The sequence below is a fragment of the Rattus norvegicus genome, chromosome X (genome assembly GCF_021556685.1).
Source record: "Rattus norvegicus strain SHRSP/BbbUtx chromosome X, alternate assembly SHRSP_T2T, whole genome shotgun sequence".
In the NCBI taxonomy this organism is placed as follows: Eukaryota; Metazoa; Chordata; class Mammalia; order Rodentia; family Muridae; genus Rattus; species Rattus norvegicus.
Window position 1 is genome coordinate 25,749,982 of NC_141554.1, and position 138,660 is coordinate 25,888,641.

The window sequence follows — 138,660 nt, forward strand, 5'->3', positions numbered from 1 at the left end:
ATCTGCATTCTTCTACATGTTGACCTCCAGTTGAACCAGCACCATTTGCTGAAAATGCTATCTTTTTTCCATTGGATGGTTTTGGCTCCTTTGTCAAAAATCAAGTGACCATATGTGTGTGGGTTCATTTCTGGGTCTTCAATTCTATTCCATTGGTCTATCTGTCTGTCTCTGTACCAATACCATGCAGTTTTTATCACTATTGCTCTGTAATACTGCTTGAGTTCAGGGATAGTGATTCCCCCTGAAGTCCTTTCATTGTTGAGGATAGCTTTAGCTATCCTGGGTTTTTTGTTATTCCTGATGAATTTGCAAATTGTTCTGTCTAACTCTTTAAAGAATTGGATTGGTAATTTGATGGGGATTGCATTGAATCTGTAGATCGCTTTTGGTAAAATGGCCATTTTTACTATATTAATCCTGCCAATCCATGAGCATTGGAGATCTTTCCATCTTCTGAGGTCTTCTTCAATTTCCTTCTTCAGTGTCTTGAAGTTCTTGTGTACAGATCTTTTACTTGCTTTGTTAAAGTCACTCCGAGGTACTTTATATTATTTGGGTCTATTATGAAGGGTGTCGTTTCCCTAATTTCTTTCTCGGCTTGTTTCTCTTTTGTATAGAGGAAGGCAACTGATTTATTTGAGTTAATTTTATACCCAGCCACTTTGCTGAAGTTGTTTATCAGCTTTAGTAGTTCTCTGGTGGAACTTTTGGGATCACTTAAATATACTATCATATCATCTGCAAATAGTGATATTTTGACTTCTTCTTTTCCGATCTTTATCCCCTTGACATCCTTTTGTTGTCTGATTGCTCTGGCTAGAACTTCAAGAACTATATTGAATAAGTAGGGAGAGAGTGGGCAGCCTTGTCTAGTCCCTGATTTTAGTGGGATTGCTTCAAGTTTCTCTCCATTTACTTTAATGTTAGCAACTGGTTTGCTGTATATGGCTTTTACCATGTTCAGGTATGGGCCTTGAATTCCTAGTCTTTCCAGGACTTTTATCATGAAGGGGTGTTGAATTTTGTCAAATGCTTTCTCAGCATCTAATGAAATGATCATGTGGTTCTGTTCTTTCAGTTTGTTTATATAATGGATCACGTTGATGGTTTTCCGTATATTAAACCATCCCTGCATGCCTGGGATGAAGCCTACTTGATCATGGTGGATGATTGTTTTGATGTGCTCTTGGATTCGGTTTGCCAGAATTTTGTTGAGTATTTTTGTGTCGATATTCATAAGGGAAATTGGTCTGAAGTTCTCTTTCTTTGTTGTGTCTTTGTGTGGTTTAGGTATAAGAGTAATTGTGGCTTCGTAGAAGGTATTCGGGAGTGATCCATCTGTTTCAATTTTGTGGAATAGTTTGGATAATATTGGTATGAGGTCTTCTATGAAGGTTTGATAGAATTCTGCACTAAACCCTTCTGGACCTGGGCTCTTTTTGGTTGGGAGACCTTTAATGACTGCTTCTATTTCCTTAGGAGTTATGGGGTTGTTTAACTGGTTTATCTGTTCCTGATTTAACTTCGTTACCTGGTATCTGTCTAGGAAATTGTCCATTTCCTGAAGATTTTCAAGTTTTGTTGAATATAGGTTTTTGTAGTAAGATCTGATGATTTTTTGAATTTCCTCTGAATCTGTTGTTATGTCTCCCTTTTCATTTCTGATTTTGTTAATTTGGACGCACTCTCTGTGTCCTCTCGTTAGTCTGGCTAAGGGTTTATCTATCTTGTTGATTTTCTCAAAGAACCAGCTTTTGGTTCTTTTGATGCTTTCTATGGTCCTTTTTGTTTCTACTTGGTTGATTTCAGCTCTGAGTTTGATTATTTCCTGCCTTCTACGCCTCCTGGGTGTATTTGCTTCTTTTTGTTCTAGAGCTTTTAGGTGTGCTGTCAAGCTGCTGACATATGCTCTTTCCTGTTTCTTTCTGCAGGCACTCAGCGCTATGAGTTTTCCTCTTAGCACAGCTTTCATTGTGTCCCATAAGTTTGGGTATGTTGTACCTTCATTTTCATTAAATTCTAAAAAGTTTTTAATTTCTTTCTTTATTTCTTCCTTGACCAGGTTATCATTGAGTAGAGCATTGTTCAATTTCCAAGTATATGTGGACATTCTTCCTTGATTGTTATTGAAGACCAGTTTTAGGCCGTGGTGGTCCGATAGCACGCATGGGATTATTTCTATCTTTCTGTACCTGTTGAGGCCCGTTTTTTGACCAATTATATGGTCAGTTTTGGAGAAAGTACCATGAGGAGCTGAGAAGAAGGTATATCATTTTGCTTTAGGATAGAATGTTCTATAAATATCTGTTAGGTCCATTTGGCTCATGACTTCTCTTAGTCTGTCTACATCTCTGTTTAATTTCTGTTTCCATGATCTGTCCATTGATGAGGGTGGGGTGTTGAAATCTCCCACTATTATTGTGTGAGGTCCAATGTGTGTTTTGAGCTTTAGTAAGGTTTCTTTTACATATGTAGGTGCCCTTGTATTTGGGGCATAGATATTTAGGATTGAGAGTTCATCTTGGTGCATTTTTCCTTTGATGAATATGTAGTGTCCTTCCTTACCGTTTTTGATGACTTTTAGTTGAAAATTGATTTTATTTGATATTAGAATGGCTACTCCAGCTTGCTTCTTCTGACCATTTGCTTGGAAAGTTGTTTTCCAGCCTTTCACTCTGAGGTAGTGTCTGTCTTTGTCTCTGAGGTGTGTTTCCTGTAGGCAGCAGAATGCAGGGTCCTCGTTGCGTATCCAGTTTGTTAATCTATTTCTTTTTATTGGGGAGTTGAGGCCATTGATGTTGAGAGATATTAAGGAATAGTGGTTATTGCTTCCCGTTATATTCATATTTGGATGTGAGGTTATGTTTGTGTGCTTTCATTCTCTTTGTTTTGTTGCCAAGACGATTAGTTTCTTGCTTCTTCTAGGGTATAGCTTGCCTCCTTATGTTGGGCTTTACCATTTATTATCCTTTGTAGTGCTGGATTTGTAGAAAGATATTGTGTAAATTTGGTTTTGTCATGGAATATCTTGGTTTCTCCATCTATGTTAATTGAGAGTTTTGCAGGATACAGTAACCTGGGCTCGCATTTGTGTTCTCTTAGGGTCTGTATGACATCAGTCCTGGATCTTCTGGCCTTCATAGTTTCTGGCGAGAAGTGTCGTGTGATTCTGATAGGTCTGCCTTTATATGTTACTTGACCTTTTTCCCTTACTGCTTTTAATATTTTTCTTTATTTTGTGCATTTGGTGTTTTGACTATTATGTGACAGGGGCTGTTTCTTTTCTGGTCCAATCTATTTGGAGTTCTGTAGGCATCTTGTATGCCTATGGGTATGTCTTTTTTTAGGTTAAGGAAGTTTTCTTCTATGATTTTGTTGAAGATATTTACTGGTCCTTTGAGCTGGGAGTCTTCACTCTCTTCTATACCTATTATCCTTAGGTTTGATCTTCTCATTGAGTCCTGGATTTCCTGTATGTTTTGGACCAGTAGCTTTTTCCGCTTTTCATTATCTTTGACAGTTGAATCAATGATTTCTATGGAATCTTCTGCTCCTGAGATTCTCTCTTCCATCTCTTGAATTCTGTTGGTGAGGCTTGTATCTACAGCTCCTTGTCTCTTCTTTTGGTTTTCTATATCCAGGGTTGTTTCCATGTGTTTTCTCGATTGCTTCTATTTCCATTTTTAATTCCTCCAATTGTTTGATTGTGTTTTCCTGGAATTCTTTCAGGGATTTTTGCGATTCCTCTCTGTAGGCTTCTACTTGTTTATTAATGTATTCCTGTGTTTCCCTAAGTGTGTTCATGTCTTTCTTGAAGTCCTCCAGTATCATGATCAAATATGATTTTGAAGCTAGATCTTGCTTTTCTGGTGTGTTTGGATATTCCATGTTTGTTTTGGTGGGAGAATTGGGCTCCGATGATGCCATGTAGTCTTGGTTTCTGTTGCTTGGGTTCCTGCGCTTGCCTCTCGCCATCAGATTATCTCTAGTGTTACTTTGTTCTGCTATTTCTGACAGTGGCTAGACTGTCCTATAAGCCTGTGTGTCAGGAGTGCTGTAGACCTGTTTTCCTCTCTTTCAGTCAGTTATGGGGACAGAGTGTTCTGCTTTCGGGCGTGTAGTTTTTCCTCTCTACAGGTCTTCAGCTGTTCCTGTGGGCCTGTGTCTTGAGTTCACCAGGCAGCTTTCTTGCAGCAGACAAGTTGGTCTTACCTGTGGTCCCGAGGCTCAAGTTTGCTCGTGGGGTGCTGCCCAAGGGCTCTCTGCTGTGGCAGCAACCAGGAAGACCTGTGCCGCCCCTTCCGGGAGCTTCAGTGCACCAGGGTTCCAGATGGCCTTTGGTGTTTTCCTCTGGCGTCCGAGATGTATGTACAGAGAGCAGTCTCTTCTGGTTTCCCAGGCTTGTCTGCCTCTCTGAACGTTCAGCTCTCCCTCCCACGGGATTTGGGTGCAGAGAACTGTTTATCCGGTCTGTTTCCCTCAGGTTCCGGCGGTGTCTCAGGCAGGGGTCCTGCCGCTCCTGGGCCCTCCCCCACGGGAGCCCAGAGGCCTTATACAGTTTCCTCTTGGGCCAGGGATGTGGGCAGGGGTGGGCAGCGTTGGTGGTCTCTTCCGCTCTGCAGCCTCAGGAGTGCCCACCTGATCAGGCGGTGAGGTGTCTTTCCCACAGGGTCTGGGAGCAGAGATCTGCTGCGGGCCCGGGATCCGAGGGTGTGGGACCTCCGGCAAACACAGGACGTGCCTGGTCCTAGATGAACTCTGCCTCTGTGTGTCCCGATCTCACCAGGCAGCTCTCTTGCAGCAGACAAGTTGGTCTTACCTGTGGTCCTGAGGCTCAAGTTTGCTCGCGGGGTCCCATTTATTGATTCTTGATTTTAGAGCATAAGCCATTGGTGTTGTGTTCAGGAAATTATCTTCAGTGCCCACGTGTTCGAGATGCTTCCCCACCTTTTCTTCTATTAGTTTGAGTGTATCTGGTTTGATGTGGAGGTCCTTGATCCACTTGGACTTAAGCTTTGTACAGGGTGATAAGCATGGATCAATCTGCATTCTTCTACATGTTGACCTCCAGGTGAACCAACACCATTTTCTGAAAATGCTATCTTTTTTCCATTGAATGTTTTCGGCTCCTTGTGGGTTAATTTCTGGGTCTTCAATTCTATTCAACTGGTCTATCTGTCTGTCTCTGTACCAATACAATGCAGTTTATATAACTATTGCTCTGTAATACTGCTTGAGTCCAGGGATAGTGATTCCCCCAGAAGTCCTTTTATTGTTGAGGATAGTTTTAGCTATCCTGGGTTTTTTGTTATTCCAGATGAATTTGCAAATTGTTCTGTCTAACTCTTTGAAGAATTGGATTGGTATTTTTGATGGGGATTGCATTAAATCTGTAGATAGCTTTTGGTAAAATGGCCATTTTTTACTATATTAATCCTGCCAATCCATGAGCATGGGACATCTTTCCATTTTCTGAGGTCTCCTTCAATTTCTTTCTTCAGAGGCTTGAAGTTCTTATTGTACAGATCTTTTACTTGCATCGTTAATGTCACACCGAGGTATTTTATATTATTTGGGACTATTTTGAAGGGTGTGTTTCCCTAATTTCTTTCTTGGCTTGTTTCTCTTTTGTGTAGAGGAAGGCTACTGATTTATTTGAGTTAATTTTATACCCAGCCACTTTGCTGAATTTGTTTATCAGCTTCAGTAATTCTCTGGTGGAACTTTTGGGAGCGCTTAAATTTACTATCATATCATCTGCAAATTGTGACATTTTGACTTCTTCTTTTCCAATCTGTATCCCCTTTATCTCCTTTTGTTTTCTGATTGCTCTGGCTAGAACTTCAAGAACTATATTGAATAAGTAGGGAGAGAGTGGACAGCCTTGTCTTGTCCCTGATTTTAGTGGGACTGCTTCAAGTTTCTCTCCATTTAGTTTAATGTTAGTTACTGGTTTGCTGTATATCCCTTTTACTATGTTTAGGTATGAGCCTTGAATTCCTATGCTTTCCAGGACATTTATCATGAAGGGGTGTGGAATTTTGTCAAATCCTTTCTCAGCATCTAATGAAATGATCATGTGGTTTTGTTCTTTTAGTTTGTTTATATAATGGATCATGTTGAATGAATGAGGTGTTCCTGCAATAAAAGCTGTTGAGTAGAATCCAGTGGTGTTGTGTCTTTCTTGCTGGTCGAGGTGGGCGCTTTATCTTTCTGTATCTGGTGAGGCCTGTTTTATGACCAATTATAAGGTCAATTTTGGAGACAGTACCATGAGGTGGTGAGAAGAATTTATATCCTTTTACTTTAGGATAGAATGTTCTATAAATATCTGTTAAGTCCACTTGGTTCATGACTTTTCTTAATCTGTCTATGTCTCTGTTTAATTTCTGTTTCCATGACCTGTCCATTGATGAGAGAGGGGTGTTGATATCTCCTACTATTATTGTTAGAGGTGCAACGTGTGTTTTGAGCTTTAGTAAGGTTTCTTTTATGTATGTACGTGCCCTTGTATTTGGAGCATAGATGTTTAGGATTGAGAGTTCATCTTGGTGGATTTTTCCTTTGATGAATAAGAACTGTCCTTCCTTATTTTTTTTGATGACTTTTAGTTGAAAATCGATTTTATTCGATATTAGAATGGCTACTCCAGCTTGCTTCTTCCGACCATTTGCTTGGAAAGTTGTTTTCCAGCCTGTCCCTCTGAGGTAGTGTCTGTCTTTGTCTTTGAGGTGTGTTTCCTGTAGGCAGCAGAATGCAGGGTCCTCATTGTGTATCCAGTTTGTTAATCTATGTCTTTTTATTGGGGAGTTGAGACCATTGATGTTGAGAGATATTAAGGAATAGTGATTATTGCTTCCTGTTATATTCATATTTGGATGTGAATTTATGTTTGTGTACTTTTCTTCTCTTTATTTTGTTGCCAAGACAATTAGTTTCTTGTTTTTTCTAGGGTGTAGCTTGCCTCCTTATGTTGGGCTTTATCTTTTATTATCCTTTGTGGGGCTGGATTTGTGGAAAGATACTGTGTAAATTTGGTTTTCCCATGGAATATCTTGGTTTCTCCATTTATGTTACTTGAAAGTTTTGCAGGATACAGTAACCTGGGATGGCATTAGTGTTCTCTTAAGGTCTGTATGACATCTTCAGGATCTTCTGGCTTTCATAGTCTCTGGCGAGAAGTCTGGTGTTTGTCTGATAGGTCTCCCTTTATATGTTACTTGACCTTTTTCCCTTACTGCATTTAATATTCTTTCTTTATTTTGTGTGTTTGGTGTTTTGACTATTATGTGACAGGAGGAGTTTCTTTTCTGGTCCAATCTATTTGGAGTTCTGTAGGCTTCTTGTATGTTTATGGGCATCTCTTTCTTTAGGTTAGGGAAGTTTTCTTCTATGACATTTACTGGTCGTTTGAGCTGGGAGTCTTCACTCTCTTCTATACCTATTATCCTTAGGTTTGATCTTCTCATTGAGTCCTGGATTTCCTGTATGTTTTGGACCAGTAGCTTTTTTTTGGACCCGAGGCTGCAGAGCGGAGGAGACCACCATCACTGCCCACCCCTGCCCACATTCCTGGCCCAAGAGGAAACTGTATAAGGCCTCTGGATTCCCGTAGGGGAGGGCCCAGGAGCGGCAGGACCCCTGCTCCTGAGACACCGCCGGAACCTGAAGACAGGATAAACAGTTCTCTGCACCGATATCCCGTGGGAGGGAGAGCTAAACCTTCAGAGAGGCAGACAAGCCTGGGAAACCAGAAGAGACTGCACTCTGCACACACATCTCGGACGCCAGAGGAAAACACCAAATGCCATCTGGAACCCGAGTGCACGGAAGCTCCCGGAAAGGGCGGTGCAGATCTTCCTGGTTGCTGCCGCCCCAGAGAGCTCGTGGGCAGCACCCTGAGAGCAAATTTGAGCCTCGGGACCACAGGTAAGACCAACTTTTCTGCTGCAAGTGGCCTGCCTGGTGAACTCAAGACACAGGCCCACAGGAACAGCTGAAGACCTGTAGAGAGGAAAAACTACACGCCCAAAAGCAGAACACTCTGTCCCCATAACTGGCTGAAAGAAAACAGGAAAACAGGTCTACAGCACTCCTGACACACAGGCTTATAGGACAGTCTAGCCACTGTCAGAAATAGCAGAACAAAGTAACACTAGAGATAATCTGAATGCGAGAGGCAAGCACAGGAACCCAAGCAACAGAAACCAAGACTACATGGCATCTTTGGAGCCCAATTCTCCCACCAAAATAAACATGGAATATCCAAACACACCAGAAAAGCAAGACCTAGTTTCAAAATCATATTTGATCATGATGCTGGAGGACTTCAAGAAAGACGTGAAGAACTCCCTTAGAGAACAAGTGCAAGCCTACAGAGAGGAATCGCAAAAATGCCTGAAAGAATTCCAGGAAAACATAAATAAACAAGTAGAAACCCATAGAGAGGAGAAACAAAAATCCCTGAAAGAATTCCAGGAAAACACAAAAAGTTGAAGGAATTAAAAATGGAAATAGAAGCAATCAAGAAAGAACACATGGAAACAACCCTGGATATAGAAAATCAAAAGAAGAGACAAGGAGCTGTAGATACAAGCTTCACCAACAAAATACAAGAGATGGAAGAGAGAATCACAGGAGCAGAAGATTCCATAGAAATCATTGACTCAACTGTCAAAGATAATGTAAAGCAGAAAAAGCTACTGGTCCAAAACATACAGGAAATCCAGGACTCAATGAGAAGATCAAACCTAAGGATAATAGGTATAGAAGAGAGTGAAGACTCCCAGCTCAAAGGACCAGTAAATATCTTCAACAAAATCATAGAAGAAAACTTCCCTAACCTAAAAAAAGAGATACCCATAAGCATACAAGAAGCCTACAGAACTCCAAATAGATTGGACCAGAAAAGAAACACCTCCCGTCACATAATAGTCAAAACACCAAACGCACAAAATAAAGAAAGAATATTAAAAGCAGTAAGGGAAAAAGGTCAAGTAACATATAAAGGCAGACCTATAAGAATCACACCAGTCTTTTCGCCAGAAACTATGAAGGCCAGAAGATCCTGGACAGATGTCATACAGACCCTAAGAGAACACAAATGCCAGCCCAGGTTACTGTATCCTGCAAAACTCTCAATAAACATAGATGGAGAAACCAAGATATTCATGACAAAACCAAATTTACACAATATCTTTCTACAAATCCAGCACTACAAAGGATTCTAAATGGTAAAGCCCAACATAAGGAGGCAAGCTATACCCTAGAAGAAGCAAGAAACTAATCGTCTTGGCAACAAAACAAAGAGAAGAAAAACACACAAACATAACCTCACATCCAAATATGAATATAACAGGAAGCAATAATCACTATTCCTTAATATCTCTCAACATCAATGGCCTCAACTCCCCAATAAAAAGACATAGATTAACAAACTGGATACACAACGAGGACCCTGCATTCTGCTGCCTACAGGAAACACACCTCAGAGACAAAGACTGACACTATCTCAGAGTGAAAGGCTGGAAAACAACTTTTCAAGCAAATGGTCAGAAGAAGCAAGCTGGAGTAGCCATTCTAATATCAAATAAAATCAATTTTCAATTAAAAGTCATGAAAAAAGATAAGGAAGGACATTTCATATTCATCAAAGGAAAAATCCACCAAGATGAACTCTCAATCCTAAATATCTATGCCCCAAATACAAGGGCACCTACATACGTAAAAGAAACCTTACTGAAGCTCAAAACACACATTGCACCTCACACAATAATAGTGGGAGATTTCAGCACCCCACTCTCATCAATGGACAGATCATGGAAACAGAAATTAAACAGAGACGTAGACAGACTAAGAGAAGTCATGAGCCAAATGGACTTAACGTATATTTATAGAATATTCTATCCTGAAGCAAAAGGATGTACCTTCTTCTCAGCTCCTCATGGTACTTTCTCCAAAATTGACCATATAGTTGGTCAAAAAAAAGGGACTCAACAGGTACAGAAAGATAGAAATAATCCCATGCGTGCTATCAGACCACCACGGCCTAAAACTGGTCTTCAATAACATTAAGGGAAGAATGTCCACATATACGTGGAAATTGAACAATGCTCTACTCAATGATAACCTAGTCAAGGAAGAAATAAAGAAAGAAATTAAAAACTTTTTAGAATTTAATGAAAATGAAGGTACAACATACTCAAACTTATGGGACACAATGGAAGCTGTGCTAAGAAGAAAACTCATAGGGCTGTGTGCCTGCAGAAAGAAACAGGAAAGAGCATATGTCAGCAGCTTGACAGCACACCTAAAAGCTCTAGAGCAAAAAGAAGCAAATACACCCAGGAGGAGTAGAAGGCAGGAAATAATCAAACTCAGAGCTGAAATTAACCACGTAGAAACAAAAAGGACCATAGAAAGAATCAACAGGACCAAAAGTTGGTTCTTTGAGAAAATCAACAAGATAGTTAAACCCTTAGCCAGACTAGCGAGAGGACCCAGAGAGTGTGTCCAAATTAACAAAATCAGAAATGAAAAGGAAGACATAACTACAGATTCAGAAGAAATTAAAAAAATTATCAGATCTTACTATAAAAGCCTATATTCAACAAAACTTGAAAATCTACAGGAAATGGACAATTTCGTAGACAAATACCAGGTACGGAAGTTAAATCAGGAACAGATAAACCAGTTAAACAACCCCATAACTCCTAAGGAAATAGAAGCAATCATTTAAGGTCTCCCAACCAAAAAGAGCCCAGGTCCAGACGGGTTTAGTGCAGAATTCTATCAGACCTTCATAGAAGACCTCATACCAATATTATCCAAACTATTCCACAAAATTGAAACAGATGGAGCACTACCTTACTCCTTCTATGAAGCCACAATTACTCTTATACCGAAACCACACAAAGACCCAACAAAGAAAGACAACTTCAGACCAATTTCCCTTATGAATATCGACACAAAAAAACTCAATAAAATTCTGGGATACCGAATCCAAGAGCACATCAAAACAATCATCCACCATGATCAAGTAGGCTTCATCCCAGGCATGCAGGGATGGTTTAATATACGGAAAACCATCAACGTGATCCATTATATAAACAAACTGAAAGAACAAAACCACATGATCATTTCATTAGATGCTGAGAAAGCATTTGACAAAATTCAACACCCCTTCATGATAAAATCCTGGAAAGAATAGGAATTCAAGGCCCATATCTAAACATAGTAAAAGTCATATACAGCAAACCAGTTGCTAACATTAATGTAAATGGAGAGAAACTTGAAGCAATCCCACTAAAATCAGAGACTAGACAAGGCTGCCCACTCTCTCCCTCCTTATTCAATATAGTTCTTGAAGTTCTAGCCAGAGCAATCAGACAACAAAAGGAGGTCAAGGGGATACAGATCGGAAAAGAAGAAGTCAAAATATCACTATTTGCAGATGATATGATAGTATATTTAAGTGATCCCAAAAGTTCCACCAGAAAACTACTGAAGCTGATAAACAACTTCAGCAAAGTGGCTGGGTATAAAATTAACTCAAATAAATCAGTAGCCTTCCTCTACACAAAAGAGAAACAAGCCGAGAAAGAAATTAGGGAAACGACACCCTTCATAATAGACCCAAATAATATAAAGTACCTCGGTGTGACTTTAACCAAGCAAGTAAAAGATCTGTACAATAAGAACTTCAAGACACTGAAGAAAGAAATTGAAGAAGACCTCAGAAGATGGAAAGATCTCCCATGCTCATGGATTCCAGGATTAATGTAGTGAAAATGGCCATTTTACCAAAAGCGATCTACAGATTCAATGCAATCCCCATCAAAATACCAATCCAGTTCTTCAAAGAGTTAGACAGAACAGTTTGCAAATTCATCTGGAATAATAAAAAACCCAGGATAGCTAAAACTATCCTCAACAATAAAAGGACTTCAGGGGGAATAACTATCCCTGAACTCAAGCAGTATTACAGAGCAATAGTGATAAAAACTGCATGGTATTGGTACAGAGACAGACAGATAGACCAATGGAATAGAATTGAAGACCCAGAAATGAACCCACACACCTATGGTCACTTGATTTTTGACAAAGGAGCCAAAACCATCCAATGGAAAAAAGATAGCATTTTCAGCAAATTGTGCTGGTTCAACTGGAGGTCAACATGTAGAAGAATGCAGATCGATCCATGCTTATCACCCTGTACAAAGCTTAAGTCCAAGTGGATCAAGGACCTCCACATCAAACCTGATACACTCAAACTAATAGTAGTAAAACTAGGGAAGCATCTGGAACACATGGGCACTGGAAAAAATTTCCTGAACAAAACACAAATGGCTTATGCTCTAAGATCAAGAATCGACAAATGGGATCTCATAAAACTGCAAAGCTTCTGTAAGGCAAAGGACACTGTGGTTAGGACAAATCGGCAACCAACAGATTAGGAAAAGATCTTTACCAATCCTACAACAGATAGAGGCCTTATATCCAAAATATACAAAGAACTCAAGAAGTTAGACTGCAGGGAGACAAATAACCCTATTAAAAATGGGGTTCAGAGCTAAACAAAGAATTCACAGCTGAGGAATGCCGAATGGCTGAGAAACACCTAAAGAAATGTTCAACATCTTTAGTCATAAGGGAAATGCAAATCAAAACAACCCTGAGATTTCACTTCACACCAGTGAGAATGGCTAAGATCAAAAAGTCAGGTGACAGCAGATGCTGGCGAGGATGCGGAGAAAGAAGAACACTCCTCCATTGTTGGTGGGATTGCAGACTGGTACAGCCATTCTGGAAATCAGTCTGTAGGTTCCTCAGAAAATTGGACATTGAACTGCCTGAGGATCCAGCTATACCTCTCTTGGGCATATACCCAAAAGATGCCCCAACATATAAAAAATACATGTGCTCCACTATGTTCATCGCAGCCTTATGTATCGTAGCCAGAAGCTGGAAAGAACCCAGAGGCCCTTCAACAGAGGAATGGATACAGAAAATGTGGTACATCTACACAATGGAATATTACTCAGCTATCAATATCAACGGCTTTATGAAATTCGTAGGCAAATGTTTGGAAATGGAAAATATCATCCTGAGTGAGCTAACCCAATCACAGAAAGACATATATGGTATGCACTCACTGATAAGTGGCTATTAGCCCAAATGCTTGAATTACCCTAGATGCCTAGAACAAATGAAACTCAAGACGGATGATCAAAATGTGAATGGTTCACTCCTTCTCTAAAAGGGGAACAAGAATACCCTTGGCAGGGAAGGGAGAGGCAAAGATTAAAACAGAGACTGAAGGAACACCCATTCAGAGCCTGCCCCACATGTGGCCCATACATATACAGCCACCCAATTAGACAAGATGGATGAAGCAAAGAAGTGCAGACCGACAGGAGCCGGATGTAGATCGCTCCTGAGAGACACAGCCAGAATACAGCAAATACAGAGGCGAATGCCAGCAGCAAAGCAGTGAACTGAGAATAGGACCCCCGTTGAAGGAATCAGAGAAAGAACTGGAAGAGCTTGAAGGGGCTCGAGACCCCATATGAACAACAATGCCAAGCAACCAGAGCTTCCAGGGACTAAGCCACTACCTAAAGACTATACATTGACTGACCCTGGACTCTGACCTCATAGGTAGCAATGAATATCCTAGTAAGAGCACCAGTGGAAGGGGAAGCCCTGGGTCCTGCTAAGACTGAACCCCCAGTGAACTAGACTTTTGGGGGGAGGGCGGCAATGGGGGGAGGGTTGGGAGAGGAACACCCATAAGGAAGAGGAAGGGGGGAGGGGGATGTTTGCCCGGAAACCAAAGAATTATTATTAAGTATTAAATAAATTTTAAAAAAAGAAAAAAAGAATTTACAACTAAAGCTTTTCCTAAATTCATAAAAACTGCATTACTACTATAAAATTAATTACCTTTATATTTCAACAATGACAAATTTTGTAAGGCTATGGTTGTAGAGATGCGAATGAATATTCTGAGAGGATTAGCAGCAGACTTCTGGGTGAAATTTGCCATAGGACAGGCTCAAAATCCCAGATATAAAGTGTAGTACATCTCCACTTAGCTCCACAAGCCACAGAGAAGATGTCTCTAAACTTGGGGAGAGCCCAAAACTTCTCCCCAAACCTATTAAGTGAGAATATCTGCCCACAGACTATTGGTCTCCCATTTTTATAAGCTCCTTGGATAATTCTTCTTCTACTAAAATTTAAGACAAATGTGAATTATGAAATAAAATGGAAAACCTATATGCTTGATGAATAGTCTGTAGGGAGGGGTTATTAGTCATTCCAGCTATAACAGTTCCATAGAAGGTGAGGAAGAACATCATTTATAAAGCAGAAAGCATTAAATGTTTTGTAGCTGTTTTCTTATTTTGAAACTGGAATACTGACAGTGTTTTCAATTATAATTAGAAAGGCAGAAAATGCCTCACTCCTGTGAACAGTTACCTAACCTGCATACACAATTACATGGTCTTCCTGAACATGTAGAAGAGAGAAAAACAACTTCTGACAGCCATTTTCTAAATCTTCTGATTTTAGAGCCTTTCTTTTTTTATCTTAAATTTTTTCACTGTCAAATTCAGATGGTAAAGAACTGTGCCCTAAATGTATGTCTAATGAATTGAAACTACAAGTGAAATACTAACAATCAGTAAAAGGCATCAGAATTTAAAAACATTAGTCAATTCCTTTAAAAGGAAAAACAAGGTAGACACTGTAGCACAACCCTATAATCCCATCATTTAAGAAGATGAGACAGCAAGGTTACTATGAATTCAAGGCCCCTTGGGATATATAGTGAATTCTAGGCCAGCCTATGCTACATAGTGAAACTCTACATAAAAAGAAAGACATTGTAATAATAATTTTTCTACAGATTTACATTTAAAAATGAAAAGAAAAGAGAACCATACTAAGATGTATCACTAGTGTTAATACCCAATATTCTAAATCAATCTGTTGATTTTATTTAATATTTTGATAAATAATAAGAAAGGAAAAGGAGAACAATTTATTTAATTAATAAAATTGATTCTGCTCACTAAAAAAAATACTCATGTGACAACAGATGCTGGCAAGCATGTGGAGAAAGAAGAACACTCCTCCATTGTTGGTGGGATTGAAAACTGGTACAACCACGGTATAAATGAGTCTAAAGGTTCCTCAAAAATTGGACATTACACTACCTGAGGATCCAGCTATACCTCTCCCGGGTATATACCCAAAAAGTGTTCCATCATATAAAAACACAAGTTCCACTATGTTCATAGCATCAGTATTTATAATAGCCAGAAACTGGAAACAACCCATATGTCCCTCAATAGAGGAATAGATACAGAAAATGTGGTACATTTACACAATGGAGTACTATTCAGCTATCAAAAACAATGACTTCATGATATTTATAGGAAAATGGATATAACTAGATAATAACATCCTGAATGAGGTAACACAAGCATACACACACACAAACACAAACACACATACACATATACTCAAAATCACACATAGTATGTATTCACTGGTAAATGGATATTAGCCCAAAATCTCAGATTACCAAAGATGTAATCCAGAGACCACATGAAGCTCAAGAATATGGATGACCAAATCATGGGTGCTTCAGTCCTACTTAGAAGGGGGAACACAATTATTCATAAGAGGAAATATGGAGACAAAGTTTGGGGCAGAGACTGAAGGAATGGTCATTCAGAACCTGCCCCTCCTGGGAATCCAGCATATATATGCCACCAAACCCAGACAATATTGCTGATGCCAAGAAGTGCTTGATATCTCTGTCTCCTGGGAGGTTCTTCCAGAGCATGACAAATACAGAGGCAGATGCTCACAGCCATCCATTGATTGTGAGAACAAGGTCCTCAGTGGAGGAGTTAGAGAAATATTTGAAGGAGCTGAATGGGTTTGCAACCCCATAAGAGCAACACGAACCAACCAGAGCTCCCAGGGACTAAACCATCATCCAAAGAGTACACATGAACAGACCCATGGCTTCAGCTTCGTGTGTAGCAGAGGATGGCCTTGTTGGGCATCAATGAGAGGAGAAGCCCTTGGTCCTGTCAAGGCTGGAACCTCTACTGTACGGGAATGTCAGGGCAGGGAGTTGAGAAGGGGTGGATGGTTCAGTGGGGGAACAACCTCATAGACGATGGGATAACGGGAATGGAATAGTGGGTTTATGTCCTAGAAACAGGGAAAGGGGATAACATTTGAAATGTAAATAAATAAATAAAACCTAATCAATAAAAACAAAAAGAAAAAAAAAGAAGCTTTGAATTCTCTCCCCTAAATAGAATATCTAAATCATGAGTTTGCCACTTCCAAGTCTCAGGGATTATAGGGAAGAAGGGATGGAAATCTTATAAAAGTCTGAGGTGGTGGGATCTTTGTAGTGAAAATTCATTTCCTGAACAATGCAGAACTGTTGCCCACATGAACTCAGCAGTAGCTGTGACTGCATGCAAAACACCTACACAAGATTACACCATGAAATATCTCAGGACAGACTGGGAAGCAGTTCATGAATGTACACCCCTAGCTGAGGAACTATTAGCAATTAATGGTTATTGGGGAAGAATTCAATTTCTTTAGGGAGTTGGCTTCTGAGAGGAAACCCATGCTCCAGTAGATGTTCTTAAACCCATGCACATACAACCAGGCTTACATGTATTCAGAGGTATGTGGAAAAATGCATGATGTTGGGAGAGAAAGTTGGAAGGAGGAAGAAGAAAATTTGATGGTAGATTTTATCAAATCAAATTATATACATGTGTGAAATTATTGAAAGGTAAAACTCTTTAAAAGCTCTTGGCACCAAGCCAGATGATCTGATTTCAAACAGATCCCATGTGGTACAAGTTAAAAAAGTTGTTTTTCTACAACTAGTTGTATCCTGACTACCATATATAGTCCATAATATGTATCTACATGAAGACACACAGAGAAAGAATATGTTAATAATTTTTGAAGTTTATTGAAAAATACATTAGTTTTTTCATTCAATGCTCTTTTCAAAATTCATTTATTCACTTTACAACCCAATACCTGGAATTCCTCTTCTCCCAGTACCTCCCTCATGCAATTTCTGTCCCATCCCACTTTCCTCTGGGTGTCCCTCCACCACTAACACAACACCTTCCCCTCCCTGCACATCCTTTCCCACTGAGGTCAGATAAAGCTGTTACAGAACCCACAGGCAGACATGAAACAGGCTCAGGAGCAGCTCCTGCTCCAGTTATTGGGGGACCCACATGAAGACTAAGCTGCTTATCTGCTACAAATGTGCACGGGGCCTAGGTCTAGCCTGTGATCACTCTTTGGTGATTTAATCTCTGGGAGCTCCCAAAGGTACAGGTTAGTTGACTCTGGTGGTCCTCCTATGGAGTCTCTGTCCTCTTCGGGTCCCTCAAACACCTGCCAACTCCTCCATAAGACTCCTCGAGCCCCATCTACTGTTTGATTGTGAGTCTTTGCATCTCTTTCCATTGGTTTCTTGGAGCCTCTCAGAGGACAGTTATGCTAGGTTCCTGTCTGCAAGTATAACCAAGTATCAGTAATAGTGTCAGGGATTGGCTCTTGCCCATGGGATGGATTTCAATTTGAGGCAGTTATTGGTTGGCCATTCCCTCTGTCTCTGCTCTCTCTTTGTCCCTGTACATCTTGTAGGCAGGAAAAAAATTGGTTGAAGGTTTTCTGAGTGGGTTAGTGTCCTTATCCCTCCACTGGAATAATGCAGAACTACCTGGCTACCGGAAGTGGTCACTTCAGGATCCATATCTCCCACTGCTAGAAGTTTCAGCTAGAGTCAGTCCCACAGACCCTCTGGAGACTCTTACAAGCCCAGGTCTCTGGCAAATCCTAGTGATTGCTGCCACAACCCCCTGCTCACCTTCCTTCCCATTCCTTTGCTCTCCTTATATATTGTTGCTCCCTCCCCACCCTGCTCCCCACACTGTTTCCTCTTCCACTCTGTTTCCTCTTCCTTCCATTGACCTCTGATATCTAATTTGTTTCCCCTTTGGAGAAATATTCAACCATCTTCCCTTGGGCCTGCCAGCTTATTTGGCTTCTTTGGTTCTATTGATTATATCATGGCTATCCTGTATGTTATGGGTAATTGTAGACAAGATCACTTCACAGAATAACTTATGTTGAAAGAATTTATCAAATTACAAATATCTTTTATATATACATGTAGATAAAGCTATGTGAAATGGGTCTGCTTCACATTAATACATAGCAAAAGACACACAGAATAAACTTTAACAAAATAACACAAGAAACAAATGTCCTGAATAATTTTATGCATATAATGTTTGTACAATGAGGACATTATATGATTTAGAGGTGGAGTACTTTACTATTTTTCACATCTAGAAATATTTCTCTGTTAAATATTTGCATTAAATAAGTGCAAAAAAGCTTTGTTAATATTGTGATTCAGTTAATTTAGTTCACTGTAAAGAGATAAGTCAGGAAAAAATTGGGAATGTCACACTCAATAGATCTAGCCAATAGTGTGTGTAAACACCTATTTAGGTATAAATTCTCATATATATATATATATATATATATGTTATTTTGAGACAGTTTAATTTTAAAAATTTTGATATAAATGGTACACCTGACCATGAAACATTTTCTCAGACAATAAAGCAAGACTGAAGACTACTGAAAATAATTAAGCTCCAAGAAATATATGATTAAAAAGAACTAGTAACTATCATTAATTAAATAGCTGGTATGAACAGCCATGTAATAAAAGAAAAGAATATTTAAGAATAATATTCTAAAATAGCTCAAACTAATTATTTCTGAAAACCAGAATGGGAGTAAAGGTATACTGAAATGAAGCATTAAAACACTTTTTAGACATAGTTTCAAGGAAGTAGTCAGCCATAGTGTGATGTTGGCAGTCAGGTGACATAACAATTGTTGCTATAGCAACATGAGTAGTATGAATGTACAGAGAAGTATCTGCTCAGTGTTTCTAGCCACTGGCCAAGGGGGCAGAAGCAGAGGTAGACTCTAGAAGTTGCACATACCTTGAGAGCTGCCATATGGCAGCACGTACAGTCTATTAAACTGGAGTGGATGAAGACTAAGATAATGGGCCTGGTCAGGTAGACTTTTAACATTTGACCCAAAATTCTTTGTTTCTCATTTGAGGCAGTGGTTGAAATTGAGATGTTTATTTGGGGGAAATTGAAGTTGGGCTTTGAGGTACACATAGACTTCCTGTTTGACATGTTTCCTCCACTGCCTAGTGCCACCTGCTGCAGAATGTGAGTCCATCAGAGTAGTACTGACTGGTACTTTCATAGACAAGACTTTAGATTTCAGTATTGGCACAGGGCTGTAAAGTAAGTATCAAGATCAGTTAGTGAATCGCATATGTCCCTCTCCCTTTGAAAACTTTTCAGGAAACGAGGACCAGATGACAACGAGGATGAAAACCACCATCCCCCTCATTCTAAGAGAACAAGGAAGGACCAGGCCCTACAGGATCCTCGTGCTATGGAGGTAGGTACTATGGCCATATAACTGATGCTTCTGACTCACTGCTCACAAGTGCTGTATTCATTTCCATCCCCACAATGACAAGGGAACCTTCCCAGATGTCCTCATGAAAGCCTTCTCATGGGCTGTAGTGGCTCAGAGCCAGAGCAGGGCTTTAAGTGTTGTCTCAAGCATGGTGTGACTGTTCAGTAGAACACAGAGAGGGTTGACAAGGAGGCTTTCCTAAGCACAATCAGGGGGGACTGAGTCACAGAAATTTCTCCACTGCACAAATGGGGCAGAAAATCACACCCTACCTGATATGGTTAGGACAGATATAAACTTGAAAAACAGAGCACTATGATAGTAGCTAGCTACAATGTCCTTCCTGTTCCTCACTGGAAAAAACTGAAAGCAAACTGGGGGTGTGTGAAGGCATTTTGGAAAGCTTTAGTGATGCTGTGCTGAAGAGCTGGCACTTCAACTCTTGCAGTCTTAACATGAATAGCTAATATTGGGTAGTTATAACAGCCGGCTTTGAATGGAAGAATAACATGGTGAGGAGGGAGCATTATAAAGCCTTTCTGGACATGTCTCACCAGGTAATGAGTAAGTATGGCTCACTTTTACCTTTCTTGAGAAAGAGAAAAAAGGTTTATTAACATGTACCATTCCTCCCTCTAGGACATGAACACAGGTAGGTTTTGGATAATATGTACCTAGATTCTGGGTGCTAGGCCTAACTCAGCAATGAATTTGGGCTCTTGAGCAATATAATGTCCTGTTGCATACAGTCACCAAAGTACAAATACTGGCCTTATTTTTCAAGATCAGCATCTTTAGACAGTTGCATGTAAATGCGCTCCCTGGGTGAAAGGTATGAGAGATGGTGGTCCAAAACAGAAGCTTGGAAATGTCTGTGTGTGTCTATATTGCTGATAAAGAACAATGGCTTCCTAAATTTCCCCCCAATTACTGAGTAGAACAGACCATGGAGAGTGTAAGGCAAGGGTGTAGATTATACTAGTACAGATACCACACCCTTACTCTGCTATTGATCACATGTCCTCATGCTCAAGTTCCAAGGAAGAAACAGCAACAAGACAAATGAGAGAAATAATTGAGGGTCTCACATATACTTCAGTTAGGCTTCTGTGCATGCTCATTTCCACCAAATGTTGGGTTAATAGACATTTGTTAGTCAACAAGGTAAGTTCAGGTGTCTGAGAGAATGTTTGGTAAACTGCTTCATTTCTTTTTGGTGTTGGTGGTTTGTAGCCTTGCTGGTGGGCTTAACCATCAGCCTGATGGGACGTCGAACAGCCTGAGAGAAGAGTTTCATTTTAATAATATTTTTTATTTTTTGAAATTTCCTGCAAGGCGTAGATACCATATGCCTTGATAATATCTATCTGCAGCCTCTCCTTGCAACTCTACACCAGCTGCCTCCCAACACCTGTCCTTCCAACCTTCATGTCCTTTTTATTATATACGAATGTTCCTATTTAAAGCACTGTGTTCACTTAGTGCTACTCAAGTGCCCAGAACTGTGGGGTCACTCACAGAGCCACAGGTCACTGACCTGTGGCCATTACACAGAGAGAAGTGACTCTTCTCCAGGAAACATCAGCTGTCAATAGTGCCTCAGCTAGAGATTTGGCCACCAGTCTCCTTCTGGGACATTTACATGCCTTGTTCAGGTCTTGTGCAGGCAACCACAACTGTGAGACATGCATCAGCCATACCATCACCAGAGGACAGCATTTCACAGTGTTCCTACCTGTAATCTGGCTCTGACATCCGTTCTATCTCTTAGTCAGCAGTGTTCCTGAGCCTTGTGGCAGGAGCAGGTGGATGGATATGTCCCATCTGTGGTTGAGCACTCACAGTTGTTTAGTGTAAAAACTTTGGAGAGTTATGTGTTTCTTCATTGACCACTATTCCTTGCAACTAAAAGTTTCTCTGATCTGTGTGGGGGAGAGCAATATAGATCCATGGATGTGAACATAAATATTTACAAGGCAATTTAACAACACAATCACTTAGCAGAAGAACAGTAAGTATCCCCCAGCACCATGCAGGAACTATGGACTCAGTAACAGTAGGGATAGACCATCTTTACAATGCCAGCCATCCACTTACTCATGTGGCACAGCCCTCAGATCCAATCAGGAGAACACTTGCTTAGCCACAGAAACAGAATTGCCAGTAGTACACCAGTGTACTCATCATGCCTGCCAGGACAGTATTATAGCATATAGGGTCCATCCATGGGTAAGACATGACATTTTCTCTCATGAGAGCCATCATAACACCTTCTGGGTACTGTGAACACTAGTTAGCTGGGAGTGTTTTATGATGAGTTCAAGACTGATTTCCCTAGGCCCACTAAGAAAACTGTGTAGTGTCTCAGCTACAGGGTCCAAGCCAGTGGCAATAGTCTGTATCCTTATGTCGCTGCTCCAACCAGAGGGAGCTAAATTGTTTCTGGTGCTGAAATTTTTGTTTATTGAGTTGTGGCTTCCAGGTATAAGTTTGTTCACCCACATACAGTATACCTGTTCATATTTTTTAAAAATAGTATGAATGACTTCATTTCCCAATCAGAACAGTTTCGTAAAGCTTTTTCATTCATTCTTAGTTTTGCTTAACATGGCCAAATTCAACCTCCTTTTCCCATTCCTACTTAAGCTTTTTGTTCTGGTTTTTTTCCCAGACAGGGATTTTCTATGTAGCACTGGCTGTCCTGGAACTCTTTGTAGATGAGGCTTCCTCTGCCTCCTGAGTGCTGGGAATAAAGGAAATTACCACCATCACCCAACCCCATTTAAACCTTCAGCCTCCAGTATTCCTTCACATTCTTTCTTGGCACCTGTGTTCCCTTGCCTCCTTCTTTCTATATTCTTTCCTTGTGGTAGAAGACCATAGGTTTTCATGCAGCTTCCTTCTGCATACATCATTTTGGTTGACCCTTACCTTAAGGCCACCTTTCCCATCACTCTACAAACTGCTTAACCTTTATGATACCAGGATTTCTCCTCTCTACTTGGATTTTACCGTGCTCTGCTCTTTCTACCATGTCATGCAAACTTCCTCTGCCAAATGGCCTCTTTCTACTTTCTTGGGTTCTACTGGGATTTTATGATAATCACAGAAAACATTTGAATCAATGTCCCATATTTGAGAGAAATCAATGTGGTGTTTGTCCTTAGGGTGACCTTACTTAAAGTTTTTCTCAGTTCAACTTATTGACTTTCAAATAGTCTTAGTGAGAAAAAATTTTTTTAATCAGATTAGAGTGTGTCTGTGGGGGTCATTTTGATTGTGAGTGCATTTAGAAAGACACAACCCATTGCAGATGGTGCCACTCCCTGTTCAAGGCATTCAGAATGCATAGGATAAAAAGAAAAGCAACTATAAGGAAACAAGAAAGGGAGCCAATAAGGATCGCTGTGCTGATTCTGTTTCTACCCTTGAGTGTAGGTGAGATGCTTTCAATGTTCTGCCTTGAGTTTCCTACAATAAGGTGAAAACCTGAAGCTGTAAGCCAATTAAAACTTTCTCCCCTTAGCTGTTCTTGCTTAGGGTATTTTATCACAGTAACAGAAATGAAATGAGTATGGAGTCATTTCTGTCACAACAGATGTCCTCATACGATCTGGAAGACAGAACTTCTGGAGGGCTCTGAGTCTTGACTATGAGTCAAAACCATGTCTCTGGTTGTATTGTGAAACCCTAAGCAAAGGGGTATCTTCTGAAATGACCGTAGAAGATACAGTTATTGAACTTGTGTATATGGGGACATGGAGCTTGCCAAATATGGCCTAATAGCTTGTAACCATATTAAGAAGTCTTGTCCATGGAGCATGCCAAAATATGGTAAGCAACCTCTTATTCAATTTCACATTAGAATATGAGTTGCTGACTGAAAATGAACAGGTCCACGTGTGTTGTACAAGTGAAGCCTACCTAATCATCTTTTGTTTGCTAGTTTGTTTAATTCCATTAACCCAGTTCAGACAGAGGATGTTATAAGACTTGTATCAGAGGTTGAATGTTTCCAATGAAAAACTGCTTAGAACTCAAGCTCTTGCCCAATTTCACCTTCTGGTCTTCAGAAAGCCTAGATGAGAACCCTACATATGCACGAAATCTCACATAAGAATGTCATTCATCCTTGGTTCTTTGCACAGTGGTAGTAATTCAACAGTCTGCTTCCTTGTCTGTAAGCGGGCATAGCCAATACATCATTTTGTTTCCTTTTCTAATTTTTCTTTTAAGGTGTAAGCTTTGTACTTGAGCAGGCATTCTGAAGAGATTTCTAAGAGCAGTCAGGACATGCTAAGAAACAGTTCTGTTGATGAAGATTTGTTCAGCCTGGAAGCATTTCAGGTCTTTATATTCTGAAACTCATGTGTAATAATGTGTAAGTCTTCATGTTATGAAGAGCACTGTAGGCAGTGAAAACATACACTTTTCAATCAAGCGATAAACAAATTACCAGTTGGTCATGCATTTTAACATTTCTTTAATTCAAGAATTCTTCCTGAACTTCATTCTCTTAGAACATTACAGAGTCTAGGCTTTATGACTGGGAGGACTATTGATTAAATTCAGATTGATTTTGAATCCAGAAAAAATTGCCATGGTGGGGTGTTGTAGACTGCTTTGAAGCATACTAAACACTCTTCCCAAGGTCTTGTTTCCAGCCACATAGTTTTTTCCTCCAATCCTCCTGTTGAGGTGAGGGGGAACTGAGTCTCAACAGAGATTTTCATTGGCATTGCAGCAGCATTGTTTGTTTAGTGACTTACAAAAAGAATCTTTCTTTGTCTATAAATCATTTGCTGTCCATGAGATGCAAAGTGAAGGTTTCAGCAAAATGAAATAGTGGTTTCCCATCTCAAGGTTTGAATAAGGATCACCTCTATAGGTCATGTATTTAAGTGCTTGATCCTCAGTTACTAAATCTGTTTGGGAAGGATTAGGAGGTGTGTGGTCTTGTTGGAGGACATGTATCATTGATGGTGGGCTTTGTGGTCTCAAAGGCCCTTGCCATACCATTCCTATTTAGGGCGCTTTCTCTGTCTCTCTCTGTCTCTCTGTCTCTCTCTGTGTCTCTGTCAGTCTCAGTCTCTGTCTCTGTCTCTCTCTCTCTCTCTGTCTGTCTGTCTCATGGTTGTGCCTCAAGTTCTAAACACTCAGTACCTGTTCAAGTGCCATACTTGCCTTTCTGCTGCTAAATATTCATCATAGTATTGTTAGTGTAACTACCCACCATGGTGGTCTTGGTGTTTAACTACCCATCGTGGTAGTCATGGTGTGTATCTATACTCTGCAAATATAGGCCTCAAATAAGCTCTTCTATAAGCTCCCTCTATCAAGGTGCACTCAAAATAATAGAAAGTAGCTAAGGCAACATAAAGGTACTTTTTCAGTCAATTATTCCTGCTGACGTGTACAAACTACACTTCAAAATTTCCAAACTACTTGAGTGATACAGACATTTCTGAGAAATCAGGGAGCATATTTTATATCAGTAAAACCACAACTTTATGGGCCTAGTTAGAAGAAATGAACCTGGAGACCCAATTTTATTAGTTCTTTGCTTTAGATTGATCTTTTTTTAATCTTTTATGGGATATTTTCTTTATCTACATTTGAAAAATTACCCCCTCCCAGTTTCACATCTGGAAACCCCTTATCCCATGCCCTACCCCTTGCCTCCATGAGGGTGCTCCCCCACCCACTCATCCCCTTCATCTCTCCTCCCTGCCCTGGCATTACCCTACACAGTGGAACCGAGCATTCACAGGGCCAAGGGACTCTCATCCTATTGATGCCCAACAAGGCCATCCTCTGCCACATGTGTGCCAGGAGCCCTGTGTTGCTTCAGGTGTCCTCTTTGGTTGGTGGTTTAGTCCCTGGGAGGTCTGTGGGGTTAGGTTAGTTGATATTATTGTTCTGCCTATGGGGTTGCAAACTCCCACACCTACTTCAGTCATTTCTCTAACTCCTCCATTGGGGACCTCTTTCTCAGTTCTAAGGTTGGCTGTGAGCATACACCTCTGTATTTGACAGGCTTTGATAGAGCCTCTCAGGCTCCTATCAGCATGTACCTCTTGACATCCACAATAGTGATTGAGTTTGACTGCATGTGGGATGAATCCCCATTGTGTGGCAGTTTATGAATGGCCTTTCCTTCAGTCTCTGCTCCACACTTTGTCTCTATATTTTCTTCTGTGCAAATTTTGTTCCCCCTTCTAAGAAAGACTGAAGCATTCACATTTTGGTCTTCCTTCTTCTTGAGCTTCATGTGATCTGTGAATTGTATCTTGTGTATTCCAAGATTTTGGGCTAACATCCACTTATCAGTGAGTGCATATGGGTGTTCTTTTGTGATTGGGTTACCTCACTCAGGATGATATTTTCTAGTTCCATCCATTTGCCTAAGGATTTCATGAAGTCATTGTTTTTAATAGCTGAGTAGTACTCCATTGTGTATATGCTGTGTGGGGGTTCCTGCTTCCCTGGATCCTGGGGTTCCCAGTTTCTCTGGGTGTTAGGGAAGTTGTTGTGGCCTCTTCACCTCTGATCCTGGGTGTGTTAGAGCACCAGGGCATCAGTCTTCCTCTGGGAGTTGTGGGAATGGGTGCAGAGCCAGGACAAGAGGTCTACTCAGGGCACTGGTTTAGACCAAAAGCAGATTAATTAAATTTATTACTCCTTTCTGTCTTTGTCTCTCACTTTTTTCTTCTTGTATGTCTTTCAGTTTGTCTATCTGTCTCTCTGTCTGCTTGTGTCCCTGCCATAAGCACATCTGCCTCTCTGTCTCTTTCTATTGGCAGGTTCTTGATACATAGCTGGGGTGGGCCTGGAACTCAGTATGTAATACAGACTGGCTTCTGGATCCTCTTATCTCAGCCTCCCACATGCTGCAAGCATAGGTATGTGCTCACATGCCCTGCAAGTAACTTATCTTATAAAAACAATTTTGTGATTGTGATCATCTCTATTCAAGATGCTGAAGTTGTAGAAATATCGATGAAAAATGCTTTAATAGTGATGTCTGTATACAACAGACTTACAATTGTTATGTTTCAATCAGATATTGGAGGCTTGCCATCCATTCTTTTCTTCTCAATGATTCTGAAGAATTTCTTTCTGGACTGTGAGGTTTCCTGTAAGATGTCACAGGCATAGTCTCAATTGATTGAATTTAAACTGACTCTCTTGCTAAAGAAGGGCATGTCCTTGACATTCTGATCTTCCTAATCCACCTGGCTTTATAAGAGTGCTGTTCAGTACCTGGTTCAAATTGCCCAGCACACCATCTTCAAAAGACAGAGTGCAAACCAAATATGCTGTCATTTGTGATGATTTCTCCCATGGCCATATTGATCAGAATAATCCAGAAATAAAAAACAAAACAAAAACCAAAAATGAAAAACAACCAACAGGAAATATATAAGGGAACCCAGAATGTATGCAACGTAGTTTTTTTCCCAATGTGATATCTTACATGGTCTTTAAGTATTTGTAAGTAAAACATATGGTAATAGTGCTTTTATGTAAAAATAAGTAAGTAAATAAATAAATGTAGTGCTACATGTAGAATTTTGCTGTAGGACTTATAAGGTTATTCATCCTCTAGTTTTCTTCTGAAACTACTTTCACATATGTAGGTAGCCCTTAAATCCACTGATACCCATTTCCCAGACTCACACATAGGTTCTTTGGCTTCAGTGTCTCTCATAGCCAGTCTCGGAATACATGAGTCTCATTGCATGAATACTGTTATTTGATACTTGTAGGTGATGTACTGAGCTGAGGAGATTAACATGACCTGAGAATGGTGTCATGTCTTTGATTCAGTCATTATTAAAGCTACCTTTGGGAACAATGAATATCGAAGTCATAAAAACTAATATTGTTCAATATTTTAATTAGATTGCATTCCTTGTGATCACATCCTCTTGCTTTGATAGTCCTCTGATGAAAGACGTTGATGTGTATGTAAGGATGAGTGTTTGTTCCTGTACCTAAAGATATGGAACCCAAGGTCCCAAGCATGCTAGGAAAGCATTTTAGCACTGACTTACACTCCTACTCAATAGAATTCCAGAATATGACTCTGTTTGGAGATCTCACATAATATGGCCAACATCACAGAATGAAGTTATTTCAAGAAAAGACACTTTTAAGAGCAAACAAAGAAACACATTATAGTAAGCCAACAAATTGGAGACCAATGGTTGTTTGTCATCAAAAATGCTGATGTCACTTACAACTTTTATTAAAAAATATCAGACATTTCAAGATATGAGAGGAGTCTTGAATTGCTGTAGGAGAAACATATCTGTCTGCTCTCATAGATAAGTATGGAAAGACCCCATTATTTGTAGGTAAGGGTGTGTGCCCATATGTGTGAATGGAGTATTTCCCATTGTTCATTTGCCACATGCACACTTGGAATTGCATTCCATCTTACTTGCTTGGTCCCAATCCCTATCTCATTCTGCCCAAGTGATTGCTGCTTGATCACAGAGGATGGGAACTTCCCCGATGCAGGTTATTGAAATGCATGGTATAAATTGGGCCAGCACATATGTGCAGGAATTTGGAGCAAGAAAGCCCCTGTTCAAACTTGTTCTCTGACACTTCCTAGGGACTGGTCTTTGGGCCCACTGGAGACCTATTTCCTCTTCTGTCAAATGGATGCTATTAAACCCCTCTTCACCAACAGGGCTGTTATCAGAAGGGAATGTACTGCCCATGTGATTGTACATTATGGACTGTGAAGTTTTTTGTAGACTGTGATGCCAGTATTCTTCAAGCTGCACAGGAAATGATGATAGCATCATAATAGTCATCCTCCTTCTGTCTTTCTTCCAGGCGACAAGCAGTGGAAATAGAAAGAACCAAACCAACATCAATAATCCCAACCATGAGAGAGTGCCCGAAAATGACGTAAATCAGAGCACTGCTAAATTAGACTCCAGTATCCCTGGGTTGTCCCAAAAGGAGGAGTATGAAGTCTGCCAAGACCAAGAATCTTACTCACACATTAACAACATCTTGAAGGAGGCTCATTTTTATAGCCTCCAAAAGAGAAGACATTCTCTGAGCTGAAGGCTTTGGCATTCTCCTTGTTGGTTAATATATTAAAAACCAACGGCATTCATGCAAAGCACTCTTGGCTTTGTCTATATTTTTTAGTTAAAGTTCAATTGGCATTGTATTCTTTTTTTTATTAACTTGAGTATTTCTTATATACATTTCGAGTGTTATTCCCTTTCCCGGTTTCCGGGCAAACATCCCCCTGCCCCCCCTCCCCTTCTTTATGGGTATTCCCCTCCCAACCCTCCCCCCATTGCCACCCTCCCCCCAACAGTCTAGTTCACTGGGGGTTCAGTCTTAGCAGGACCCAGGGCTTCCCCTTCCAGGCATTGTATTCTTTTGATGTTTTGTTTTACCATAGCAATTTGAAAGGGTCATTCATCACAATTTGACATGTTTCCTGTCACATTTGATGCCTTATTCATGTGAAAATAGCAGCATGAGGACTTTTCCTGAGACTGAATGTATTACAAGTCCAATTCAGTTGTTTTTCAAGTTGCTCATTTAGGGTGTCCATGTTAAATGTAGTTTTAAAATGTGATTTCCTTATTTTGAAAAATTAAGTGGCCTGAAAAAGTTTGTGTGTATTTCCTTGAAATGTAAAAGAACAAGCAATGGAGAAGCCAACAACAAACCAATAATAAGTATTGGCAAGAGGGGAAATGTGGGTGGTGTGTTCTCATTCTGATATGAATGTGGCCTGATCCTTGGAAGGGAAATATCTACAGAAATCCTTCTCTCCCTATACTGCTGCAAATGTCAGTCCATTTAGGCTATTAACTTGAATGAAGCCTGTGTCTGGTAACTGCATTCTTTGTATTCCAAGGGAGAAGCCTTCTTCCTTTAATGCTCTTGTGTATGCCCTTCAGACTTGTGACAAGCACTTATAATTCAGTCAGAGAAGTGCATAGCAATGCTGTGTCTTAAGCACAAAATTTACAGTTCTATCTATTATGTCTAATGTTGATAAAATCTAAGCTATTGCAAATGTTCAACTTTCATGCATATTTGAGCTTTCTGTCCTTTTTTTTGTTATTGAAGACCAGCCTTAGTTTGTAGTTATCTGATAGGATGCTTGGGATTATTTCTATCTTTCTGTATCTGTGACCTATTATATGGACAATTTTGGAGAAGGTACCATGAGGTGTTAAGAAGAAGATGTATCATTTTGTTTTAGGATGAAATGTTCTATAAAGATCTGTTAAGTCCATTTGTTTCATAACTTGTTAGTTTCTCTGTGTCTCTGATTAATTTCTGTTTCCATGATCTTTCCATTGACGAGAGTAGCATGTTCAAATCTCCTACTAGTATCATGCAAGATGCAATGTGTGATTTGAGCTTTAGTAAATTTTCTGTTATAAATGTAGTTGCCCTTGCATTTGGAGCATAGATATTTAGGATTGAGAATTCATTTTGGTGAATTTTTCCTTTGATGAATATGAAGTGTACTTTTTTATCTTTTTTGATGACTTTTGGTTGAAAGTTGATTTTATTCGATAGTAGAATGGCTAATCCTGCTTATTTCTTTAGATCATTTGCTTGGAATGTTGTTTTCCAGCCTTTTACTCTGAGGTAGTGTCTGTCTTTGTCTATGAGGTGTGTTTCCTGTATGCAGCAAAATGCCGGATCCTCATTATATATCCAATATGTTAGTCTATGTCTTTTTATTGGGGAATTAAATCCATTGATGTTAAGAGATATTAAGGAATAGTGATTGTTGCTTCCTGTTATTTTCTTTGTTAGAAGTAGAATTATGTTTGTGTGTCTCGCTTCTTTTGGTTCATTGCAAAGAGATTACTTTCTTCCTTTTTCTAAGGTATAATTTTCCTCCTTGTTTTGGAGTTTCCTATCTATTATCCTTTGTAGGGCTGGAATTGTAGAAAGTTATTGTGTAAATTTGGTTTTGTCATGGAATACGGTTTTTCCATCTATGTTAATTGAGAATTTTGCTGGATATAGTAGCCTGGGCTGGCATTTGTGTTCTCTTAGGGTCTGTATGACATCTGCCCAGGATTTTCATAGTCTCTAGTGAGATGCCTGGTGTAATTCATTTGGTCTGCCTTTATCTGTTACTGGACAATTTCCCTTACTGCTTTCATACTCTTTCTTTCTGTTTTGCATTTGGTATTTTGACTATTATGTGATGGGAGGAATTTCTTTTCTGGTCCAATCTATTTGGAATCCTTTATGCTTACTGTATATTTATGGGCATTTCTTTCTTTAGGTTAAGGAAGGTTTTTTTTCTATAATTTTATTGAAGAGATTTACTTTTCCTTTAAGTTGGGAATCTTTATCCTCTTCTATACTATTATCCTTAGGTTTGATCTTCTCATTGTGTCTTGGATTTCCTGGACATCTTGAGCTAGGAGCTTTTTGTGTTTTATATTATCTTTGATGATTGTGTCAATGTTTTTTATGGTATCTTCTGCACCTGAGATTCTCTCTTCTATCTTTTATATTCTGTTGGTGATCTATGACTCCTGATCTCTTCCCTAGTTTTTGTATCCCCAGGGTTGTCCCATTTGTGCTTACCTTTCATTTCTATTTCCAATTTTAAATCCTGGAAGGTTTCATTCATTTTCTTCACCAGTTTGTTTGTATTTTCCTGTAATTTTTAAAGGGATTTTTGTGTTTCCTTTTTAATGGCTTCTATTTGTTTACTTGTGTTGTCCTGCGTTTCTTTCTTTCTTTTTTTTATTAACTTGAGTATTTCTTATTTACATTTCGAGTGTTACTCCCTTTCCTGGTTTCTGGGCAAACATCCCCCTAATCCCTCCCCCCATTGCCGCCCTTCCCCAACAATCTCATTCACTGGGGGTTCAGTCTTAGCAGGACCAAGAGCTTCCCCTTCCACTGGTGATCTTACTAGGATATTCATTGCTACCTATGCAGTTGGGAGTCCAGGGTCAGTCCATGTATAGTCTTTAGGTAGTGGCTTAGTCCCTGGAAGCTCTGGTTGCTTGGCATTGTTGTTCATATGGGGTCTCGAGCCCCTTCAAGCTCTTCCAGTCCTTTCTCTGATTCCTTCAATGGGAGTCCCGTTCTCAGTTCAGTGGTTTGCTGCTAGCATTTGCCTACTTATTTGCTGTATTCTGGCTGTGTCTCTCAGGAGAGATCTACATCTGGTTCCTGTCAGCCTGCACTTCTTTGCTTCATCCATCTTATCTAATTGCGTGGCTGTATAAGTATGGGCCACATATGGGGAAGACTTTGAATGGGTGTTCTTTCTGCCTCTGTTTTAAACTTTGCCTTTCTATTCCCTGCCAAGGGTATTCTTGGCCCTTTTAAAGAAGGAGTGAAGCATTCGCATTTTGGTCATCCCTCTTGAGTTTCATGTTCTGTGCATCTAGGGCAATTCAAGCATTTGGGCTAATAGCCACTTATCAATGAGTGCATACCATGTGTGTTTTTCTGTGATTGGGTTACCTCACTCAGGATGATATTTTCCAGTTCCATTCATTTGCCTATGAATTTCATAAAGTCAATTGTTTTTGATAGCTGAGTAATATTCCATTGTGTAGATGTACCACATTTTCTGTATCCATTCCTCTGTTGAAGGGCATCTGGGTACTTTCCAGGTTCTGGCTCTTATAAATAAGGCTGCTATGAACATAGTGGAGCAGGTGTCTTTTTTATATGTTGGGGAACCTTTTGGGTATATGCCCAAGAGAGTTATAGCTGGATCCTCAGGCAGTTCAATGTCCAATTTTCTGAGGAAACTCCAGACTGATTTCCAGAATTGTTGTACCAGTCTGTAATCCCACCAACAATGGAGGAGTGTTCCTCTTTCTACACATCCTCACCAGTATTTGGTGTCACCTGAGTTTTTGATCTTAGCCATTCTCACTGGTGTGAGGTGAAATTTCAGGGTTGTTTTGATTTGCATTTCCCTTATGACTAAAGATGTTGAACATTTCTTTAGGTGTTTCTCAGCCATATGGCATTCCTCAGCTGAGAATTCTTCTTTAGCTCTGAACTCCATTTTTTATTCTTTTTTTTTTCGGAGCTGGGGATTGAACCCAGGGCCTTGCGCTTGCTAGGCAAGCGCTCTACCACTGAGCCAAATCCCCAACCCCTGAACTCCATTTTTTAATAGAGTTATTTGTCTCCCTGCTGTCTAACTTCTTGAGTTCTTTGTATGTTTTGGATATAAGCCCTCTATCTGTTGTAGGACTGGTAAAGATCTTTCCCCAATCTGTTGGTTGCCATTTTGTCCTAACCACAGTGTCCTTTTCCTTACAGAAGCTTTGCAGTTTTATGAGATCCCATTTGTTGATTCTTTTTTTCTTTTTTCTTTCTTTCTTTTCTTTTCTTTTTTCGGAGCTGGGGACCGAACCCAGGGCCTTGCGCTCGCTAGGCAAGAGCTCTTCTGCTGAGCTAAATCCCCAACCCCCATTTGTCGATTCTTGATCTTAGAGCATAAGCCATTGGTGTTTTGTTCAGGAAATTTTCTCCAGTGCCCATGTGTTCGAGATGCTTCCCCACTTTTTCTTCTATTAGTTTGAGTGTACGTGGCTTGATGTGGACGTCCTTGATCCACTTGGACTTCAGCTTTGTACAGAGTGATAAGCATGGATCGATCTGCATTGTTCTACATGTTGACCTCCAGTTGAACCAGCACCATTTGCTGAAAATGCTATGTTTTTTTTTCATTGGATGGTTTTTGCTCCTTTGTCAAAAATCAAGTGCCCATAGGTGTGTGGGTTCATTTCTGGGTCCTCAATTCTATTCCACTGGTCTATCTGTTTGTCTCTGTACCAATACCATGCTGTGTTTATCACTATTGCTCTGTAATACTGCTTGAGTTCAGGGATAGTGATTCCCCGTGAAGTCCTTTTATTGTTGAGGATAGTTTTAGCTATCCTGGGTTTTTTGTTATTCCAGATGAATTTGCAAATTGTTCTGTCTAACTTTTTGAAGAATTGAATTGGTATTTGGATGGGGATTGCATTGAATCTGTAGATCGCTTTTGGAAAAATGGCCATTTTTAGTATATTGATCCTGCCAATCCAGTAGCATGGGCGGTCTTTCCATCTACTGAGGTCTTCTTCAATTTCTTTCTTCAGAGGCTTGAAGTTCTTACCATACAGATCTTTCACTTGCTTGGTTAGAGTCACACTGAGGTATTTTATATTATTTGGGACTATTATGAAGTGTGTCATTTCCCTAATTTCTCTCTCAGCTTCTTTCTCTTTTGTGTAGAGGAAGGCTACTGATTTATTTGAGTTAATTTTATACCCAGACACTTTGCTGACGTTGTTTATCAGGTTTAGTAGTATTTTTGCGTCATTATTCATAAGGGAAATTGGTCTGAAGTTCTCTTTCTTTGTTGGGTCTCTGTGTGGTTTAGGTATAAGAGTAATTGTGGCTTCATAGAAGGAATTCGGTAGTGCTCCATCTGCTTCAATTTTGTGGAATAATTTGGATGGTATTGGTATGAGGTCTTCTATGAATGTCTGATGGAATTCTACACTAAACCCGTCTGGACCTGGGCTCTTTTTGGTTGGGAGAACTTTAATGACTGCTTCTATTTCGTTAGGAGTTATGGGTTTGTTTAAAGGGTTTATCTGTTCCTGATTTAACTTTGGTACCTGGTATGAGTCTAGGAAATTGTCCATTTCCTGCAGATTTTCAGGTTTTGTTGAATATAGGCTTATGTAATAGGATCTGATGATTTTTTTAATTTCCTCTGATTCTGTAGTTATGTCTCCCTTTTCATTTCAGGTTTCATTAATTTGTACACACTCTCTGTGTCCTGTCTTTAGTCTCGCCAAGGGTTTATCTATCTTGTTGATTTTCTCAAAGAACCACCTTTTGGTTCTGTTGATTCTTTCTGTGGTCCTTTTTGTTTCTACTTGGTTGATTTCAGCTTTGAGTTTGATTATTTCCTGCCTTCTACGCCTCCTGGGTGTATTTGCTTCTTTTTGTTCTAGAGATTTTAGGTGTGCTGTCAAGCTGCTGTTAAATGCTCTGTTCTGTTTCTTTCTGAAGGCACTTAGAGCTATGAGTTTTCCTCTTAGCACAGCTTTCATTGTGTCCCATAAGATTGGGTATGTTGTACCTCCATTTTCATTAAATCCTATGAAGTCTTTAATTTCTTTCTTTATTTCTTTCTTGACCAGGTTATCATTGAGTAGAGCATTGTTCAACTTCCATGTATATGTGGGCCTTCTTCCCTCATTGTTATTGAAGTCTAGCTTTAGCCTGCGGTGGTCTGATAGGATGCATGGGATTATTTCTATCTTTCTGTATCGGTTGAGGCCTGTTTTATGACCAATTATGTGGTCAGTTCTGGAGAAAGTACCATAAGATGGTAAGAAGAAGGTATATTCTTTTGTTTTAGGATAGAATGTTCTATAAATATCTGTTAAGTCCATTTGGTTCATGACTTCTTCTAGTCTGTCTATGTCTCTCTTTAATTTCTGTTTCCATGATCTGTCCATTCATGAAAGTGGAGTGTTGAAATCTCCTACTATTATTGTGTGAGGTGCAATGTGTGCTTTGAGCTTCAGTCAAGTTTCTTTTATGTATGTAGGTGTCCTTGTATTTGGAGCATAGATATTTAGGATTGAGTGTTCATCTTGGTGGATTTTTCCTTTTATGAATATGACCTGTACTTCCTTATCTTTTTTGATGACTTTTAGTTGAAATTCAATTTTATTCGATATTAAAATGGCTACTCCAGCTGGCTTCTTCTGACCATTTGCTTGGAAAGTTGTTTTCCAGCATTTCACTCTGAGGTTGTGTCTGTCTTTGTTCCTGAAGTGTGTTTCCTATAGGCAGCAGAATGCAGGGTCCTCATTGGGTATCCAGTTTGTTAATCTATGTCTTTTAATTGGATAGTTGAGACCATTGATGTTGAGAAATATTAAGTAATAATTATTATTGCTTCCTGTCATATTCATATTTGGATGTGAGATGTTTGTGTGCTTTTCTTCTCTTTATTTTGTTGCCAAGACAATTAGTTTCTTGCTTTTTCTAGGGTGTAGCTTTGCGTACTTATATTGGGTTTTACCATTTATTATCCTTTGTAGCGCTGGATATGTAGAAAGAAAACGATTAGCTTTTTGCTTTTTCTAGTGTGTAGCTTTCCTTGTTATGTTGGGGTTTTCCATTTATTATCCTCTGTAGCACTGGATTTGTAGAAAGATATTGTGTAAACTCTTTTAACTGTCCATCAGTGGATTCAAAGATATGTGCTTTGTCTCTCAGCAATCAATGTAAGTATGACATCAGACTGGTTCTTTCCTGATAGTGGAAAGATACAAGTTGGTGAAATAGCACACAGAGACAACAAGCTGGTAAGTTACATACTGAAACTGAACACATGCATCCATAATCCTTGGTGACAACCTCTTTACCGACAGTTGATGTAGTTGTATCCCTGTGCCCTAACTGGGCCATGACTTTGCCATCACTCCTCTTATATTTTCGGTTGTGAGCCTAGCCATTAACGGCTGAGCCATCTTTCCAGCCCAGCCACCACTCTTCTTAAGTATGGTCAGTCTTAATCTCAGTTCCACCAGAGAACTACTAAAGGTGATAAACAACTTCAGCAAAGTGGCTGGGTATAAAATTAACTCAAATATATCTGTAGCCTTCCTCTACACAAAAGAGAAACAAGTGGAGAAAGAAATTAGGGAAGACACCCTTCATAATAGTCCCAAATAATATAAAATACCTCGGTGTGACTTTAACCAAGCAAGTAAAAGATCTGTACAATAAGAATAAGAATTTGAGGACATTATCCCGTTCCAAGCTCTGGGATGCTGAGTACAATTGAGTACACACATCTATAGAAAAATTGGCCAGAACCTATTTGAGATGAATAGTGCAAAATACAAGCACAAGTGAAGGGATGCCTGGTAGGAACTGAAATGCTCTCAGGTGCCTGCTCCCCCTCCAAGCCTGGCCACTGTTTTACAGGTAATGTACCCAAATCCTTACCCTTTCTCCATAAGGTTTGCTTCATCTATCAGGGTCAAGGAGTACCATTTTAGGCTCATCTGGTGGTACCCTGATCGGTACCTCAGACCATTCAACCCACTGTTGACAGCTGTGCCAGAGATACTGTTGATGTATCCTGCCCTGTGCTAAGCTCTCTGGACATGTATCATCTCATGTAACCCTCAGAAGAAGCCTGGGATGTGGCCCATTTCAAAGATGAGGTCCAGACAAAATGACATGAATAATCATGAGCTTTAATTTTTCTCTTCTCACCTCTTGTTACAGTCTGGCTTTTCCTGGCTGTACACATCCTTACCCTCGTCTAGTTATTCCACAAGCCTGCCCTTTCACTTTTCATGTGGGTCCAGGGCTCAGTGTGGCCTGTAGCTGAGACTAGACCTCCATGGATCCACTGCAGAAATGGGTTCCAGTGTCAATTTCTGTGCTCTCCTACATAGCCACTGTGAAGTGCTCACGAGACACTTATTGAAACAAATCCTCAACCTTCCTCTTCAGAAAATCTAAGCATGGGCCTCCGTGTCCTGAGCAGCAAGCCCCAGCCCCAGTCCCAGCTCAGATGTCCCTGCTCCTCTGTCAGAGGGGCTGTTTCAGCAGCAGGCTGAGGGGAAGAAGACTCTGTGGCAGCAGTACTGAGAGAAGCAGAGTTTTCCTCAGAGGAAGAAAGTCTTCCTGAGGTTCTCAAGATGCTGCCACTGGGATCACATAACACCTTACCTGCTTGAAAGTGATGTCAGAGCCTTTCTCTCAGGTGACTGAGCTCAGAATCAGCTTTGATGCCAGAGCCATGTGCAAAATATTGCTCGGATGAGTGTGGAGAGGAACACAGTTCCCAACCCTCCCTCGGAAATGCTGATGCAGGGCCTCAATGGCCTCATCCTTAGCCTGGGAGTGAACAGACCCGGCCCCCTACCAGAGGAGCCTCTGCCGCAACAGCAACCAGAGGACATGAGACAGCAGAAAAGCCTGAATATGTTCCAGAGGATGCTCATGTAGAGGATGTAAGAACATTGAGGTGCTGGCCCCCAAGAATAAATGTGAAAATGCATTTAGAAGGTGCTCCATTGCCATCTCGGGGGCACGGACTCCTCTAAGGTCAAAGCAGTCAGTCCACTACCACTGGATAAGTCCCAACATGTGCTATGATGGGAATTGTCCTTGAAAGATCTCAACTATTTTTCCTGTCTTTTCGCATGCTTTTATAGATGTGGTGCTTCACATTAGCCTATACAGAAGAAAACTGGGTACCAGTGATCCCCAAATGCACGTGATATAATTCATACACTGTGAATTTTCACTGTTTTTTTGCTTAAATCTTAACATCTTCCCCAAGTTCTTGTTGAAAAGAAATAATACTACATGTATATGTGTCTATCTATCTATCTATCTATCTATCTATCTATCTGTCTGTCTGTCTGTCTGTCTGTCTGTCTGTCTGTCTGTCTGTCTGTCTGTCTATCTATCTATCTATCATCTATATCAATCTATCATCTATTGAGAACATATACATCCATATCTTTTCTTCATTTTAAATTTTCTTTATTCTTCTGAATATCATACATTTTTATTGGATACTTTTATTTACATTTCAAAAGCTATCCCATTTCCTGGTTTCATGTCTATAAGTCCCCTATCCCATACCTTTCCCCCTACTGCGATTAGGGTGTTCCCCCTCCCTACAACCCCTTCCTGACATTCCCCTAGAGTGGGGGGTGTCCAGCCTTGGCAGGGCTAAGGGCTTCTCCTCAAATTGGTGCCCAACAAGGTCATCCTCAGTAACACATGCAGCTGGAGCCATGGATCTGTCCATGTGTACTCATTGGGTAGTGCTTTAGTCCCTGGGAGCTCTGGTTGGTTGACATTGTTGTTCTATGGGGTTGCAAGCTCCTTCCACTCCTTCAATCCTTTCTCTAACTTTTCCATTGGGGAACCCATTCTCAGTTGAATGTTTGGCTGCTAGCATTCAACTCTGTATTTGTCATGCTCTTGGCAGAGCACCTCAGGTGGCAGTTATATCAGGCTCCTGTCAGCATGCACTTCTTAGTATTAGCAATATTTGTCTTGGTTTGGTCGCTGTATGTATATGGGCATGATTCCCAGGTGATGCAGGCTCTGAATGGCCATTTCTTCAGTCTCTGCTACAAACTTTGTTTGCATATCTTCTATAAATATTTTTGTTCCCCCTATTAAGAAGGACTGAAGCATCTGCACTTTGGTACTCCTTCTTCTTGGGCTTCATGTGGTCTGTGAATTGTATCTTGGGTAATCTGAGCTTTTGGGCTAATATCCACTTATCAGTGCTTATATACACTGTGTGATTTTGTGATTGAGTTTTTTCACTCTGGATGAGTTTCTCTAGTTCCATTCATTTGCCTATGAATTTAATGAAGTCATTGTTTTTGATAGCTGAATAGTACTCCACTGGGTAGATGTACCACATTTTCTGTATTCATTCCTCTGTTGAAAGGAATCTGGGTTCTTTCCTGCTGCTGACTATTATAAATAAGGCTGCTATAAACATAGTGGAGTATGTGTCCTTGTTATATGTTGGAGCATCATTTTTCTTTATGCCAAGGAGTGGTATAGCTTGGTCCCCGGGTAGTACTATGTCCAATATTCTGAGGAACCTCCTACTGATTTTTAGAGTGGTTGTCGTAACTTGCAATCCCACCAACAATGGAGTTTTCATCTTTCTCCACATGCTTGCCAACATGTTACCACCTGAATCATTGATTTTAGCCATTCTGACTCGTATGAGTTGGAATCTCAGGGTTGTTTTTCTTAGTATTTCCCTGCTGACTGAGCATGTGAAACATTTCTTTAGGTACTTCTCATCCATTCAATTTTCCTCAGCTGAGAATTCTTTGATTAGCTCTGTATCACATTTTCTAATAGGGTTATTTGACTCTCTGCAGTCTAACTTCTTGAGTTCTTTGTATTTATTGGCTATTAGCTTTCTATCAGATGTAGGATTGGTAAAGATCTTTCCCCAATCTTTTGGTTGTTGTTTTGTTCTAATGACAGTGTCCTTTGCCATACAGAAGGTTAGCAATTTTATGAGGTCACATTTGTTGATTTTTGATCTTAGAGCATAAGCCTTTGGTGTTCTCTTTAGGAAATTTTCCCCAGTGCCCATGTGTTCAAGGCTCTTTTCCACTTTTTCTTGTATTAGTTTGAGTGTATCTGGTTTTATCTGAAGGTCCTTGATTCACTTGGACTTGAGGTTTGCACAGGACAATAAGAATGAATCAATTTGCATTCTTCTACATGCTGACCTCCAGTTGAACCTGCACCATTTGTTGAAAATGCTATCTTTTTTCCATTCGATGGTTTTAGCTCCTTTGTCAAAGATTGAGTGACCATTGGTGTGTGGGTTAATTTCTGGGTCTTCAATTCTATTCCATTGATCTACTGCCTGTCTCTGTACCAATACCATACAGTTATTATTACTATTGCTCTGTAACACTGCTTGAGGTCAGGGACAGTGATTACTCCCTACCCCCATTAGTTCATTTATTTTTAAGGATAGTTTTCACTATCCTGGGTTTTTTGTTATTCAAAATGAATTTGCAAATTGCTCTTTCTAACTCTATGAAGAATTAAGCTGGAATTTTGATAGGGATTGCATTGCGTCTGTAGAATTTTTGGCAAGAAGGCCATATTTACTATATTAATCCTGCTAATTAATGAGCAGGGGAGATCTTTCCAACTTCTGAGATCTTTAATTTCTTTCTTCAAAGATTTGTTCTTGTTACGCTTGCTCGGTTTGAGTCACATCAAGTACTTTTTTTGTTATTTTTGACTATAGTGAAGGGTGTCATTTCCCTAATTTCTTTCTCAGCCTGTTTATCCTTTGAGTAAAGGAATGTTACTGATTTGTTTGAGTTAATTTTATACCCTGCTACTTTGTTGAATTTGTTTATAAGTCTTAATAGTTCTTTAGTGGAACTTTTGGGGTCACTTAAGTGTACTACCCTATCATCTGCAAATAGTAATATTTTGACTTCTTCCTTTTCAATTTGTATGCCATTGATCCCCTTTTGCTGTCTGATTGCTCTGTCTAGGATTTTAATTACTATATTGAATAAGTAGGGAGAGAGTGGGCAGCCTTGTGTAATCCCTGGTTTTAGTGGGATTGATTGAAGTTCCTCTCCATTTTGTTTGATCTTGCCTACTGGTTTACTGTATATTGCTTTTACTATGTTTAGGTATGGGCCTTGAATTCCAGTCTTTCCAAGACTTTTAACATGAAGGGGTATTGAATTTTGTCAAATGGTTTCTCAGCATCTAATGACATAGAAGGAATTGGGTATTTTCTGTTTCAACCTTATGGAATCCTTTGGACAGCATTGGTATTAGGTCTTCTATGAAGGTATGATACATTTCTCCACTAAATCCATCTGGTCATGGGCTTTTTTTTGGTTGGGAAACTTTTAATAACTGCTTCTATTTCTTTAGCAGTATCTGTCTAGAAAAGTGTCTATTTCATGCAGATTTTCCAGTTTTGCGGAATAGAGGTTTTTGTAGTAGGATCTGGTAATTTTTGAATTTCCTCAGTTTCTGTTGTTATATCTCCCTTTTCATTCTTATTTTGTTACATTGAATACTGTCTCTGTGCCTTCTGGTTAATCTAGTGAAGGGCTTATTTATCTCACTGATTTTCTCAAAGAACCAGCTCCTGTTTTTTTTTTTTTTTTTTTTTTTTTACATTTCAAGTGTTATTCCCTTTCCCGGTTTCCCGGCAAACATCCCCCTCCCTCCTCCCCTTCCTTATGGGTGTTCCCCTCCCAACCCTCCCCCCATTGCCGCCCTCTCCCCATAGTCTAGTTCACTGGGGGTTCAGTCTTAGCAGGACCCAGGGCTTCCCCTTCCACTGGTGCTCTTACTAGGATATTCATTGCTACCTATGGGGTCAGAGTCCAGGGTCAGTCCATATATAGTATTTAGATAGTGGCTTAGTCCATGGAAGCTCTGGTTGCTTGACATTGTTGTACTTTTGGGGTCTCGAGCCCCTTCAAGCTCTTCCAGTTCTTTCTCTGATTCCTTCAACAGGGGACCTATTCTCAGTTCAGTGGTTTGCTGCTGGCATTCGCCTCTGTATTTGCTGTATTCTGGCTGTGTCTCTCAGGAGCGATCTACATCCGGCTCCTGTCGGTCTGCACTTCTTTGCTTCATCCATCTTGTCTAATTGGGTGGCTGTATATCTATGGGCCACATGTGGGGCAGGCTCCAGATGGGTGTTCCTTCAGTCTCTGTTTTCATCTTTGCCTCTCCCTTCCCTGCCAAGGGTATTCTTTTTCCTCATTTAAAGAAGGAGTGAAGCATTCACATTTTGATCATCCGTCTTGAGTTTCGTTTGTTCTAGGGATCTAGGGTAATTCAAGCATTTGGGCTAAAAGCCACTTATCAATGAGTGCATACCATGTATGTCTTTCTGTGATTGGGTTAGCTCACTCAGGATGATATTTTCCAGTTCCAACCATTTGCCTACGAATTTCATAAACTCGTTGTTTTTGATAGCTGAGTAATATTCCATTGTGTAGATGTACCACATTTTCTGTATCCATTCCTCTGTTGAAGGGCATCTGGGTTCTTTCCATTTTCTGGCTATTATAAATAAGGCTGCGATGAACATAGTGGAGCACGTGTCTCTTTTATATGTTGAGGCATCTTTTGGGTATATGCCCAAGAGAGGTATAGCTGGATCCTCAGGCAGTTCAATGTCCAATTTTCTGAGGAACCTCCAGACTGATTTCCAGAATGGTTTTACCAGTCTGCAATCCCACCAACAATGGAGGAGTGTTCCTCTTTCTCCACATCCTCGCCAGCATCTGCTGTCACCTGAGTTTTTGATCTTAGCCATTCTCACTGGTGTGAGGTGAAATCTCAGGGTTGTTTTGATTTGCATTTCCCTTATGACTAAAGATGTTGAACATTTCTTTAGGTGTTTCTCAGCCATTCGGCATTCCTCAGCTGTGAATTCTTTGTTTAGCTCTGAACCCCATTTTTTAATAGGGTTATTTGTTTCCCTGCGGTCTAACTTCTTGAGTTCTTTGTATATTTTGGATATAAGGCCTCTATCTGTTGTAGGATTGGTAAAGATCTTTTCCCAATCTGTTGGTTGCCGTTTTGTCCTAACCACCGTGTCCTTTGCCTTACAGAAGCTTTGCAGTTTTATGAGATCCCATTTGTCGATTCTTGATCTTAGAGCATAAGCCATTGGTGTTTTGTTCAGGAAATTTTTTCCAGTGCCCATGTGTTCCAGATGCTTCCCTAGTTTTTCTTCTATTAGTTTGAGTGTGTCTGGTTTGATGTGGAGGTCCTTGACCCACTTGGACTTAAGCTTTGTACAGGGTGATAAGCATGGATCGATCTGCATTCTTCTACATGTTGCCCTCCAGTTGAACCAGCACCATTTGCTGAAAATGCTATCTTTTTTCCATTGGATGGTTTTGGCTCCTTTGTCAAAAATCAAGTGACCATAGGTGTGTGGGTTCATTTCTGGGTCTTCAATTCTATTCCATTGGTCTATCTGTCTGTCTCTGTACCAATACCATGCAGTTTTTATCACTATTGCTCTGTAATACTGCTTGAGTTCAGGGATAGTGATTCCCCCTGAAGTCCTTTTATTGTTGAGGATAGCTTTAGCTATCCTGGGTTTTTTGTTATTCCAGATGAATTTGCAAATTGTTCTGTCTAACTCTTTGAAGAATTGGATTGGTATTTTGATGGGGATTGCATTGAATCTGTAGATCGCTTTTGGTAAAATGGCCATTTTTACTATATTAATCCTGCCAATCCATGAGCATGGGAGATCTTTCCATCTTCTGAGGTCTTCTTCAATTTCTTTCCTCAGTGTCTTGAAGTTCTTATTGTACAGATCTTTTACTTGCTTGGTTAAAGTCACACCGAGGTACTTTATATTATTTGGGTCTATTATGAAGGGTGTCGTTTCTCTAATTTCTTTCTCGGCTTGTTTCTCTTTTGTATAGAGGAAGGAAACTGATTTATTTGAGTTAATTTTATACCCAGCCACTTTGCTGAAGTTGTTTATCAGCTTTAGTAGTTCTCTGGTGGAACTTTTGGGATCACTTAAATATACTATCATGTCATCTGCAAATAGTGATATTTTGACTTCTTCTTTTCCGATCTGTATCCCCTTGATCTCCTTTTGTTGTCTGATTGCTCTGGCTAGAACTTCAAGAACTATATTGAGTAAGTAGGGAGAGAGTGGGCAGCCTTGTCTAGTCCATGATTTTAGTGGGATTGCTTCAAGTTTCTCTCCATTTAGTTTAATGTTAGCAACTGGTTTGCTGTATATGGCTTTTACTATGTTTAGGTATGGGCCTTGAATTCCTATTCTTTCCAGGACTTGTATCATGAAGGGGTGTTGAATTTTGTCAAATGCTTTCTCAGCATCTAATGAAATGATCATGTGGTTCTGTTCTTTCAGTTTGTTTATATAATGGATCACGTTGATGGTTTTCCTTATATTAAACCATCCCTGCATGCCTGGGATGAAGCCTACTTGATCATGGTGGATGATTGTTTTGATGTGCTCTTGGATTCGGTTTGCCATAATTTTATTGAGTATTTTTGCGTCGATATTCATAAGGGAAATTGGTCTGAAGTTCTCTTTCTTTGTTGTGTCTTTGTGTGGTTTAGGTATAAGAGTAATCGTGGCTTCGTAGAAGGAATTCGGTAGTGCTCCATCTGTTTCAATTTTGTGGAATAGTTTGGATAATATTGGTATGAGGTCTTCTATGAAGGTTTGATAGAATTCTGCACTAAACCTGTCTGGACCTGGGCTCTTTTTGGTTGGGAGACCTTTAATGACTGCTTCTATTTCCTTAGGAGTTATGGGGCTGTTTAACTGGTTTATCTGTTCCTGATTTAACTTCGATACCTGGTATCTGTCTAGGAAATTGTCCATTTCCTGAAGATTTTCAAGTTTTGTTGAATATAGGTTTTTATAGTAAGATCTGATGATTTTTTGAATTTCCTCTGAATCTGTTGTTATGTCTCCCTTTTCATTTCTGATTTTGTTAATTTGGACGCACTCTCTGTGTCCTCTCGTTAGTCTGGCTAAGGGTTTATCTATCTTGTTGATTTTCTCAAAGAACCAACTTTTGGTTCTGTTGATTCTTTCTATGGTCCTTTTTGTTTCTACTTGGTTGATTTCAGCTCTGAGTTTGATTATTTCCTGCCTTCTACTCCTCCTGGGTGAATTTGCTTCTTTTTGTTCTAGGGCTTTTAGGTGTGCTGTCAAGCTGCTGTCATATGCTCTTTCCTGTTTCTTTCTGAAGGCACTCAGCGCTATGAGTTTTCCTCTTAGCACAGCTTTCATTGTGTCCCATAAGTTTGGGTATGTTGTATCTTCATTTTCATTAAATTCTAAAAAGTTTTTAATTTCTTTCTTTATTTCTTCCTTGACCAGTTTATCATTGAGTAGAGCATTGTTCAATTTCCACGTATATGTGGGCATTCTTCCCTTATTGTTATTGAAGACCAGTTTTAGGCTGTGGTGGTCCCATAGCACGCATGGGATTATTTCTATCTTTCTGTACCTGTTGAGGCCCGTTTTTTGACCAATTATATGGTCAATTTTGGAGAAAGTACCATGAGGAGCTGAGAAGAAGGTATATCCTTTTGCTTTAGGATAGAATGTTCTATAAATATCCGTTAAGTCCATTTGGCTCATGACTTCTCTTAGTCTGTCAACATCACTGTTTAATTTCTGTTTCCATGATCTGTCCATTGATGAGAGTGGGGTGTTGAAATCTCCCACTATTATTGTGTGAGGTGCAATGTGTCTTTTGAGCTTAAGTAAGGTTTCTTTTACGTATGTATGTGCCCTTGTATTTGGGGCATAGATATTTAGGATTGAGAGTTCATCTTGGTGGATTTTTCCTTTGATGAATATGAAGTGTCCTTCCTTATCTTTTTTGATGACTTTTAGTTGGAAATTGATTTTATTTGATATTAGAATGGCTACTCCAGCTTGCTTCTTCTGACCATTTGCTTGGAAAGTTGTTTTCCAGCCTTTCACTCTGAGTTAGTGTCTGTCTTTGTCTCTGAGGTGTGTTTCCTGAAGGCAGCAGAATGCAGGGTCCTCGTTGCGTATCCAGTTTGTTAATCTATGTCTTTTTATTGGGGAGTTGAGGCCATTGATATTGAGAGATATTAAGGAATAGTGATTATTGCTTCCCGTTATATTCATATTTGGATGTGAGGTTATGTTTGTGTGCTTTCATTCTCTTTGTTTTGTTGCCAAGACGATTAGTTCCTTGCTTCTTCTAGGGTATAGCTTGCCTCCTTATGTTGGGCTTTACCATTTATTATCCTTTGTAGTGCTGGATTTGTAGAAAGATATTGTATAAATTTGGTTTTGTCATGGAATATCTTGGTTTCTCCATCTATGTTAATTGAGAGTTTTGCTGGATACAGTAACCTGGGCTGGCATTTGTGTTCTCTTAGGGTCTGTATGACATCAGTCCAGGATCTTCTGGCCTTCATAGTTTCTGGCGAGAAATCTGGTGTGATTCTGATAGGTCTCCCTTTATATGTTACTTGACCTTTTTCCCTTACTGCTTTTAATATTCTTTCTTTATTTTGTGCGTTCGGTGTTTTGACTATTATGTGACGGGAGGTGTTTCTTTTCTGGTCCAATCTATTTGGAGTTCTGTAGGCTTCTTGTATGTCTATGGGTATCTCTTTTTTTAGGTTAGGGAAGTTTTCTTCTATGATTTTGTTGAAGATATTTACTGGTCCTTTGAGCTGGGAGTCTTCACTCTCTTCTGTACCTATTATCCTTAGGTTTGATCTTCTCATTGAGTCCTGGATTTCCTGTATGTTTTGGACCAGTAGCTTTTTCCGCTTTACATTATCTTTGACAGTTGAGTCAATGATTTCTATGGAATCTTCTGCTCCTGAGATTCTCTCTTCCATCTCTTGTATTCTGTTGGTGAAGCTTGTATCTACAGCTCCTTGTCTCTTCTTTTGGTTTTCTATATCCAGGGTTGTTTCCATGTGTTCTTTCTTGATTGCTTCTATTTCCATTTTTAATTCCTTCAACTGTTTGATTGTGTTTTCCTGGAATTCTTTTAGGGATTTTTGTGTCTCCTCTCTATGGGCTTCTACTTGTTTATTTATGTTTTCCTGGAATTCTTTTAGGGATTTTTGTGTCTCCTCTCTATGGGCTTCTACTTGTTTATTTATGTTTTCCTGGAATTCTTTCAGGGATTTTTGCGATTCTTTCAGGCATTTTTGCGATTCCTCTCTGTAGGCTTCTACTTGTTCTCTAAGGGAGTTCTTCACGTCTTTCTTGAAGTCCTCCAGCATCATGATCAAAAATGATTTTGAAACTAGATCTTGCTTTTCTGGTGTGTTTGGATATTCCATGTTTGTTTTGATGGGAGAATTGGGCTCCGATGGTGCCATGTAGTCTTGGTTTCTGTTGCTTGGGTTCCTGCGCTTGCCTCTCGCCATCAGATTATCTCTAGTGTTACTTTGTTCTGCTATTTCTGACAGTGGCTAGACTGTCCTATAAGCCTGTGTGTCAGGAGTGCTGTAGACCTGTTTTCCTGTTTTCTTTCAGCCAGTTATGGGGACAGAGTGTTCTGCTTTTGGGCGTGTAGTTTTTCCTCTCTGCAGGTCTTCAGCTGTTCCTGTGGGCCTGTGTCTTGAGTTCACCAGGCAGCTTTCTTGTAGCAGAAAAGTTGGTCTTACCTGTGGTCCCGGGTCTCAAGTTCGCTCGTGGGATGCTGCCCACGGGCTCTCTGCAGCGGCAGCAACCAGGAAGACCTGTGCCGCCCCTTCCGGGAGCTTCAGTGCACCAGGGTTCCAGATGGTCTTTGGCTTTTTCCTCTGGCGTCCGAGATGTGTGTGCAGAGAGCAGTCTCTTCTGGTTTCCCAGGCTTGTCTGCCTCTCTGAAGGTTCAGCTCTCCCTCCCACGGGATTTGGGTGCAGAGAACTGTTTATCCGGTCTGTTTCCTTCAAGTTCTGGTGGTGTCTCAGGCAGGGGTCCTGCCGCTCCTGGGCCCTCCCCCACGGGAGCCCAGAGGCCTTATACAGTTTCCTCTTGGGCCAGGGATGTGTGCAGGGGTGAGCAGTGTTGGTGGTCTCTTCCGCTCTGCAGCCTCAGGAGTGCCCACCTGACCAGGCGGTTGGGTCTCTCTCTCACAGGGTCTGGGGGCAGAGAGCTGCTGCGGGCCGGGATCCGCGGGTGTGGGACTTCCGGTAAACACAGAATGTGCCCGGTCCTAGAGGAATTCTGCTTCCCTGTGTCCCAAGCTCACCAGGCAGCTTTCTTGCAGCAGAAAAGTTGGTCTTACCTGTGGTCCCGGGGCTCAAGTTCGCTCGTGGGATGCTGCCCACGGGCTCTCTGCAGCGGCAGCAACCAGGAAGACCTGTGCCGCCCCTTCCGGGAGCTTCAGTGCACCAGGGTTCCAGATGGTCTTTGGCTTTTTCCTCTGGCGTCCGAGATGTGTGTGCAGAGAGCAGTCTCTTCTGGTTTCCCAGGCTTGTCTGCCTCTCTGAAGGTTCAGCTCTCCCTCCCACGGGATTTGGGTGCAGAGAACTGTTTATCCGGTCTGTTTCCTTCAAGTTCTGGTGGTGTCTCAGGCAGGGGTCCTGCCGCTCCTGGGCCCTCCCCCACGGGAGCCCAGAGGCCTTATACAGTTTCCTCTTGGGCCAGGGATGTGGGCAGGGGTGAGCAGTGTTGGTTGTCTCTTCCTCTCTGCAGCCTCAGGAGTGCCCACCTGACCAGGCGGTTGGGTCTCTCTCTCACAGGTCTGGGGGCAGAGAGCTGCTGCTGTTTTTTTGATTCTTTGTATAGTTCTTTTGTTTCTATTTAATTAATCTCAGCTCTGAGTTTTAATATTTTCTGCAGTCTCTTCCTCTTGGGTGTATTTGCTTCTTTCTGTTTTAGAGCTTCTAGGTGTACTGTCAAGGTCCTTATGTATGCTCTCTCCAGTTTCTTTTTGGAGGCACTTAGAGCTAGGAGTTTTCCTTTTCACATTGCTTTCATTGTGTCACAAAAGTTTGGGTATGTTGTGCCTTCATTTCCATTAAATTCTAAAAAGTCTTTAATTTCATTCTTTATTTCTTCCTTGACCAAGTTATCATTGAGTAGAGCATTGAACAACTTCCATATATGTGTGGGCTTTTTTGTTTTGTTGTTCTTGAAGACCAGTCTTAGTTTGTGGTCATCTTATAGGATGCATGGGATAATTTCAGTCTTCTTGTATCTCTTGAGACATGTTTTGTTACTCATTATATGGACAATTTTGTAGAAGGTACCATTAGATGCTGAGAAGAACTTATATTTCTTTGTTTTAGGATAAAATGTTCTATAAATATGTGTTAAATTCTTTTGGTTCATAATTTCTGTTAGTTTCTCTATGTCTCTGTTTATTTTCTGTTTCCATGATCTGTCCAGTGATGAGAGTGGACTGTTGAAATATCCTACTATTAGTGTGTGAGGTACAATGTGTGCTTTGATCTTTAATAAAGTTTTTTTTTATGAATGTAGGTGCCCATGCATTTGGAGCATAGATATTCAGCATTGAAAGTTCATCTTGGTGTATTTTTCTTTTGATGATTTTGAGGTGTCCTTCCTTATCTTTTTTGATAAGTGTTGGTTGAAACTTGATTTTATTCAATATTAGAATGTCTACTCTAGCTTGATTCTTGGGACCATTTCCTTGGAAATCTGTTTTCCAGCCTTGTACTCTATGGTAGTCTGTCTTTGACACTGAGGTGTGGTTTTTTTTTTTTTTTTTTATGCAGCAAAATGCTAGACTCTCTTTACATATCCAGTCTGTTAGTTTATATCTTTTTATTGGGGGAATTGAGTCCATTGATGTTAAGAGATATAAAGAAATAGTGGTTGCATGTAACCAAAGGAAAATTCCACAAGCTACACCCCTCACTTAAGAAAAATTCCCCTAAGGAAAATTCCACCAGTTATACCTCACCCACCCATTTGTGGTTTATGACTTAGTTATACCCTGTCCTTGTGGTCCTATGACCAGCAGGTTGTAGTCTCATGACCGGCAGGACCAGCAGAGACTTTCCACTGCTTGAAACCACAGCATTGCTCCAGTCACCAAAGATAATGTGACCACGATGTGGATCAATGAAATTAAAGGGCAAATTGTTCCAACCAATCCTTGTGTGCCTCGATGTACCAATCCTTATTCCTGTGGTTTTTGTGCTTATAGCAAACTCATCCAGACATTTTCAAAAAACTAAACATTATGACCCAGGTCTCAGGTATCTTGTGGAGCAGATAGTGCACCAATGTGTACCATTCCAAAAGGTAAATGTTTGCAGGAATAAAGTTGGCTCTGACAGGTCCCCTGCTTGGGGACCAACCCAGGGCCTACTGGGAAGTGGATTTCACTGAAAATATGGTTACAAATATCTCCTAGTGTTTGTAGATACTTTCTCAGGATCAGTAGAAGCTTTCCCCACCAAGCAAGAGATGGCCTCGTGGTCATCAAGAAGATACTGGAAGAAATCTTCCCCAGGTTTGGGGTACCCAAGGTAATTGGGTCAGACAATGGCCCTGCTTTCATTGCCAAGGTAAGCCAGAGTGTGGCCAGGTATTTAGAGGTTGATTGGAAATTATATTGCATCTACGGATCTCAAAGCTCAGGGCAGGTAGAGAGAATGAATAGGACTCTAAAAGAGACCTTGACCCAATTGGCAATGGAGACTGGCACAGACTGGTTGGTACTCCTTCCTCTTGCTCCCTTCAGAGCACGAAATACCCTTTCCAAATTCAGCCTTACCCCCTTCCCCCTTTGAGATGTTATATGGAGCCCCAACTCCTCTGTATTAGATGATGTTATTGAACCAACATGTCATAATAAAAATGATTTGTATGCCAGACTAAAGGTACTTCAAGTGGTCCAGAAGAAAGTGTGGGCACAGCTTGCTGAGGCCTATCAACCAGGAAATCCCCAGACAGCACACCAGTTCCAGGTTGGGGGCTCAGTATACATATGACGTCATTGCTCCCAGGTCCTCCACCAGGAAACAACCAGATTTGGAATCCCAGTTGTGGCCTCCTGACTTGACTCCACTCTCACCAGGAGGATGAAAGGCCTCAGCTGGGGGCTCCCTGCTACCAGCACTGGGTTGTAAGAGCTGCCATCCAGGATGGCCACCCAGATGGCAATCCCAGTCTCAACCCCAGACACATGGGCTCTAGTGGCTGACTTTGTAGGCTATAAGCTGAGGTAGAAGGGTTATGTCTGTGGAGCTGGCCCTGGGAAAGGCCCAGCAGCTGATCTGCTACACCAAGCCATGCATGCTGCTGGAGACGAGTTTGAGACCCGCTTCCGGTACACCTTCTCTGACCTAGCCACTCAGCAACATGTGACCCCAGGCTCAGCCCAGCAACGCTTCACCCAGGTTTCCGATGAACTTTTTCAAGGGGGCCCCAACTGGGGACGTCTTGTGGCATTCTCTGTCTTTGGGGCTGCCCTGTGTGCTGAGAGTGTCAACAAAGAAATGGAGGCATTGGTGGGACAAGTGCAGGACTGGATGGTGGCCTACCTGGAGACATGCCTGACTGACTGGATCGACAGCAGTGGGGGCTGGGTGGAGTTCACAGCTCAATACGAGGACGGGGCCCTGGAGGAGGTACGGAACTGAGCATCAGTGAGGATAGTGCTGATGGGGGCTGTGGCACTAGGAGCCCTGGTAACTGTAGGGGCCTTTTTAGCTAGCAAGTGAGAAAGTCTGGGGGACCCTTGCTTATTCTGCTCCTTCTTCACTTTTGACCCCTTTATTCTTAATCGCTTAGGAGCCTTTATCCGAAAAAGGATAAGTTCTGTCCAGGTCTTAATGTTAAGATAACAGTATCAGACCATATCCGTAGAAGATAAATTGTGATTTCATGATTGAAATCATCCAGAAGAAAAAGGAGGGATTGTGGAACCCAAGGAAAATTCCACAAGCTACACCCCTCTCCTAAGAAAAATTCCTCTGCTGGGAAATTCCACCAGTTATACCTCACCCATTCATTTGTGGTTTTATGACTTAGTTACACCCTGTCCTCATGGTCCTATGACCAGCAGGTGGTAGTCTCATGACTGACAGGACCAGCAGGGACTTTCCATCGCCTAAAACCACAGCATTGCTCCAGTCACCAAAGACAATGTGACCATGATGTGGACCAATAGAGTTAAAGGGCAAATGGTTCCAACCAATCCTTGTGTGCCTCGATGTACCCATCCCCATTCTTGTGCTTTTGTGGTCTTTGTTCTTAAAAGTAGCCTGTATCTGTAGGACGGGGTTCTTCTCCTTCTTCTCCCACTTGAAGGTTGAGAAACTCTGGTGCAACGGAATCAATAAACCTCTTGTTGATTGCATTGAATCTTGGCTCTTGTGGTCTTTGCGACCAGCAGATTTTTGGTGGTAATCCTTCAGGTCCAACAATTGTTGCTTCCTGTTATTTTTGTTGTTAGAGGTGGAATTGTGTTTGCGTGGCTCTATTCTTTTGGGTTTAATGCAAGAAGATTATTACTTTCTTGTTTTTTCTAGGGTGTAGTTTTTCCACTTGTTTTGGAGTTTTACATCTATTATTCTTTGTAGGCCTGAATTTGTGGAAAGGTATTTTGAAAATTACTTTTGTCATGGAACATTTTGGTTTCTACCTCTATGTGAATTGAGAGTTTTGTTGGTTATAATAGCCTGTCCTTGCATTTTTTTTCTCTTAGTGTCTGTCTGACATCTGACCAAGATCATCTGGCTTTCATAGCCTCTGGTGACAAGTTTGGTGCAATTCTGATAGCTCTACCTTCATATGCTACTTGACCTTTTTCCCTTACTGCTTTTAATATTCTTTCTTTGTTTTGAGTATTTGGTGTTTGACTATTATGTGACAGGAGGAATTTCTTTTCTGGTCCAATCTACTTGTAGTTCTGTAGGCTTCTTTTATCTTTTTGGGCATCTCTTTCTTTTGGTTAGGAAAGTTTCTTCGATAGTTTTGTTGAAGAAATTTACTGGCCCTTTAAGTTGGGAGTTTTCACTCTCTTCTATACCTAGTATCCTTAGGCTTGATCTTCTCATTGTGTCCTGGCTTTCCTGGATGTTTTGGATTAGGGGCTTTTGTGATTTATATTTTCTTTGATGATTATATCAATGTTTCTATGGTATCTTCTGCCCTGAGGTTCTCTTCTATCTCTTGTATTCTCTTGGTGATGCCTGTGTCTATGACTCCTGATCTCTTCTCTAGGTTTTCTATTTCCAGGGTTGTATCCCTTTGTGTTTTCATTTTGTTTATATTTCCATTTTTTAATTCTAGATTGTTTTGTTCATTTCCTTCATCTGTTTGTTGGTGTTTTACTGGAATTCTTTAAGGGATTTTTGTGTTTCCTCTTTAAGGGCTTCTATTTGTTTACTTGTGTTGTCCCGTACTTCTTTATGGGAGTCATCTATTCCCTTCTTAAAATCCTCTATCATCATCATGAGATTTGATTTTTAATCCAAATCTTGATTTTCTAGTGTGTTGGATATCCATTATTTGCTTTGGTGGGAGAACAGACTCTGATGTTGCCAAGTAGTCTTGGTTTCTGTGGCATAGTTTCTGGTGTTAGCTTGTTTTGTTTTCTCTGTCAGTGGCTTGACCCTCCTGTAAGCCTGTTTGTTAGCCCTCCTGTAAACCTGTTTTCTCTCAGAATAATCTGAGGAGAGACAGCTTTGGAACTGTGTCAACTCTGGGCACAGTGAGAAATAGGAAGGTTCCTGTCCCAGATTGATCCTGGATTTGTGTGTCCTGAGCACTCCAGGAAGGTCCATCAGAGATGAAGTGTTGGTCTTATCTCTGCTCTCAGGTGTGTCAGTGCTCCTGGCAACTGGCTTGCTCTTGGTTCAGGCAGAGACTAGAAGGATCCTCTTCCTGACTGCTCCTAGGTTCCTGTTTCCAGAGGGCTTTAGGCATGTTCCTCTTGGGCCAGGTATGTGAGAAGAAGTTGTGATCTCCCCTGAGCTCTCAGGATTGTCCACACTTTTGAGAGCTCTATCTCTCATGGGATTTGTGTACAGAGAAGTGCAGGACCGGGTCAGCTCAGGATGCTGTCCCCCATATTTGTTCTTTAGGTCAGTTTATCGAGTGATTCCGCAAGAAGGATAACTACATAACTTGGGATGCATGTACTGGGTAGGGGAGAGAGAGAGAGAGAGAGAGAGAGAGAGAGAGAGAGAGAGAGAGAGAGACAGAGAGACAGAGAGAGAGACAGAGAGAGAGACAGAGAGAGAGAGATTCACTTGCAGCTTCCAGAAACTGAAGCCATGGAATTCATTCTTAAGGCAGCAACCCAATATGCCCAATGTAGTGGGTAAAGCACTGTGAATCCTCATAGAAGAAGAGATCTTGTCTTCCTTATTCACGCCAAATTGTGGCTCATTGCAGGTATTTCCCATGTGTTTACTAAATTATTTTTGTAGCAGAAGTTGACTTGGGATTGCAGAACTATGTCATCTCCCCTCCTAGTCCTACCTTCTGGCTCTTCATCTCATTAATAAGACAGTTTAAAGACACTTGGGCAGGTCAGGAAAGCTGTAGTTTCCTTTAGATGAGAAGTACTGTGTGCCTGCAAGGTGGCAGCATGGACATTCTGGGGATTGGATAAACACTGTACTTAAGTGTCAATGTCTAGTGCATTAGGGACACTGGGTATGGTCGCAAATAACCAGGACACAGGGGATGCAGAGCAAAGGCAGAAGCAACTGAATGCAGCTCCAAGTTTTATTAATCCTTATATAGACATGAATATACATTACCTCAATTTCCACTTTGGCAAGATCTCGTAAGTTTGTTATTCCCATGACACCAGGAACAACTGAGACTAGACTAAACAAAGAAATAAGACTAAGCAAAGGCTTCTTAAAATATTTATATAACAGCCCAATCTCGCGCTCCCTGCCTCCAGCTCACTGCTCGCAAACCCCGTGGGAGAGAGAGCTCACAGCCGAGACAGGGGGGCACTCCTGAGACTGCAGAGCGGAAGAGACCACCAACACTGCCCACCCCTGCCCACATCCCTGGCCCAAGAGGAAACTGTATATGGCCTCTGGGTTCCCTTGGATAAGGGCACAGGAACAACAAGTCTGCTGTGTCTGAGACACCGCTGGAACCTGAAGGGACTGACCAGATAAACAGTTCTCTGCTCCCAAATCCCGTGGGAGGGAGAGCTAAACCTTCAGAGAGGCAGACACGCCTGGGAAACCAGAAGACCATACACTCTGCCCACATCTCTGACTCCAGAGGTAAACACCAAATGCCATGTGGAATCCTGGTGCATGGAGGCTCCCGGAAAGGGTGGCGCAGATCTTCCTGGTTGCTGCCCCTGAGGAGAGCTCATAAGCAACACCCTACCAGCAAACTTGAGCCTCGGGACCACAGGTAAGACAAAACCTTCCTGCTCCAAGCGACCTGCCTGGGGAACTCAAGACACAGGCCCACAGGAACAGTTGAAGACCTGTAGATAGGAAAAACTACATGCCTGAAAGCAGAACACTCTGTCCCCATAACTGGTTGAAAGAAAACAGGAAAACAGGTCTACAGCACTCCTGACACACAGGCTTATAGGACAGTCTAGCCACTGTCAGAAATAGCAGAACAAAGTAACACTAGAGATAATCTGACAGCCAGACGCAAGCACAGGAACCCAAGCAACAGAAACCAAGACTACATGGCGTCATCAGAGCCCAATTCTCCCACCAAAGCAAACACAGAATATCCAAACACACCAGAAAAGCATGATCTAGTTTCAAAATCATATTTAATCATGATGCTGGAGGACGTCAAGAAAGACATGAAGAACTCCTTTAGAGAAACACAGGAAAACATAAATAAACAAGTAGAAGCCTACAGAGAGGAATCACAAAAATCCATGAAAGAATTCCAGGAAAACATAAATAAACAAGTAGAAGCCTATAGAGAGGAATCACAAAAATCTCTGAAAAAATTCCAGGAAAACACAAACAATTGAAGGAATTAAAAATGGAAATAGAAGCAATCAAGAAAGAACACATGGAAACAACGCTGGATATAGAAAACCAAAGGAAGAGACAAGGAGCCGTAGATACAGGCATCACCAACAGAATACAAGAGATAGAAGAGAGAATCTCAGGAGCAGAAGATTCCATAGAAAGCATTGACTCAACTGTCAAAGATAATGTAAAGCAGAAAAAGCTACTGATCCAAAACATACAGGAAATCCAGGACTCAATGAGAAGATCAAACCTAAGGATAATAGGTATAGAAGAGAGTGAAGACTCCCAGCTCAAAGGACCAGTAAATATATTCAACAAAATCATAGAAGAAAACATCCCTAACTTAAAAAAAGCGATACCCATAGGCATACAAGAAGCCTACAGAACTCCAAATAGATTGGACAGGAAAAGAAACACCTCCCGACACATAATAGTCAAAACACCAAATGCACAAAATAAGGAAAGAATATTAAAAGCAGTAAGGGAAAAAGGTCAAGTAACATATAAAGGCAGACCTATCAGAATCACACCAAATTTTTCACCAGAGACTATGAAAGCCAGAAGATCCTGGACAAATGTCATACAGACCCTAAGAGAATACAAATGCCAGCCCAGGTTACTGTATCCTGCAAAACTCTCAATTAACATAGATGGAGAAACCAAGATATTCCATGACAAAACCAAATTTACACAATGTGTTTCTACAAATACAGCAATATAAAGGATAATAAATGGTAAATCCCAACATAAGGAAGCAAGCTACACCCTAGAAAAAGCAAGAAACTAATTGTCTTGGCAACAAAACAAAGAGAAGAAAAGTACACAAACATAATCTCAGATCCAAATATGAATATAATAGGAAGCAATAATCACTATTCCTTAATATCTCTCAACATCAATCGTCTCAAGTCCCCAATAAAAAGACATAGATTAACAAACTGGATACACAATGAGGACCCGGCATTCTGCTGCCTACAGGAAACACACCTCAAAGACAAATATAGACACTACCTCAGAGGGACAGGCTGGAAAACAACTTTCCTAGCAAATGGTTGAAAGAAGCAAGCTGGAGTAGCCATTTTAATATCGAATAAAATCGATTTTCAACTAAAAGTCATCAAAAAAGATAAGGAAGTACAGGTCATATTCATCAAAGGAAAAATCCACCAAGATGAACACTCAATCCTAAATATCTATGCTCCAAATACAAGGACACCTACATACATAAAAGAAACTTGAGTAAAGCTCAAAGCACACATTACACCTCACACAATAATAGTAGGAGTTTTGAACACCCCATTTTCATGAATGGACAGATCATGGAAACAGAAATTAAAGACAGACATAGACAGACTAGAAGAAGTCATGAACCAAATCGACTTAACAGATATTTATAGAACATTCTATCCGAAAACAAAAGAATATACCTTCTTCTCACCACCTCATGGTACTTTCTCCAGAACTGACCACATAATTGGTCATAAAACAGGCCTCAGCAGATACAGAAAGATAGACATAATCCCATGCATCCTATCAGACCACCATGGACTAAAGCTAGACTTCAGTAACAATAAGGGAAGAAGGCCCACATATACATGGAAGTTGAACAATGCTCTACTCAATGATAACCTGGTCAAAGAAGAAATATAGAAAGAAATTAAAGACTTCTTAGGATTTAATGAAAATGAAGGAACAACATACCCAATTTTATGGGACACAATGAAAGCTGTGCTAAGAGGAAAACTCATAGCTCTAAGTGCCTGCAGAAAGAAACAGGAGAGAGCATATATCAGCAGCTTGACAGCACACCTAAAATCTCTAGAACAAAAAGAAGCAAATACACCCAGTAGGAGTAGAAGGCAGGAAATAATCAAACTCAGAGCTGAAATCAACCAAGTAGAAACAAAAAGAACTATACAAAGAATCAACAGAACCAAAATTTGGTTCTTTGAGAAAATCAACAAGATAGATAAACCCTTGGCCAGACTAAAGACAGGACCCAGAGAGTGTGTACAAATAAACAAAACCTGAAATGGAAAGGGAGACACAACTACAGAATCAGAGGAAATTAAAAATATCATCAGATCCTATTACATAAGCCTATATTCAACAAAACTTGAAAATCTGCAGGAAATGGACAATTTCCTAGACACATACCAGGTACCGAAGTTAAATCAGGAACAGATAAACCAGTTAAACAACCCCATAACTCCTAAGGAAATAGAAGCAGTCATTAAAGGTCTCCCAACCAAAAAGAGACCAGGTCCAGACGGGTTTAGTGCAGAATTCTATCAGACCTTCATAGAAGACCTCACACCAATACTATCCAAATTATTCCACAAATTTGAAGCAGATGGAGCACTACCAAATTCATTCTGTGAAGCCACAATTACTCTTATACCTAGACCACACAAAGACCCAACAAAGAAAGAGAACTTCAGACCAATTTCCCTTATGAATATTGACGCAAAAATACTCAATAAAATTCTGGCAAACCAAATCCAAGAGCACATGAAAACAATCATCCACCATGATCAAGTAGGTTTCATCCCAGGCATGCAGGGATGGTTTAATATACAGAAAACAATCAACATGATCCATTATATAAACAAACTGAAAGAACAAAACCACATGGTCATTTCATTAGATGTTGAGAAAGCATTTACAAAATTCAACACCCCTTCATGATAAAAGTCCTGGAAAGAATAGGAATTGAAGGCCCATACCTAAACATAGTAAAAGCTATATACAGCAAACCCGTAGCTAACATTAAACTAAATGGAGATAAACTTGAAGCAATTCCACTAAAATCAGGGACTAAACAAGGTTGCCCACTCTCTCCCTACTTATTCAATATAGTTCTTGAAGTTTTAGCCTGAACAATCAGACAAGAAAAGGAAATCAAGGGGATAAAGATTGGAAAAGAAGAAATCAAAATATCACTTTGCAGATGATATGATATATATTTAAGTGATCCCAAAAGTTCCACCAGAGAACTACTAAAGCTGATAAAAACTTCAGCAAAGTGGCTGGGTATAAAATTAACTCAAATAAATCAGTAGCCTTCCTCTACACAAAAGGGAAACAAGCCAAGAAAGAAATTAGGGAAATGACACCCTTCATAATAGACCCAAGTAATATAAAGTACCTCGGTGTGACTTTAACCAAGCAAGTAAAAGATCTGTACAATAAGAACTTCGAGCCTCTGAAGAAAGAAATTGAAGAAGACCTCAGAAGATGGAAAGATCTCCCATGCTCATGGATTGGCAGGATTAATATAGTAAAAATGGCCATTTTACCAAAAGTGATCTACAGATTCAATGCAATCCCCATCAAAATACCAATCCAATTCTTCAAAGAGTTAGACAGAACAATTTGCAAATTCATCTGGAATAACAAAAAACCCAGGATAGCTAAAACTATCCACAACAATAAAAGGACTTCTGGGGGAATCACTATCCCTGAACTCAAGCAGTATTACAGAGCAATAGTGATAAAAACTGCATGGTATTGGTACAGAGACAGACAGATAGACCAATGGAACAGAATTGAAGACCCAGAAATTAACCCACACACCTATGGGCACTTGATTTCTGACAAAGGAGCCAAAACCATCCAATGGAAAAAAGATAGCATTTTCATCAAATGGTGCTGGTTCAACTGGAGGTCAACATGTAGAAGAATGCAAATTGATCCATCCTTATCACCCTGTACAAAGCTTAAGTGCAAGTGGATCAAGGACCTCCACATCAAACCAGGTACACTCAAACTAATAGAAGAAAAACTAGGGCAGCATCTTGAACACATGGGCACTGGAAAAAATTTCCTGAATAAAACACCAATGGCTTATGCTCTAAGATCAAGAATCGACAAATGGCATCTCATAAAACTGCAAAGCTTCTGTAAGGCAAAGGACACTGTGTTTAGGACAAAACAGCAACCAACAGATTGGGAAAAGATCTTTACCAATCCTACAACAGATAGAGGTCTTATATCCAAAATATACAAAGAACTCAAGAAAGTTAGACTGCAGGGAGACAAATAACCCTATTAAAAATGGGGTTCAGAACTATACAAAGAATTCACAGCTGAGGAATTCCGAATGGCTGAGAAACACCTAAAGAAATGTTCAACATCTTTAGTCATAAGGGAAATGGAAATCAAAACATCCCTGAGATTTCACCTCACACCAGTGAGAATGGCTAAGATCATAAACTCAGATGAGAACAAATGCTGGCTAGGATGTGGAGAAAGAGGAACACTCCTCCATTGTTGGTGGGATTGCAGACTGGTACAACCATTCTGGAAATCAATCTGCAAGTTCTTCAGAAAATTGGACATTGAACTACCTGAGGATCCAGCTATACCTCTCTTGGGCACATATCCAAAGATGCCCCAACATATAAAAAAGACACCTGCTCCACTATGTTCATAGCAGCCTTATTTATAATAGCTAGAAGCTGGAAAGAACCCAGATTCTCTTCAACAGAGAAATGGATACAGAAAATGTGGTACATCTACACAATGGAATATTACTCAGCTATCAAATCAATGAATTTATGAACTTCATAGGCAAATGGATGGAACTGGAAAATATCATCGTGAGTGAGCTAACCCAATCACAGAAAAACACGCATGGTATGCCCTCATTGATAAGTGGCTATTAGCCCAAATGCTTGAATTACCCTAGATGCACATAACACATGAAACTCAAGACGGATGATCAAAATGTGAATGCTTCACTCCTTCTTTAAAAGTCAACAAGAATACCCTTGGCAGGGTATTAAAACAGACACAAAAGGAACACCCATTCAGAGCTGCCCCACATGTGGCCCATACATATACAGCCACCCAATTAGACAAGATGGACGAAGCAAAGAAGTGCAGGCCGACAGGAACCGGATGTAAATCTCTCCTGAGAGACACAGCCAGAATACAGCAAATACAGAGGCGAATGCCAGCAGCAAACCACTGAACTGAGAATAGGACCCCCGTTGAAGGAATCAGAGAAAGAACTGGAAGAGTTTGAAGGGGCTCAAGACCCCTTACGAACAACAATGCCAAGCAACCAGAGCTTCCAGGGACTAAGCCTCTACCTGAAAACTATACATGGACTGACCCTGTACTCTGACCTCTTAGGTAGTAGTGAATATCCTAGTAAGATCACCAGTGGAAGGGGAAGCTCTTGGTCCTGCTAAGACTGAACCCCCAGTGAACGTGATTGTTGGGGGGAGGTCGGCAATGGGGGGGAGGGTGGGGAGGGGAACACCCATAAAGAAGAGAAGGGGGAGGGATTAGGGGGATGTTTGCCCGGAAACGGGGAAAGGGAATAGCACTCAAAATGTAAATAATAAAGTTAATAAAAAATTTATATAACAAATCACCCCTCTTCCTATTATCAAAATTTACTTGTCATAATCAAGAGTGCATGGGAGCCACTTCCACAGAAACAAGGCATAACAGAACGTAGTTTAAGGTCAAATGAGAGAAACATTTTCTTCTAAAGGGTGCCATTCCAGCCCCTACTTGCACCTGTCACCAGTCTTACTTGATCTTTCCTGGGAGCTGCATCTCTATGTCTCCACACTGAAGGAAGCTTTGGAGGATATAATTATGGCCTCAGAAATTGGTGATATGTGGTGAATGTTTGTAGGGACTCATTTTACAATCCCATCTTTTCTAGTAATGGCACTATATATAACCAAGGCCTGGTTATGCACATGTTATTAACTAGAAGCTGGGAAGGGCTGTGCAGCTGTCCTTCAAGTGTTCCTTTAGTAGTCAATGGATCGCATTGGCAAGTATTCTGTCCAATTCTATTAGTGGGAACTTAGGTTTTCTGTGTGTGCTGTTGAATTTTGTTTTTGTTTCTTTGTAAGCTGGTAAAGATTCTGAACATTAGACAGAGCAGTAGGGAGTGCTGAAACTCACTCTTAGGTGGATTGCCAAAGGGACAGCAATTTACCTGCCTGTATGCCACACGGGGTTAGGGTAGCAGGGTGGGCTTGGTCAACTGTGGACTTGGCCATATTTTGAGACCAAAATTATGTTAGCATATGAAAAATGCCAAAAATCTGATGAGAGTTTTACATATTGTTGCAGACTAAAACTGGAGCTCACTTTTCTTTCCATCCAGAAGATGTACAAAAGCAAATCAGTGTTGACCTAGTTTGAGTTTTATTTTTAAAATGAAGAAAATAAAACTTGGAAAGTATACCATTCCATAGGGCAAATGGAAATTCCATCATAGCTTTTGTTATTACATTTAATTAATTAATTAATTAATTAATTAATTTTTACACTTCAGATTTTATTTCCCTCCTGGTCCACCTGCTGAGAGTTCTACATCCTATACCCCCTCCCCCTCACTCCCTTCCCCTGTCTCTAAAAGGATGTCCCCACCCCACCAGAACGCTAAACCTCCTGGGGCCTCCAGTCTTTTGAGGGTTAGGTGCATCTTCTCTGACTGAACCCAGATGCAGGAGCCCTCTGTTGTATATATGTTGGAGGCCTCATCTCAGCTGGTGTATATTGCCTGGTTGGTGATCCAGTGTCAGAGATTTCAGAGGTCCAGGTTAATTGAGACTGCTGGTCCTCCTACAGGGTTGCCCTTCTCCTTAGCTTCCTCCAGTTTTCCCCTAATTCAACCAGAGGGGTCGGCAGCTTCTATTCATTGGTGGGGTACATGTATCTGCATCTGACTCTCTCAGCTTCTTGTTGAGTCTTTTGGAGGGCAAATTATGGTAGGTCCCTTTCTGTGAGCACCCCACAGCTTCAGTTATGGAGTCAGGTCTTGGGGCCTCCCCTTGAGCTGGATTCTACTTTAGGCCTGTTGCTGGACCTACTTTTCCTCAGGCTCTTCTCCTTTTCCATTCCTGCATTTCTATCAGACAGGAAAAATTATGCATCAGTGCTTTGGCTGTGGGATAGCAACCCCATCACTCACTTGATGCCCTATCTTTCTGCTGAACGTTGATTCAATAAGTTCCCTCTCCCCACTGTAAGACCTTTTTTTCTAGAGTCGCCCCTTTGAGTCCCGAGAGTCTCTCACTTCCCAGGTTTCTGGTACTTTCTAGAGCATCCTCCCAATCTCCTTCCTCCTGAGGTTGCCTGTTTCATGTCTTTCTGCTGGCCCTGAAGGCATCAGTACTTTCCCTCCACCCAATACCAGATCATGTTCCCCTCTCCCCCCACCCCTATCCTCTTTCCCTCCCCTGTACTTCCCTCCCTCTCCTATTGTGGTTGCTTTCTTCTCCCTCCCAACTGGAACTGAGGTGTCCTCACTTGAGCCCTTCAGCTTGTCCATTTTGAGTTCTGTGGACTGTATCCTGGATATTCTGTACTATATTTGGGCTAATATCCCCTTATTCGTGAGAACATAACTTTTGGGTGTGAGTTACTTCATTCAGCATGATATTTTCTAGCTCCATCCTTTTGCCTGCAAAACTCAGAATGTCCTCATTTTTAATAGCTGAGTAGTATTCCATTATGTAAATGAACCACATTTTCTGTATCCATTCTTCAGTCGTGGGACATCTGGGTGGTTTCCAGCTTCAGGTTCCACAAATAAAGCCATGAGGAACATAGTGGAACATGTGCCACTGTGGCATAGGGAGGTATCTTTTGGGTATATGCCCAAGAGAGGTATAGCTGGATCCTCAGGCAGTTCAATGTCCAATTTTCTGAAGAACCTCCAAATTGATTTCCAGAGTGGTTATACCAGTTTGCAGTCCCACTAGCAATGGAGGAGCGTTCCTCTTTCCCCACAGCTTCACCAACACGTGTTGTCACCTGAAGTTGTGACCTTAGCCATTTTGACTGGCACAAGTTGGAATCTTGGAGTTGTTTTGATTTGCATTTCCCGGATGAGGAGGGATGTTGAACATTTCTTTAGGTGCTCCTCAGCCATTAGCTATTCCTCAGTTGGGAACTCTCTGTTTCACTCTGTACCCCATTTTTTTACAGCAAAACCAACCAGATATAATTTATTAAAATAAGTTCATTACAATTTGCCTGTTTTAAAATGTTGTAAATATATCCAAAACTGTTCCAGTGTTGTAATATTATGAACATTGTCTTAGGAAATTACAAAGTACAATAACTATGTTGGCAAAACTATGAAATAGCTTCAATTGGTTTCCAAATATAAAAATATATTGTTTTATGCAACACTGAGCAGTTAAGGCCAGAACACTTCAAGGAGAGTTGGAGGTACATGTACTTTGGAAACTGCTTGATAAGAATATTAACATAAATAAATATTAAATCTGTTCATATTGTCCAAACCAAGCCAAACATACTAATTAATATCTTTTTAAACAGTGTTATCAGGGAATTTCCTTCAGAAGTCACAACATTTTTCAAGTATGAAGAATAAATGTGCTCGGTGACCATGGAAACATAAACATACATTTATAGAATTGTACAGGATTTGGACTTTCCTTCCATATTTGGTGTTGCAGTATCCTGAAGATTCTGACCCATGTGGTTCTGGTTGGCATCTTTCTTATCACTTTGTAAGGCTATTTGGTCTCCTATTGGCTTTATCTCTGGGAGTGGATCATTAGCACTCTGCATCAGTTTCTGACCTGTCAATGACATCTGATTAAAGAAGGAAATCTAGCAAAAACACACAAACAAAAAGATTTCATTTCAGTAAGGAAAATATTCAGAAACTATGCAGGGATATCATTTTTTAACAGGCCTGAGCATAGATTAAATCACATTTTAGTGTACACATATGTACAGCAATGTGTCCTTAGCATCCCAACAGATTTTCTTCCCTTGTAAAATAATGCAGTCATAATAACTAAAGTACAACTCACTTTCAACCCTAACAATACTTTCATCATCATGGTTGATCACAGGTGATCACTAAGGTTTCACTCTTTTTTGTCTTGTAAAAGAAACAAATGAAAACTGGGAAATCACTCATTTAAATGTTAAGAGGACTGGGTTATTTGTGGGGACTTTTTCTGATACCACTAGTGTACCTCAACTGTAGATCATTTCTGTTGTGACACTCTAGAAAAGGAGGGCATACCTCACATTCCTGAGATCAGAAGTTCTGAAAAAACTACTGTTGGCAAATGAAGAGCACGTGAGGCTTGTGGGTCTGAGTCAGCAGTGGGGATGGAGGGGCTGCGCTGGGAGGCCAGCACTGGGACATGCAGGATATAGATAACAGATGGAGGTAGCCAGATCCCCGGCAGACACCGAAGAGAGCCAAAGAACAACTTATGAGGAGCAATACTTGAGAGTCAGGCAGATGTGGCAAGGCATCCCCGAGGACTGAGGTTTGTAAGGACAAATTTGGAAAAAGAAAGCAGCTTGGAAGTCAGAGAAGGAAAACTTACTAAGAGGTGTATGGTCAACAGGACCATGTGCAGAAGGAGATAGTGGGCAAGATCATCATCTTAGAAAAAAGGTCTCATCTGACTTAGGACCTTTGATGACTTATCCAGGGAGAAATTAGTATCCTTCAAGGAGCTATCATACAAGAAATGCTTCTGATGAGATATCGGAACCAGGAAAAACACAGGAAATGAAAAATTCATGAGGATGTGGCTGTTTCAGAAATCAAAGTGGAGATGATGATGACAACAATGACAACAATACCAACTCGTCTTTAACCGTAAGAAGGAGGTGACCAGAGTAAAAAATAACCTGTAACAACTTCTAGGAAAAAAGTCTATGGATTAAATAAAAGCATCACTTGACTTGCTGTACTGGAGGGTACACATCTTAAAACTGCTCCACTACAAAACAGCACCCCCTATTAAGTTGAAGAAGTGTAACTTTCTAATACACAGGTCATTTTTCAAGAGTGTAAAGATAGTCCCTGTGGGCCCTAAAATGGGAAGAAACACACTTAGGGAATGATCACTGAAACTGCATATGTATACCTGGTAATCTAAACCCTGGGGCTTTAAGAAATCTGAGTTCACAAACTATAGGGAACTGGACTAGGTCAACCCTTAAATAATGTGGAGCTCCTCAAAGAACTGTTTACTCTCTGTAAGTAGTAAACATCATAAATACATATAAACATCAGGAGACAAATAAATACCATGCAACATTTGTTTTTTTGGATAAAGAAGAAACATGTTATTGAGGTAAGTTTGAAGTTCATATGACCAGTATGGGTAGGCAATCCTTAAATAGACAATGACCTGAAGCCATTTCAGATCTAAAAGAGAGACTAGCAAACTATTTTCCATGGGTAGACTAATGCTTACCTAGGCTTAAGGGGATTTATGTGCAAAAGTCCTGGTTGAACATAAATTCAATCCAAATTAAAACATAGACAGAAACAAAGCACTATTATTAGTAACTGAGCCAGAGCAAAACATACATGTTTGCCTCTGGAAGATGTTTACATTATAATTGCTAAGTAAAAAGATAGAGAATGGGTATTCTTAAGTTCTTTAAAGCAGAAATCATTACACCAATTTTAAAATAATAAAATATAAGTTCACCTAAAATGCAAGGGAGAAAAAGGCTGGAGAGATGGCGTAGTGAGCACTTATTGCTCTTGTAGAGGACCAAGTTTGGTTCTTAGCACCAATATGACAGCAAAGAGTCTATAACTCCAGTTCCAGGGCTCATGGTGCCATGTTCTGGCACCTATCCACAAGTGGTAAACACACCACATGCATGCAGGCAAAACACATAAAACAAAAATAATCTTTAAGAGAAATGGGACTGGAGAGATGGGTCAGCAGTTCAGAACCTTTGCTGCTCCCTCAGAAGACCTAGGTTTAGCTCCCAGCACCCATTTTTTGGCTCTAGTTCCAGGGGCTCTGTGCCCTCTTCTAGCCTCCATGGGCATTGCAGGCATGTGATACAGGCAAAACATTATACATAGAAAATAAAAATAAGTCTTTTTAAATGCAAAAAACATTGAAATTAAAATTCAAAAAAGCAGAACAGTATCAGTAAAAGAGATAATATAAAATCAATAAAAACCTTGAAATTGCCCAATGTATGAAGAGACATAGTAAATAATAAACTGATATTAAATTTATGAACAACAGAAAGAAAATATTTGTGTCATAATCTGAAGCAGGGGTACAATGTTCAAATACATAATATATAACAAATTTTAAAAATATAAATTAAGTGATTTCTGAGATTCAAGGGTCATATGTTTCAAGTAAGTTAAAATGAAAGGTTATATAGAAAGCTCTCAAGAATTCTGTGAAAGCAATATTTGTTTTACAGTGCAGGGGAGGGAACCCAGGGTCTCAAGCACACTAGGCAACTGATCTACCGAGGTCAACCTCTAGTCAATTCCTAAAGCCATATTCTTAACAGCAACAGCTGGAACAGAAGCAATACTAGCCAAGTAGTTATACTATTTATCACTGAAAACTATGATTAAATAGAAAAGTGTATTCAGGCCAACTGAAATGCAAGGTATAAACCACCAACAGACACCTATAAAAAAAAAAAACTTCTAAAGGATTTCTTTGGCGAGCATAAGACTTCTGATTGGTAAGAAGTAATATGAGCAAAGCATGTGATATCAAAACCAAGTAACAACATGGTTCACGACATTAAGAAAATCAAAACATTGGGTACAGTCGTTTGTAGAATGGAAAAGAAAGGATATCAAGGCAGAGCATTATTGTAAGATTCTGTGGTTATTTGAGAAAATATAATAACAATGGTCAGTCCCAGACATTAGGAATGCCCATAAAACATTTGAAGTCAAAATGCAGCTGTTGAGTATGCTTTCAATGTACCTATTTAAAGTCCATGTTAAAAAGAGGGGGCTAAATCTCTCTAGCAGGCAAATTCTAACAGCAGAAAGCTAGCTTATTAAAAACATGAGCCACCACCATAAACCCTTTACATACTTTGGGGTTATAAAACTCCTATAAGGGACTAGCATAGGAAAAGTAGAATGTGAATTCAATATTTTGGTCTCAATACCAAAATGAACAATTCACTTCACTTACTTTTTTAGCCTTTTTTATGTCTTTACTTGTTGGTTCATTACCTCCCAGAATTTCTGAAGAGCTGCTCTTTACTCGGTCATACATGTGTCCTACAAATGGATACATGTAAAAATATTATTCTAACTAAAGAAAAAGAAATTCTTCACATTTTCAGGGAAATTATCAACTCTAAGTTGTAGAATAATATAGAAAGAGCTCACTACTGGACAAGTAAGTAATGTCATACCACACAATTCCTGAGAAATGGATTCAGTTATGGTAAGATGCCTGGATAACTTAACCAATGCAAAACTATTTAGATTATGACTATCCGAAATTTCCTATTATGGTCAGCAGGAAATGCCGGAGAAGACACATGGAAATATAATTTTAAGAGAACTCTTTCTCTCCCCTCCCGTCTCCCCCAACCTCTCTCTCTCTCTCTCTCTCTCTCTCTCTCTCTCTCTCTCTCTCTCTCTCTCTCTCTCTCTCTGTGTGTGTGTGTGTGTGTGTGTGTCTGTGTGTCTGTGTGTCTGTGTGTCTAGGCCAGAGAGCAATGACTGATGGTTTCCTTTATCATCTCCACCTTAGCTTTTGAGACAGGATTTCCCATTGAACCTGGGGTTCACTGAATGGGCAATGCTATTTGGCCAGAGAACTTGAAAGATACTCTTGCATCTGCCTCCCCAGCACTAGGAACACTGAAGTATGTCACCACACCCAGCTTGTTAATGTGGGTGCTGGGAATACAAATTCATATCTTCATGATTACATGACAGGGCTTTAATGATTAAGCTATTTTCCTGACCCCTACATCATGTACTTTATTAATCTTGTTTTATTTTTATTCCTTGCATTCAAATTAACACGCTACTTTTAAGTTTCAAGCTAATCCATGCATTCATTATATAGCTGGATAATAATCATTAAGAGAAAATGGATGAAGCATTATAGTTTTTGGTTTGATATGGTCAACCTTTGAAGTCTATATTTAGTTTCTTTTTGATACTATGACTACATTCTAAAAATCCTTATAGGTGATAATAATTTAGCATGTTACTAAAAATAATCTAAAACTTACTATTCTTTTTGTGGACGTTATAAGGACAACATAATGGAGGGAACTATTTCTTCCTCTGTTTAGTTCTTATCAGTCAGATATCCAGTCCCATGAATAGTTGATTTATTTCTGAGGTATTAGGGACCAAGCCCAGAGTCGTGACTATGTTAGGCAAGTGTTCTACCACTGGGCTACATCCTAAGCCCATGAACAATTTTTCCTAATGAAAACACAGTAGAAAGCATATCTAGGCTGATGATATAGACATAATGGATGAGCCTTACAGCACAAGCACAGCTGGTTTGCATCTTAAACCAAGTACACTCCCAGTCTCCTGTATTGTATGGCACCTGCTACTACACTAACAAGCTTTAGATCGTTTTTCAGTGCCTGCAGTAACATTAGAGACACAAATGCAGGTCCTAGAGGAACTAACTAGGCTCCAGGACAGCTCAGTCATATTAGTTTGTGCAAAGAAGACCCTAGTATTTGACAAGGATTAAGTTGGAATTTGAGCAAAGGCCCAAGATGCTATTGGTTGAGTAAGAGGGAAGAAGAGATAGATTTAGTTCTAAATCCTCCAACAGTGACACATAGGCAGCCATGGCTAATGAGTGTAGACTGCATCTGAAGAAGCAGAGAAGGTAACAGTGAACATGGACAAGCCTATTTAAAGGGCCATATGAAAATAAGAATTGTAAGAATCTCACCCCTTATCACCTTATGACTTACTGCTGCCATTCTCTGTCCATTGTAGCTTATTTAAGAAAACGGCAAGTTCTCTCCACATGTTCACTCAAATGCCCTGGCCACACAAGAATCGCATGGACCATTTCTTCTCTACTCCGCTTCACAGAACTAGCTCAGAGGTCTCCTTATTCAAGGTTTTACAGAATAGAGGAAACAAATATAATATTGGGATGGCATTTTTGCGCATCATATATGTAGCTGATGATAAACTTCTGATTCTTCAGCAGGTTGCGGGGCTGGAGGGATGGAGCAGCACTTAAGAGTGGATACTGCGGCAGCTCTCTGCTCCCAAACCCCGTGGGAGAGAGACCTCACCACCTGATCAAGTGGGCACTCCTGAGGCTGCAGAGCGGAGGAGACCACCAACACTGCCCACCCCTGCCCACATCCCTGGCCCAAGAGGCAACTGTATAAGGCCTCTGGGTTCCCGTAGGGGAGGGCCCGGGAGCGGCAGGACCCCTGCGCCTGAGACACTGCCGGAACCTGAAGGAAACAGACCGGATAAACAGTTCTCTGCACCCAAATCCCGTGGGAGAGAGAGCTGAACCTTCAGAGAGGCGGACACGCCTGGGAAACCAGAAGAGACTGCACTCAGTGCACATCCAGGCGCCAGAGGAAAACACCAAACGCCATCTGGAACCCTGGTGCACGGAGGCTCCCGGAAAGAGCGGTGCAGATCTTCCTGGTTGCTGCCACAGCGGAGAGGACTTAGGCAGTACCCCACGAGCAAACTTGAGCCTTGGAACCGCAGGTAGGACCAACTTTTCCCCTGCAAGAAACCTGCCTGGTGAACTCAAGACACAGGCCCACAGGAACAGCTGAAGACCTGTAGAGAGGAAAAACTACACGCCCGAAAGCAGAACACTCTGTCCCCATAACTGGCTGAAAGAAAACAGGAAAACAGGTCTACAGCACTCCTGTCACACAGGCTTATAGGACAGTCTAGCCACTGTCAGAAATAGCAGAACAAAGTAACACTAGAGATAATCTGATGGCGAGAGGCAAGCGCAGGAACCCAAGCAACAGAAACCAAGACTACATGGCATCATCGGAGCCCAATTCTCCCACCAAAGCAAACACGGAATATCCAAACACACCAGAAAAGCAAGACCTAGTTTCAAAATCATATTTGATCATGATGCTGGAGGACTTCAAGAAAGACATAAAGAACTCCCTTAGAGAACAAGTAGAAGCCTACAGAGAGGAATCGCAAAAATCCCTGAAAGAATTCCAGGAAAACACAATCAAACAGTTGAAGGAATTAAAAATGGAAATAGAAGCAATCAAGAAAGAACACATGGAAACAACCCTGGACATAGAAAATCAAAAGAAAAGACAAGGAGCTGTAGATACAAGCTTCACCAACAGAATTCAAGAGATGGAAGAGAGAATCTCGGGAGCAGAAGATTCCATAGAAATCATTGACTCAACTGTCAAAGATAATGTAAAGCGGAAAAAGCTACTGGTCCAAAACATACAGGAAATCCAGGACTCAATGAGAAGATCAAACCTAAGGATAATAGGTATAGAAGAGAGTGAAGACTCCCAGCTCAAAGGACCAGTAAATATCTTCAACAAAATCATAGAAGAAAACTTCCCTAACCTAAAAAAAGAGATACCCATAGGCATACAAGAAGCCTACAGAACTCCAAATAGATTGGACCAGAAAAGAAACACCTCCCGTCACATAATTGTCAAAACACCAAACGCACAAAATAAAGAAAGAATATTAAAAGCAGTAAGGGAAAAAGGTCAAGTAACATATAAAGGCAGACCTATCAGAATCACACCAGACTTTTCGCCAGAAACAATGAAGGCCAGAAGATCCTGGACAGATGTCATACAGACCCTAAGAGAACACAAATGCCAGCCCAGGTTACTGTATCCTGCAAAACTCTCAATTAACATAGATGGAGAAACCAAGATATTCCATGACAAAACCAAATTTACACAATATCTTTCTACAAGGCCAGCACTACAAAGGATAATAAAGGGTAAAGCCCAACATAAGGAGGCAAGCTATACCCTAGAAGCAAGAAACTAATCATCTTGGCAACAAAACAAAGAGAATGAAAGCACACAAACATAACCTCACTTCCAAATATGAATATAACGGGAAGCAATAATCACTATTCCTTAATATCTCTCAATATCAATGGCCTCAACTCCCCAATAAAAAGACATGGATTAACAAACTGGATACGCAACGAGGACCCTGCATTCTGCTGCCTACAGGAAACACACCTCAGAGACAAAGACAGACATTACCTCAGAGTGAAAGGCTGGAAAACAATTTTCCAAGCAAATGGTCAGAAGAAGCAAGCTGGAGTAGCCATTCTAATATCAAATAAAATCAATTTTCAACTAAAAGTCATCAAAAAAGATAAGGAAGGACACTTCATATTCATCAAAGGAAAAATCCACCAAGATGAACTCTCAATCCTAAATATCTATGCCCCAAATACAAGGGCACCTACATATGTAAAAGAAACCTTACTAAAGCTCAAAACGCACATTGCACCTCACACAATAATAGTGGGAGATTTAAACACCCCACTCTCATCAATGGACAGATCATGGAAACAGAAATTAAACAGAGATGTAGACAGACTAAGAGAAGTCATGAGCCAAATGGACTTAACGGATATTTATAGAACATTCTATCCTAAAGCAAAAGGATATACCTTCTTCTCAGCTCCTCATGGTACTTTCTCCAAAATTGACCATATAATTGGTCAAAAAACGGGCCTCAACAGGTACAGAAAGATAGAAATAATCCTATGCGTACTATCGGACCACCACGGCCTAAAACTGGTCTTCAATAACAATAAGGGAAGAATGCCCACATATACGTGGAAATTGAACAATGCTCTACTCAATGATAACCTGGTCAAGGAAGAAATAAAGAAAGTAATTAAAAACTTTTTAGAATTTAATGAAAATGAAGGTACAACATACCCAAACTTATGGGACACAATGAAAGCTGTGCTAAGAGGAAAACTCATAGCGCTGAGTGCCTGCAGAAAGAAACAGGAAAGAGCATATGTCAGCAGCTTGACAGCACACCTAAAAGCTCTAGAACAAAAAGAAGCAAATACACCCAGGAGGAGTAGAAGGCAGGAAATAATCAAACTCAGAGCTGAAATCAACCAAGTAGAAACAAAAAGGACCATAGAAAGAATCAACAGAACCAAAAGTTGGTTCTTTGAGAAAATCAACAAGATAGATAAACCCTTAGCCAGACTAACGAGAGGACACAGAGAGTGCGTCCAAATTAACAAAATCAGAAATGAAAAGGGAGACATAACTACAGATTCAGAGGAAATTCAAAAAATCATCAGATCTTACTATAAAAACCTATATTCAACAAAACTTGAAAATCTTCAGGAAATGGACAATTTCCTAGACAGATACCAGGTACCTATGTTAAATCAGGAACAGATAAACCATTTAAACAACCCCATAACTCCTAAGGAAATAGAAGCAGTCATTAAAGGTCTCCCAACCAAAAAGAGCCCAGGTCCAGACGGGTTTAGTGCAGAATTCTATCAAACCTTCATAGAAGACCTTATACCAATATTATCCAAACTATTCCACAAAATTGAAACAGATGGAGCCCTACCGAATTCCTTCTATGAAGCCACAATTACTCTTATACCTAAACCACACAAAGACCCAACAAAGAAAGAGAACTTCAGACCAATTTCCCTTATGAATATCGACGCAAAAATACTCAATAAAATTCTGGCAAACCGAATTCAAGAGCACATCAAAACAATCATCCACCATGATCAAGTAGGCTTCATCCCAGGCATGCAGGGATGGTTTAATATAAGGAAAACCATCAACGTGATCCATCATATAAACAAACTGAAAGAACAGAACCACATGATCATTTCATTAGATGCTGAGAAAGCATTTGACAAAATTCAACACCCCTTCATGATAAAAGTCCTGGAAAGAATAGGTATTCAAGGCCCATACCTAAACATAGTAAAAGCCATATACAGCAAACCAGTTGCTAACATTAAACTAAATGGAGAGAAACTTGAAGCAATCCCACTAAAATCAGGGACTAGACAAGGCTGCCCACTCTCTCCCTACTTATTCAATATAGTTCTTGAAGTTCTAGCCAGAGCAATCAGACAACAAAAGGAGATCAAGGGGATACAGATCGGAAAAGAAGAGGTCAAAATATCACTATTTGCAGACGACATGATAGTATATTTAAGTGATCCCAAAAGTTCCACCAGAGAACTACTAAAGCTGATAAACAACTTCAGCAAAGTGGCTGGGTATAAAATTAACTCAAATAAATCAGTTGCCTTCCTCTATACAAAAGAGAAACAAGCCGAGAAAGAAATTAGGGAAACGACACCCTTCATAATAGACCCAAATAATATAAAGTACCTCGGTGTGACTTTAATCAAGCAAGTAAAAGATCTGTACAATAAGAACTTCAAGACACTGAGGAAAGAAATTGAAGAAGACCTCAGAAGATGGAAAGATCTCCCATGCTCATGGATTGGCAGGATTAATATAGTAAAAATGGCCATTTTACCAAAAGCAATCTACAGATTCAATGCAATCCCCATCAAAATACCAATCCAATTCTTCAAAGAGTTAGACAGAACAATTTGCAAATTCATCTGGAATAACAAAAAACCCAGGATAGCTAAAGCTATCCTCAACAATAAGAGGACTTCAGGGGGAATCACTATCCCTGAACTCAAGCAGTATTACAGAGCAATAGTGATAAAAACTGCATGGTATTGGTACAGAGACAGACAGATAGACCAATGGAATAGAATTGAAGACCCAGAAATGAACCCACACACCTATGGTCACTTGATTTTTGACAAAGGAGCCAAAACCATCCAATGGAAAAAAGATAGCATTTTCAGCAAATGGTGCTGGTTCAACTGGAGGGCAACATGTAGAAGAATGCAGATCGATCCATGCTTATCACCCTGTACAAAGCTTAAGTCCAAGTGGATCAAGGACCTCCACATCAAACCAGACACACTCAAACTAATAGAAGAAAAACTAGGGAAGCATCTGGAACACATGGGCACTGGAAAAAATTTCCTGAACAAAACACCAATGGCTTATGCTCTAAGATCAAGAATCGACAAATGGGATCTCATAAAACTGCAAAGCTTCTGTAAGGCAAAGGACACTGTGGTTAGGACAAAACGACAACCAATAGATTGGGAAAAGATCTTTACCAATCCTATAACAGATAGAGGCCTTATATCCAAAATATACAAAGAACTCAAGAAGTTAGACCGCAGGGAAACAAATAACCCTATTAAAAAATGGGGTTCAGAGCTGAACAAAGAATTCACAGCTGAGGAATGCCGAATGGCTGAGAAACACCTAAAGAAATGTTCAACATCTTTAGTCATAAGGGAAATGCAAATCAAAACAACCCTGAGATTTCACCTCACACCAGTGAGAATGGCTAAGATCAAAAACTCAGGTGACAGCAGATGCTGGCGAGGATGTGGAGAAAGAGGAACACTCCTCCATTGTTGGTGGGATTGCAGACTGGTACAACCATTCTGGAAATCAGTCTGGAGGTTCCTCAGAAAATTGGACATTGAACTGCCTGAGGATCCAGCCATACCTCTCTTGGGCATATACCCAAAAGATGCCTCAACATATAAAAGAGACACGTGCTCCACTATGTTCATCGCAGCCTTATTTATAATAGCCAGAAACTGGAAAGAACCGAGATGCCCTTCAACAGAGGAATGGATACAGAAAATGTGGTACATCTACACAATGGAATATTACTCAGCTATCAAAAACAACGAGTTTATGAAATTCGTAGGCAAATGGTTGGAACTGGAAAACATCATCCTAAGTGAGATAACCCACTCACAGAAAGACATACATGGTATGCACTCATTGATAAGTGGCTATTAGCCCAAATGCTTGAATTACCCTAGATCACTAGAACAAAGGAAACTCAAGACGGATGATCAAAATGTGAATGCTTCACTCCTTCTTTAAATGAGGAAAAAGAATACCCTTGGCAGGGAAGGGAGAGGCAAAGATTAAAACAGAGACTGAAGGAACACCCATTCAGAGCCTGCCCCACAGGTGGCCCATACATATACAGCCACCCAATTAGACAAGATGGATGAAGCAAAGAAGTGCAGACCGACAGGAGCCGGATGTAGATCGCTCCTGAGAGACACAGCCAGAATACAGCAAATACAGAGGCGAATGCCAGCAGCAAACCACTGAACTGAGAATAGGTCCCCCGTTGAAGTAATCAGAGAAAGAACTGGAAGAGCTTGAAGGTGCTCGAGACCCCAAAAGTACAACAATGTCAAGCAACCAGAGCTTCCAGGGACTAAGCCACTACCTAAAGACTATACATGGACTGACCCTGGACTCTGTCCCCATAGGTAGCAATGAATATCCTAGTAAGAGCACCAGTGGAAGGGGAAGCCCTGGGTCCTGCTAAGACTGAACCCCCAGTGAACTAGACTATGCGGGGAGGGTGGCAATGGGGGGAGGTTTGGGAGGGGAACACCCACAAGGAAGGGGAGGGGGGAGGGTGATGTCTGTCCGGAAACCGGGAAAGGGAATAACACTTGAAATGTATATAAGAAATACTCAAGATAATAAAAAAACAAAAAAACAAAAAACAAAGAGTGGATACTGCTCGGGGCTCAAATTGAGTTCTCTCCATCCACCGCAGACAACTTACAAGCCATGTGAAACTCTGGGCAAGGGCATGTACAGAGTTCTCTTCTGAACTCATTTGACACACAGCCATATACATAGTTAAAGTAAATTGAAAATGTCATTTTGAAGTCAAATATGCTTATACCTTTTGGATTTTTATTGTACTCACGAAGGTTCCGTTGCAGAAGGCTGGCACTGTCTTCCTCTTTAACAATTTCAGCTGACTTCTCATCAGCAGGAACGACAGTTTCGGAGCCTTCTGTTTCAGGAAGGGCATCCTCAGGTAGACTTCCTTCTTCTACAGTCTCCTTTTCTTTCTTCCCTTCTTCTTCTACAGTGTCTTCTACATTTGGAACACTAATTTGCTCATCCATGCCTTCCGCTTCTGGTTTCACACTTTCTGAAAGTTGAGGAATCGGCTGTTTTTGAATTGGTGAAAAATATAATGACTTCTCATTGGAACTCGTGGTCATCATATGTGTCATATTTAAGATATCAATGGTTTCACCAAAGTTTTCTGAATCCACTGCTGAAGAATTTTCTGTCTCTGTCTCTTTGTTCATTTTATCTTCAAAATAATCTGAGTCCAGTGGCTCCATGGAGTCAGAGGTGCTTTTCTCTGGGTAGTTATTCACAGACAAATGGAAGGGGATTGAACTGGGGCAAAAATAAGAAGCTGAAGTGGAGGCAGAAGTCCCCTCTAATGGAGGCAGTGTTCCCAGCATTGAAGCAGAGCATGAGGGTCTCTCCCGCTCTCTTCGTCTCAGACGCGCTGATAAAGATCTATTCAGAGAACTTCCTGGGGAGAGATCATTGATGGATAAAGAACCTGTACTCATATAAGGCTCATACACTTCTTCAAATTCAGTTTCGTCTATTGTACCAAGTCGTGGAGTGGCAAAAACTAGCATGTGACATCCCCCACAGGCAATCAATTGAACTGTAAATTTCAAAAAATTAGAGCACAAAGTAGGGAAGAACTGATTGGTAAAATTCTCCATTCCAAGCCCTAATTTTCCATGCCGTCTGTCTCCAAAAGTATACATAAGGCCTATATCTGTCATCAAAGCTGTATGGTTTTCTCCACAGGAAATATGACTTATTTTCTGATCCTTAATACGATCAATGATTTTGGGTTCTGAAGTTTCAAAAAGAAAAGTGCCAAGGCCCAGTTGTCCAAACTGTCCCAGTCCAAAGGCATACACAACTTTCTCTGTGAGAACCACAGTGTGCCCTCCACCACACGCTACTTGAATCACCTTGTCAGGAATCCCCAGCACACGCTGGGGAGATCTGTGATTGATCAGCAGCTGGTTGGGAAGGCCCAACTTTCCATTCTCAGGTTCTCCAAATGTGTACAGCTCCCCATCCCTTGTTACAAAAGCTGAATGGTAATATCCACAAGAGATCCATGAAATTGGCTTACTGACAGTCACTTCATGAGGGATACATACATTACTTTTATTTTTCAAACCGATCTGCCCTTCAGAAATGTCACCCCACATAAAAAGTTTTCCATCCTCAGAGTGGCTGATGTATTAGCACTGGCAGAGAGCTGTTTAATGATATCACTAGGTGTAAAGAAGCCAATTTGATGAAAGGTATCTCTGTCATCAGTGTCACCAAGCCCCAATTGGCCTTCATTATTTCCACCAGCTGCATATACACCACCAGTATCTGTTGAAACTAAGGTATTGTTCCTTCCACATGCAGCAAGTTTCACCTTTTCAGGCTTAAGGGCTTTGATACATGTTGGCTTGCTGATAGCTTATTTTGATCCTAATCCTAACTGGCCCCAGTTGTTACTGCCAAACATGTACAATTTATTATTTCCTGTAACAAAGGCAGTATGTTCATCTCCACATGAAAAACATATGGGTACGTCATTTTTAAACCAGAATTTGCTAGGAATGTTTTCAGCAAATTTAGTTTTTCTAAATGTAAATACAGCACCCGTATCAGGCACCAATGACTCAGATTCTGCCATGCCGAAGGCTGCGAACAGAAACTGTGCCTGCTTCGGAAAGACAGCAGGGGCGACTCGATTGGGCCTAAGGTACTGCCCTAGCCCCCCGGTTCCCCATCACGACCCTCTTGGCATCGACCACTACTCTGTACCCCATTTTTAATAGGGTTATTTGATTCTCTGTAGTCTAACTTCTTGAGTTCTTGAGTTCTTGTATATATTGGATATTTGCCCTCGGATGTAGGATGTATAAAGATCTTTGCCCAATCTGTTGGTTGCCATTCTTTCCTACTGACAGTGTCCTTTGCCTTACAGAAGCTTTACTATTTTATAAAGTTCCACTTGTCAACTCTTGATCTTAGAGCATAAGGCACTGGTGTACTGTTCAGGAAAATGTCTCCTGTGCCCGTATGTTTGAGGTTCTTCCCCACATTTTCTTCTATTAGTTTGGGTTTATCTGGTTTTATGTTGAGGTTTTTGATCAACTTAGACTTGAGCTTTCTACATGGAGACATATATGGGTCTATTTTCATTTTTCTATTTACAGACATCCAGTCAGACCAGCACCATTTATTGAAAATGCTTTATTTTTTCCATTGTATATTTTTGGCTTCTCTGTCAGAGACCAAGTAGGCATAAGTGTATGGTTTTATTTCTGGGTCTTCATTTCTATTCCATTGATCCACCTGTCTCAATACCATGCGGTTTTTTAATCACTAGTGCTTTGTAAGAGAGCTTGAGGTCAGGGATGGTGATTCCTGGGGAGAATTGCTCTTTCCATGACTTTGAAGAATTGTGTTGGGATTCTGATGGGGATTGCATTGAATCTGTAGATTGCCTTTGGTAGGATGGCCATTTTTACTATGTTAATTCTGCCAATCCATGAGCATATGAGCTCTCTTCCTTTTCAGAGATTTTCTATTTCTTTCTTGAGAGAAAAAGTTCTTATTATAAAGATCTTTCACTTATTTGGTTAGAGTTACCCCTAAGATATTTTATATTATCTGTCAATTGTGAAGGGGATTCTTTCCCTAGTTTCTTTTTCAGCCTGTTTATCATTTGTTTAAAGGGAGGCTACTGATTTATTTGAGTTAATTTATATCCGGCCACATTGCTGAAACTGTTTATCAGTTGGAGAAGTTCTCTGATAGAATTTTTGGGGTCACTTATGTATACTATCATTTCATCTGCAAATAGTGATACCATTAATTCTTCTTTGCCAATTTGTATCCCCTTGATTGTTTTTGTTGTCTTATTGTCTTAGGTAGCACTTAGACTATTATCTTGAATAGATATGGGAAGAGTGGGCATCCTTGTCTTCTGCCAGATTTTTATGAGATTGCTTCAAGTATCTCTCCATTTTATTTGATACTGGCTTTTGGTTTGCATTAAATTGCTTTTATTATGCTTAGGCAGGGCCTTGAATTCCTGATCTCTAAAACTTTTAACATGAAGGGGTGTTGTATTTTGTCAAATGATTTTTCTGCATCTAAAAAGATTATTATACAATATTTTTCTTTGAGTTTGTTTATATGGTGTATTACACTTATGAATTTTCATATATTGAACCAAACTTGCATCCCTGGGATGAAGCCTACTTGTTGTGGTGAATGATAGTTCTGATGTGTTCTTGGATTAGTTCTGTGAGAATTTTATTGAGTATTTTTCTTTTAGGAAATAAAGCTTTATTTTTTACATCTTTATTAAATTGGATATTTCTTATTTATATTTCAAATGTTATTCCCTTTCCCGGTTTCCATTCGAACATCACACTTACTCCTCTCCCTACCATTCTATATGGGTGTTCCACTTCCAATACTTCCCCCCAATTGCCACTCTCCTCCCAAGAATCCTGTTCACTGGGGGTACAGCCTTGGAAGGACCAAGGGCTTCCCATTCCATTGTTACCCATACTAGGCTATTCATTGCTACCTATGCAATTGGAGCCCAGGGTCAGTCGATGTATAGTCTTTGGGTAGTGGCTTAGTTCCTGGAAGCTTTGGTTGGTTGGCATTGTTGTTCATATGGGGGTCTCAAGCCCCTTCACCTCTTTCAGTCCTTTCTCTTCAAAGGGGGTCCCGTTCTCAGTTCTGTGGTATACTGCTGGCATTCGCCTATGTATTTGCTGTATTCTGGCTGTGTCTCTCAGGAGAGATCTACATCCGGTTCCTGTCAGCCTGCACTTCTTTGCTTCATCCATCTTATCTAGTTTGGTGACTGTATATGTATGGGCCACATGTGGGCCAGGCTCGGAATGGGCGTTCCTTCAGCCTCTGTTCTAAACTTTGCCTCCCTATCCCCTCCCAAGTTTATTCTTGCTATCCTTTTAAAGAAGGAGTAAAGAATCCGCATTTTGGTCATCCTTCTTGACTTTCATGTGTTCTGTGCATTTAAGGTAATTCTAGAATTTGGGCTAATATCCACTTATATGCACTGAGTGCATACCATGTGTGTTTTTATGAGATTGGGTTACCTCACTCAGGATGATATTTTCCAGTTCCATCCATTTTCCTATGAATTTCATAAAGTCATTGTTTTTGATAGCTGAGTAATATTCCATTGTGTAGATGGAATTATAAATAAGGCTGCTATGAACATAGAGGAGCATGTGTCTTTTTTATATGTTGGGGCATCTTTTGGGTATATGCCCAAGAGAGTATAACTGGGTCCTCAGGCAGTTCAATGTCCAATTTTCTGAGGAACCTCCAAACTGATTTCCAGAACAGTTGTACCAGTCTGCAATCCCACCAACAATGGAGGAGTGTTCCTCTTTATCCACATCCTCACCAGCATCTGCTGTCAGTGGAGTATTTGATCTTAGTCATTGTGAGTGGTGTGAGGTGGAATTTCAGGGTGGTTTTGATTTGCATTTCTCTTATGACTAAAGATGTTGAACTTTTTGTTAGGTGCTTCTCAGCCATTCGGCATTCCTCAGCTGTGAATTTTTGTTTAACTCTGAAACCCCTTTTTAATAGGGTTGTTTGTCTCCCTGAAGTCTAACATCATGAATTCTTTGTATATTTTTGGATATAAGCCCTCTCTCAGATGTATGATTTATAAAGATCTTTTCCAAATCTTTTGTTTGCTGTGTTGTCCTAACAACAGTGTCCTTTGCCTTACAGCTTTGTAACTTTATGAGATCCCATTAGTCAATTCTTGATCTTAGAGCATAAGCCACTGGTGTTTTGTTCAGGAAATTTTCTCCAGTGCCCATGTGTTCCAGATCTTTCCCCCATGTTTTCTTCTACTAGTTTGAGTGTAGTTTGTTTGATGTGGAGGTCCTTGATCCACTTGGACTTATGCTTTGTACAGGGTGATAAGAATGGATCAATCAGCATTCTTCTACATGCTGACCCCCAGTTGAACCACCACTGTTTGCTGAAAATGTTATCTTTTTTTCCATTGGATGGTTTTGGCTCCTTTGTCAAAAATCAAGTGGCCATAGGTGTGTGGGTTCATTTCTGGGTCTTCAATTCTATTCCACTGGTCTATCTGCCCATCTCTGTACCAATACCATGCAGTTTTTATCACTACTGCTCTGTAATACTGCTTGAGTTCAAGGATAGTGATTCTCCCGGAAGTCCTTTTATTGTTGAGGAGTTTTATCTGTCCTGGGTTTTTTGTTATTCCAGATGAATTTACAAGTTGTTCTGTCTAACTGTATGAAGAAATGGATTGGTATTTTGATGGGGATTGCATTGAATCTGTAGATCTTTTTGTAAAAATGGTCATTTTTACTATATTTATCCTGCCAATCCATGAACATGGAAAGATCTCTAAGATCTTCTTCAATTTATAGCTTCAGAGGCTTGAAGTTCTTTTTTTTTAGAGCTGAGACACGAACCCAGGGCCTTGTGCTTGCTAGGCAAGTGCTCTACTTCTGAGCTAAATCCCCAACCCCGAGGCTTGAAGTTCTTATTACACAGATCTTTTACTTGCTTGGTTAAAGTCACAACGAGTTATTTTATATTATTTGGGACTATTATGAAGGGTGTCATTTCCCTAACTTCTTTCTCAGCTTCTTTTTCTTTTGTGTAGAGGAAGGCTAATGATTTATTTGAGTTAATTTTATAGCCAGTCACTTTGATAAAGGTGTTTATCACGTTTAGAAGTTCTTTGGTGGAACTTCTCGGGTCCTTTCAATATGCAATCATATCATCTGCAATAGTGATATTTTGACTTCTCTCTGTCCACTCTGTATTCTTTGATCTCCTTTCACTGTCTGATTGCTCTGGCTAGGACCTCGAGAACTATACTGAATAAGTAGGGAGAGAGTGGGCAGCCTTGTCTAGTCCCTGATTTTAGTGGGATTGTTTCAAATTTCTTTCCATTTCGTTTAGTGTTAGCTACTGGTTTGCTGTGTATGGATTTTACTATGGTTAGATATGGGCCTTGAATTGCTGTTCTTTCAAGTACTTTTATTATGAAGGGGTGTTGAATTTTGTCAAATGGCTTCTCAGCATCTAATGAAATGATCATGTGTTTTTTATCTTTCAGTTTGTTTATATAATGGATTAACTTGATGGTTTTCCGTATATTAAACCATCCCTGCATACCTGGGATGAAGCCTACTTGATCATGGTGGATGATTGTTTTGATGTGCTCTTGGATTCAGTTTGCAAGAATTGTATTGAGTATTTTTGGGTCGATATTCATAAGGGAAATTGGTCTGAAGTTCTTTGTTGGGTCTTTGTGTGGTTTAGGTATAAGAGTAATTGTGCCTTCATAGAAGGAATTTGGTAGTGCTCCATCTGTTTCAATTTTGTGGAATAGATTGAATAGTATTGCTATCAGGTCTTCTATGAAGGTCTGATAGAATTCTGCACTAAACCCGTCTGGACCTGGGCTCTTTTTGGTTGGGAGACTTTTAGTAACTGCTTCTATTTCTTTAGTAGTTATGGGGTTGTTTAAATGGTTTATCTGATCCTGATTTAACATCAGTACCTGGTATCTGTCTAGGAAATTGTCCATTTCCTGCAGATTTTTCAGTTTTGTTGAATATAGGCTTTTGTAGTAGGATCTGATGTTTTTTTAAATTTCCTCTGTTTCTGTTTCTATGTCTCTCTTTTCATTTCTGATTTTGTTAATTTGGACACACTCTCTGTGTCCTCTGGTTAGTCTGGCTAAGGGTTTATCTATCTTGTTGATTTTCTCAAAGAACCAACTTTTGGTTCTGTTGATTCTTTGTATAGTCCTTTTTGTTTCTACTTGGTTGATTTCAGCTCTGAGTTTGATTATTTCCTGCCTTCTACTCCTCCTGGGTGTATTTGCTTCTTTTTGTTCTAGAGCTTTTAGGTGTGTGGTCAAGGTGCTGACATATGCTCGCTCCTGTTTCTTTCTGCAGGCACTCTAAGGCTATGAGTTTTCCTCTTAGCACAGCTTTCATTGTGTCCCATAAGATTGGGTATGTTGTACCTTCATTTCATTAAATTCTAAGAAGTCTTTAATTTGTTTCTTTATTTTTTCCTTGACCGGGTTATCATTGAGTAGAGCATTGATCAACTTCCATGTATATGTGGGCGTTCTTTCCTTATTGTTATTGAAGACCAGCTTTAGCCCGTGGTAGTTTGATAGGATGCATGGGATTATTTCTATCTTTTTGTATCTGTTGATGCCTGTTTTATGACTGATTATGTGCCCAATTTTGGAGAAATCACCATGAGATGGTGAGAAGATGGTATATCCTTTTGTTTTAAGATAGAATGTTCTATAAATATCTGTTAAGTCCATTTAGTTCATGACTTCTCTTAGTCTGTCTATGTCTCTGGTTTTTTTTTAAACTGAAATGCCATGGTTTACTTTCAGGATTCTTACCAGGACTGCTTGATATTTCATGGAATCCTTTAAGCCTGGGTCACAAGCAATAGATCTTAAGTGGAAACACAGAGTTGATTCTAACAAAAGATTCTGCTGTTTAGGAAAGCAAGGCAACCCGAAATAAACTTTCTCCCAAATGACAATGGCTCCTGCACAAAGCAGTAGGTACAAAGACTCTGGGAGATATTTATGTGATATTTAAGGCCTGAAAAGCAGAACCAGGAGCAGATGGAATTCTAATTGCTTTTGGACCAGTTCCTTATCACTTCACTCTGCAAGAACATGTTGGCCTGAACAGAGAAATGGGAATCAAATGGTAGAAACAAATGTTTTTTTCCAAGTGATTAGTGCTTGATGCCCCCTGCCATGCTGAATAAGATGGGGGAGATTTTTTTTTATTAACTTGAGTATTTCTTTTTGTTTTTTTTTTAGAAACAACACACTGCTTTATTGTTTGAAATGATTTGTATTTTTTCCAACTAAAATTTGCATATCTGAATTACAATACATTCAAGCAGGTTGATTATATTGACATTTTTTGGCAGTCTGTTTTATTGATTTTTCTTCTTGCCTGATTCATCACCTTCTTCAGTTTCACTTTTTAAAATCCAGGTTTCTTTCTTTCTTTCTTTTTTTTATTAACTTGAGTATTTCTAATATACATTTCGAGTGTTATTCCCTTTCTCGGATTCCGGGCAAACATCCCCCTACCCCCTCCCCTTCCACATGGGTGTTCCCCTCCCCACCCTCCCCCCACTGCCGCCCTCCCCCCAACAATCTAGTTCACTGGGGGTTCAGTCTTAGCAGGACCCAGGGCTTCCCCTTCCACTCGTGTTCTTATTAGGATATTCATCGCTACCTATGAGGTCAGAGTCCAGGGTCAGTCCATGTATAGTCTTTAGGCAGTGGCTTAGTCCCTGGAAGCTCTGGTTGCTTGGCATTGTTGTACATATGGAGTCTCAAGTCCCTTCAAGCTCTTCCAGTTCTTTCTCTGATTCCTTCAACGGGGGTCCTATTCTCAGTTCAGTGGTTTGCTGCTGGCATTCGCCTCTGTATTTGCTGTATTCTGGCTGTGTCTCTCAGGAGCGATCTACATCCGGCTCCTGTCGGTCTGCACTTCTTTGCTTCATCCATCTTGTCTAATTGGGTGGCTGTATATCTATGGGCCACATGTGGGGAAGGCTCTGAATGGGTGTTCCTTCAGTCTCTGTTTTAATCTTTGCCTCTCTCTTCCCTGCCAAGGGTATTCTTGTTCCCCTTTTAAAGAAGGAGTGAAGCATTCACATTTTGATCATCCGTCTTAAGTTTCATTTGTTCTAGGCATCTAGGGTAATTCAAGCATTTGGGCTAATAACCACTTATCAATGAGTGCATACCATGTATGTCTTTCTGTGATTGGGTTAGCTCACTCAGGATGATATTTTCCAGTTCCAACCATTTGCCTACGAATTTCATAAAGTCATTGTTTTTGATAGCTGAGTAATATTCCATTGTGTAGATGTACCACATTTTCTGTATCCATTCCTCTGTTGAAGGGCATCTGGGTTCTTTCCAGCTTCTGGCTATTATAAATAAGGCTGCTATGAACATAGTGGAGCACGTGTCTTTTTTGTATGTTGGGGCATCTTTTGGGTATATGCCCAAGAGAGGTATAGCTGGATCCTCAGGCAGTTCAATGTCCAATTTCCTGAGGAACCTCCAGACTGATTTCCAGAATGGTTGTACCAGTCTGCATACACACAAACAATGCAGGAGTGTTCCTCTTTCTCCACATCCTCACCAGCATTTTCTGTCACCTAAGTTTTTGATCTTAGCCATTCTCACTGGTGTGAGGTGAAATCTCAGGGTTGTTTTGATTTGCATTTCTCTTATGACTAAAGATGTTGAACATTTCTTTAGGTGTTTCTCAGCCATTCAGCATTCCTCAGCTGTGAATTGTTTGTTTAGATCTGAACCCCATTTTTTAATAGGGTTATTTGTCTCCCTGCGGTCTAACTTCTTTTTTTTTAAAGATTTATTTATTTATTATATATATAAGTACACTGTAGCTGTCTTCAGACACACCAGAGGAGGGCATCAGATCTCATTACAGATGGTTGTGAGCCACCATGTGGTTGCTGGGAATTGAACTCAGGACCTCTGGAAGAGCAGTTAGTGCTCTTAACCACTGAGCCGTCTCTCCAGCCCGCGGTCTAACTTCTTGAGTTCTTTGTATATTTTGGATATAAGGCCTCTATCTGTTGTAGGATTGGTAAAGATCTTTTCCCAATCTGTTGGTTGCCGTTTTGTCCTAACCACAGTGTCCTTTGCCTTACAGAAGCTTTGCAGTTTTATGAGATCCCATTTGTCGATTCTTGATCTTAGAGCATAAGCCATTGGTGTTTTGTTCAGGAAATTTTTTCCAGTGCCCATGTGTTCCAGATGTTTCCCTAGTTTTTCTTACGTTAGTTTGAGTGTGTCTGGTTTGATGTGGAGGTCCTTGATCCACTTGGACTTAAGCTATGTACAGGGTGATAAGCATGGATCGATCTGCATTCTTCTACATGTTGACCTCCAGTTGAACCAGCACCATTTGCTGAAAATGCTATCTTTTTTCCATTGGATGGTTTTGGCTCCTTTGTCAAAAATCAAGTGCCCATAGGTGTGTGGGTTCATTTCTGGGTCTTCAATTCTGTTCCATTGGTCTATCTGTCTGTCTCTGTACCAATACCATGCAGTTTTTATCACTATTGCTCTGTAATACTGCTTGAGTTCAGGGATAGTGATTCCCCCTGAAGTCCTTTTATTGTTGAGGATAGTTTTAGCTATCCTGGGTTTTTTGTTATTCCAGATGAATTTGCAAATTGTTCTGTCTAACTCTTTGAAGAATTGGATTGGTATTTTGATGGGGATTGCAATGAATCTATAGATCGCATTTGGTAAAATGGACATTTTTACTATATTAATCCTGCCAATCCATGAGTATGGGAGATCTTTCCATCTTCTGAGGTCTTCTTCAATTTCTTTCTTCAGTGTCTTGAAGTTCTTATTGTACAAATCTTTTACTTGCTTGGTTAAATTCACACCGAGGTACTTTATATTAATTTGGTCTATTATGAAAGGTGTCGTTTCCCTAATTTCTTTCTCAACTTGTTTCTCTTTTGTGTAGAGGAAGGCTACTGATTTATTTGAGTTAATTTTATACCCAGCCACTTTGTTGAAGTTGTTTATCAGCTTTAGTAGTTCTCTGGTGGAACTTTTGGGATCACTTAAATATACTATCATATCATCTGCAAATAGTGATATTTTGACTTCTTCTTTTCCAATCTCTATCCCCTTGACCTCCTTTTGTTGTCTGATTGCTCTGGCTAGAACTTCAAGAACTATATTGAATAAGTAGGGAGAGAGTGGGCAGCCTTGTCTAGTCCCTGATTTTAGTGGGATTGCTTCAAGTTTCTCTCCATTTAGTTTAATGTTAGCAACTGGCTTGCTGTATATGGCTTTTACTATGTTTAGGTATGGGCCTTCAATTCCTATTCTTTCCAGGACTTTTATCATGAAGGGGTGTTGAATTTTGTCAAATGCTTTCTCAGCATCTAATGAAATGATCATGTGGTTCTGTTCTTTCAGTTTGTTTATATATTGGATCACGTTGATGGTTTTCTATATATTAAACCATCCCTGCATGCCTGGGATGAAGCCTACTTGATCATGGTGGATGACTGTTTTGATGTGCTCTTGGATTCAGTTTGCCAGAATTTTATTGAGTATTTTTGCATCGATATTCATAAGGGAAATTGGTCTGAAGTTCTCTTTCTTTGTTGGGTCTTTGTGTGGTTTAGGTATAAGAGTAATTGTGGCTTCATAGAAGGAATTCGGTAGGGCTCCATCTGTTTCAATTTTGTGGAATAGTTTGGATAATATTGGTATAAGGTCTTCTATGAAGGTCTGATAGAATTCTGCACTAAACCCGTCTGGACCTGGGCTCTTTTTGGTTGGGAGAACTTTAATGACTGCTTCTATTTCCTTAGGAGTTATGGGGTTGTTTAACTGGTTTATCTGTTCCTGATTTAACATCGGTACCTGGTATCTGTCTAGGAAATTGTCCATTTCCTGAAGATTTTCAAGTTTTGTTGAATATAGGCTTTTATCGTAAGATCTGAAGATTTTTTGAATTTCCTCTGAATCTGTAGTTATGTCTCCCTTTTCATTTCTGATTTTGTTAATTTGTACATACTCTCTGTGTCCTCTCGTTAGTCTGGCTAAAGGTTTATCTATCTTGTTGATTTTCTCAAAGAACCAACTTTTGTTTCTGTTGATTCTTTGTATAGTTCTTTTTGTTTCTACTTGGTTGATTTCAGATCTGAGTTTGATTATTTCCTGCCTTCTACTCCTCCTTGGTGTATTTGCTTCTTTTGTTCTAGAGCTTTTAGGTGTGCTGTCAAGTTGCTGCCATATGCTCTTTCCTGTTTCTTTCTGCAGGCACTCAGCCCTATGAGTTTTCCTCTTAGCACAGCTTTCATTGTGTCCCATAAGTTTGGGTATGTTGTACCTTCATTTTCATTAAATTCTAAAAAGTTTTTAAGTTCTTTCTTTATTTCTTCCTTGACCAGGTTATCATTGAGTAGAGCATTGTTCAATTTCCATGTATATGTGGGCATTCTTCCCTTATTGTTATTGAAGACCAGTTTTAGGCCGTGGTGGTCCCATAGCACGCATGGGATTATTTCTATATTTCTGTCCCTGTTGAGGCCCGTTTTTTGACCAATTATATGGTCAATTTTGGAGAAAGTACCATGAGGAGCTGAGAGGAATGTATATCCTTTTGCTTTAGGATAAAATGTTCTATAAATATCTGTTAAGTCCATTTGGCTCATGACTTCTCTTAGTCTGTCTACGTCTTTGTTTAATTTCTGTTTCCATGATCTGTCCATTGATGAGAGTGGGGTGTTGAAATCTCCTACTATTATTGTGTGAGGTGCAGTGTGTGTTTTGAGCTTTAGTAAGGTTTCTTTTACGTATGCACGTGCCCTTGTATTTGGAGAATGGATATTTAGGATTGAGAGTTCATCTTGGTGGATTTTTCCTTTGATGAATATGTAGTGTCCTTGTTTATCTTTTTTGATGACTTTTTGTTGAAAATTGGTTTTATTCGATATTAGAATGGCTAGTCCAGCTTGCTTCTTCCAACCATTTGCTTGGAAAGTTGTTTTCCAGCCTTTCACTCTGAGGTAGTGTCTGTCTTTCTCTCTGAGGTGTGTTTCCTGTAGGCAGCAGAATTCAGGGTCCTCATTGTGTATCCAGTTTGTTAATCCATGTCTTTTTATTGGGGATTGGAGGCCATTGATGTTGAGAGATATTAAGGAATAGTGATTATTGCTTCCTGTTATATTCATATTTGGATGTGAGGTTATGTTTGTGTGCTTTTCTTCTCTTTGTTTTGTTGCCAAGATGATTAGTTTCTTGCTTCTTCTAGGGTATAGCTTGCCTCCTTATGTTGGGCTTTACCATTTATTATCCTTTGTAGTGCTGGATTTGTAGAAATATATTGCGTAAATTTGGTTTTGTCATGGAATATCTTGGTTTCTCCATATATGTTAATTGAGAGTTTTGCAGGATACAGTAACCTGGGCTGGCATTTGGTTCTCTTAGGGTCTGTATGACATCAGTCCAGGATCTTCTGGCCTTCAAATTTTCTTGCGTAAAGTCTGGTGTGATTCTGATAGGTCTGCCTTTATATGTTACTTGACCTTTTTCCTGTACTGCTTTTAATATTCTTTCTTTATTTTGTGCGTTTCGTGTTTTACTATTATGTGACGGGAGGTGTTTCTTTTCTGGTCCAATCTATTTGGAGTTCTGTAGGTTTCTTGTATGCCTATGGGTATCTCTTTTTTTAGGTTAGGGAAGTTTTCTTCTATGATTTTGTTGAAGATATTTACTGGTCCTTTGAGCTGGGAGTCTTCACTCTCTTCTATACCTATTATCCTTAGGTTTGATCTTCTCATTGAGTCCTGGATTTCCTGTATGTTTTGGACCAGTAGCTTTTTCTGCTTTACATTGTCTTTGACAGTTGAGTCAATGATTTCTATGGAATTTTCTGCTCCTGAGATTCTCTCTTCCATTTCTTGTATTCTGGTGGTGAAGCTTGTATCTACAGCTCCTTGTCTCTTCTTTTGATTTTCTATATCCAGGGTTGTTTCCATGTGTTCTTTCTTGATTGCTTCTATTTCCATTTTTAATTCCTTCAACTGTTTGATTGTGTTTTTCTGGAATTCTTTCAGGGATTTTTGTGACTCCTCTCTATGGGCTTCTACTTGTTTATTTATGATTTCCTGGAATTCTTACAGGGATTTTTGTGATTCCTCTCTGTAGGCTTCTACTTGTTCTCTAAGGGAGTTCTTCATGTCTTTCTTGAAGTCCTCCAGCATCATGATCAAATATGATTCTGAAACTAGGTCTTGCTTTTCTGGTGTGTTTGGATATTCCATGATTGTTTTGATGGGAGAATTGGGCTCCTATGGTGCCATGTAGTCTTGGTTTCTGTTGCTTGGGTTCCTGTGCTTGCCTCTCGCCATCATATTATCTCTAGTGTTACTTTGTTCTGCTATTTATGACAGTGGCTAGACTGTCCTATAAGCCTGTGTGTTAGGAGTGCTGTAGACCTGTTTTCCTGTTTACTTTCAGCCTGTTATGTGGACAGAGTGTTCTGCTTTCGGGCGTGTAGTTTTTCCTCTCTACAGGTCTTCAGCTGTTCCTGTGGGCCTGTGTCTTGAGTTCACCAGTCAGATCACTTGCAGCAGAAAAGTTGGTCTTACCTGTGGTCCCAAGGCTCAAGTTTGCTCGCGGGGTGCTGCCCCGGAGTTCTCTGTGGCGGCAGCAACCAGGAAGATCTGCGCCGCCATTTCCGGGAGCTTCAGTGTACCAGGGTTCCAGATGGTGTTTGGTGTTTTCCTCTGGAATCAGTAATGTGTGCAGAGTGCAGTCTCTTCTGGTTTCCCAGGCCTGACTGCCTCTCTGAAGGTTTAGCTCTCCCTCCCACGGGATTTGGGTGCAGAGAACTGTTTATCCGGTCTGTTCCTTTGGGTTCTGGCGGTGTCTCAGGCAGGGGTCCTGCCGCTCCTGGGCCCTCCCCCACGGGAACCCAGAGGCCTTATACAGTTTCCTCTTGGGCCAGGGATGTGGGCAGGGGTGGGCAGTGTTGGTGGTCTCTTCTGCTCTGCAGCCTCAGGAGTGCCCACCTGACCAGGCGGTGAGGTCTCTCTCCCACGGGGTCTGGGAGCAGAGAGATGCTGGGGGCCGGGATCCGCGGGTGTGAGACTCCTGGTAAACACAGGGAGTGCCCGGTCCTAGAGGAATTCTGCCTCGGTGTCCTATGTCTCTGTTTAATTTCTGTTTCTATGATCTGTCCATTGATGAGAGTGGGGTCTTGGAATCTCCTACTATTATTGTGTGAGGTGCAATGATTGCTTTGACCTTTAGTAGGGTTTCTTTTATGTATGTAGGTGGTCTTGTATTTGAAGCATAAGTATTTAGGATTGATGGTTCATTTTCCTTGATTTTTTGTTTGATGAATATGAAGTGTCCTTCCTTATCTTTTTTGATGAGTTTGGGTTGAAAATCAACTTTATTCAATATTAGAATTGCTACTCCAGCTTGCTTCTTCAGACCATTTGCTTGGAAAGTTGTTTTCCAGCCTTTTACTCTGAGGTCGTGTCTGTCTTCGTCTTTGACGTATGTTTCCTGAAGGCAGCAAAATGCTGTGTCCTCATTACGTATCGAGTATTTCATTCTGCCTCTTTTTATTGGGGAATTTTGTGCATTGATGTTGAGAGATATTAAGGAATAGTGATTGTTGCTTCCTGTTATCTTCGTATGTAGAGGTAAGATTATGTTTGCGTGCTTGTCCTTTTTTTGCTTTGTTGCAAAACGATTAGTTTCTTGTTTTTTCTAGGGTGTAGTTTGCCTCCATGTGTTGGGCTTTACTATGTGTTATCCTTTGTAGGGCTGGATTTGCAGAAAGATATTGTGTAAATTTGATTTTGCCATGGAATATCTTGGTTTCTCCATCTATGATATTTGAGAGTTTTGCTGTGTACAGTAACCAGGACTGGCATCTGTATTCTCTTAGGGTCTATATGACATCTGTCCAGGATCTTCTAGCTTTCATAGTCTCTGGTGAGAAGGCTGTTGTAATTCTGATATGTCTGCCCTTATATGTTGCTTGACCCTTTTCCCTTACTGCTTTTAACATTCTTTGTTTTGTGCATTTGGTTTTTTGACCATTATGTGATGGGAGAAGTTTCTTCTGTGGTCCAATCCTTTTGGAGTTCTGTAGGCTTCGTGTATGTTTATGGGCATCTCTTTCTTTAGGTTAGGGAAGTTTTCTTCTATGATTTTGTTGAAGATATTTACTGGCACTTTGAGTTGTATGTCTTCACTCTCTTCTACATCTATTTATCCTTAGGTTTTTTTCTTCTCATTGTGTTCTGGATTTCCTGTTTGTTTGGGGCCAGTAGCTTTTTTCGTTTTACATTATCTTTGACAGTTGTTTCAATGATTTCTGTGGTATCATCTACTCCTGAGAGTCTCTCTTCTATCTCTTCTACTCGGCTGGTGATGCTTGTATCTATGGCTCCTTGTATCTTTCTTTGGTTTTCTATATCCAGGGTTGTCTCCCTTTGTGCTTTCTTTATTGTTTCTATTTCCATTTTCAATTCCTTTACCTGTTTGATTGTGTTTTCTTGTGATTCTTTCGGGATTTTTGTGTTTCCTCTCTAAAGGCTTCTACTTGTTTATTTGTGTTTCCCTGCATTTCTTTAAGGGAGTTCTTTATGTCTTTCTTGAAGTCCTCCATCATCATGATCAAATGCGATTTTAAATCTATATCTTGCTTTTCTGGTGTGTTTGGATATTCAGTGTTTGCTTTGGTGGGAGAATGTAGTCTTGGCTTCTGTTGCTTGGGTGCCTGCACTTGCCTCTTGCCATCATGTTGTCTCTGGTGTTACCATCTTCTGCTATTTCTGACAGTGGGTTTACCGTCCTATAGGCCTGTGTGTCAGGAATGCTCTAGACCTGTTTTCCTGTTTTCTTTCAGCCAGTTATGGGAACAGAGTTTTCTGCTTTTAGGCGTGTAGTTGTTCCTGTCTCCTGGCTTTTATCTGTTCCTATGGGTGTGTGTTCTGAGTCCACCAGGCAGGTCACTTGGAGCAGAAAAGTTGGTCTTGCCTCTGGTCTGGGGCCTGAAGTCACTCCTTGGTGCTGGGTTTCAGCTCTCCACGAGGGCAGCAACCAGAAGGGTCTGCCCCACCTTCTCTCAGGTTCCTGTGCACAGAGGGCCCAAATAGTGCTAGGTGTTTTACTATAGAGTGAGAAATGTGGACAGAGAGTAGTCTCCTCTGGCTTCCCAGGTGTGTTTGCCCCTCTGAAGGTCTAGCTCTCCCTCCCACGGGATTTGGGTGCAAGGAGCTCTTTGACCGGGTCCCTTCAGTTCCGGGTGCAATCTGGACTGCAGGACTGCTGCAGCTTGAGCTCCCCTATCTTCCTGTTCCCAGAGGCCCTATATAGTCTCCTCTTGGGCCAGGGATGTGGGCAAAGGTTGGAAGTACTGGATGTCTCTCCTGCCCTGCAGTTTCAGAAGTACCCACCTCTCCGGCCAATCTGTTCTCTCCCTCACAGGGTTTGGGAGCAGGGAGCTGTGGGCCGGGATCAGCGAGTTTCAGGCGCCAGCTAGAAACAAAGGGTCTGGTCCCATAGGAATTTTGTATTTGTTTGTCCTGAGACCACCAGGCAGGTCACTTGGAGCAGAAATATTCGTCTTACTTCTGGTTTTGGGCTGAAGTTGCTCCTCAGGACTGGGTTTCAGCTCTCTGTGAGGGCAGCAACCAGAAGTTCCTGAGTATTTTTTCATCGATATCCATAAGCGTGATTGGTGTGAAGTTCTGGGGTTTTTTTGCTTTTGTTTTTTTTTGTTTGTTTGTTTTTTTGTTTGTTTGTTTTTTTGTTTTGTTTTGTTTCCTTTTGTAAGGTCCTTGTGCGATTTGGGTATCAGAGTAATTGTGGCTCCATAGAATGAATTAGGTAGTGTTCCTTCTGTTTCTATTTTATAGAATAGTTTGAGGAATAATGCTACCAAGTCTTCTTTGAAGGTCTGGTAGAATTCTGAACTAAATCTATCTGGCACTGGGCTTGTTTTGGCTGAGAGGATTTTTTTATGACTTCTTCTATTTCCTTATGGGATATGGGCCTGTTTAGAAAGATTACCTGCTCTTGATTTAACTTTCTTATGTGGTATCTGTCTAGAAAACCATCCATTTCATCTAGAATTTCCAGTCTTGTTGCATATAGGCTTTTGTAGTAGGATCTGATTTTTTTTAATTTCCTCCATTTCTGTTGTTATATCTCCCTTTTCATTTCTGATTTTGTTAATTTGGATACTTTCTCTTGGCCCTTCAGTTAGTTTGGCTAGGGATTTATCTATCTTGTCAATTCTTTCAAAGAACCAGCTTTTGTTTTTGCTGATTCTTTTTATTGTTCTCCTTGTTTATATTTGGTTGATTTCAGCCCTGAGTTTGACTATTTTCTGCCTTCTGCTCCTCTTGGGTAAGTTCGCTTCTTTTTTGTTCTAAAGCTCTCAGGTGTACTGTTAAGTTGCTAGTGTAAGATCTCGTCCATTTGTTTATCAGTGCACTTACTGTGATGAATTTTCCTCTTAGAACTGCTTTCATTGTGTCCCATAAGTTTGGGTATGTTATGTCAACATTTTCATTAAATTCTAGGAAGTCTTTAATTTCTTTCTTTTTTTCATCCTTGACCAAACTATCATTGACTAAAGAGTTGTTCATATTCCACATGTATGTGGGTTTTCTGTTGCTTTTGCTCCTATTGAAGACCATCTTTATTCTGTAGTGGTCTGATAGGTTGCCTGGGGGATTATTTCAGTCTTCTTGTATTTGTTGAGGGTTGTTTTGTGACCAATTATATGGCTGCTTTTGGAGAACATACCATGAGGTGCTAAAAAGATGGTGTATTTTGTTTTGTTCTGTTCTGTTTTCGGGTTCAATGTTCTGTAGATATCTGTTAAATCCATTTGGTTCATAAACTCTATTAGTTTCAGTGTCTCTGTTTAGTTTCTGTTTCAACGACGTGTTCATTGGTGAGAGTGCTGTACTGACATCTCCCACAATTATTATATGGGGTTCAATGTTTCTTTTGAGCTTTCCTAATGTTTCTTTGAGGAATGTGATTACCCTTGCATTTGGGACATAGATGTTCAGAATTGAGACTTTCTCTTAGTGGATTTTCTCTTTGTTGAATATGAAACGTCCTTCCTTATCACATTTGATAACTTTTGGTTGAAAGTCTATTTTATTGGATATTAGGATGGCAACTCCACCTTGTTTCTTGGGACGTTTGCTTGGTAGATCTTTTTCCATCCTTTTACGCTAAGAATGTGTCTGTCTTTGTTAATGAGGTGTGTTTCCTGTATGCAGCAAAGTGCTGGATCTTGTTTACATATCCAGTCTGTTAGCTTATGTCTTTTTATAGACCAATTGAGTCCATTAATATTGACAGATATTAAAAACAGTTGACTAGTGGTTCCTGTTATACTCATTATGACACAACATGCTACAGTAAGCACAGGCACATACCATCATATCAAGGCTGGATGAGGCAACCATGTAGCAGAAAAAGGATTCTCAAAGCAGGCCAAAGAATCATAGATGGCCCCTGCTTCCAGTTAGGAATCCCAAAGTACTCAGCCATACCATATACCGATATAGTCCCCTTGATCTTGGAGCAGTTATGAATTCTGGATAGTTGATACTGTGATTCTTGGTCTTGCAGTGTCTCTGACCGCTCTGATCCTGCTTCCCCACACTCCATAGAAGGATCCACCTAATAGTTGGCTGTGAGAATATACATGTGCTCCCATCTGTTGAAGGATGAATTTTCTGTGGCCTCTCTGCTGATGAGGTTGCTAGGCTCTACTCTGAGAACACTGCAGTTAGGAAAAACTGTAGGTTTATTATTTTGTGGCTTAGTTGGGATCCGAATCCATCTATGTCAGGCCCTGACTACTTACAGAAGATGGTGTGTTCCAGCTCCATGTCTCTCATACTAGCAGTCTTCCTTTGGGTTATCCTCATAGATTCCATGGCGTTTCCATCACATTAGATTTCTATCTTGTCCTGAATTTCACCCTAATTGCAGTATTTTTCCCTTTCTTTCCACCCTACCTGATTCCTCTTGTTTCTAACCTTAACCAACTCCATGTCAACCCTTGATATCTATTCTACTTTCCATTCCCAGGTGATCCTTGAGTCTTCCTGTAAGCCCTCCATGATAAATAGCTTACCAAGATCTGTGGATTATATCATGATTAAACACTTTACCCTAATATCTACTTATAAGTGAGTACATACTATGGTTGTCTTTCTGGGTTTTGGTTATTTCACTCAGGATGATATCTTCTAGTTCATCCATTAGCCTGCAAATTTACCAATGGAATTGTTTTAGACGGCTCAGTGTTACTTTCTTTATAGTGTAAATGTATCACACATTTTACTATGCATTCTTTGGGTTATGGACATCTATGTTGTATTCATTTCCTGGCTATTATGTATAAAGCTGCCATGAGCACAGCTGAGCAAGTGTCCATGTTGTAGGCTAGAATATACTCTGGACCCAGAAGTGGAATAGCTGAGTTTTGGGGTATTTTGATTCTCAGTTTTCTGCGAAACTTCCATATTGTTATCAAAAGTGTTTGAACATATTCGCACTCCCACAGTAATGGAGGAGTGTTTTTGTTGATCCACATTCTCACTAGCATGAGCTGTCATTTGAGTTTTTTTATCCTACCCATTCTGACAGGTGTAAGATGGAGACTCAGAGTCCTTTTGATTTGCATTTCTCTGACAATAAGAACATTAAACATTTATCTTCTTTATTGGATATTTCTTATTTACATTTTAAAAGTTATTCCCTTTCCTAGATTCCTGTCCATAAGCCCACAATCAATCCCTCTCCTCTTCTTCTATAAGGGTGTTCCTCCTTCCCACCTCTCTGTCTTGACATTCCCCTACAATGGGGATCCAACCTCCTGTTGGTGCCCCAAAAGGCCATCCTCTCCTACATATGGAACTGGAGCCATGTAGTCTTTGAGTAGTGGTTTAGTTCCTAGTAGCTCTGATTGATTGGTATTGTTTTACTTATGAGGCAGCAAGCCCCTTTATCTCCTTCAATCCTTTCTCTAATTCCTCAAACAGGTACCCCGGTCTCAGTTCAATGTTTTGCTGCTAGCATTTGCTTCTATTTGTCAGGCTCTGGTTGAGCCTCTTAGGAGACAGCTATATCAGGCTCCTGTCAGCATACGTGTCTAGGTTTCATAAATATTATCTAGTTTTGGTATATATATGTTTCTCTTTTTATTCTTTTTTCTCATTTTTATTAAACTGGGTATTACTTATTTTCTTATTTACATTACAAATATTATTTATTTTTCAGGTTTTCTGTCCATCAGTCCCCTAACCCCTCCCTCTCCCCTTCGTATGGGTGTTCCCCTCCACATCTATCCCCCATTGCTGCTCCCCCCAACAATCCCCTACAGTGGGGGTCCAACCTTGGCAGGATCAAGGGTTTCCCCTTCCACTGGTTCCCCAACAAGGCTATTCACTGTTACATATGCAGTTAGAGCCCAGGGTCAGTGCAAGTATAGTCTTGGGGTAGTGGTATGGTCCCTGGATGCTCTGGTTGGTTGGCATTGTTGTTCTTATGGAGTTGCAAGCTCCATCAGCTCTTTCAGTCCTTTTTTAATTCTTCCAATGGGGTCCTGTTCTCAGTTCAGTGGTTTGCTGCTAGCTTTTAACACTATATTTGACATGTTCTGGCTGTGTCTCTCAGAAGAGATCTATCTCTGGTTCCTGTCAGCATGCACTTCTTAGCTTCATCCATCTTATCTAGTTTTGGTGACTGTATATATAAGGGCCACATGTGGGGCAGGCTCTGAATGGCCATTCCTTTAGTCTCTGCTCTAAACTTTGTCTCCCTATCCCCTCCTATTGATATTTTTTGTTACCCTTTTAAAGAAGGAGTGAAGCATGTGCACTTTGGTCATCATTCTTGAGTTTCATGTAGTCCATGCACTGCACCTTGGGGAATTCGAACATTTGGGCTAATATCCACTTATCAATGTGTGCATACAATGTGTGTTTTTCTATAATTGGGTTACCTCACTCAGCAGGATATATTCTGGTTCTATAGATTTGCCTATGAATTTCATGAAGTAATAGTTTTTGACAGCTGAGAAGTACTGCATTGTATAGACATACCAAATTTACTGTATGCATTCCTCTGTTAAAGGGCATCTGGATTCTTTCCAGCTTCTGGCTATTATATGTAAGGCTGCTATGAACATAGTGGAGCATGTGTCTTTGCTGTATGTTGAAGCATCTTTTGGGTATATGCCCACAGGAGGTATAACTGTGTGCTCAGGTAGTGCAATGTCCAATTTCTGAATAAATATAGACTGATTTCCAGAGAGGGTGTACCAGTTTGCAATCCCACCAACAATGGATGAGTGTTCCTCTTTCTCCACATTTTTGCCATCATCTGCTGTCACCTGAGTATTTGATCTTATCCATTCTGTCTGGTGTAAGGTGGAATCTCAGGGTAGTTTTGATTTGCATTTCCCTGATGGTTAACATTTCTTTAGGTGTTTCGCAGCCATTCAATATTCCTCAGCTGTGAATTCTTTGTTTAAATCTGCACCCCATTTTTAATAGGGTTATTTGGCTGTCTGGAGTCTAACTTCATGAGTTCTTTGTACATTTTGTATAGTAGCCCTCTATTGGATATAGGATTGGCAAAGATCTTTTCCCAATCTGTTAGTTGCTGTTTTGTCCTAATGATGGTGTCCTTTTGCTTTACAAAAGCTTTGCAGTTTTATGAGGCCCCACTTGTCCATTCTGGATCTTAGAGCATAAGCCATTGCTGTTCTCTTCAGGGAATTTTCCCCAGTAACCATGTGTTTGAGAGTCTTCCCCATTTTTTCTTTTATGAAGCTGAGTACATCTGGTTTGGTGTGCAGTGTCTTGATCCACTTGGACTTAAGCTTTGTACAGGGTGATAAGAGTGGATCGATCTCCATTCTTCTACATGCCAACATCCAGTTGAACCGGTACCATTTGTTGAAAATGCTGTCTTTTTTCCATTGGATGCCTTTGCCTCCTTTGTCAAAAATCAAGTGACCGTAAGTGTTTGGGTTCATTTCTGGGTCGTCAATTCTATTCCACTGGTCTATCTGCCTGTCTCTGTACCAATACCATACAGTTTTTTTTATCACTATTGCTCTGTAATACTGCTTGAGTTCAGGGATAGTGATTCCCCCAGAAGTCCTTTTATTGTTTTATTGTTGAGGATAGTTTTAGCTATCCTGGATTTTTTGTTATTCCAGATGAATTTGCAAATTGTTCTGTCTAACTCTATGAAGAATTGGATTGGAATTTTGATGGGGATTGCATTGAATCTGTAGACCTCTTTTGGTAAAATGGTCATTTTTACTATAATAATTCTGCCAATCCATGAACATGGGAGGTCTTTCTATCTTCTGAGATCTTCTTCAATTTCTATCTTCAGAGACTTGCAGTTCTTATCATACAGATCATTCACTTGCTTAAATAAAATCACACCTAGGTATTTTATGTTATTAAGGATTATTATGAAGGGTGCCATTTCCCTAATTTATTTCTCAGTCTGTTTATCCTTTGAGTCGAGCAAGTCTACTGATTTATTTGAGTTAATTTTATACCCAGACACTTTGCTGAAGTTTATCAGGCTTACTAGTTTTCTGGTGAAACTTTAGGGGTTACTAAACTATACAAACTTATCTTCAAAGAGAGATGTTTTTACTTCTTCCTTTACAATGTGTATCCATCTGACCCCCTTTTGTTATCTGATTGCTATGTCTGGGACTTAGAGAACTATAATGAATTAGTATGGAGAGAGTGGGCAGATTCATCTAGTCCCTGATTTTAGAGGGATTGCTTCCAGTTTCTCTCCATTTAGTTTAATGTTAGCTACCGGTTTGCTTTATGTGGCCTTTACTATGTTTAGTTAAGGGACTTGAATTCCTCTACTTTCTCAGACTTTTATCATGAAAGGGTGTTGAATTTTATCCAATGCTTTCTCAGCATCTAATGAAATGATCATGTGGTTTTTATCTTTGAGTTTGTTTATATGGTGGGTTACATTGATATTTTTCCATATATTGAATGATCCCTGCATAACTGGGATGAAACCTACTTGATCATGATGGATGATCATCTTAATATGTTCTTGGATTCGAGTCGCAAGAAATTCATTGAGTTCTTTTGTGTTATTATGCATAAGAGAAATTGATCTGAAGTTCTCTTTCTTTGTTAGGTCTTTGTGTGGTTTAAGACTAATTGTGTTTCATAGAAGGAATTTGGTAGTGCTCCGTCTCTTTCAATTTTGTAGAATAGGTTGGACAGTATTGGTATGAGATCTTTTATGAAGGTCTGATAGAATTCTGCACTAAACCCATCTCGTCCTGGATGCTTTTTGGTTGGGAGATTTTAATGAATGCTTCTAACTCTTTGGGAGTTATGGGGTTGTTTAGATTGTTTATCTGTTCCTGATTTAATTTTGGTACCTGTTTTTTTTTTCATTTCCTCCAGATTTTCAAGTTTTGTTGAATGTACATTTTGTAGTAGGATATGATGATTTTTTATTTCCTCAGATTCTGTTGTTATGTCTTCAGTTTCTTTTCTGATTTTGTCAATTTGGACACACTCTCTGTGCTCTTTGGTTAGTCTGGCTAAGGGTTTATTTATTTTCTTGATTTTCTCACAGAACCAGCTTTTGGTTTTGTTGATTCTTTGTATAGCTTTTTGTTTCTACTTGGTTGATTACAGTCCTGAGTTTGATTATTTCCTCCCTTTTACTCTTCTTGGGTATATTTGCTTCTTTTTGTTCTAGAGATTTTATGTGTGCTGTCAAGATTGTAATTTATGTTCACTCCTATTTCTTTCTGCAGGCACGAAGAGCTATGAGTTTTTCTCTTAGCACTGATTTCATGTATCCCGTAAGATTGAGTATGTTGTACCTTCATTTTCATTAAATTCTAAGAAGTCTTTAATTTCTTTCTTTCTTTCTTCCTTGACCACGTTATCATTCAGTAAAACATTTTTCAACTTCCTTGTATATGTGGGCCTTCTTTCCTTATTGTTGTTATTGAAGACCAGCCTTAGTCTGTGGTGATCTGATAGGTTTCATAGAATTATTAATATCTTTCTGTATCTACTGAGGCTTGTTTTGTGACCTATTATATGGTCAATATTGGAGATGGTACCATGAGGTGGTAAGAAGAGGCTATATCCTTTTGTTTTAGGATGTAATGTTATATAAATATCTGCTAAGCCCATTCGGTTTACAGATTCTGTTAGTCCCTCTATGTCTCTGTCGAATTTCTGTTTCCATGATCTGTCCATTGATGAGAGTGGGGTGTTGAAATCTCCTACTATTACCGTGTGAGGTGCAGTGTGTGGTTTGAGCTTTAATAAGGTTTCTTTTATGAATATAGGTGCCCTTGTATTTGGAGCATAGATATTTAGGATTGAGAGTTCACCTTGGTGGGTTTTTCCTTTGATGAATATAAAGTGTCCTTCCCTATCATTTTTGATGGCTTTTGGTTGAAAGTCGATTTTATTTGATATTAGAATGGCTACTCCATCTTGCTTCTTTGGACCATTTGATTTGAAATTGGTTTTCCAGCATTTTAATCTAAGGTAGTTTTTATCCTTTTCTCTGAAGTGTGTTTCCTGTAGGCCGTCAAATGCTAGGTCCTCTTTACGTACCCAGTCTGTTAATCTGTGTCTTTTTATTGGGGAATTTAATCCATTGATGTTGAGAGATATTAAGGAATAGTGATTGCTCCTTTATGTTATTTTTGTATTTAGCTGTGGGATTATGTTTGTGTGTTTCCCTTTTCTTGGTTATTTTTTGCAATGATATCACATTCTTTCTTTTTCTGTGGTGTAGTTTCCCTCCTTTTGTTGGGCTTTTCCATTTATTATCCTTTGTAAGACTGGATTTGTAGAAAGATATTGTGTAAATTTGCTTTCATCATGGGATGTCTTGTTTTCTCCATCTATGATATTTGAGAGTTTTGCTGGATATAGTAGCCTGGACTGGCATTTGTGTTCTCCTAGGATCTGTATGACATCTTTCTAGAATTTTCTGGCTTTCATAGTCTCTGGTGAGAAATCTGGTATAATTCTGATAGGTCTGCCTTTATATGTTCCTTGACCTTTTTCCCTTACTGCTTTTAATATTCTTTCGTTGTTTTGTGCGTTTGGTGTTTTGACTATTATGTGACAGGAGTAATTTCTTTTCTGGTCCACTCTATTTGTAGTTCAATAGGCTTCTTGTATGTTTATGGGCATCTCTTTCTTTATGTGAGGGATGTTTTCTACTATTATTTTGTTGAATATATTTACTGGCCCTTTAAGTTTGGAGTCTTTACTCCCTCCTATAACTATTATCCTTAGGTTTGATCTTCTCAGTGTGTCCTGGATTTCTGTATGTTTTGGGCCAGGAGCTTTTTCTGTTTTACTTTATCCATTTCCTTCTGTCACTACTTATACATGGCCTTGACCTTACCCAGTGAGGATCAATTTTGCCTAAGGAATGGAGATTATAGATATTTTTCTTAATCTGTCATTGGCACCCACCACAGGATCCTTGAAAATCTTTTTTGATTCATTGGCTTCTCTCCTTCAGGGTTTGGAGTCCAAATTTGAAGGCAAAGTATTCTGGAGGCTTCCATGTTCTTCTTCATGGAATGTGAATCCAGTACTCCTACACAGAAATTTCCTTCCATATAGGAAGGCAGCTGTGGTTTGTTTTTCACTATTCTAAAGATTTCTAGAACTGTATGTGTTGTTCACATGCTCTTTCACAAAAAGAAGCCTGGTCCTCCCGACAATCTTTTCTTTGTCTATTCTGTTAGCAGCTGTATTGACCTATTTGTGTTAAGCACCAGGATGTAGTATTGCAATGTTGAAGCAATGTTGAAGAACTTAGTCAAGAATAGCCTCGCAAATGCTCAGAAAAACGTTGTTATGATAGTACCAATGGTAAAAGGAAATGTTTGCCTGACAATAGGTTCCAATTCCATGCCAAGGGATCTCCTTGTCACTTCCTGGATGAATGTGATTATCAAACTAAACAAATCATATATCAGTGTTTAACAAAAGCACATAAATTTAAGGGACATGGTACAGTAACATTTACAGAACTCTAGATAATTCTTACCAAATTCTTACTGAAATCACCATGTTATGGGCATTATTGGTCCATGGCTCTAACTTCATCCTTCTGGAGGGAAAGACAAGTAGATTGCTGTGTGTCTATGACCAGCCTTGAGTATGGGAGGTGCTGGTGAGACCCACATACTGAGTGACATCCAATCTCAAAAGAAACTAACTATATAACCACAAAAAAGCATTCAGGAATGCAAAACTCTATGTGAGTTTCATGAATGATTGACATTTCCAAATAAAGTCCTGATAAGAAGCAATTTGTAGAGGACCCATGGATTGTGTGCTCTTAATTGTTTTGGTTTTTTTAACCTAAGTTTTTTCTTTTGGAGAATGCTATGCCTGAGAGGACATTTATACCATTTTTACCCCTCCTTCTTCCTGAGAGAACTGCTCAAACATTCCCTCTCAGATTTTTCTCAATTTCAAGATCTCTTCTTCTGTGTTTGGGGTAGTTGCACAGGCACACATGTTTGCTCCTATGGGAATACACAGAGATGCATAGACAGATTCCTACAATCCCTCTGAAACTGTTATATATTCCTCCCATTTTTTATAGGAGTAGGGCTTACCAGGTAAGTTTGAGTAACTAATCATGATGTCACTTTTGCCGAGAATTAATTCTCCCTCTTTTGTCAGCCATATAAAGTCTGTAACTCTTTGTCTAAGGGAATAAGGTCTCATGAAATTTCCCCCATCAGCATTGGCACATTGAATACTGTGACCATGATACAAGTCTATGATTATACAAACATAGTGTTGAGATTTCATTGGCTGCATCATCTAATCACATATAGAGGATACTATGTCCATGTTCACATCCTGATCTTCTGGCTTTTACAATCTTCCCACTTCTTTGGCTGTGGTTTTCCATGACTCATGGCTGTAGATGGTCCTACATAGATGCACCAGTGTGAGTAATTGTGTAATAAATGCTGGGATTTTCCTCAATTCTTTTAAGCCATGTCACCCACCAATATCTTTCTTTATTGCACAGCTCTCAGAATACATTCTTGTGTGTCATATTTCTATCACTTAACTAATAGCAACACAGTTAAAAGGTGGTCCTCAGGAGTTTCCCTGCAAGGTTTGAAGTCAACAACTCCCTACTTCTTGAGGATTCCATTACAAACTGAGGAGAGAAATTTTTCCACTATGGACTGAGGCTATTGGTTGAAGCTTTCTAATCTTTCCTTTTATACAAGTAAGCATAAAGTGCCAATCCCTTTAAACACAATGTCTGCACTGAAACCAACTGTTTCCTACCTCACTCCTTCTCCACTTGATGCACAGAAGAGAGAAGCATGTGGTTGAGAACAACTCAGATACCATCACCATAGAAAGGGAGGTTTCATCTAACATATGCATGTGAATGTAGAAACGCGTGTCCTTGAACATTGCTTAATAATATTGGAAACTTGTGTCCTGGGATTCTGAACTATAGTTATGCTGCCTTGTGAAAGCATTCATAAGAATATATAAATGCCAAAACTAGTTTGGGTAAAAACTAGTCTCTGGTGACTCAGATCAGCCATAAATTCATATGGTAAACTGGTCTCTGAAACATCCATGAATTCCACATGTAAATACAGTGTGTCCCTGAACTGATAGTCCTTTTTCTTTAAAAACACCAAACTCTCCTCGCCTATAAAAACACTTATAAACTGAAAGTGGAGGATGCTTATCACCATCCTGCTTTGGCCAGCAGCCCAACTGACATCAATATTCATAGATAAAACTCAATGTATCTTATGCTGGCATCTTAGGTACCATGGAATACCAGTACATGGGAAAAGTGCCAGGGTGTATTTCAGCTGTAGAACAACTGTTAACCATGCAAGGGCTCTGAGTTCCATGCCCAGCAAGATAGGATGAAGTCAAGTTACTGCATCTGTAAGTGATTGTGAATGTAGATGTCACAAGTAATCAGGTCTGAGGATGCTGTGAGATGCTAACTGAAGCAATCACATCCAGTAGCCTCCACGGAAATCAGATTTATTCTTCTCATCAAAATCTCCTAGTGGATAGGCTCAAGAGATCCTCTCTTTGTCTCTGTCCATGTCTCTTTGATTTTCCTTCAATCAACTTCTTTATATGTGCTACTTCTACTGATGAGCTGGCTTCATCATGCCATTCAGTTATTCTGACTACAACTGTATGTATCTGGGCTCATAAACACTAGTTCTAGAAATCATCATGCTATGCCTTTGTGCTTGCTCAGGGTTTTCCTTGTTACTCATACATTACTCTGTACAACCCTCTGTTATATTTCTGATCATTTGTTCTGAAATATCATGTTGATGTGGAGAGGGCATGGGTCATAGCTTTCTTGTTTGAATGAGCCCAACATAAAACTGTTCACAGTGGATATGGGCCTCAGAAATGTGAATTGTACAAATATATCTAACTTCACACACAGGTGATACTCAGTTTGAAACAAACTTAGGTTCCTGTGGGTAATTTCTTTCCTTCACTACAGTTTTATAAATGTAGGTATCGTATTTTTTGCATGTGGGAAATTGTAGTTTTTAAGGGAGCGTAAGTTCTAGTTATATAAGTAATCCAGAAAGCATTTAATAAAGATGAATTATTTTAGAGACCTTCATTCATTCTCATGTAATAGCAAGTTAAGGAACAGATTCAAACAGGTAGAGAGAGAGACCTTGGAACACTCAGTATTAAATGGGATCTCAGCATCAGATGCTTCCTCTGGGACCCAGGCCATCCTACAGAATAGTAGGTCGAAAGATTGTAAGAGCCAGAGGGCATGGTGTACATCAGGAGAACAAGGCCCTCTAAATCAGCATGAACAAAGCTCATGTGAGCCAAGAGTGACTGAACTGGCATCCCTAGGGTCTACACTGGTATATACCAGGTCCTCTGCCTACGTATTGTATCTGATGCTTTATTGTTTTCATGAGACTCCTGAGTACCCTGTGAAGTATAAGTGAGTCTCTACTTCTTTCTTCTTTTTTTGTCATTGTATATTGTGCAACTTCAACGAGATCATATTTCTTTTTCCTTATTGTATTTTGTTTTGTTATATTTTCTTATTATCTATTAGCATCCTCTTATTTCCAATGAGAGACAGAAAGTGAGTGGATCCAGATGGGAGGGTGGTGCTGAGGAACTGGGAGAGGTGGAGGGATGGGACATCATAATAAAACAAGGTATAGTGTGTGAGAAAAGAATATACTTTTCAATAAGAATTTTTAAAAAATGAAAAGATTCTTTTCCGGTTTCTGTCTACGCCCGGAGGTGACTTGGTCCCACAGCACTCTGTTACTAATACCGTGAGGAAGAGATCTAGAATCTCAGAAGAATGAAAAATCTGAGAGCTCAGAGGAGACAAATTCTACTTCTCATATTCCTATATCAAAAGGAACCAGCCTAGGGGCCTCTGGACACAGGAACTTAGAAGCAGTCAGGGAGAGGATCCTTCTGCATCCAAAGCTGAAAGACTGCCACCAGGAGTGCTAACACAGATGAGAGCAGAGGTAAGACAAACAATTGTGTTCCAAGGGACCTGCCTGGAGCCTTCACACACACAAACCTAGGAGCAGTTTGGGAAAGGACACTTCTATTCTCTGACTGTACCCCAAGGTGAACCGGGGTCACAGTTCTCTGTACCCAGATCCTGATGGGAGAAAGCCAGTCACCATAAGTGCTGACATACAGGCTTACAAAGGTCAAACCACTACCAGAGACAGTAAGACCAGCTAACAACAGAGACAAGCAGATGGTGAGAGGCAATTCCAGGAAGCTAAACAACAGAAACCAAGAATGCTTGGAAACATCAAAGCCCAGTTCTCCCACCAAAGCAAATACTCACTGGAAAAAGAAAGATTTGAATTTAAAATCACATATCAGGATGATGATAGTGGGCTTTAAGAAGGTAAAGATGGGACACCCGCGGATCCCAGCCCGCAGCAGCTCTCTGCTCCCAGACCAGGTGAGAGAGAGACACAACCGCCTGGTCAGGTGGGCACTCCTGAGGCTGCAGAGCGGAAGAGACCACCAACACTGCTCACCCCTGCCCACATCCCTGGCCCAAGAGGAAAATGTATAAGGCCTCTGGGCTCCCGTGGGGGAGGGCCCAGGAGCGGCAGGACCCCTGCCTGAGACACCTCCGGAACCTGATAGAAACAGACCGGATAAACAGTTCTCTGCACCCAAATCCCGTGGGAGGGAGAGCTAAACCTTCAGAGAGGCAGACAAGCCTGGGAAACCAGAAGAGACTGCTCCCTGCACACACATCTCGGACGCCAGAGGAAAAAGCCAAAGACCATCTGGAACCCTGGTGCACTGAAGCTCCCGGAAGGGGTGGCACAGGTCTTCCTGGTTGCTGCCGCTGCAGAGAGCCCCTGGGCAGCACCCCACGAGCGAACCTGAGCCTCGGGACCACAGGTAAGACCAACTTTTCTGCTGCAAGTGATCTGCCTGGTGAACTCAAGACACAGGCCCACAGGAACAGCTGAAGACCTGTAGAGAGGAAAAACTACACGCCCGAAAGCAGAACACTCTGTCCCCATAACTGACTGAAAGAGAGGAAAACAGGTCTACAGCACTCCTAACACACAGGCTTATAGGACAGTCTAGCCACTGTCAGAAATAGCAGAACAAAGTAACACTAGAGATAATCTGATGGCGAGAGGCAAGCGCAGGAACCCAAGCAACAGAAACCAAGACTACATGGCACCATCGGAGCCCAATTCTCCCATCAAAACAAACATGGAATATCCAAACACACCAGAAAAGCAAGATCTAGTTCCAAAATCATTTTTGATCATGATGCTGGAGGACTTCAAGAAAGACATGAAGAACTCCCTTAGAGAACAAGTAGAAGCCTACAGAGAGGAATCGCAAAAATGCCTGAAAGAATCGCAAAAATCCCTGAAAGAATTCCAGGAAAACATAAATAAACAAGTAGAAGCCCATAGAGAGGAGACACAAAAATCCCTGAAAGAATTCCAGGAAAACATAAATAAACAAGTAGAAGCCCATAGAGAGGAGACTCAAAAATCCCTAAAAGAATTCCAGGAAAACACAATCAAACAGTTGAAGGAATTAAAAATGGAAATAGAAGCAATCAAGAAAGAACACATGGAAACAACCCTGGATATAGAAAACCAAAAGAAGAGACAAGGAGCTGTAGATACAAGCTTCACCAACAGAATACAAGAGATGGAAGAGAGAATCTCAGGAGCAGAAGATTCCATAGAAATCATTGACTCAACTGTCAAAGATAATGTAAAGCGGAAAAAGCTACTGGTCCAAAACATACAGGAAATCCAGGACTCAATGAGAAGATCAAACCTAAGGATAATAGGTACAGAAGAGAGTGAAGACTCCCAGCTCAAAGGACCAGTAAATATCTTCAACAAAATCATAGAAGAAAACTTCCCTAACCTAAAAAAAGAGATACCCATAGACATACAAGAAGCCTACAGAACTCCAAATAGATTGGACCAGAAAAGAAATACCTCCCGTCACATAATTGTCAAAACACCAAACGCACAAAATAAAGAAAGAATATTAAAAGCAGTAAGGGAAAAAGGTCAAGTAACATATAGAGGGAGACCTATCAGAATCACACCAGACTTCTCACCAGAAACTATGAACGCCAGAAGATCCTGGACTGATGTCATACAGACCCTAAGAGAACACAAATGCCAGCCCAGGTTACTGTATCCAGCAAAACTCTCAATTAACATTGATGGAGAAACCAAGATATTCCATGACAAAACCAAATTTACACAATATCTTTCTACAAATCCAGCACTACAAAGGATAATAAATGGTAAAGCCCAACATAAGGAGGCAAGCTATACCCTAGAAGAAGCAAGAAACTAATCGTCTTGGCAACAAAACAAAGAGAATGAAAGCACACAAACATAACCTCACATCCAAATATGAATATAAAGGGAAACAATAATCACTATTCCTTAATATCTCTCAATATCAATGGCCTCAACTCCCCAATAAAAAGACATAGATTAACAAACTGGATACGCAACGAGGACCCTGCATTCTGCTGCCTACAGGAAACACACCTCAGAGACAAAGACAGACACTACCTCAGAGTGAAAGGCTGGAAAACAACTTTCCAAGCAAATGGTCAGAAGAAGCAAGCTGGAGTAGCCATTCTAATATCAAATAAAATCAATTTCCAACTAAAAGTCATCAAAAAAGATAAGGAAGGACACTTCATATTCATCAAAGGAAAAATCCACCAAGATGAACTCTCAATCCTAAATATCTATGCCCCAAATACAAGGGCACCTACATATGTAAAAGAAACCTTACTAAAGCTCAAAACACACATTGCACCTCACACAATAATAGTGGGAGATTTCAACACCCCACTCTCATCAATGGACAGATCATGGAAACAGAAATTAAACAGTGATGTCGACAGACTAAGAGAAGTCATGAGCCAAATGGACCTACCGGATATTTATAGAACATTCTATCCTAAAGCAAAAGGATATACCTTCTTCTCAGCTCCTCATGTTACTTTCTCCAAAATTGACCATATAATTGGTCAAAAAACGGGCCTCAACAGGTACAGAAAGATACAAATAATCCCATGCGTGCTATTGGACCACCACGGCCTAAAACTGGTCTTTAATAACAGTAAGGGAAGAATGCCCACATATACGTGGAAATTGAACAATGCTCTACTCAATGATAACCTGGTCAAGGAAGAAATAAAGAAAGAAATTAAAAACTTTTTAGAATTTAATGAAAATGAAGATACAGCATACCCAAACTTATGGGACACAATGAAAGCTGTGCTAAGAGGAAAACTCATAGCGCTGAGTGCCTGCAGAAAGAAACAGGAAAGAGCATATGTCAGCAGCTTGACAGCACACCTAAAAGCTCTAGAACAAAAAGAAGCAAATACACCCAGGAGGAGTAGAAGGCAGGAAATAATCAAACTCAGAGCTGAAATCAACCAAGTAGAAACAAAAAGGACCATAGAAAGAATCAACAGAACCAAAAGTTGGTTCTTTGAGAAAATCAACAAGATAGATAAACCCTTAGCCAGACTAACGAGAGGACACAGAGAGTGCGTCCAAATTAACAAAATCAGAAATGAAAAGGGAGACATAACTACAGATTCAGAGGAAATTCAAAAAATCATCAGATCTTACTATAAAAACCTATATTCAACAAAATTTGAAAATCTTCAGGAAATGGACAATTTCCTAGACAGATACCAGGTATCGAAGTTAAATCAGGAACAGATAAACCAGTTAAACAACCCCATAACTCCTAAGGAAATAGAAGCAGTCATTAAAGGTCTCCCAACCAAAAAGAGCCCAGGTCCAGACGGGTTTAGTGCAGAATTCTATCAAACCTTCATAGAAGACCTCATACCAATATTATCCAAACTATTCCACAAAATTGAAACAGATGGAGCCCTACCGAATTCCTTCTACGAAGCCACAATTACTCTTATACCTAAACCACACAAAGACCCAACAAAGAAAGAGAACTTCAGACCAATTTCCCTTATGAATATCGACGCAAAAATACTCAATAAAATTCTGGCAAACCGAATTCAAGAGCACATCAAAACAATCATCCACCATGACCAAGTAGGCTTCATCCCAGGCATGCAGGGATGGTTTAATATACGGAAAACCATCAACGTGATCCATTATATAAACAAACTGAAAGAACAGAAGCACATGATCATTTCATTAGATGCTGAGAAAGCATTTGACAAAATTCAACACCCCTTCATGATAAAAGTCCTGGAAAGAATAGGAATTCAAGGCCCATACCTAAACATAGTACAAGCCATATACAGCAAACCAGTTGCTAACATTAAACTAAATGGAGAGAAACTTGAAGCAATCCCACTAAAATCAGGGACTAGACAAGGCTGCCCACTCTCTCCCTCCTTATTCAATATAGTTCTTGAAGTTCTAGCCAGAGCAATCAGACAACAAAAGGAGATCAAGGGGATACAGATCGGAAAAGAAGCAGTCAAAATATCACTATTTGCAGATGACATGATAGTATATTTAAGTGATCCCAAAAGTTCCACCAGAGAACTACTAAAGCTGATAAACAACTTCAGCAAAGTGGCTGGGTATAAAATTAACTCAAATAAATCAGTTGCCTTCCTCTATACAAAAGAGAAACAAGCCGAGAAAGAAATTAGGGAAACGACACCCTTCATAATAGACCCAAATATTATAAAGTACCTCGGTGTGACTTTAACCAAGCAAGTAAATGATCTGTACAATAAGAACTTCAAGACACTGAGGAAAGAAATTGAAGAAGACCTCAGAAGATGGAAAGATCTCCCATGCTCATGGATTGGCAGGATTAATATAGTAAAAATGGCCATTTTACCAAAAGCAATCTACAGATTCAATGCAATCCCCATCAAAATACCAATCCAATTCTTCAAAGAGTTAGACAGAACAATTTGCAAATTCATCTGGAATAACAAAATACCCAGGATAGCTAAAGCTATCCTCAACAATAAAAGGACTTCAGGGGGAATCACTATCCCTGAACTCAAGCAGTATTACAGAGCAATAGTGATAAAAACTGCATGGTATTGGTACAGAGACAGACAGATAGACCAATGGAATAGAACTGAAGACCCAGAAATGAACCCACACACCTATGGTCACTTGATTTTTGACAAAGGAGCCAAAACCATCCAATGGAAAAAAGATAGCATTTTCAGCAAATGGTGCTGGTTCAACTGGAGGGCAACATGTAGAAGAATGCAGATCGATCCATGCTTATCACCCTGTACAAAGCTTAAGTCCAAGTGGATCAAGGACCTCCACATCAAACCAGACACACTCAAACTAATAGAAGAAAAACTAGGGAAGCATCTGGAACACATAGGCACTGGAAAAAATTTCCTGAACAAAACACCAATGGCTTATGCTCTAAGATCAAGAATCGACAAATGGGATCTCATAAAACTGCAAAGCTTCTGTAAGGCAAAGGACACTGTGGTTAGGACAAAACGGCAACCAACAGATTGGGAAAAGATCTTTACCAATCCTACAACAGATAGAGGCCTTATATCCAAAATATACAAAGAACTCAAGAAGTTAGACCGCAGGGAAACAAATAACCCTATTAAAAAATGGGGTTCAGAGCTAAACAAAGAATTCACAGCTGAGGAATGCCGAATGGCTAGAAACACCTAAAGAAATGTTCAACATCTTTAGTCATAAGGGAAATGCAAATCAAAACAACCCTGAGATTTCACCTCACACCAGTGAGAATGGCTAAGATCAAAAACTCAGGTGACAGCAGATGCTGGCGAGGATGTGGAGAAAGAGGAACACTCCTCCATTGTTGGTGGGATTGCAGACTGGTAAAACCATTCTGGAAATCAGTCTGGAGGTTCCTCAGAAAATTGGACATTGAACTGCCTGAGGATCCAGCTATACCTCTCTTGGGCATATACCCAAAAGATTCCTCAACATATAAAAGAGACACGTGCTCCACTATGTTCATCGCAGCCTTATTTATAATAGCCAGAAAATGGAAAGAACCCAGATGCCCTTCAACAGAGGAATGGATACAGAAAATGTGGTACATCTACACAATGGAATATTACTCAGTTATCAAAAACAACGAGTTTATGAAATTCATAGGCAAATGGTTGGAACTGGAAAATATCATCCTGAGTGAGCTAACCCAATCGCAGAAAGACATACATGGTATGCACTCATTGATAAGTGGCTATTAGCCCAAATGCTTGAATTACCCTAGATCCCTAGAACAAACGAAACTCAAGACGGATGATCAAAATGTGAATGCTTCACTCCTTCTTTAAATGAGGAAAAAGAATACCCTTGGCAGGGAAGGGAGAGGCAAAGATGAAAACAGAGACTGAAGGAACACCCATTCAGAGCCTGCCCCACATGTGGCCCATACATATACAGCCACCCAATTAGACAAGATGGATGAAGCAAAGAAGTGAAGACCGACAGGAGCCGGATGTAGATCGCTCCTGAGAGACACAGCCAGAATACAGCAAATACAGAGGCGAATGCCAGCAGCAAACCACTGAACTCAGAATAGGTCCCCTGTTGAAGGAATCAGAGAAAGAACTGGAAGAGCTTGAAGGGGCTCGAGACCCCAAAAGTACAACAATGCCAAGCAACCAGAGCTTCCAGGGACTAAGCCACTACCTAAAGACTATACATGGACTGACCCTGGACTCTGACCCCATATGTAGCAATGAATATCCTAGTAAGAGCACCAGTGGAAGGGGAAGCCCTGGGTCCTGCTAAGACTGAACCCCCAGTGAACTAGTCTATGGGGGGAGGGCGGCAATGGGGGGAGGGTTGGGAGGGGAACACCCATAAGGAAGGGGAGGGGGGAGGGGAATGTTTGCCCGGAAACCGGGAAAGGGAATAACATTCGAAATGTATACAAGAAATACTCAAGTTAATAAAAAAAAAAAAGAAACTATTTGGGCAAACCAGAAAAAAAAAAGAAGGTAAAGATGGAAAAAAAGAGAGAAAAAAGAAGGTCATAAATAACTCCCTTAAAGAAATATACAATGCAGGTAAACAAGTAGAAGCCCTTAGAAAGGAAACACAAAAATCACTCAAAGAATTACAGGAAAACACAACCAAACAGATTATGGAATTGAACAAAATCATCCAGGATCTAAAAAAGAAAAAAATAAAAAAGGGAAGAAATCACAGAGTGAGACAACTGTGGGGATAGAAAACTTAGGAAAATGGCAGTAGACATAGACACAAACACCACCAACACAATAAAAGAAATAGAAGAGAGAATCTCAGGGGCAGAAGATACCATAGAAAATATTGACACAAGCATCAAAAAATGTAAAATATAGAAAGCTACTAACCCAAATAATGCAAGAAATCCAGTACACAATGTGAAGAACAAACATGAGGATAATTGGTATAGAGGAGATTGAAGAATCCCAAAGTAAGTATAGGGCCGCTGGGAAAAGGAAGATAGGGGCACTCAAGCGGCAGGTCCCCTGCAGTTCAGACACCACCCGGATCTGAAGGGACCTGGTCAACAGCTCCCTGCACCCAAATCCCATGGGAAGGAGAGCTAACCCTTGAAAGAGGCAGACAAGCCTGGGAAGCCAGAAGAGACTACACTCTGCCCACATTTCTGACACCAGAGGAAAACACCTAACACGTTCTGGGACACCTGTGCAATAAAGAAAGCACAAAGGGAGACAACCATGGATATAGAAAAGGAAAGGAAGAGACAAGGAGTCATAGATACAAGAATCACCAACAGAATACAAGAGATAGAAGAGAGAATCTCAGGAGCAGAAGATTCCATAGAAATCATCAAAAGTGTCAAAGATCATGTAAAATGGAAAAAGATACTGGTACAAAACTTACAAGAAATCCAGGATTCAATGAGGAGATCAAACTTAATGATAATAGGTATGGAAGAGAGTGAAGACACTGAGCTTAAAGAACCAGTAAATATCTTCAACGAAATCATAGAAGAAATCTTCCCTAACATAAAGAAAGAGATACCCATAAACATACAAGAAGCCTACAGAACTCCAAATAGATTGGACCAGAAAAGAAACTACTCCCATCACATAATAGTCAAGATACCAAATGCACAAAACAAAGAAAGAATATTAAAAGCAGTAAGGGAAAAAGGTCAAGTAACATATAAAGGCAGACCTATCAGAATTACACCAGACGTCTCACCAGAGACTATGAAAGCCAGAAGATCTTGGACAGAGGTCATACAGACCCTAAGAGAATGCCAACCCAGGTTACTGTATCCAGGAAAACTCTCAATTAGCATAGATGGAGAAACCAAGGTATTCCATGACAAAACCAAATTTACACAATATCTTTCTACAAATCCAGCCCTACAAAGGATAATACATGGTAAAGCCCAACATAAGGAGGCTAGCTACACTCTAGAAAAAGCAAGAAACTAATCGTCTTGGCAACAAAACAAAGAGAAGAAAAACACACAAACATAATCTCACATCCAAATAGGAATATAACAGGAAGCAACAATCACTATTCCTCAATATCTCTCAACATAAATGGACTCAATTCCCGAATAAAAAGACATAGATTAACAAACTGGATATGCAATGAGGACCCTGCTTTTTGCTGCCTGCAGGAAAAACACCTCAGAGTCAAAGACAGACACTACCTCAGAGGGAAAGGCTGAAAAACAACTTTCCAAGCAAATGGTCGGAAGAAGCAAGCTGGAGTAGCCATTCTAATATCAAATAACATTGATTTTCAACCAAAAGGCATCAGAAAATATAATAGAAAGGACATTTCATATTAATCAAAGGAAAAATCCAGCAAGATGAACTCTCAATCCTAAATATCTATGCTCCAAATACAAGGATACCTACATACATAAAAGATACCTGACTAAAGTACAAAGGACACATTGCACCTCACACAATAATAGTAGGAGATTTCAACACCCCACTCTCATCAATGGACAGATCATGAAAACAAAAACTAAATGGAGAAATAGACAGACTAAGAGAAGTCATGAAACAAATGGACTTAACAGATATTTATAGAACATTCTATCTTAAAACAAAAGGATATACCTTCTTCTCATGACCTCATGGTATTTTCTCCAAAATTGACCATATAATCGGTCATAAAACAGGCCTCAACAGATACAGAAAAATAGAAATAATTCCATGCATCCTATAAGACCACCACCGGCAAAAGCTGGTCTTCAACAAAGTAAGGGAAGAACGCCCATATATAAATGGAAGTTGAACAATGCTCTTCTCAACGATAACCTGGACAAGGAAGAAATAAAGAAAGAAATTAAAGACTTCTTAGAATTTAATGAAAATGAAGGTACAGCATACCCAAACTTATGGGAAACAATGAAAGCTGTGCTAAGAAGAAAAGTCATTGCTCTGAGTGCCTGCAGAAAGAAACAGGAGAGAACATTTATCAGCAGCTTGACAGCACACCTAAAAGCTCTAAAACAAAAAGAAGCAAGTACACCCAGGAGGAGTACAAGGCAGGAAATAATCAAACTCAGGGCTGAAATCAACCAAGTAGAAAGAAAAAGGACTATAAAAATTATCAACAGAACCAAAAGGTGGTTCTTCCAGTAAATCAACAAGATAGATAAACCCTTACCCAGAGTAACCAGACGACACAGAGAGTGTGTCCAAATTAACAAAACCAGAAATGAAAAGGGAGACATAACTACAGAATCAGAGAAAATTCAAAAAATATCAGATCCTATTACAAAAGCCTACATTCAACAATTATGAAAATCTGAAGGAAGTGGACAATTTCCTACACAGACACAAGGTACCGAAGTTAAATCAGGTACAGATAAACCATTTAAACAACCCCATAACTCCTAAAGAAATAGAAGTAGTAATTAAATTTCTCCCAACCAAAAAGAGCCCAGGTCCAGACGGTTCAGTGCAGAATTCTATCAGACCTGCATAGAAGACCTCCTACCAATATTATCCAAACTATTCCACAAAATTAAAACAGATGGAGCACTACCAAATTCCTTCTATGAAGCCACAATTACGCTTATACCTAAACCACACAAAGACCCAACAAAGAAAGAGAACTTCAGACCAATTTCCCTTATGAATATCGATGCAAAAATACTCAATAAAATTCTGGCAAACCGAATCCAAGAGCACATCAAAACAATCATCCACCATGATCAAGTAGGCTTCATCCCAGGCATGCAGGGATGGTTTAATATACGGAAAACCATCAACGTGATCCATTATATAAACAAACTGAAAGAACAAAACCACATGATCATTTCATTAGATGCTGACAAAGCATTTGACAAAATTCAACACCTTTCATGATAAAAGTCCTGGAAAGAATAGGAATTCAAGGCACATACCTAAACATAGTAAAAGCCATATACAGCAAACCAGTTGCTAACCTTAAACTAAATGGAGAGAAACTTGAAGGAATCCCACTAAAATCAGGGACTAGACAAGGTTGCCCACTCTCTCCCTACTTATTCAATATAGTTCTTGAAGTTCTAGCCAGAGCAATCAGACAACAAAAGGAGGTCAAGGATATAGAGATTGGAAAAGAAGAAGTCAAAATATCACTATTTGCAGATGATATGCTAGTATATTTAACTGATCCCAAAAGTTCCACGAGAGAAATACTAAAGCTGATAAAAACTTCAGCAAAGAGGCTGGGTATAAAATTAACTCAAATAAATCAGTAGCCTTCCTCTACACAAAAGAGAAACAAGCTGAAAAAGAAATGAGGGAAATGACACCCTTCATAATAGACCCAAATAATATAAAACAACTTGGTGTGACTTTAACCAAGCAAGTAAAAGATCTGTACAATAAGAACTTCAAGCCTCTGAAGAAAGAAATTGAAGAAGATCTCAGAAGATGGAAAGGTCTGCCATGCTCATGGATTGGCAGGATTAATATAGTAAAAATGGCCATTTTACTAAATGCGATCTACAGATTCAATGCAACCCCCATCAAAATACCAATCCATTTATTCAAAGAGTTAGACAGAACAATTTGCAAATTCATCTGGAATAACAAAAAACCCAGGATAGCTAAAACTATCCTCAACAATAAAAGGATTTCAGGGGGAATCACTATCCCTGAACTCAAGCAGTATTACAGAGCAATAGTGATAAAAACTGCATGGTATTGGTACAGAGACAGACAGATAGACCAATGGAACAGAATTGAAGACCCAGAAATGAACCCACACACCTATGGGCACTTGATTTTTGACAAAGGAGCCAAAACCATCCAATGGAAAAAAGATAGCATTTTCAGCAAATGGTGCTGGTTCAACTGGAGGTCAACATGTAGAAGAATGCAGATTGATCCATGCTCATCACCCTGTACAAAGCTTAAGTCCAAGTGGATCAAGGACCTCCACATCAAGCCAGATACACTCAAGCTAATAGAAGAAAAACTAGGGCAGCATCTTGAACACATGGGCAGTGGAAAAAATTTCCTGAATAAAACACCAATGGCTTATGCTCTAAGATCAAGAATCAACAGATGGGATCTCATAAAACTGCAAAGCTTCTATAAGGCAAAGGACACTGTGGTTAGGACAAAATGGCAACCAACAGATTGGGAAAAGATCTTTACCAATCCTACAACAGATAGAGGCCTTATATCCAAAATATACAAAGAACTCAAGAAGTCAGACTGCAGGGAGACAAATAACCCTATTAAAAAATGGGGTTCAGAGCTAAACAAACAATTCACAGCTGAGGAATGCCGAATGGATGAGAAACAACTAAAAAATGTTCAACATCTTTAGTCATAAGGGAATTGCAAATCAAAACAACCCTGAGATTTCACCTCACACCAGTGAGAATGGCTAAGATGAAAAAGTCAGGTGACAGCAGATGCTGGTGAGGATGTGGAGAAAGAGGAACACTCTTCCATTGGTGGTGGGATCGCAGACTGGTACAACCATTCTGGAAATCAGTCTGGAGGTTCCTCAGAAAATTGGACATTGAACTGCCTGAGGATCCAGCTATACCTCTCTTGGGCATATACCCAAAAGATGCCTCAACATATAAAAAAGACACGTGTTCCACTATGTTCATAGCAGCCGTATTTATAATAGCCAGAAGCTGGAAAGAACCCAGCTTCAACAGAGGAATGGATACAGAAAATGTGGTACAACTACTCAACGGAATATTACTTAGCTATCAAAAACAATGATTTAGGGGCTGGGGATTTACCTCAGTGGTAGAGTTCTTACCTAGGAAGCGCAAGGCCCTGGGTTCGGTCCCCAGCTCCCCCCCCCCAAAAAAAAACAAAAAACAAAAAACAAAAAACAAAAAACTAAAAAACAAAAACAGAAAAACAAAAAACAAAAAAACAAAAAAAAAAACAATGACTTTATGAAATTCCTAGGCAAATGGTTGGAACTGGAAAATATCCTGAGTGAGGTAACCCAATCACAGAAAGACATACATGGTATGCACTCATTGATAAGTGGCTATTAGCCTAAATGCTTGAATTACTCTAGATGCCTAGAACACAGGAAACTCAAGACAGATGATCAAAATGTGAATGCTTCAATCCTTCTTTAAAAGGGGAACAAGAATACCCTTGGCAGGGAAGAGAGAGGCAAAGATTAAAACAAACACAGAAGGAACACCCATTCAGAGCCTGCCCCACATGTGGCCCATACATATACAGCCATCCAATTAGACAAGATGGATGAAGCAAAGAAGTGCAGGCAGACAGGAGCCAGATGTAGATCTCTCCTGAGAGACACAGCCAGAATACAGCAAATACAGAGGCAAATGCCAACAGCAAACCAGTGAACTGAGAACAGGACCCCCGCTGAAGGAATCAGAGAAAGAACTGGAAAGCTTAAAGTGGCTGGAGACACCATATGAACAACAAAGCCAAGAAACCAGAGCTTCGAGGGACTAAGCCACTACCTAATGACTATACATGGACTGACCCTGGACTCTGACCTCATAGGTAGCATTGAATACCCTAGTAAGATCATCAGTTTAAAGGGAAGCCCTGGGTCCTGCTAAGACTGAACCCCCAGTGAACGTGATTGTTTGGGGGAGGGCAGCAATGGGGGGAGGATGGGGAGGGGACACCCATAAAGAAGGAGACGGGGAGGGATTAGGGGGATGTTGGCCCTTAAACCGGGAAAGGGAATAACACTCTAAATGTAAATAAATACTCAAGTTAAAAAAATAAATAAATAAATTAAAAAATATTCAATAAAATTCTTGCAAACTGAATCCAAGAGCACATCAAAACAATCATCCATCATGATCAAGTAGGCTTCATCCCAGGTATGCAGGGAAGGTTTAATATACGGAAAACCATCATCATAATGCACTTCATAAACAAACTGAAAGATAAAAACCACATGTTCATTTCATTGGATGCTGAGAAAACATTTGACAAAATTCAACACCCTTTCATGATAAAAGTCCTGGAAAGAATAGGAATTCAAGGCTCATACCTAAACATCGTAAAAGCCATATACATCATACCAGTTGGTAACATTAAACTAAATGGAGAGAAACTTGAAGCAATCCCACTAAAATCAGGGACTAGACAAGGCTGCCCACTCTTTCCCTACTTATTCAATATAGTTCTTGATGTTCTAGCCAGAGCAATCAGACAACAAAAGGAGATCACAGGGATACAGATTGGAAAGGAAGAAGTCAAAATATCACTATTTGCAGATGATATGATAGTATATTTAAGTGATCCCAAAAGTTCCACCAGAGAACTACTAAAGCTGATAGACAACTTCAGCAAAGTGGCTGGGTATAAAATTAACTCAAATAAATCAGTAGCCTTCCTCTACACAAAAGAGAAACAAGCCGAGAAAGAAATTAGGGAAACACCACCATTCATAATAGTCCCAAATAATATAAAATACCTAGGAGTGACTTTAACTATGAAAGTGAAAGATCCTTATGATAAGAACTTCAAGCCTCTGAAGAAAGAAATTGAAGAAGATCTCAGAAGATAGATCTCCCTTGCTCATGGATTGGCAGGATTAATATAGTAAAAATGGCCATTTTACCAAAATCAATCTACAGATTCAATGCAATCCCCATCAAAATACCAATCCATTTCTTCAAAGAGTTAGACAGAACAATTTGCAAATTCATCTGGAATAATAAAAAACCCAGGATAGCTAAAACTATCCTCAACAATAAAAGGACTTCACAGGGAATCACTATCCCTGAACTCAAGCAGTATTACAGAGCAATAGTGATAAAAACTGCATGGTATCGGTACAGAGACAGACAGATAGACCAATGGAACAGAAGTGAAGACCCAGAAATCAACTCACACACCTATGGTTACTTGATTTTTGACCAAGGAGCCAAAACAATCAAATGGAAAAAAGATAGCATTTTCAGCTAATGTTGCTGGTTCAACTGGAGGTTAGCATGTAGAAGAATGCAGATCGATCCATGCTTATCACCCTGTACAATGCTTAAGTCCAAGTGGATCAAGGACCTCCACATCAAACCAGGTACACTCAAACTAATAGATGAAAAAGTGTGGAAGCATCTCGAACACATGGGCACTGGAGAAAATTTCCTGAACAAAACACCAATGGCTTATGCTGTAAGACCAAGAATCAACAAATGGGATCTCATAAAACTGCAAAGCTTCTGTAAGGCAAAGGACACTGTGGTTAGGGCAAAATGGCAACCAACAGATTGGGAAAAGATCTTTACCAATCCTAGGAGTGAGATTGATTATTTCCAAAATGTAGAAAGAACTTAAGAACTTAGACTGCAGGGAGACAAATAACCCTATTAAAAATGGGTTTCAGAGCTAAACAAAGAATTCACAGCTAAGGAATGTCGAATGGCTGAGAAACACCTAAAGAAATGTTCAACATCTTTAGTCTAAGGGAAAAGCAAATCAAAACAACCCTTAGATTTCACCTAACACCTGTGAAAATGGCTAAGATGAAAAACTCAGGTGACAGCAGATGCTGGCAAGGATGTGGCCAAGAGGAACACGCCTCCATTGTTGGTGGGATTGCAGATTTGGACAACCATTTTGCAAATCAGTCTGGAGGTTCCTCAGAAAATTGGACATTGAACTACCTGAGGACCTAGCTATCCCTCTCTTGTACCCAAAAATACAACAAAGGCTCATGGTCTACTATGTTCATAGCAGTCTTATTTATAATAGCCAGATGCCCTTTAACTGAGCAATGCATGCTTATCATGTGTATTTTTCGGTGATTGGCTTACCTCACTAAGGATGATATTTTCCTATGAATTTCATAAACTCATTGTTTTTTATAGCTGAGTACTATTCCATTCTGTAGATGTACCACATTTTCTGTATCCATTCCTCTGTTGAAGGGCATCTGGCTTCTTTCCAGCTTCTGGCTATTATAAATAAGGCTGCTTTGAACACAGAGGAGTATGTGTCCTCATTGTGTATTGGAGTACCATTTGGTTATATGCCCAGCAGAGGTATACTTGGGTACTCTGGAAGTGTTATGTTCAATAATCTGAGGAACCTCCAGAATGATATCTAGAATGGTAGTACGAGTTTTCTATCCCACCAATAATGAAGCAGTTTCAACTTTCTCAACATCATTTGCCAGGAGCTGTGATCACTTGAGGTTTTGTTCTTAGGCATTCCGATTGGTATAAGGTGGAATCTCAGATTTGTTTTAATATTCATTTCCCTGATGACTAAGGATTTTATTTCTTTAGGTAATTCTCAGCCACTCAATATTCCTCAGCTGATTATTCTTTGTTTAGCTCTGAACCCCATTTTAATAGGGTGATTTGGCTCCCTGGAGCCTAATTTCTTGAGTTCCTTGTATATTTAGGATATTAACGCTCTACTAAATGATTAATAAAGATTTTTACCAATCTGTGAGTTGCTGTTTTGTCCTAACAAAAGTGTCCTTTGCCTTATGGAAACTTTGTAGTTTTATGAGGTCCCATATATTGATTGTCGTTCTTAGAGCATAAGCCATTGGGGTTTTGTTCAGGAACTTTTCTCCAGTGTCCATGTGTTCGAGTTTTTCTTCTATGAGTGTGAATGTATCTGGTTTGATGTGGAGGTCCTTGCTTCACTTAGACATTAGCTTTCTACAAGGTGATAAGCATGGATCTATCTACATTCTTCTACATGCTGTCCTCCAGTTGAACCAGCACCAATACTGAAAATGCTATCTTTTTTCCATTGGATGGTTTTGGCTCCTTTGTCAAAAATCAAGTGACCATAGGTGTGTGGGTTCATTACTGGGTCTTCAATTCTATTTCACTGGTCTATCTGTCTGTCTCTGTACTAGTAACATATAGTTTTTATCACGATGGCTCTGTAATAATTCTTTACTTCAAGGATAGTGATTCCCCCATAAGTCCTTTTATTGTTGAGGATAGCTTTAGCTATCCTGGGTTTTTTGTTATTCCAGATGAATTTGCAAATTGTTCTGTCTAACTGTGAAGAAGTGGATTGTTATTTTGATGCAGATTGAACTGAATCTGTAGATCACTTTTGGAAAAATGGCCATTTTTACTATATTAATCCTGCCAATCCATGAGCATAGGAGATCTCTCCATCTTCTGAGGTCTTCTTCAATTTCTTCCTTCAGAGGCTTGAAGTTCTTATCATACAGATCTTTCATTTCCTTGGTTAAAGTCACACCGAGGTATTTTGTATTATTTGGGACTATTTTGAAGGGTGTCGTTTCACTAATTTCTTTCTTGGCTTGTTTCTCTTTTGTGTAGAGGAAGGCTACTGATTTATTTGACTTAATTTTATACCCAGCCACTTTGCTGAAGTGGTTTATCAGCTTTCGTAGTTCTCTGGTGGAACGTTTGGGATCATTTAAATATACTATCATACCAGCTGCAAATAGTGATATTTTGACTTCTTCTTTTCCAATCTGTATCCTTTGATCTCATTTTTTTTTCTCTGATTGCTCTGGCTAGAAATTCAAGAACTATATTAAATAAGTAGTTAGAGAATGTGTAGCCATGTCTAGTCCCTGATTTTAGTGGGATTGCTTCAAATTTCTCTACATTTAGTTTAATGTTAGCTACTGGTTTGTGGTATATGTGTTTTACTATGTTTAGTTATAGGCCTTGAATTCCTATTCTTTCCAGGACTTTTATCATGAAGGAGTATTGAATTTTGTCAAATTCTTTCTCAGCATCTAATGAAATGATCATGTGGTTTTGTTCTTTTGGTTTGTTTATATAATGGTTCACGTTGATGGTTTTCCATATATTAAACCATCCCTGCATGCCTGGGATGAAGCCTACTTGATCATGGTGGATGATTGTTTTTATGTATTCTTGAATTCAGTTTGTCAGAATTTTGTTCATTATTTTTGTGTCGATATTCATAAGGGAAATTGGTCTGAAGTTCTCTTTCTTTATTGGGTCTTTGTGTGGTTTAGGTATAAGAGTAATTGTGGCTTCATAGAAGGAATTCGGTAGTGCTCCATCTGTTTCAATTTTGTGGAATAGTTTGGATAGTATTGGTATGAGGTCTTCTATGAAGTCTGATAAAATTCTGCACTGAACCAATCTGGACCTGGGCTCTTTTTGTTTGGGAGACCTTTAATGACTGATTCTATTTCTTTCGGAGTTATGGGGTTGTTTAAATGGTTTTTCTGTTCCTGATTTTACTTTGGTACCTGCTATCTGTGTACTAAATTGTCCATTTCCTGCAGATTTTCAAGTTTTGTTGAATATAGCCTTCTGTAGTAGAATCTGATGATATTTTTAATTTCCTCTGATTCTGTAGTTATGTTTCCCTTTTCATTTCTGATTTTGTTAATTTGGACAAACTCTCTGTGTCCTCTGGTTAGTCTGGCTAAGGGTTTATCTATCTTGTTGATTTTCACAAAGAACCAACTTTTGGTTCTGTTGATTCTTTCTATGGTCCTTTTTTCCCTATTTGGTTGATTTCAGTGCTGAGTTTGATTATATCCTGCCTTCTATTCCTCCTGGGTGTATTTGCTTCTTTTTGTTCTAGAGCTTTTTAGTGTGCTGTCAAGCTGCTGACATATGCTTGCTCCTGTTTCTTTCTGCAGGCACTCAGAGCTGTGAGTTTTCCTCTTAGCACAACTTTCATTGTGTCCCATAAGTTTGGGTATGTTGTATCTTCATTTTCATTAAATTCTAAAAAGTCTTTCTTTCCTTCTTTCTCTCTCTCTCTCTCTCTCTCTCTCTCTCTCTCTCTCTCTCTCTTTCTTTCTTGGTCAGGTTATCATTGAGTAGAGTATTGTTCTATTTCCATGTATATGTGGGCATTCTTCACTTATTGTTATTGAAGTCCAGCTTTAGCCCATGGTGGTCTGATAGGACACATGGGATTATTTCTGTCTTTCTGTATCTGTTGAGGCCTGTTTTTTTTTTTTTTTTTTTTTTTACCAATTATATGGTCAATTTTGGAGAAAGTATCAAGAGGTGCTGAGAAGAATGTATATCCTTTTGATTTAGGATAGAATGTTCTATAAATATCTGTTAAGTCCATTTGGTTCATGACTTCTCTTAGTCTGCCTACGTCTCTGTTTAATTTCTGTTTCCATGACCTGTCCATTGATGAGAGTGGGGTGTTGAAATCTCCTACTATTATTGTGTGAGGTGCAATGTTTGTTTTGAACTTTAGTAAGGTTTCTTTAATCTATGTTCATGCCCTTGATTTTGGAGCATAGATATTTAGTATTGAGAATTCATCTTGGTGGATTTTTCCTTTGATGAATATGAAGTGTCCTTCCTATCTTTTTTGATGACTTTTAGTTGAAAATTGATTTTATTCGATATTAGCATGTCTACTCCAGCTTGCTTCTTCCGAAAATTTGCTTGGAAAGTTGTTTTCCAGCCTTTCACTCTGAGGTAGTGTCTGTCTTTGTCTCTGAGGTGTGTTTCCTGTAGGCAGCAGAATGCAGGGTCCTCATTACATACCCAGTTTGCTCAGTTTGTTCATCTGTTTCTTTTTTTGGGGAGTTGAGACCATTGATGTTGAGAGACATTAAGGAATAGTGATTATTTCTTCCTGTTATATTCATAGTTGGATGTGAGATTATGGTTGTGTGCTTTTCTTCTCTTTGTTTTGTTGCCAAGACAATTAGTTTCTTGCTTTTTCTAGGGTGTAGCTTGCCTACTTATGTTGGGCTTTACCATTTATTATCCTTTGTAGCACTGGATTTGTAGAAAGATATTGTGTAAATTAGGTTTTGTCATGGCATATCTTGGTTTCTCCATCTATGTTAATTGAGAGCTTTGCAGGAAACAGTAACCTGGGCTGGCATTTGTGTTCCCTTAAGGTCTGTATGACATATGTCCAGGCTTTCATAGTCTCTGACGAGAAGTCTGTTGTGATTCTGATAGGTCTGCCTTTATATGTTACTTGACCTTTTTCCCTTACTGCTTTTAATATTCTTTCCTTGTTGTGTGCATTTGGTGTTTTGACTATTATGTGACGGGAGCAGTTTCTTTTCTGGTCCAATATATGGAGTTCTGTAGGCTTCTTGTATGTTACTTTCTTTTCATCTCTTTCTTTAGGTTAGGGAAGTTTTCTTCTATGATTTTGTTGAATATATTTACTGGTCCTTTGAGCTGGGAGTCTTCACTCTCTTCTATACCTATTATCCTTAAGTTTGATCTTTTCATTGAGTCCTGGATTTCCTGTATGTTTTGTACAAGTACCTTTTCCCATTTTCCATTACCTTTGACTGTTTTTTCGATGATTTCTATGGAATCTTCTGCTCCTGAGATTCTCTCTTCTATCTCTTGTATTCTGCTGGTGATGCTTGTATCTATGGCTCCTTGTCTCTTCCTTTAGTTTTCTATATCCAGGGTTGTTTCCCTGTGTTCTTTCTTCATTGCTTCTATTTCCATTTTCATTTTTTTTATTAACTTGAGTATTTCTTATATACATTTCAAGTGTTATTCCCTTTCCCGGTATCCAGGCAAATATCCCCCTCCCCCCTCCCCTTCCTTATGGGTGTTCCCCTCCCAACCCTCCCCCCATTGCCGCCCTCCCCCCACCAGTCTAGTTCACTGGGGGTTCAGTCTTAGCAGGACCCAGGGCTTCCCCTTCCACTGGTGCTCTTACTAGGATATGCATTGCTACCTATGAGGTCAGAGTCCAGGGTCAGTCCATGTATAGTCTTTGGGTAGGGGCTTAGTCCCTGGATGCTCTGGTTGCTTGGCATTGTTGTACATATGGAGTCTCGAGCCCCTTCAAGCTCTTCCAGTTCTTTCTCTGATTCCTTCAACGGGGGTCCTATTCTCAGTTCAGTGGTTTGCTGCTGGTATTCGCCTCTGTATTTGCTGTATTCTGGCTGTGTCTCTCAGGAGCGATCTACATCCGGCTCCTGTCGGTCTGCACTTCTTTGCTTCATCCATCTTGTCTAATTGGGTGGCTATATATGTATGGGCCACATGTGGGGCAGACTCTAAATGGGTGTTCCTTCAGTCTCTGTTTTAATCTTTGCCTCTCTCTTCCCTGCCAAGGGTATTCTTGTTCCCCTTTTAAAGAAGGAGTGAAGCATTCACATTTTGATCATCCTTCTTGAGTTTCATTTGCTCTAGGCATCTAGGGTAATTCAAGCATTTGGGCTAATAGCCACTTATCAATGAGTGCATACCATGTATGTCTTTCTGTGATTGGGTTAGCTCACTTAGGATGATGTTTTCCAGTTCCAACCATTTGCCTACGAATTTCATAAACTCGTTGTTTTTTGATAGCTGAGTAATATTCCATTGTGTAGATGTACAACATTTTCTGTATCCATTCCTCTGTTGAAGGGCATCTGGGTTCTTTCCAGCTAATGGCTATTATAAATAAGGCTGCGATGAACATAGTGGAGCACGTGTCTTTTTTATATGTTGGGGCATCTTTTGGGTACATGCCCAAGAGAGGTACAGCTGGATCCTCAGGCAGTTCAATGTCCAATTTTCTGAGGATTCTCCAGACTGATTTCCAGAATGGTTGTACCAGTTTGCAATCCCACCAACAATGGAGGAGTGTTCCTCTTCCTCCACATCCTCGCCAGCATCTGTTGTCCCCTGAGTTTTTGATCTTAGCCATTCTCACTGGTGTGAGGTGAAATCTCAGGGTTGTTTTGATTTGCATTTCCCTTATGACTAAAGATGTTGAACATTTCTTTAGGTGTTTCTCAGCCATTCAGCATTCCTCAGCTGTGAATTCTTTGTTTAGCTCTGAACCCCATTTTTTAATAGGGTTATTTGTTTCCCTGCGGTCTAACTTCTTGAGTTCTTTGTATATTTTGGATATAAGGCCTCTATCTGTTGTAGGATTGGTAAAGATCTTTTCCCAATCTGTTGGTTATCGTTTTGTCCTAACCACAGTGTCCTTTGCCTTACAGAAGCTTTGCAGTTTTATGAGATCCCATTTGTCGATTCTTGATCTTAGAGCGTAAGCCATTGGTGTTTTGTTTAGGAAATTTTTTCCAGTGCCCATGTGTTCCAGATGCTTCCCTAGTTTTTCTTCTATTAGTTTGAGTGTGCTGGTTTGATGTGGAGGTGCTTTATCCACTTGGACTTAAGCTTTGTACAGGGTGATAAGCATGGATTGATCTGCATTCTTCTACATGTTGACCTCCAGTTGAACCAGCACAATTTGCTGAAAATGCTATCTTTTTTCCATTGGATGGTTTTGGCTCCTTTGTCAAAAATCAAGTGACCATAGGTGTGTGGGTTCATTTCTGGGTCTTCAATTCTATTCCATTGGTCTATCTGTCTGTCTCTGTACCAATACCATGCAATTTTTATCACTATTGCTCTGTAATACTGCTTGAGTTCAAGGATAGTGATTCCCCCTGAAGTCCTTTTATTGTTGAGGATAGCTTTAGCTATCCTGGGTTTTTTGTTATTCCAGATGAATTTGCAAATTGTTCTGTCTAACTCTTTGAAGAATTGGATTGGTATTTTGATGGGGATTGCATTGAATCTGTAGATTGCTTTTGGTAAAATGGCCATTTTTACTATATTAATCCTGCCAATCCATGAGCGTGGGAGATCTTTCCATCTTCTGAGGTTTTCTTCAATTTCCTTCTTCAGTGTCTTGTAGTTCTTATTGTACAGATCTCTTACTTGCTTGGTTAAAGTCACACCGAGGTACTTTATATTATTTGGGTCTATTATGAAGGGTGTCGTTTCCCTAATTTCTTTCTCGGCTTGTTTCTCTTTTGTGTAGAGGAAGGCTACTGATTTATTTGAGTTAATTTTATACCCAGCCACTTTGCTGAAGTTGTTTATCAGCTTTAGTAGTTCTCTGGTGGAACTTTTGGGATCACTTAAATACACTATCATATCATCTGCAAACAGTGATATTTTGACTGCTTCTTTTCAGATCTGTATCCCCTTAACCTCCTTTGTTGTCTGATTGCTCTGGCTAGAACTTCAAGAACTATATTGAATAAGTAGGGAGAGAGTGGGCAGCCTTGTCTAGTCCCTGATTTTAGTGGGATAGCTTCGAGTTTCTCTCCATTTAGTTTAATGTTAGCAACTGGTTTGCTGTATATGGCTTTTACTATGTTCAGGTATGGGCCTTGAATTCCTATTCTTTCCAGGACTTTTATCATGAAGCAGTGTTGAATTTTGTCAAATGCTTTCTCAGCATCTAATGAAATGATCATGTGGTTTTGTTCTTTCAGTTTGTTTATATAATGGATCACGTTGATGGTTTTCCGTATATTAAACCATCCCTGCATGCCTGGGATGAAGCCTACTTGATCATGGTGGATGACTGTTTTGATGTGCTCTTGGATTCGGTTTGCCAGAATTTTGTTGAGTATTTTTGCATCGATATTCATAAGGGAAATTGGTCTGAAGTTCTCTTTCTTTGTTGTGTCTTTGTGTGGTTTAGGTATAAGAGTAATTGTGGCTTCGTAGAAGGTATTCGGTAGTGATCCATCTGTTTCAATTTTGTGGAATAGTTGGGATAATATTGGTATGAGGTCTTCTATGAAGGTTTGGTAGAATTCTGCACTAAACCCGTCTGGACCTGGGCTCTTTTTGGTTGGGAGACCTTTAATGACTGCTTCTATTTCCTTAGGAGTTATGGGGTTGTTTAACTGGTTTTTCTGTTCCTGATTTAACTTCGGTACCTGGTATCTGTCTAGGAAATTATCCATTTCCTGAAGATTTTCAAGTTTTGTTGAATATAGGTTTTTATAGTAAGATCTGATGATTTTTTGAATTTCCTCTGAATCTGTAGTTATGTCTCCCTTTTCATTTCTAATTTTGTTAATTTGGACGCACTCTCTGTGTCCTCTCGTTAGTCTGGCTAAGGATTTATCTATCTTGTTGATTTTCTCAAAGAACCAACTTTTGGTTCTGTTGATTCTTTCTATGGTCCTTTTTGTTTCTACTTGGTTGATTTCAGATCTGAGTTTGATTATTTCCTGCCTTCTACTCCTCCTGGGTGTATGTGCTCCTTTTTGTTCTAGAGCTTTTAGGTGTGCTGTCAAGCTGCTGACATATTCTATTTCCTGTTTCTTTCTGCAGGCACTCAGCGCTATGAGTTTTCCTCTTAGCACAGCTTTAATTGTGTCCCATAAGTTTGGGCATGTTGTACCTTCATTTTCATTAAATTCTAAAAAGTTTTTAATTTCTTTCTTTATTTCTTCCTTGACCAGGTTATCATTGAGTAGAGCATTGTTCAATTTCCAAGTATATGTGGGCATTCTTCCTTGATTGTTATTGAAGACCAGTTTTAGGCCGTGGTGGTCCGATAGCACGCATGGGATTATTTCTATCTTTCTGTACCTGTTGAGGCCCGTTTTTTGACCAATTATATGGTCAATTTTGGAGAAAGTACCATGAGGAGCTGGGAAGAAGGTATATCCTTTTGCTTTAGGATAGAATGTTCTATAAATATCCGTTAAGTCCATTTCGCTCATGACTTCTCTTAGTCTGTCTACATCTCTGTTCAATTTCTGTTTCCATGATCTGTCCATTGATGAGAGTGGGGTGTTGAAATCTCCCACTATTATTGTGTGAGGTGCAATGTGTGTTTTGAGCTTTAGTAAGGTTTCTTTTACATATGTAGGTGCCCTTGTATTTGGGGCATAGATATTTAGGATTGAGAGTTCATCTTGGTGGATTTTTCCTTTGATGAATATGAAGTGTCCTTCCTTATCTTTTTTGATGACTTTTAATTGAAAATTGATTTTATTTGATATTAGAATGGCTACTCCAGCTTGCTTCTTCTGACCATTTGCTTGGAAAATTGTTTTCCAGCCTTTCACTCTGAGGTAATGTCTGTCTTTGTCTCTGAGGTGTGTTTCCTGTAGGCAGCAGAATGCAGGGTCCTCGTTGCGTATCCAGTTTGTTAATCTATGTCTTTTTATTGGGGAGTTGAGGCCATTGATGTTGAGAGATATTAAGGAATAGTGATTATTGCTTCCTGTTATATTCATATTTGGATGTGAGGTTATGTTTGTGTGCTTTCATTCTCTTTGTTTTGTTGCCAAGACGATTAGTTTCTTGCTTCTTCTAGGTTATAGCTTGCCTCCTGATGTTGGGCTTTACCATTTATTATCCTTTGTAGTGCTGGATTTGTAGAAAGATATTGTGTAAATTTGGTTTTGTCATGGAATATCTTGGTTTCTCCATCTATGTTAATTGAGAGTTTTGCTGGATACAGTAACCTGGGCTGGCATTTGTGTTCTCTTAGGGTCTGTATGACATCAGTCCAGGATCTTCTGGCCTTCATAGTTTCTGGCGAGAAGTCTGGTGTGATTCTGATAGGTCTGCCTTTATATGTTACTTGACCTTTTTCCCTTACTGCTTTTAATATTCTTTATTTTGTGCGTTTGGTGTTTTGACTATTATGTGACGGGAGGTGTTTCTTTTCTGGTCCAATCTATTTGGAGTTCTGTAGGCTTCTTGTATGCCTATGGGTATCTCTTTTTTTAGATTAGGGAAGTTTTCTTCTATGATTTTGTTGAAGATATGTACTGGTCCTTTGAGCTGGGAGTCTTCACTCTCTTCTATACCTATTATCCTTAGGTTTGATCTTCTCATTGAGTCCTGGATTTCCTGTATGTTTTGGACCAGTAGCTTTTTCTGCTTTACATTATCTTTGACCGTTGAGTCAATGATTTCTATGGAATCTTCTGCTCCTGATATTCTCTCTTCCATCTCTTGTATTCTGTTGGTGAAGCTTGTATCTACAGCTCCTTGTCTCTTCTTTTGGTTTTCTATATCCAGGGTTGTTTCCATGTGTTCTTTCTTGATTGCTTCTATTTCCATTTTTAGTTCCTTCAACTGTTTGATTGTGTTTTCCTGGAATTCTTTCAGGGATTTTTGCGATTCCTCTCTGTAGGCTTCTACTTGTTTATTAATGTTTTCCTGTGTTTCCCTAAGGGAGTTCTTCACATCTTTCTTGAAGTCCTCCAGCATAATGATCAAATATGGTTTTGAAACTAGATCTTGCTTTTCTGGTGTGTTTGGATATTCCATGTTTGTTTTGGTGGGAGAATTGGGCTCCGATGATGCCATGTAGTGTTGGTTTCTGTTGCTTGGGTTCCTGCGCTTGCCTCTCGCCATCAGATTATCTCTAGTGTTACTTTGTTCTGCTATTTCTGACAGTGGCTAGACTGTCCTATAAGCCTGTGTGTCAGGAGTGCTGTAGACCTGTTTTCCTCTCTTTCAGTCAGTTATGGGGACAGAGTGTTCTGCTTTCGGGCGTGTAGTTTTTCCTCTCTACAGGTCTTCAGCTGTTCCTGTGGGCCTGTGTCTTGAGTTCACCAGGCAGCTTTCTTGCAGCAGAACAGTTGGTCTTACCTGTGGTCCCGAGGCTCAAGTTCGCTCGTGGGGTGCTGCCCACGGGCTCTCTGCGGCGGCAGCAACCAGGAATACCTGTGCCGCCTCTTCCGGGAGCTTCAGTGCACCAGGGTTCCAGATGGCCTTTGGTGTTTTCCTCTGGCGTCCGAGATGTATGTACAGAGTTTAGACTCTTCTGGTTTCCCAGGCTTGTCTGCCTCTCTGAAGGTTTAGCTCTCCCTCCCGCGGGATTTGGGTGCAGAGAACTGTTTATCAGGTCTGTTTCCTTCAGGGTCCGGAGGTGTCTCTGGCAGGAGTCCTGCCGCTCCTGGGCCCTCCCCCACGGGAGCCCAGAGGCCTTATACAGTTTCCTCTTGGGCCAGGGATGTGGGCAGGGGTGAGCAGTGTTGGTGGTCTCTTCCGCTCTGCAGCCTCAGGAGTGCCCACCTGACCAGGCGGTTGGGTCTCTCTCTCACAGGGTCTGGGAGCAGAGAGCTGCTGCGGGCCAGGATCCGCGGGTGTGGGACTTCCGGTAAACACAGAACGTGCCTGGTTCTACAGGAATTCTGCTTCCGTGTGTCCCAAGCTCACCAGGCAGCTTTCTTGCAGCAGAAAAGTTGGTCTTACCTGTGGTCCCGAGGCTCAGGTTCGCTCGTGGGGTGCTGCCCACAGGCTCTCTGCAGCAGCAGCAACCAGTAAGACCTGTGCCGCCCCTTCCGGGAGCTTCAGTGCACCAGGGTTCCAGATGGTCTTTGGCTTTTTCCTCTGGCGTCCGAGATGTGTGTGCAGAGAGCAGTCTCTTCTGGTTTCCCAGGCTTGTCTGCCTCACTGAAGGTTTAGCTCTCCCTCCCGCGGGATTTGGGTGCAGAGAACTGTTTATCCGGTCTGTTTCCTTCAGGGTCCGGAGGTGTCTCTGGCAGGGGTCCTGCCGCTCCTGGGCCCTCCACCACGGGAGCCCAGAGTCCTTATACAGTTTCCTCTTGGGCCAGGGATGTGGGCAGGGGTGAGCAGTGTTGGTGGTCTCTTCCACTCTGCAGCCTCAGGAGTGCCCACCTGACCAGGCGGTTGGGTCTCTCTCTCACAGGCTCTGGGAGCAGAGAGCTGCTGCCTATTTCCATTTTTAATTCCTTCAACTGTTCGATTGTGTTTTCCTGGAATTCTTTCATGGATTTTTTTGATTCCTCTTTATAGGCTTCTACTTGTTTCTTTATGTTTTCTTGTGTTTCTCTAAGGGAGTTCTTCATGTCTTTCTTGAAGTCCTCCAGCATCTTGATCAAATATTATTTTAAATCTAGATCTTCCTTTTCTGGTGTGTTTGGATATTCAGTGTTTGCTTTGGTGGGAGAATTGGGCTCTGATGATGCCATGTATTCTTGGTTTCTGTTTCTTGGTTTCCTTCCCTTGCCTCTCGCCATCAGATTATCTCTGCTGTTACTTTGTTCTGCTCTTTCTGACAGTGGCTAGACTGTCCTATAGGCCTGTGTTTCAGGAGTTCTGTAGACCTGTTTTCCTGTTTTCTTTCAGCCAGTTATGGGAACAGAGTGTTCTGCTTTCGGGCATGTAGTTTTTCCTGTCTACTGGTCTTCAGCTGTTCCTGTGGGCCTGTTTCCTGAGTTCACCAGGCAGGTCCCTAGGAGCAGAAAAGTTGGTCTTACCTGTGTCCTGTGGCTCAAGTTTGTTCATGGTTTGTTGTTTTTGAGTTCTCCGTGAGGGCGGCAACCAGGAAGGCCTGCGCTGTCTTTTCCGGGCGCCCCCGTGCACCTGGGTCCCAGATGGCATTAGGTGTTTTTCTCTGGAGTCAGAAATGTGGGCAGAGTGTAGTCTCTTCTGGCTTCCCAGTCGTGTCTGCCTCTCAGAAGATTTAGCTTTCCCTCCCATGGGATTTGGGTGCAGAGAAATGTTGATCTGGTTCCTTCAGGTCCCGGAGGTGTCTGGAGCACTTTCCTCTTATTTTTGTTGTTAGAGTTGGAATTATGTTTGTTTGGCTCTCTTGGTTTTGTTGCAGGAAGATTACTTTCTTGCCTTTTCTAGGGTGTAGTTCTTTTCCTTGTGTTGCAGTTTTTCATCTATTATCCTTTGAAGACCTGGAATTCTCGAAACATATTGTGTAAATTTGGTTTTGCCATGGAATATCTTGGTTTTTACATGTATGTTAATTGAGAATTTTGGTGAATATCGCATCCTGGGCTGGCATCTGTGTTCTCTTAGGGTCTTTATGACATTTTCGCAGGATTATCTGTCTTTCATAGTCTCTGGTGAGAAGTCTGGTGTACTTCGACTAGGTTTCCTTGTATATGTTACTTGATCTTTATTTCTTACTGCTTTTAATATTCTTTCTTTTTGTGTGTGTTTGGTGTTTTTAATATTATGCACTTGAGCAATTTCTTTTCTGGTCCAATCTATTTGGAGTTCTGTAGGTTTCCTTTTTTTATAGGCATCTGTTTCTTTAGGTTAGGGAAGTTTTCTTCTATAATTTTATTGAAGATATTTACTTGCCCTTTAATTTCGGAGTCTTCACTCTCTTCTATACCTATTATTCTTAGGTTTGATCTTGACATTCTGTCTTGAATTGTTTGTATGTTTTGAGTTAGGATCTTTTCGTGTTTTGTATTTTCTCTGATGGGTGTGTCTGTGTTTTCTGTGGTATCTTCTGCCCCTGAGATTCTCTCTTCTATCTCTTGTATTCTGTTGGTGTTGTTTGCATCTATGACTCCTGATGTTTTTCCTAGGTTTTCTATCTCCAGGGTTGTCTCCCTTTGTGATTTTCTTAATGTTTTTATTTCCATTTTTAGATCCTGGATGGTTTTGTTCAATTCCTTCTCCTCTTTGATTGTGTTTTTCTGTAATTCTTTAAGCGATTTTTGTGTTTCCTCTTTAAGTGCTTCTACCTGTTTACCTATTTTTCCTGTATTTCTTTATGGGACTTATTTATGTCCTTCTTAAAGCTGCTTCCTTCATCATGAATTGTGATTTTAAATCAAAATCTTGCTTTTCCTGTGTTCGTAGGATCCAGGGCTTTCTCTGGTTGGGGACCTGTGTTCTGATGATGTCAGTTGGCATTGATTTCAGTTGGTTAGATTCTTGCCCTTTCCTCTTGCCATTTGCTTATTTCTAGTGTTAGCTTGTCTGGTGACTTGACTCTCTTCTAAGCCTCTGTGTCAGCATTTCTGGAGATGGGTTTTCTCCCAGCAGGATCTGAGTACAAAGATTTTTGGCACAGGATTAGCTCCGGGCACTGGCATGAACTGGAAGGATCCTCTCTCAGTTTGTTCCTTGATTCCTGTGTTCTGGAATCTCCAGGCATGTTCTTCTTGGACCAGGAATATGAGCAGAAGTGGTGGTCTCATTTGTGCGCTCATCGTTGCCCACACTTCTGAGAATTTAGCTCTCTCCCCACTGGATGTGTGTACAGAGTGCTGTAACACAGGGTCACCTCTGGGTGCAGGTGGAAACTGGAAGGATTTTCTCCCAGTCTGCTCCGAGATTTCTGTGTCCTAGTTTTCTTTGGTGGGGGGAACCCTCTGAGAAGAAATGGTGGTGTGTTAGCACTTGTGGAGACTGGCTTTCTGTATGTGAGACTTGGTTTCAGAGAGCTGCAGCAAATGGTCAGCTTCAGGCACAGGTGGAAACTGCTATTAAATTGTGAATTGCTCCACTAATGCTATATGGTTCGATGATGCTAGCTAGTGCAGGTGTGTGGTTATTTTTAATATTTACCACAGCAGGAGGCTCATATTCTCTTAACTTGGGCTCCATAGTAATTTTGACTTGATTTCCTGACATGACAGATTAGAGAAGCCTAACAGGCTCATATAAATTTGTTTAGTTTACTTTAAATGTTTAAATTGCTTCAATTTTCATAATCATTGTGATTTTGAATCTTATAGTTATATTATTTCTCTGGGAATGAGTGCAAGATTCAAGCTTGTCTGATTGCTGACTAAACAACATGGTCTTTTGGGAAAAAGGTTTTTCTCTTTGTGTTTTAAAAAGGGTGATTAGACTCTGGACACTTTCCAAAGTTATTTTGATCAGATTTGATAGAAGTCAACATCCTGAAAATCTAGATTCAAGAGAAACAAAAAGATGTTTTGATGGTACTAAAATTTTGTTTTGAAATTTATATATTACACAATGCACAACTTTGGTGAAGCTTATCATCAGAATGCTGAACTGGCCTACTTGGATTCCTAATCTCAGGGAATTTCAGCTAGATCCAGTCAAGCCAAGGATGTGAGGCTACAGCAATTGGTGAATGGCCTTTTGAAGGCCAAAAATTCCCCCATTTTCCCTACTTCCCAAAGATATTTCAACGCCCATGTACAGGTTGAAGATGTTATTGATGAGTCATCACCCTGATTCCCTAAACTTTGGGAGTTTGGAAGTGATTATTCTACAGTTGTTTTTTCTGGAGAATTTAGAAGTTGTCAAAATTTAACAGGGAGGAATTAGCTAAAATTGTACAGCCATAATCTCATTTGGTAGAAATCCTCATATTTGTTACTAAGCTAAATTTATAATCTTTACATTGGTATAGAATTTTTTCATACAAGTTTGAGATTTTCATTTGCATAAATTTTCTCTATTATGAAAATTTTAAAAGTATTAGGGACTTTTAAAAGGTAAACAACCTGAAAGGACATCCAATTCTCCTATTAACGTCATTACAAACTGATATGAGATGAACAAACACAGGAATTAAGGGCCAAATAACAAATTTATGGCTCCTAGTTTACTGTTAGGTTGTTTTCAAGGTATTTTCATCAGAAATCACTAAGAATAGTTAACAGTCAACAGTCCAGATTACTTTATATAGATAGATGTTTTACAAAAATGTCAGAAATCTACAAAATGCAACACTTAATGTTATTTATTATTTGTTGAAACATATCTGCTCCTACCCTCCCATTTGGTAGATTCAAAGAAGAAATTGAACATCTCTACCTTCAGGTGAGGTAATACATTGTGGCTAAGTAGCCATTGGGCAGAAATTACCTATATCATCTAAAGACAAAATAGTGTCCAGAAAAGGACTCATGGAGAATAGTTAACTGATAACTTCTGCCAAGCCAGAATGATCGGCCCTTCATAATTCTGCATTTCAAAAGTTTGTCAGATGATCCTGGAACAGAAGGCTTAAGACTTGCTCTCACATAGGGGATTGTGCAGGTAGACAATTGTCTCTTCAACCTGTCTCAGTTCTGGAAGCCATGTTAGTCTTTGTATATTTACAGATTGTATTGGTCATTCTCAGATTTCTGACTGATTGAAGACTAATTATGCTCCCATAATCTACCCAGGCTATTTAACTTTGAAAGAACTTATTTAATTGGATGTTTTCAGATAGTATACAAGGTAGTCAGCACAAAACATATAGTTTTTTAGCCTTCCTTAAGCTGGTATAGATAACTAAATGTTAATTGACAAAAATGTTAGACTGGGTGTTAGTTGTATTTCATATTTTATAAATTACAAAGTGTTAATGGTTGTGCTCACCTTTATTTGAGAAAAAAGGTTCATTTTTACAATTAGATCAAAAGGTTGATTGTGATTGGAAATATAAGAGAACAGGCCTGTTATTGGATGAGAAGCTGAAGCAGGAACAAAGTTTTAGAAAGAGGAGAAGAGAAGCGAGGAGAAGGAGGCAACATGGAGAAGACTTAAACAATCATCTCTGTGCATCTCTGCATTGATACAGTTTGTTATGAATATTTTTTAGGGATAGACTTGAACAGGATGACTTGACTAGTCTAGGTGGACAAATTATATCACATCATTTGCCTCTGACTTTATGGTGTAGACATATTGTGGGGTGTAAAATTTGCTAAGTAAAGCTGAGGTAAAGCCATTGTTAAGTTACAAGGTTCTGGAGTTTTGAATTTGTCAGTATTGTTGGAGTGTGGACAGAGTTCAGGGCTAGCAGAGAAGCAGCTAGGAGAGATACTAATGAGAGATAAATTAATGTTAATTTGATATGGCCCAATGGTGTCAGAGCTAAAGCCAGGGAGTGACCTCCTGGGTTAGAGAGTACCAGAGTGCCAGCCTGGAGCTGTGACGCACTGGGATGGTCACTGCTAAAATGAAGGTACCCTGCAGATGTCATGTGGCCCTATGGTGCCAGCACTAGCACAAGATAAAAGGTACAGATTTCTTTATAATTATTACAACACTCT

The 138,660-nt window shown here is 40.1% G+C and overlaps 2 protein-coding genes and 2 pseudogenes across 2 annotated transcripts; 3 read left to right on the forward strand and 1 right to left on the reverse strand.

Moving 5' to 3' along the window:
• The first annotated feature begins 19,050 nt into the window (after window positions 1-19,050).
• Window positions 19,051-28,747, forward strand: LOC102546830 (protein FAM104A-like). The gene is made up of 3 exons (XM_087601199.1): window positions 19,051-19,178; window positions 19,479-19,578; window positions 28,450-28,747. Exons 1-3 carry the CDS (start codon window positions 19,150-19,152, stop codon window positions 28,684-28,686), a joined length of 366 nt encoding a protein of 121 aa, XP_087457325.1. The 5' UTR covers window positions 19,051-19,149; the 3' UTR covers window positions 28,687-28,747.
• Window positions 28,748-37,024: 8,277 nt separating this feature from the next.
• Fam156a-ps1 (family with sequence similarity 156, member A, pseudogene 1) lies at window positions 37,025-37,635 on the forward strand (annotated as a pseudogene).
• A 13,183-nt stretch (window positions 37,636-50,818) lies between these two features.
• Bcl2l2-ps1 (Bcl2-like 2, pseudogene 1) lies at window positions 50,819-51,385 on the forward strand (annotated as a pseudogene).
• A 12,602-nt stretch (window positions 51,386-63,987) lies between these two features.
• Window positions 63,988-78,206, reverse strand: LOC134484130 (X-linked retinitis pigmentosa GTPase regulator-like). Its single transcript, XM_087600953.1, is given in 4 exon segments — window positions 63,988-64,270; window positions 67,615-67,703; window positions 76,251-77,633; window positions 77,636-78,206. Coding segments are annotated over 4 exon segments (2,250 nt in total). The 3' UTR covers window positions 63,988-64,063.
• Window positions 78,207-138,660: the final 60,454 nt, after the last annotated feature.

Excerpts from the sequence above, each read along its gene's own strand:
- LOC102546830 (XM_087601199.1), top strand. The coding sequence starts at position 19,150 with ATGAAGACTAAGATAATGGGCCTGGTCAG. Across the intron at positions 19,179-19,478 it reads AAGATAATGGGCCTGGTCAG|GAAACGAGGACCAGATGACA; the intron begins GTAGACTTTTAA and ends AAAACTTTTCAG. Across the intron at positions 19,579-28,449 it reads AGGATCCTCGTGCTATGGAG|GCGACAAGCAGTGGAAATAG; the intron begins GTAGGTACTATG and ends TCTTTCTTCCAG.